This window comes from Cervus canadensis, chromosome 31 (genome assembly GCF_019320065.1).
Source record: "Cervus canadensis isolate Bull #8, Minnesota chromosome 31, ASM1932006v1, whole genome shotgun sequence".
NCBI lineage: Eukaryota > Metazoa > Chordata > Mammalia > Artiodactyla > Cervidae > Cervus > Cervus canadensis.
Window position 1 is genome coordinate 21,554,657 of NC_057416.1, and position 144,179 is coordinate 21,698,835.

At 38.2% G+C, this 144,179-nt stretch overlaps 1 protein-coding gene across 2 annotated transcripts; it reads right to left on the bottom strand.

Moving 5' to 3' along the window:
* Positions 1–40,684: 40,684 nt before the first annotated feature.
* On the bottom strand, positions 40,685–113,127 carry C31H8orf48 (chromosome 31 C8orf48 homolog). Of its 2 annotated transcripts, XM_043454441.1 has the most exons (3): positions 111,490–113,127; positions 44,746–44,841; positions 40,685–42,877 (listed from the first exon to the last, which is right to left on the bottom strand). In XM_043454441.1, the coding sequence occupies exons 1-2, from the start codon at positions 112,271–112,273 to the stop codon at positions 44,774–44,776; spliced, it is 852 nt and encodes a 283-aa protein (XP_043310376.1). In that variant the 5' UTR covers positions 112,274–113,127; the 3' UTR covers positions 40,685–42,877; positions 44,746–44,773. The 2 variants fall into 2 exon arrangements, with proteins under 2 accessions (XP_043310376.1, XP_043310375.1); XM_043454440.1 differs by lacking the exons at positions 40,685–42,877; positions 44,746–44,841 and adding an exon at positions 102,675–104,052.
* Between the last annotated feature and the right edge of the window lie 31,052 nt (positions 113,128–144,179).

Here is a 144,179-nt window from a genome sequence, read left to right on the forward strand (position 1 = left end):
GCAGAGGAACCAGAGATCAAATTGCCAACATCCACTGGATCATCGAAAAAGCAAGAGTGGTCCAGAAAAACATCTATTTATGCTTTGTTGACTATGCCAAAGCCTTTGACTGTGTGGATCACAATAAACTGTGGAAAATTCTGAAGGAGATGGGAACACCAGATCACCTGCCTCTTGAGAAACCTGTATGCAGGTCAGGAAGCAACAGTTAGAAGTGAACATGGAACAACACACTGGTTCCAAATAGGAAAAGGAGTACGTCAAGGCTGTATATTGTCATCCTGCTTATTTAACTTATATGCAGAGTACATCATGAGAAATGCTGGGCTCGAGGAAGCACAAGCTGGAATCAAGATTGCCGGGAGAAATATCAATAACCTCAGATATGCAGATGACACCACCCTTATGGCAGAAAGTGAAGAGGAACTAAAAAGTCTCTTGATGAAAGTGAAAGAGGAAAGTGAAAAAGTGAAAAAGTGAAAAAGCTCAACATTCAGAAAACTAAGATCATGGCATCCGGTCCTATCACTTCATGGGAAATAGATGGGGAGACAGTGGAAACAGTGTCAGACTATTTTTTTGGGCTCCAAGATCACTGCAGATGGTGACTGCAGCCATGAAATTAAAAGACGCTTACTCCTTGGAAGAAAAGGCATGACCAACCTAGACAGCATTAAAAAGCAGAGAAGTAACTTTACCAACGAAGGTCCGTCTGGTCAAGGCTATGGTTTTTCCAGTGGTCATGTATGGATGTAAGAGTTGGACTGTAAAGAAAGCTGAGGGCCAAAAAATTGATGCTTTTAAACTACGGTGTTGGAGAAGACTCCTGAGAGTCCCTTGAACTACAAGGAGATCCAACCAGTCCATCCTAAAGGAGATCAGTCCTGGGTGTTCATTGGAAGGACTGATGCTGAAGCTGAAACTCCAGTACTTTGGCCACCTTATGCGAAGAGCTGACTCATTGGAAAAGACCCTGATGCTGGGAGGGATTGGGGGCAGGAGGAGAAGGAGATGACAGAGGATGAGATGGCTGGATGGCATCACCGACTCGATGGACATGGGTTTGAGTAAACTCCAGGAGTTGGCGATGGACAAGGAGGCCTGGCGTGCTGTGATTCATGGGGTCGCAAAGAGTCGGACACGACTGAGCGACTGGACTGAACTGAACTGAACTGTTTTAGATGTCAAGGCTCTCATACTTAAAAATAAACATATTATTTATACATATTATTTGCATATTTGTTATCTTGTGACTAATTCAAAGCTGAAATTATAAAAATTTTTTAATCAGCTATAAGTTAGATCAATAAATCTCATACACTAATTATTGAATATAAATATGTAGAGAAATCCATTTTTATGAAGTGAGTGACCAATTTTCCAAAGCTAAGGCTTGAAAACAGAAACTGTAATGTTATTATCCCTTTATTATGACAGATTAATATACAGGTATAAGTTTTCAATTTCTAAAGAAGAATACTAACATATTGTAAAGGTATTTATCACTTTTTTAAAAAATCTGTAATACAGATTTATGATTGAATTAAACTTTTTATGACATTATAGTGTATTGAAAAGTGAGTAAAAGAAGACTTTTAGTCTGCTTTTTTATTTCATTTCATAATTATGATTGAAAATAGTAATATGTTTTAGAGAAAATGCTAAGTACATTAGGAATGTTGTTTGTGAGGTCTATAACATGCTTTTAGTAAAATTCTTTTTCTCTTTAAAATAGTTAGAGTGGATTCTGTTATTTGCAATTAAGAACTCCAATCTATAAGAAAGGAGGATGAAAGGGATTGTTTTAAGAGATTTCAAAGGCCCAGAGGCCACACTGCAGAACTGACCTAAAATAAATACACAGAAGAATAACAAGAGTCTTGGGATTATTATGTCACGTCTCTAAGACTCAAATAATATTACAATTTCACTTCATATTTATTTTTAAATGATAGCAAATACTTCAGTGTCTACACCGTCCAATTTCCTTTTATTTGCAGGGCCTCCATTCAACACATATTGATAATAATGCTAAATGTATTGAGTCTCATTTATGTATCATATGTTAAAACAGCTACAGAAATGGAAATAAAGCCTACACTTTTGCCTTCAATGAATTTACTGTCATTTGATCAGGAAGACACATTAAAAAGGAAAGCTGCACAGCTCAAAAGTCAATAACACAAAAGATGATAGGACTGTTCTATGCATATTAAAATACTGAGTTTTAAAAGTATGTATTATTAACTTTCCTACTGTTCAACATTTAGCATGCCATTAGGTACAAAGTGGTATGAATGCTTGTTTTGAGTTATAAGTAATAATAACAAAAAGAAGAGCTGACATTAGTGGTTTCTTTTGTGCTGGACACTTCTGGGTGCTGCATTTGCTTGAAATTATGACCTGAGATTTGGAAACTTGAGCTGGCTTTAAACCTTAAAAAAATCAGAAATCAAAATCATGAAATAAATACAACTCAAACTTATGGGATTGTAATTTATCAGGGGTAAATAAAGTTATATTCTTGTGTTTTTTTTTATTTTTTTAATTGTTTAAAAATATAATGCATTTCACCTTTCTTGTGTTCTTGTTTCCTGTTCTCTTCTATGTACAATCAAAGGCTTCTTCCCTTCCACAGACATGGCATTCTAGATATGCACCACTGCACATGTGACCCTACAGAACCATGCACACGGCACGCTCCCCTGTGTCTCTGGGCTGTCTCCGTCATTAGTGAAAGTACATGCATTATCACACAGTGCAGAGGATATAAACTACCTTAGGTAGGAACGAGCTAAACTGCCATCTGCATCCTAAAAATCATTTTTACCAGGTGAAAGCACTTCTTTAGGTAACTGATGTTACTTAATTGTTCATTTGTTCTCCACTATGGTATATTAAATAAGGCAGCTCATAAAGTTTAAATAAAATGTATAAGTGTATTGACAGTCTTCTCAAATGCTTTTTAAAGGTAAAGCCTTTTGAAACCAGTATTATTAACTAATTTCTGTAAGAGCTTGATGCATTATGAATTCATTTGATGTTAATATAGGTACCATTTTCTTCTGGAGAGCAGTGATAAACAATAAGAAAATGAGCAGGGTATGTCTGAAGAGATAAACAGATTATAGCTTTAATAAAAACTATATGTCTCTTTAGTAGCACACTAAAGTGGAAAGATTGAAGGCAGGAGAAGGGAATGACAGGATGAGATGGTTGGATGGCATCAGCGACTCAATGGACTTGAGTTTGAGCAAGCTCCGGGAGTTGGTGATGGACAGGGAGGCCTGGCGTGCTGCAATTCATGGGGTCACAAAGAGCTGGACACGACTGAGTGACTGAACTGAACTGAAAGTGGAGATACTAAATGCTACCAGACACCAGAGGCTAAAATTTAGAAATAACTAAGAAGTAGAGAATAGCCAGTCTTTGAACACCTCTGCTCATTCTCTCACACCTAAAGCTTAACAGTCCTATGTAGAAGTAAATCATATCACACCTAAATGTGTGTTCAGCAATTCGGACGCCGCCTCCTGTAACATTCTACCACCTCACACTGGTCCTTCTCCACAAGGGGCCTAGTGCCTTTGAAATCCTAGTTCTGCTTGCCCCCAACCCCACCCCAAAGTCTTTCATCACAAAAGCAACAGATTACTGTATTAATTCAAAAGATAAAAATGATAATGATAATGGATTCCACCCTCATATAGAATATGTGCATTTTTTAATGTTAAAAAAATAAATCCATTAAGATTGTTCCAAACCCAAAATTACAGTCTTCAGACGAGAAAAAGTGCAAAAAATTATAAAAACCTATCATTCGAATTTCAGAACACAGCAATTAGAGTCTTACTTCACTGACCATTACCTTTGCTTTACAGATTTAACCAGAATCTGATTCCCATGTTCACGCCCATTCTCAAAACTTTCAACTGCCTTGAAGCTTTTGCATCACCTGTATACAACAGGAACACCAACCACCTTTCCTGGCCAGTTACACCGAGCGTTAGTCCACCCCCACGCTGCTACTTTCAGACTCTTATTACTCACACAGTGCCCTTTACCCTCCTCAGCAATATCATCCTTTTACTGAGAACTCATGGGCTTTCTCTTTACCTAATTTCCAGCATCATCATCAGTGACTTCAATATCCAAATTTACTACTGATACATAAGCCTGACCTTATAGTCCTGTGATTTCATCTCCTCTAACCTTCAACTGTACTCCATCCAGTCACCTACTCACATGGTCACCCTCTCATTATATTTTTCTCCTTATCATAAAATTTGTGTCTCTATTAATTTATAGTCACTGACCTCAACAAAGGAACACTTTACAGCAACTCTTGTTTCCAACTCGAAATCCCTTCAAAGTTCTAATCCTCATCACCTTTCCAACCAGCCTCAAATTTTAAATAACTATTTTTCTCAAATAAAATCTTATATAAACACTAACACAGAAAACAGATGATGTATATTTACATATTTAATGGTATACATTTATTTTTTATAAGCTTATATTTACCATTTTGTCAACCTCAAATTTTATCTGACTTATTTTGATGCAAAATATGCAACGTATCAGAAGATAACTTCTACAGTTCTTGCAATAAGCATGCAAACCTATTTGTATCTATCCCTTCCTGCCTCTCTGCTTATGAGAGAAGGGTTTACCCTCTTCCCATCCAAAACTTTCATCTTGGGCTTATTATCCTATTTTCTCCAACTCCACATAAACCTATTCAATTCCAGAAGTGTCACTTTTCAACCATGCCTTCCCTCTTCTCCCTGCTGGTTTCTCCTCATTAGCATTTACATTGCCTCAATTCTTCCTCCAACCCAACACAAAGTATATCCTCCCCATCTCTCCCCTCCTTTCATGATCAAAGCCTTTCAAGGATTTTTTTTTACATGCAGTGATTGTAATTCCTCACTGCTCATGATTCCCCCATTCTGCCTCTCCTTCCAGGTTTCTCAGGGATATAAAGAAACAAGCAGGCATCCATTCAAGAGAGCCAACTATGTGCACCTTTCCCCAGCTTCACAAGGATGTAACACTGGTAGCTCAAAAGTAACAGCAGGGATGCCTACCCCATGCAAACTGGCAAATGCTACAACTCCATGAATCGGCTTGTTTCCTTATTTGCCAGCACACTGCTGCTTGTCTTCTGCGCCTGCTGCTGCTGAGTCGCTTCAGTCCTGTCTGACTCCCTGCAACCCTATGGACTGTAGCCTGCCAGGCTCCTCGGTCCATGGGATTCTGCAGGCAAGAATACCGGAGTGGGTTGCCATGCCCTCCTCCATATCTTCTCCTACAATTCCCCAGATGGCATGTTTTTAGCACTTCTTAGATGCTGCTATAGAAACACTAACTTCCCATTCTTCTTTTCTTTCTCAGCAATTCAAATATCACCAATGTACTGAGAATTCTCACATTATGCCACCAGCCCAAAACTCACTCCATAAATCTACCCAAATTCTCCATGTTCCTCTTCATTTAAACTGTCTCATGCTCATGTCAACCTTAAAGTTTCTTTCAAAAGCTGAGTGCCTCTGCAATTTTTCAATGAGTGACTCACTTGGTTGCTCAAGCAAGAAAACTGGGTATTATCCTTGACTCTTCAACCTTCCTGTACCAGTGCATTCTATCTCCTAAACATTTCTCAAAATCACAAACTTCTTTTCTTTTGTTGTTCTATAGCCACAAGCCATAATTTAAGTTACTTGAACACCCTTCTAACTCATTTCTTTGCATCCAGAATTGTTCCAGCTCAATCCATTAGCTTCACTACAACAAGAATAGTGTTTTTAAAAAAAACAAATATCAAGGTTATGTTATTCTCCTACTTAAAACCCTAAATGCTTCTGATAAAGTCCAAAATCTTTTCACAGTTCACTAAATACTTTCTAACCTGGCTCCTGTTGCCCTCCCCAGGCTCACCCCTCTCTTTTCTAGTTTTCTGTATGCTACAGCCATTTCAAATGACTTCAGTTTCCAAATTTTGGCATGCTTTCACCTTCTGCACCACTTTCTACCTCCCAAAGTTCTCTACTTCATCTTGGGCTATTAGTTGTTGCCTCTAACTTTTAATTCGGTAATGATTTCTCCTTCTACACCTTTACTTTTGAATTCTGTAGTCGTCCTTCCGTGTCCTTCAAGGACTGGCTCCAGGTTCTCCCTCAGATACCACAATCTCCAGATGTTCAAGACTCTTGTATTAAATGGGATAGTATTTCCACATTTCATAACTGTTTTCAAAGAATTACATTACCACATAGTATGCCTCTCTCTCTTGTAAACAGAGACACTGCCTATCAGCACCGGTGTTTTGTCTTTAATGTAACAAAAATTTAATACATTTAGAGACATGACTATTAAACTACGTGCCATAAAAACTGTATGAAGGTTCACTCAGTGTATAGTTCAGACTACTGTGAAGCAATCTTATCCATTGAACTGGGCTACCATTAAGCAATCACATTGCTGCTTCTTTAACTATCAATGTACAAATCTTTATATCTCTAAGTAAACATGACTCTCTCTTTCACATTATCTTTTCACCTTTGATGTGAGATTAGCAATATGTATAACATCCACATTATAAGACAATACTGATGAAGGTACTAAGACACAAACGATTCACTTTCATCTTTAAACAGATGAAACAAAGTTAGGCTATTAGATAAATACAGTTCATACTATAAATGTATTTTCTCTTTATGATTTTCTTAATAACATTTTCTTTTCCCTAAGCTTTATGTAAAGATATAAAATTGAATGTTGTTGCTGTTGTTTAGTCATGTCTGACTCTTTATGACCCCACAGACTCAAGTCTGCCAGGTTCCTCTGTCCATGGGATTTCCCAGGTAAGAATACTGCAGTGGATTGTCCCTTCCTTCTCCAGGGGATCTTTCTGACCCAGTGATCGAATCTGTGTCTCCCACTCTGGCAGGCAAATTCTTTACCAGTGAGCCACCAGAGAAGGCCATATTATTGAACATATACACAATATATTGATATATTAGTATGTATCAATACACAATATATTAATACATAATAATGTATTAATAATAATACATGTGTGCTAAGTCGCTTCAGTCATGTCTGGCTCTGTGTGACCCCATGGACTGTAGCCCAGCAGGCTCCTCTGCCCATGGGTTTCTCCAGGCAAGAATACTGGCAAGGCTTGCCATGCCTTCCCTCCAGGGGATCTTACCAACCCAGGGATCAAACCCACGTCTCTTAAGTCTCCTGCACTGGCAGGCTGGTTCTTTACCACTGGCACCATCTGGGAAGCCCATACAACACATGAAAGTGAAAGTCGCTGTCGTGTCCAACTCTTTGTGACCCCATGGACTATACAGTCCACGGAACTCTCCAGGCCAGAATACTGGAGTAGCCTTTCCCTTCTCCAGGGGATCTTCCCAACCCAGGACCGAACCCAGGTCTCCTGCATTGCAGGCAGATTCTTTACCAGTTGAGCCATAAGGGAAGCCCATATAATACATATTACATACAAAATATGTGTTAATCAAATGTTTATCAGTAAGGTTTCTGGTCAACAGTAGATTACTGACAGTTACATTTTTGTGAACTAGTTAAAAGCTATATACTGATTTTCCACTGTGCAGGGGGAGCAGTGGTTATTGCCATTAACCCCGACATTGTTTAAAGATCAACTGTAATGTGAAGACTAGGAATATCATAAGAACAAAATTCTCTTTTGCAAAGTACAATAATCTGAGCCAATAGTCCCTGCTGCTGCTAAGTCGCTTCAGTCGTGTCCGACTCTGTGTGACCCCATACACGGCAGCCCACCAGGCTCCCCACCCCTGGGATTCTCCAGGCAAGAGTACTGGAGTGGGGTGCCATTGCCTTCTCCAAAAGACTTCAAACATATCTTATTTTATCTTATTTATGCATAATATAAAAATATCAAAGCACAAAGAAAGGTACATCACAGGTCTCTATCAAAGTCTGCTTACCCTGAATACATGCTAGATATATAAAGTTACAGATTTGTAGAAATCTGTGAGCATCTTCCTAAAGATAAGTGAATGATTCCCCTCTTCATTCAAAAAAAAAAAAAAAACTTTTCAAGTATCTGCACATATGAGGCCGTGTGCATCCCACACTGACCTGAGCAGACATGTGGAAAAATGAGACAACTGTTCAAGAAAGTTCTGCCCCCAGATGCTGTGTCCTGTGGTTTGCTGGCCAAATGCTGGTAATCTTCCACTTACTCATTGAGACTTCAAATGCCACAATTAAAAGTGCTTTTACTTTCAAAATGGAGAGTCACAAGAAACCATCGATTAACCACTGCTGCCCTTATTGGTCTCAGTTAAAACACTAAGCTACCTAGGAAGACATGCAAGACTAAGGACAATGAGAAGTTTCAGAGTGAAAAGTTTGGGAAAGAAATAGAGTGGAGTGAGAGCTGGTCAACGGGGCCAGACGAGGCCACAGAGACTGGAAGGGCAGGGAGCGCTTCCGAAAGGGAAGCAGAGGGAGCTGGTCGATGCCACAGTTCAGTCAAGAGCTGTTCCAGCCAGGGATCACTGTATTTTCTTTCCTCCTTTAACAGAGTCTAAAAAACATAAAGGATCTGGTCTGGCCCAGGCCTCTTTCAGGCAGCAATTTTTTTCCTAACAGAACACAGTGTGTGTGCAGTAGCCACCCCTGTAGAGAGTGTGAAATATCTCCAAAGGGGACAGTACACTCAGGGCTGCTCCATCTCTTCTTCTCCAGATTGGCCAGAGGAAGTGAAGAAAGGTCCTCTGAAAAATCTTTTAAAGTGGATAGTACTAGGGGTTTTTACTCAACTTTATTGAACTATAATTAACACACGCTGTGCTTACTTCCCATTTCAGACTTTTTCTTTTTTAAAGGAAAGAGTCAAGACAAGACATAAACTGAACATTTAAACCTAACAACATCTCTTTCCTTTAAAAAAAAATTAACCAAATAAATTATTTTTTAAAAAACAGATACATTTTAACCTGCTTACTATGGCTTAATGAAGAATCATTTCCCTGTAATTCAAATATTTAAATGGTACATTTTTTTTTTCTAAGCAGTCCCAGAACAACTTAATATGAGTGGATTCAAGTGATTTTCAAATATCAGAATCCAAATGTTCACACACAGCTTTCTGGACCTTTTTTGGTAATGTTTTTAATGTTTATTGTTGTTGCTTAGTTGCTAAATCATATCCAACTCTTTTCGATCCCATGGACTGCAGCCTGCCAGCTCCTGTGTCCATGAGATTTTCCAGGCAAGAACACTGGAGTAAGTTGCCATTTCCTTCTCCAGGGGAAACTCCTAAATTTAATAGCTATATAAAGCCATATTTTATGTAACTAAAAATTTGTATTCAAATGCTATAGTAACTTTCAGTTCAGTTGCTCAGTCGTGTCTGACTCTTGGAGACCCCATGGATTGCAGCACGCCAGGCCTCCCTGTCCATCACCAACTCCTGGAGTTTACTCAAACTCACGTCCACTGAGTCGGTGACGCCATCCAACCATCTTATCCTCTGTCGTCCCCTTCTCCTTCTGCCTTCAATCTTTCCCAGCATCAGCATCTTTTCCATCAGGTGGCCAAAGTATTGGAGCTTCAGCTTCAACATCAGTCCTTCCAATGAATATTCAGGACTGATTTCCCTTAGGACAGACTGGTTTGATCTCCTCGTTGTCCAAGGGACTCTCAACAGTCTTCTCCAACACCACAGCTCAAAAGCATCAATTCTTCTGTGCTCAGCTTTCTTTATAGTCCAACTCTCACATCCATACATGATTACTGCAAAAACCGTAACTTTGACTACAAGCATCTTTGTTGGCAAAGTAACTTTAATGAGTATGAAATTCTCAAAGTGCTTTTATTTATTCTCCTAGAACTTCCATAGTTACTTTAGAATGCCATGAAAATATGGTTTTAAAATTCAGTCTCAAAAACTTTCAAAATACCCTGAAATATTTATGTATATTTATATGTACAGACTATATAAGCACATAAATATGTATGTGTGTGTGAGCTCAATAGCTCAGTCCTGTCTGATTCTTTGTGATCCCATGGACTCTAGCCTGCCAGGCTCTTCTGCCCATGGAATTCTCCAAGCAAGAATACTGGAGCGGGTCACCATTTCCTCATTCAGAGGATCTTCCCTACCCAGAGATCAAACCCACATCTTCAGAATCTCCTGCATTGGCAGGTGGATTCTTCACCGCTGAGCCACATGAGAAGCCTAGTATGTATGTATATATGCATAATATATGCATATACCTATAATATGTGTATATAAAATATATTGTGTGTGTGTATATATATACTTCAAGCTGTTTTGAAATTCTTTTTGAGACTGAGAATTTTAAAAACATATACACATACATATACATATTTATATACACACATACTGTGGAAAACAGTTGTTTGATACTGAAATAAAGGACAGTCACTGAACTATTTACACACGATGTATACTTCTTTTCAAATTACCTAAGGACATGGTATTTCAAACACTGAGTCTAAAGGTAATCTGAGTGAGGAGATTAAGTCATTGTACTTAAGAAAAGCGAACAGATTGTACATCACTGTAAAATATTCAGATTCATTCAAATGACTCTTTCACATTCCCTTATCAATGATAAATGTTGTCTCTAAAGGAATGTTGTCTATATATTTTTTCTGATGACAGAATTGTCCAAATTAGAACAAAAGTTTGAATCTAGTCATAAGAGTCTATCATTTTCAGACTGCAAACAATGATTGGGAGATAGGACAATAGTGTTAGTGTTGATATCCCTTTGGCAAGTCTTTATTTTTTGAGTATTTTTTTTTAGCTTTTTGTATTGAATGGTACAAACTTTAGAATAAATCATCTAAATAACGGCATCACTCTTTCACTTATTGCCTGACGTTTGTTGAAGTAGTCACAAGGCTGAAAATTCTGTAAGACTTATCAGGTCAATATATTACAAGATTCAAGAAGTGGTAAAATAATAATGTAAATCAAAAGTGAGGAAGAAAACATTATGAATTTTTTTTTAGGTATAATGTTAACATTATCAACTCATTAGACAACCTATAAATGGAAATACTAAATTTTGGTATTATTTGCAGAATGCTTCTTATAGAAGTGAGATCTCTTTACAATCTTTAACTTTAGTAAGGGAGAATAACTTGAGGTCTTTTTTCCTTTTTTTTTTTTTTACTGAATCTTCAAGTTTCTACTTTGTGATTTCTCCTCAAGTTATAAAACATTAATGAGCATTACAAGCACTATTTCACAAACTACAAATTAAAGTTCTAAAGCATTTAAAAAGGCTACATTTAAAGGCTTAAGAGCCTACATTTCTGATTACATAGACGTTATCCCATGGGAGGTTTCTAAGTAAGGGTTGGCCAAAAAGGTCACTCGGGTTTTTCCATAAGATCTTCTGGAAAACCTTGAACGAATTTTTTCAGTCAACCCAATAAAATCATAATGAAAACAAGGTAAAAAGTAACTGCATGATTCTAGCGTGGCCTGATGATAGCTGCTACTGTGTCCTGACAGCCATGGAAAACACCTCCAAGGAAAAGCAGACTTTAAGGTCTCCCAGCATTGAATTAGGTCCCCTTGTTTCTAAAATAATCTTTCAGAATCAATGAGCTATTAAAAGTGGGCACATATCCCCCCAGAAATTGGTAAGATTGTTTTTGGCAAAATTATATCAAATAATAAAAACAAAACTTTATTTTGCATTCTGCCTCCTTTCATGGAATTTGCAATCCAATAGGAAACATGCAAACAATATCTGAAATACCAAGTTACAGCAGGATATAACAGAGTTATGAAACTGGGTTGTTCTCTCTCCTCCTATGTTCCTCGTTTCTGACAATACAAATGGTAAACTGAGGATTTCTTAAAGTAAGGTCTACAGCAAGGCAGAAAAACAAAGGTGGCTTTGAAATATCTTCATTTCTAGCTATTTTCTCCAAAATCCTAATAGTTCAGGGAACTCAAAAGAATTCTCATTTTCATCAAAGGCAGTAGATTCAAGGAAAGGGGATTTTCCACTGTATAAAATAATTGCCCTAGCCTTTTGTTGATAAGGGAAGGGATGGTGAGGCAGGAATAAAAAACAAAAGAAAAAAAAGGAAAATCAAAATGACATTACAAATCACAGCAAGAATGTCCAGAGTAAATGGTGAACAGGTTCACATCAAGAAAAGACAACCATGAGAGACAGTTGTTCTTGATCAAGGACAAAGTTGTCCCACAGGACTACAGACAGTAGCGCACATAATCAAGTTTGGCTCAGCGAACAACCATTATCGTCTGATACCATCTACAGGAGATTTCAATTTATTATCAGCTAACACCTTGCCCAACAGCCAAGCAGGAGAGATGCCTGCGTCACAAATTGTATACACAGCACCTGAATCTCTTCCTGATACCATCTCTCCACACAAAGCTTTAGGATTTTTCACCTGAAGCCAATACAACTTTGTAACTCAACTATACTTCAATTAAAAAATCTTTTTAAAGCTGAAGGATTCTTTCAAGCCCAAGAAGAAATAGGTGATACACTGAAAACCAAGTAGGCACCATAAGGCTGGCAAAACTGAAATTTCAAGCCACCTTGAATCTGTGTTTAGACTCTTCCCCAAGAATACAGTCACTATGTATCTTAAGAGGGAATTTACACTTCTGGGGGAGTTTAGCCATGCACTAGGATGTAGAAAGTCACACTTAAAAGTCACTGCTTAAGAAAAAAAAATTACTGCAAATCATGTATGCCCTCCTAGGGCTTAAATATTAATGTCAGGAATTTTAAGGAAAATATTAAGCAATTTAATGGTAATTCAAAACATAATTTTTACACATTAAAACAGAATAGACTCATTATGGAACAGAACATAAAATTAACTAAAGTATTAAGTATTATAGCCTTTACCTTCTAATTTAAAAATATTCCCTTCGACTCTGCCCTAGAGTTTTAGCTCCCTCTCCTCTGGGAATAAGATTCTTCAGTAGTAAATGTAATAAACGCTGTTACACAATATCATATGAAATTCATTGTGAATCTTTAGGGTTATCTATATCTTCGGGGGTAAAAAAAAAAAACTTTAAAAACGAGATTGCATCGACAAAGTATGTTACAAACTACATACTGAAAGAAGCAAATACTTATATAAACATAGGTTATTTAAATAGATATGTAGAAGGATTTCATACTTTGATGTGGTAAGCTGCCCCCTACATCTTCATTTAGGTAAAAAGGATTTTGGTTATTTTTTTCCTGACTCACCAGCTCTACGCAGCCGCATCCCTCACCCCTTGCGGCCTCTCACGGTTTCTTGGTTTTCCTCGCAGAAGAGGAGCTGGAGATGATTCCCATCGCTTCCTCGTGGACGATGGTGCGATGATGGTAGACGATGGTGACCTCGCTGGGATCAGGCCCCAGGCCAGGTTCAGGGTCCACCCGGGGCCGCACCGTCGCTGGGGTGGCGGCCTCGCAGCGCCCGGCCGGGGCCCGCACCCGGGGCTCGTCCTCACGGGCGGCGCCATCCCGCTCGAGCGGGTCCACCTGCACCAGCTCGGGCCGCGCCTCGCTGAGCCTGCGCACCAACCCCTCCTCCGGCCTCAGCTCCACACCCAGCACTGGTTCCAGGCCTTGATATTCTGTCCCACAGACCCTCACAGCTCCATCTGCTAGGGTAGTCATGCCGGTAGTCTCAGGAACAACCTGCTTCTTGGCCCCTTTTTTCTGACGGGACTGCGTCAAGAGGCCCTTGCTGGGCTGACGTGTCACTAGCCGTCAGAGGCTCCCTCGCTCCCGACGGCGCTGCTTCTGCCGGGACTAGATCTGGAGCAGCTTATATAGTGGGTACTCATCCGCTATCGCATGCTTACCGGCAACTTACAGCTCTGCTTCAGTTGTTCCTTCCGCCGTCGCCAGTGCCAAGCATCGAACACTGGTACCCCGAGGTCAGTGCATTGTCCAGACCTCGGCCTAGACGTTGCCCGGCTTGGCTCAGACGCGGTAATACCGCTCCTTCAAGTCCTCCACAGGCGGCTCCGTCAACTGCTGGCGATCATCCCAGGCATGGCGAACGACAAAAGGGAGACCAAAGCAGCGGCTGAGGTCAAAGAGGTGGTCAGTTTCTGCCTCTGTTCGAGTGTCGTGGTGAAGCTAGAGCTGGTACTCCTGCTCTGAATGCAGGGGCACCGACAGTCTCATTGAACGTGGGCGAGGGGGGCAGTCTTGCCCTCCTCAGCTGCCTGTCGCCAGTGGAAGAATGGGCTCCATCCTTGCAGGCTGGGTTGGTAAATGGCATCCGCTTCCAGGGCCACGTCTTCTTGGAGCCCAATTTGGCCCTCATGGTGCGGTGGCCTTGCCCAGTATCACTGGATAGCAGTGGGGCTAAATCCTTCTTGTCAGAGTAGAGCAGCGGATAGACTTCCTGGTGCACGTCTGCAGACTTCTGGAAGGCCAGGCCCTCGCAGGACTTCTTGGACATTTTCTTGTCTGGTTTGATAATGTCCTTTTTGCTGATGGTCCTGGAAGCCCCATGCCTCTCTGATCCCCAAGTTCTAGGATGTCCTACACATTTGCGCCCACAGCCATGGCGCCGGGGAGATGCGTGCCTGGATTTCCAAGCTGCAGCCAGGTGGCTCCTCCATAGCCGCAAAACCATGGACCATTTTTTTGTGGGGAGGAGGAGGAAGGGATACAACAACCTTATTGAAATAAAATCTAATGAGAGCTTAAAAGGGAGCACTTAGACACCTCCTTTCAAGCTCAGGACCGAGTGCTAAGAATGGATTCTTTCAGGATATTGTGGTCACAGAGGGCGAACCCATCTTCCGGCTTTTTCCCAGTGCTTGTATGGTGTCTGTATCAGCCAGTGTCGGCTCGCAGGCAGTAATCAAACCAGTCGTTTGAATTGGAAAATTTGAATATGAAGAATTATCCATTCATTAGAGGGAATTTACTAATAAAAAGGGTAGAGAGAATCTAAAGAATACAGAAAAAGCAGGTGTAAGTGGCAGCCACTCCCGCTAGGACTAAAACAGTATTTAAGGAAGAGCATCTTGGAAGAAGGTCTCCCAGACTGAAGCTCAGAACCAGCTGGAGAAGGTGCAGCTGCCTCCCACTGCAGGGAGAGAATTTCCCTGCGGTGTTGAGCACCAGGCCTGGCCAGCCAGAAACTAGCTGCACTAGGGAATTCCTGCAGCACCACTAAGAAGCCACCAGCTGAAGAGAAAGGGGAGCAGGTCGCTGAAACTTGCTGGAAAGCCCCCTCTCAGGTGAGAACAAATCTCACTGAAAAGCTGCATCTGGAGTTCTGATAAAACTTTCTAAGAAGCCACCCACAGGGGGCGCACTTTTGAGTGTCCCCTCAAGAGAAGGGCAGTTCAGCTGCGTATCCCTGGAGCAAAAGAGGAAAACCATTGGGTTCAGGAAGAAGAGTGTCCTTTCTCCTGTGGGACCCTTCTAGAGCCTTCTACCATAATGCCAAACATTATCCCAAGTGTTAAGTGATGACAAGGTCCAGCTCTGATAGTACAAAGGAGAACAGTTTAGGGGCTGAGGCTATACCTTGAAAACAGACTCATTGTCCTTCCAGACAACTCCAATTATAATCCTTTAGCCATAAAAGAAGACCAGCATCCACTTCAAAACTCTGCATGTCCATCTCTCACCTATACATAAACATTTTGGGGTCTGTGTCAGGAGTTGGATTAATATCAAGAAACATTTGCTTCTGGCCGTTTCATTTCTTAGATAAAGCTGCAAATCAATAAGTAACAGTAGGTAATATATGAGCATTAACAAAAACATTTAAAAGGTAAAAGAATGGCTGCAAGCTCTTTTTCTGACATACTAGGACACTGATGGGGAAATCAGTCCTGAATATTCACTGGAAGGACTGATGCTGAAGCTGAAACTCCAATACTTTGGCCACCTGATGGGAAGAACTGACTCATTGGAAAAGACCCTGATGCTGGGAAATACTGAAGGCAGGAGGAAAAGGGGACAACAGCAGATGAGATGGTTGGATGGCATCGCTGAATCGATGGACATGAATTTAAGTAAGCTCCGGGAGTTAGTGATGGACAGGGAAGCCTGGTGTGCTGCAGTCTGTGGGGTTGCAAAGGATCAGACACAACTGAGCGACTGAACTGAACTGATTATCCTGTGCATGCATGCTAAGTTGCTTTAGTTGTCCAACTCTTTGTGACCCTATGGACTGTAGCCCACCATGCTCCTCTGTCCTTGGGATTCTCCAGACAAGAATACTGGAGTGGGTTGCCATGCCCTTTTCCAGGGGATCTTCCCAACCCAGGGATCAAACCCGTGTCTCTTAGTCACCTGCATTGGCAGGCGGGTTCTTTACCACTAGCACCACCAGGGAAGCCCCTTATTATCCTGTATAGGTCATTGTATTGGTTTGGTACAGTTTGATATCTAACTAAGTACATATATAGATGGATAGATAGAAAGACAGTTAGATATAGATATATAAAGTGATTGATTGGATTGTTTTCTTTATCTACATTTAATTATTTATTGATAGAGTTAGATTATATCTGGCACAGAGTTTTTGTTTTCTAAATTTTTTTATACCTCTGTTCCTCCTTTACATTAAGTATTTTTGCACTAAGCACATTTTTAAATGTAACATTGTAGTTTCTTTAATATATTTTCACTTTTTTAAAAAAGGATTTTCTTAGTTGTTGTTCTGGGGATTTTTTTATATATTTTATTAGAATATACTCTAGATTTATATTGGAATAATTCCATTGAGATATAGAAACATTAATTCTGAAGAGCTTGAGTTTTTGCGGTATTATTGTTATTGACACTGCATCTATACATCATGCCAATCCAACAATAAATTGTTCTAATTTTATTAATTAAATTTTATTAATTAATAAATTTAGTGTTAATTTATATTAATAATTTAATTTTAATTTAATTAAATTAATTATTAATTAAATTAATAATTTAATATATTATTAATTAATGGTTTGATTTATATTGATAAATATATTATTAATTAAATTAATGATATAAATTTATTAATTAATTTTATTTTTTAAAAGGAGCTGAGAAAAGAAATGAGAGCAGGTATAGATTTATAGCACTTATCATATACATATTTATATCTCCTCATGTACCTTTTCTGGTTCTCTACACTTGTCCCTGTAGCTTTGAATGACCACCTGGTATCATTTCCTTAGCCCAATACAGCTTTGTTCCCACCCACCTCCTTTGTGATGTTGGCAAATAACATTTCTATATGTTCTTGACCAAACAGTACAATTATATACAATTATACTGCTTTATACAAGTTATTTTGTAGTCCTTTAAGAGAAGAGAAAATAATCACTTTGCCACTTTTATATTTCTCCAAAATTCAAGGGTGAAATCATTTTTTTGTATAAACCTTTAACTTTGAGTGACTTAGAAGCTGGAAATTCATAACTAGATCTTAATTAAGCAGGACTAACTTGAGCAATGAAGATTCAAAAGAAAATGTGCAAGTGTCTCCTTTGATTGCCCTCAAAGCATTAAGGAAATTACAATTTGAATGTGTTCAGGAGTTCTGCTCAGTTACTATTTTGTAGTCTTTTTTAAAAGTCCTATATGTGGAAAGTATATTAGAGAAGAGCTATTTAAAATTATAAAAGATGATACTGTTAAAGTGCTGCACTCAATATGTCAGCAAATTTGGAAAATTAAGCAGTGGACATAGGACTGGAAAAGGTCAGTTTTCATTTCCCATCTCAAAGAAGGGCAATGCCAAAGAATGTTCAAACTACCATGCAATTGCACTCATTTCACACGCTAAAGGGGCTTCCCAGGTGGTGCTAGTAGTGAAGAACTCTACTGCCAACAGAAGAGACGGTAAGAAATTTGGGTTTGATCCCTGACTTGGGAAGATCCCCCGGAAAAGGGCATAGCAATCCACTTCAGTATTCTTGCCTGGAAAATCTTATGGACAGAAGTGCCTAGCGGGCTACAGTCCATTGTGTCGCAAAAAGTCAGACATGATTGAAGCGGCTTAACACACACACACACACACACACACACACACACACACTAGCAAGGTTATACTCAAAATCCTTCAAGCTAGACTTCAGCAGTATGTGAACTAAGAACTTCCAGATGTACAAGCTGCATTTAGAAAAGGCAGAGGAACAGAGATCAAATTGCCAACAATCACTGGATCATGGAGAAAGCAAGGGAATTCCAGAAAAATATCTACTGCTTCATTGACTATGCTAAAGCCTTTGACTGTGTGGATCACAACAAACTGGAAAATTCTTAAAGAGATAGGAATACCAGACCACCTTCCTGTTTCCTGAGAAAACTGTATGCAGGTCAAGAGGCCGCAGTTAGAACCGGACATGGAACAACAGACTGGTTCAAAATTGGGAAAGGAGTACATCAAAGCTGTATATTGTCACCCTGCTTATTTAACTTCTATGTGGAGAACATCATATGAAATGCCAGGCTGGATGAATCAAGGCTAGAATCAAGATTGCCAAGAGAAATATCATCAACCTCAGATATGCAGATTATACCAATATAATGGCAGAAATCGGAGAGGAATTAAAGAGCCTTTTGATGAAGCTGAAAAAGGAAGTGAAAAAGCTGGCTTAAAAACTCAGCTTTCAAATAACTAAGATCACGGTATCCAGTTTTATCACTTCATGGCAAATAGAATGGGAAACAAGGGAAACAGTGACAGATTTTCTTTTCTTAGGCTCCAAAATCACTGCAGATGGTAGACATGAATGTGAGCACACTTCAAGAGATAGTGAAGGACAAAGGAGCCTGGCTTGCTGCAGTCAATGGGGTCGCAACAAGTCAGACATGACTTAGCAACTGAACAACAATATGTGGGAGGTCCAATGACTGAAACATAATTAAAAGCCTAAATTGATGACTTAACAATGTTTAAAAAGAAGCCTTAGGCCTTGATGCTACAGTGCAGCATAAAAAGATTTTAGACCCATTTATCTGGTTAATTTAACAGCAGATTTCTCTGACAATGAAGGGAGTGAAATAAATGACCTGTTGCTATATCATCCAGCCATGCATTTGTGATTTCAGTAGTTACAAACATTATTACTCCATCTTCTCAGTTTTATTCTATTTTTTTTTTTTTTTTTTTTTTTTACTGATCTGTAAAATTCAGGTATTATGCGTGAATAATACTTTCATGGAAAGTAAAAGAGGTCTTATCTGAAATAAGTACCACTTCTCATTTTACAACCATGATATCAAAAAAGACTTACACTCTGACCTTACATTTAAAAGACTGTTGTATGTAATGTGATAAAAAGTCATGGAAGGATTTAGTAGACTTGTAGGTTCAAGCACCCGAGTCCAAGGGTAAAGATGCAAAAGTAAAAATATTAAAAAAAATAAAACCTGCTAAAGTAGAATGACTCTTTCCCTCTGGCAAAATCACTGCCTCCCAGAAATAAAATGTAACATCCCAATTCTTTCAAGTGAGACCCTCTGATTATCTCTCACCATTGCCCTGGGGCCATATCCAAAGCCATCTTCCTCTTAACTAAATAACAAGGTTACAATGAACCTGCAGGAGAAGCCAATATATAAATGGGAATGCCTCTACGTTAGAAAACACTGGTGAGGAAGAGCACAAAAGAAAACCTAGAAAGACAGAGAAGTAAATGTGGTATAATCTAGAAAGACAAGAAAGAACAACCTAAATTTAGTATATAAGGAAAAATAAAGTGAGTTTCCTTCTCTTTTGACACTTTCTAACCTAAAGCTGGAAGGAATCTGAGGGCTCATCTAATCTGGTTTCCTGGTTTTTCAGATAAACAAATTGTAGCCTAGAAAGGTCCAGCTCCAGATACATTCTTTGAGATTCTTCTGAACATACAGTTTTAGAAAAAACAATAACTTAAAAAAAAAAACTATAAAGGGAGAACACAAAATTTTAAAAGTATACTTAAAATGAAACTAAATTTAAATATGTATTGCTTTGTAGATCTGTCCCAATATACTAAAAGAAAAAACTGAAGTGCCACCTTTTCAATTTTTATGGTGATTTATAGTTCAGAAAAGATATTACTTTGGGGCTTCCCTGATAGCTCAGTTGGTAAAGAACCTGCCTGCAATGCAGGAGACCCAGGTTTCATCCCTGGGTCAGGAAGATCTCCTGGAGAAGGGAATGCTACCCACTCCAGTACTCTTGTCCAGAAAATTCCATGGACACAGGAGCCTGGAGGGCTATAGTCCATGGGGTTGTGAAGTGTTAGACTGAGAGATTAACACTTTCACTTTCACTTCACTTTGGGAAAGGACTAATTGATAAATGTAAAATTATTGCATTTTATATTCGATATGGCATGCATTGTTATTACAAGAAAATATCCACTAAAAAAGCTGGATTCTAAAAAAAAAAAAACATTTTAAAATGTTTTTTAAATGGGCAAATGAAAATATTTATTGCTGACAGCTAATATTGAAGAGGCCAGTGAAGAACTGGAAGATTTAACAATTTAAACATCTTAAAGGTGTACCCACTAACATGGATAAATCTATGATTATTCAACTTAAATAAAGGAAAGTGAAGTGAAGTGAAGTCACTCAGTTGTGTCCGATTCTTTGCAACCCCATGGACTGTAGCCTACCAGGCTCCTCTGTCAACGGGATTTTCCAGGCAAGAATACTGGAGTGGGTTGCCATTTCCTTCTCCAGATCTTCCTGACCAGAGATTGAACCCAGGTCTCCTGAATTGTAGGCAGACACTTTATCATCTGAGCCACCAGGGAAGTCCAAAGTAGTCTTCAATTTTATAAAGCATTTGTAAAAAATTAACAAACAGAAATCTCAATGAAAAAGACCAGAAGGGGGAACTCGCACACGCTGTGACAACAGCAGAGTCCAATAAGAAAAAGAAAGGTTCCTTTCCTTTCCATTCTTGGCAGGATTCAGCCAATGAAAAGCCATGTACTCTGTTCACAGTAGCTCCCCCAACCCCCCAACTTCCTTTTCTTCTCTATAAACGCATTCTCCTCCCTTTGCCTTGTGGGAATTTGCAGGGTTGAGTATCTCAAATTATAATTCTCTGCAAATCCAGAATGAACCCATCTTTGCTGGAGAAATGTCTGGCAGTCTATATGTTTCTGGTTAACAGGTTTCGTGAACCATGAACTTCCAGATGTTCAAGCTGGTTTTAGAAAAGGCAGAGGAACCAAAGATCACATTGCCAACATCTGCTGGATCATCAAAAAGCAAGAGAGTTCCAGAAAAATATCTATTTCTGCTTTATTGACTATACCAAAGCCTTTGACTGTGTAGATCACAATAAACTGCGGAAATTTCTGAAAGAGATGGGAATACCAGACCACCTGACCTGCTTCTTGAGAAATCTATATGCAGGTCAGGAAGCAACAGCTAGAACTGTACATAGGACAACAGACTGGTTCCAAATCAGAAAAGGAGTACATCAAGGCTGTATATTGTCATCCTACTTATTTAACTTATATGCAGAGTACATCATGAGAAATGCTGGGCTGAATGAAGCACAAGCTGGAATCAAGATTGCCAGAAGAAATATCATTAATTTCAGATATGCAGATAACACGATCTTTATGGCAGAAAGTGAAGAAAAACTAAGGAACCTTTTGATGAAAGTGAAAGAGGAGCGTGAGAAAGTTGGCTTAAAACTCAGCATTCAGAAAACTAAGATCTTGGCATCTGGTCCCATCACTTCATGGGAAATAGATAGAGAAACAATGGAAACAGAAACTTTATTTTCTTGGGCTCCAAAATCACTGCAGATGGTGACTGCAGCCATGAAATTTAAAGACACTTGCCTTGGAAGAAAAGTTATGACCAACCTAGACAGCATATTAAAAATCAGAGCCATTACTTGGCCAACAAAGGTCCGTCTAGTCAAAGCTATGGTTTTTCCAGTAATCACGTATGGATGTGAGAGTTGGACCATAAAGAAAGCTGAGTACCAAAAAATTGATGGTTTTGAACTGTGGTGTTGGAGAAGACTCTTGACAGTCCCTTGGACTGCAAGGAGATCCAACCAGTCAATTCCAAAGGAAATCAGTCCTGAATATTCATTGGAAGGACTGATGCTGAAGCTGAAACTCCAATAGTATAGTCACCTGGTACAAAGAACTGACTCATTTGAAAAGACCCTGATGCTGGGCAAGATTGAAGGCAGGAGTAGAGGGGGATGATGGAGGATGAGATGGTGGATGGCATCACCGACTCAGTGGACATGAGTTTGAGTAAGCTCTGGGAGTTGTTGATGGACAGGGAAGCCTAGTGTGCTACAGTCCATGGGGCTCCAAAGAGTGGGACACGACTGAGCAACTGTACTGAACTGGACTAGACCATCCGCCAGGCTCCTCTGTCCATAGGATTTCCCAGATAATAACACTGGAATGAGTTGCCATTTCCTCCTCAAAGGGAGTTCCCGACCCAGGGTTCAAACCCACATCTTCTACATTGCAGATGGATTATTTACTGCTGAGCCAATAATTCAAACATATTGCAAAATGGTGGTAAAGAGAATATTATAAAGTGTGTTGGCTTTTTACAAAGTGTTTTCCAAGGATAGCAATCAGCTGTAACAATGAGAAAATTTAAATTCATATTTAGAGTTTGACTGCCACCTACAGGGTTATTTTTAGCCTTGTTTTCTTCCATTTCCAAATGATCAATGTGACTAAAACTTTAAAAATTTGATAAAATTTTGAGGAAAAAATAAACTTGTGAATAACTTGTCTATTCCACTGACAAACTGCTTCAAAGAAAATTTAAATGATCCCTCTTGAAGCTCTATATATGACTTATTGTACATGAATTTCATTTCTTGTTGCGATTTAGACTAATCATTCTCTTTTTCATGATAAAATACCTAAAAGTGTATTTTCGGGCCACGATATAAAACCACATATAAAGTGATCCTAATTTAGTCCAATATATTCTTCTAAACAGTGGAAATCTTAATTTTAAGGGCATTACTAAATGTTTTAACCAAGTGGATTGAGAGGCAGAGGATGAAACAAATATGCCCCTCCAGGCTCCTCTGTCCATGGAAATTCTACAGGTAAGAATACTAAACTGGGTTGCCTCCGAGGGATCTTCCCAACCCAGGAATCAAACCAAGGTCTCCCGCTTTGCAGGCAGATTCTTTACCATCTGAGCCACCAGGGAAGCCCCATAACTATACAAGATAAACAGCAAATAATTTGAAGGGGAATGAGAAAAAAATATTTACTTGGAAATGTAGCAATATTACTATGACCTGAAGCCTAATATAAACTTCTAATAAATCAAGTCTGTTAAGGGTACTACAATACATTTGGCAAGGTACAAACTGAGATTCTCTTCAAACCACCAAAACATCAACATCCTTCCATCCTGGCTAACATGAATCATTGCCATGTCTTTGCCAGCTATAACTCTACACTCTGGCTTACTGGAGTCATCCTTTCTTCCAGATAAGGTTTATTAAGACACCCAGTTCCCCAACAGCATCCAATTCAGAGCTAAGCTTCCCTTTTATAAACTGTCACCCAAATCACCTAACACAAACCCGAATTCTATTATATATTTTTCTAACATCCTCTATTGGAACAACCCCCCCTAATCCCCATGGTGTGTGTTTCCCTTTCTGCCACTGCATAATAAAGCCAAAGCTGATTCCCGATCATGGAGGCATTTTTTCAATAACTCACACAACCTGATTTTTAAAAATTAAAAAAAAATTTTTTTTAATTCAGATTTCCCTTTTTTTCCAGTACTTTTTACTCATGCCCATTTTTAATGATTACACTATAACTGTCCACTGGATTGGGCTTCCCAGGAGGTGCTAGGGGTAAGGAACCCAAGGGCCATTGCAGGAGACATGAGAGACACAGATTTGATCCCTGGGTTGGGAAGATCCCCTGGAGGAGGGCATGGCAACCTAGATTAATTTTTCACTTAGTGAATTTTTTGCAAAAATAACCAAAATGATTCACCTGTCTGAATACAGACTCCTGTGCAATGTGATTTTTCATGTCCTCGCACCAAGGGTTAGAGTTTATTAAATGTCCACTGGCCTTGTGACTTGCTTCTATCACTAGAATATTTCGGAAGTGCTGCTGCCAGTCACGAACTTAGCCCCCAAGGGACATGCACTTTTGTCTTCTTGCTCTTGAACCCTCCACTGTCACGTGACCAGTGCTGGCCCAGTGATGACTCAAAACCAGGAGGAAGAGAAACAAGCTAGGTAGCCAGCACCCAGTCAGACTGGCAGCTGACTGCAGACATGTGAACAAGCTCGACAGAGATCAGAAGTACCCAGACTCAGTGACCTCAACCCCAAATTCCAACTCTCAGACCTATGAAATAAAGGGTTGTTTTTAACCCGCTAAATTTTTTGGTGATATATTATCTAACAGAGGTGATTTTATATAGTTGGCAGCAGTCAGTTTCTATTTGCCAAATTTATCATTTCACTTTTATGAAATTCACAATTTATCTGCTTAGTCGTGTATTGCTCATTAGTTCAAACAGAGGCAACAACAAATAGTGAAGAAATAGTACAATGCATGTTGCAGGTTTATTAGTCTGTGTGGTATTAAATAGTCAAAGTGGAAAGTTAAAATTGGAATTAACTATGGAAATTATTTGTATAGAAAATAGATATTTCACACAAGTAGCCACTTGCAGTGGTAAAGAATCTGCCTGCAAATGCAGGAGAAATGAGTTTGATCCCTTGTCCAGGAAGATCCCCTGGAGGGCGACATGGCAACCCACTCCAATATTCTTGCCTGGAGAATCCCATGGACAGAGGAGCCTGGTGTGCTACAACCCATGGGATCACGAAGAGACATGATATAGCAAATGAACAACAAGAGCAAGCCACTTGCAGTAGTTTACTCATTTGATTGCTTAGAATAACCTATTACAGATGTTTCCTTTAGATGAATATATTGTGGTTTTCTTTAATGTCTTTTTTTGTTATTTGATTTTGACTTGCAAATGAAAATGGATGGGTTATAAATAGTAATGAGCAAAATGGTGCATTAGTAACATAGTGGTGCTACTTTTAACCTCAAAGTCTTAGTTAACCTGGAATTATCAAGCTTCATTTCAAAAAATGTCTGTACCTATGAAACATAACGTTATGATGCTGAGAACAACTCCTACTGGTTTTTGCAACCCGCTATGAAACCCAGAAACAGTGCAAAGCATGATGCAGAAACATTATCCCCTGCTCTAATGCTGAGTGGGTGGCAATGATGCAAAATGGGATATTACGAAGCCCAATGAATCTAAATGCTTAAATTTACCTAAAAAATACAATTACTGAGTTCAAAGCCAATGATTCATTGAAATCTGTTCTTTCTGTATCAGATGAACAAAAATGATGTGGTTGTTTTAGGAACACAAGTTTGTCTATTTGAGGGAATCAAATATTCCACTCTACCTTGACTTCCTCTCTCTTCCTCAAATATAAAACACCTCATCTGCTATCCTCATTCTCAAATGATGGCCTTACTACCTATTGAGGCTAGAAGACAGCTTCCATTTCCAGGAGGTCTCACTATGACATCTTATCTCCCCCGAGCCACGCCCAGCGCCTTGCCTTCTTTTCTGTTAAATGAATGAATTCCTATTCAAAGCCAACTCCTCTAATTTCCCCTGTATTTCTATGTTCCTTCTGCAAACTTCCTCAACCTCTTCCTCATTATCCAGAGCTAATTCTTCTAACAGTCTTATATAAAAATAGACAATCGGCTCCCACCTTCTCTGTAACAGTTATCCTCTCTCTGCTAGATCGTACCTGTAATCTTGCTTTATTCTCTCCCATTTTTGCATTAAATAGTATCTCCCTTGACTCCATGGACTGCTCCTGCTATCCCCCTGTCATTTTTTCTTGTTTTATAGAAAAAAAAATCTCTTCAAAATTATGACCTGGAACTAATTTTTCTCCTCTCATATTCACAGAATTCACTCCAATAAAACTGCTGTTGATCCCATCCCATTGAAACAACATTGAACAAGATCTCCAGTGACCATTATGTAACCAAAGCAACTGTGTTAATCTCAGTCTTCACTTTATTTGGCTACAGCAAGATCTAACCCAGTTGAATAAACCCAACTGAACTCAAAAAACAAAACAAAACACTTTTCCCCACTTGGTTTACATGGCATTGATCCTGTTTCTTTCCATATCTCAGTATTCACTTTCTCTGTCTCCTTTGCTGGTTCCATATCAACTCATCAACCACTGAATATTTAAATGTCCCAGGCCTTAGTTCTAGGATAATTTTTCAGTGTAAATCACTTCCTATGTGATCCTACTTAGTTTCGTGGCTTTAAATGCTAGCAGTATGCTAACATCTCCCATATTTTTTTTCAATCCATATTTCTCACCTTTGAATGATAATCAAAGATTTGATTAATCTATTATACAATACACATGAACATTCTACTTAGTTTCTAAAAGCATGAAATATGTTGTGACTTAAAATATCATCAGTGAGATCTGATTTGTGACATGATGGAGTAAACGGTCAACAAATCCTTTCCCCAAGAAAGCAAATAAAAAGTTGACTGGAAGTGTCCAAAACAAACATTTCAGCATTCAAGAAACAAACTTGCCCCCAGCAGAAGCACTTGTTCTTAAAGACTATGGAGCTTCCCATAAGAATGACCGGCCTGTGGAGTTCTTACCTATGGTTCCCAAACCCCTCACCCCACAAACGGTCAGGGCAAAGGATTTAATCAGAACAGGGCAGGTTATGGAAACCAACAGCTTTGCTACCTTTGCAGAGAGACCTTCCTTAACTTAGAATGTTATCTGTTAAAGTGCCAATCTCAGAAACAAGAGGACAAGAAGGCCCAATGGCTGGGCTAGCCTAAGGTAGCATTAAATTTGGGTCAAGAAGCTAACTGATGGACAAGCCTGTTAACAGAGATTTCCTTGAGGTGAGACAGCCATGTGGGGTTTTCTCTGAAAACAGCTGGTGGAGCAGAGAGAATTTTAGTCATTCTTCAGTTCTTTTTTCATCCCTATCTCCCCTCTGAAGCAAAAGTTTTGATGTCTGACCAGTTAAATCATAGAAAGTGAAAGTGTTAATCGTTCAGTCAGGTCTGACTCTTTGCAGCCCCATGGGACTGCTCCCCTGTCCATGGAGTTCTCTAGGCAAGAATACTGGAGAGGGTTGCTATTCCTTTCTCCAGAGGATCAAACCTGGGTCTTCTGTATTGCAGGCAGATTCTTTACCATCTGAGTCACCAGGGAAGCCCTCAGTTAAATCACAAATGCTAACTAAGTTCTAATGCAGAAGATATGAGCGATGCATTTTAATACAGGGGAAATAATGTAAAGATGGGCATGTAGTGTCAATGTCTGAGAACACTGAGTGGAAACCCTGGAAGTTCTGTAATCAGTATATCCATATGGGAAGTGAGAAAATGTATACATCAAATCATGTAAAAAATAATTCCAGATGAACTGTAGCTCTCAGTGAAAGTGAAAGGTGCTCAGTCGTGTCCAACTCTTTGTGACCCCATAGACTGTAGCCTGCCAGGCTTCTCTGTCCATGGAATCATGCAAGCAAGAATACTGGAGTGGGTAGCCATTCCCTCTTCCAGGAGATCTTCCCAACCCAGGGATTGAACCCAGGTCTCCTGCATTGCAGGCGGATTCTTTACCATCTGAGCCACCAGGGAAGCCTATAGCTCTCAGTAAGAAAAGCAAAAATGTAAGTTTCCAGAAGATAATATAGGAATGTATCTTTATACCTATAGGGGAAAATTTTTTTAAAACCATATGCAAAAAGCATCAACCTTAAAGGAAAACATCAAGAACACAAATCAGTTTAAAATTCAAATGTCTGTTCATCAAAATATATCATGCAAAGTACCATATGTAACACTTCTAAGTCAAGAAAAGCCTCATATCCAGAATGTTATAACTCATGAATCAATAAGAAAATGTACAGCCAACACAGTGGGAAAATGGGGCAAGAATTACAAAGAAAAAACTAACAATTGAAAATGTGTTCAAACTTCATTAGTCATCAGTAAAATTTCAATTAAAACTTCAATGAGAAACTACTTATGCAGCAGAGGGGCTAAAACTTGAGAGAACGGCACCACCAATTGCTACTAACGTGGGGCAAAAGGAACTCAGTACTATTCGTAGGAGAGTATATAATAGAGGTGCAAATATTTAGGAACAGTTTTTATTCACTACTGATTTGAAGAAACATGTAACAAAAAGACCCCATAGACTACTCTTAGGTATGTCAGCAACAGAAGTTTACATGTCTACATTTACATCTTTATCTCTGCATCTATCTATCCATTTATAGATCATATATTATAGACAGATAGCATATGCATTGTTAAGTCACTCAGTCATGTATGACTCGTTGCATATAGATTAATGTATATAAATAATGATTCTAGTTAATTATATTTCCAAAATAGGGAAAAAACTAAACTACTATATTAGAAACTAAGAGTGGCCACATTTGGGTTTAATATTGGGAGGGGGACAATCAGAGCTGCTTCTGGAGTGCTGTCAACACATTTGATTTTGACCTGGGCAGTGGTTATATGAATGATCATTTTATAAGAATTTATTGAGCTGTACATTTATGTTTCATGTATATATTGATATTCTTCACAATTTGTTTAAAATTTCACAACTGTGTTTTTTTTTTTTTAATAAATATGGATATTTCTATTCCAAAATAAAGAGGAAATTTTGTAACCTGAACAAGCAGATTTCAGGCTCACAAAATATAGACATTTCTTCAGTGCCTGATGCAGATATAGGATCCCACGCCACCTCACAAAACACAGCTCTATCAACTGAATTTCATTGATCTAAAACTAAGAATAAGTGGGGCTCATTAACAAAACAGAGAAAAAGAATCCCATGCTGATTGAAGGTTGTCTAAGCCCTTACCCCTCTATCTTCTCCATAGAAATTTGTTGAATTCTATGAAGCCTGTTAAATAAAAAAATGGATATTAAAAAAGTTAAAACTCACTGTGGCATTGTTTTGGGAAATTTTTATTTGGAAAATTATTTTTCATTTGTATTGTTTGATAGAAATCCTGCTCTTAAAAAAAAAAATCTTAGGCAAAGTGAAACTTCCTTGAGAAAATACAAATTAATGTTATATTTTTCTTTGAGAAAAGTACAAATTAACATTAGGGGCTAAATTATTTTCATGTCAGAGCATGATGCTGATAAGCAGCATACAAGACATGAGAGATTGTATTTTTTTTTCAAAGTTTATATTTTGTATTGGGGTATAGTCAATCAACAACGTAGTAGTTTTAGGTGAGTAGAGAACAGACTCAGCTATATATATACATGTATCCATTCTCCCCCAAACTCGCCTTCCATCCAGACAGCCACATAACATTGATCAGAATTCCATGTACTATATCCATGTCCTTGCTGGTTATCCATTTTAAATATAGCAGTGTGTACATGATCTTCCCAAACTCCCTAACTACCTCTTCCCTCCGGCAACCATAAATTTGTTTTCTAAGTCTATGAGTCTCTGTTTTGTAAGGAAGTTCATTTGTATCATTTCTTTTTCTATTCCACATATAAAAGATGTAGAGATACAGTATTTCTCCTTCTCTGTTGGACTTAATTCACTCAGCTGAGAGATAGCATTTAGCAGATGAAGCAGAGTCCTCCAAATTACCATGCCTCTCAAGCTACTTGTGAGGTGAATTGAGAACTGCCAGGCTTCCAGAAAAGCAATTGGATGCATTGGGACCTATATTCATCTCTGAAGTAAGACCAAAGATGGAGTTCTGTTCTGAGCAAAGAAAATCAATCTCTTTATTTTTCATATCCTGTGAGTAATGGTAAAATGTAGAGTGAAAGAAATGATGAAAACCTTTCTAGGTTATTAAACTGCTTATACTGCCCTTGAAACATGGCACCCAAAGTCAGGTATTGCTGTTGGACTGAAAGGAAAAGTCTGGGCTTTGAATTCAGAACTTAATAGAGCATTAAGAATTAACCAGGTATGTGGAGAGCCTGACCGTCCATGAGTGTGTGCCAAGGTTCTTATTGGAAGAAATTAAGACCCTGTCTGTAGGAAGCAGTCAAACCAAAATGAAACCAAATGGACTACCTGGACTGGCCCAGCATTGCAAAGAAGCAGAATTCATTGTACTTTCCAGTGCAGGCCCCAACTAAAGCAGTAAATCAAAGAGATTCCATGACCTTTCTTTTTTGTCTATAAAATGCAGTTTGCTCGAGTACAAGAGCTGCATAAAACATGAAGAGAAATCTATTTCAATTAAAGAAAACCCCGAGGCAGAGGAAAGGAATCCTTGTTCTGGCTGGTAGTCCCTGATCTGAGTTATTATCATGTTAGCCACTCAGCATGCAAACCCCGTCTCTAATTTAGAAGTAGACTTCTCTACCAGCTGCCTGTCTGGGAAGAAAAGGTGTGTGGTTGGAAATAGAAACCCCTCTTGAGACTCCTCCCAAATAATCAGGAAAAGGAATCCCTTCAGTATCTCAACCCATCACCATCTTGTACCTTCCTGTCTGAAGGCAAAATAGAGTTTCACTTTTGCTGTAGGGATGCTAAGAAGAGGAAACTGCAAAATGTCAAGTACTTCTCTGGATACTGCGAATTGCATTAGATTTTTTCCCCCTGAATTACTCCCAGATAATTGCCTTAAATCTCTGCTACTGGAATACAAGCTTAGCCTCTCTGTGTGTGTTAGTCACTCAGGCATGTCCGATTCTTTGCAACCCCATGGACTGTAGCCTGCCAGGCTGCTCTGTCAGTGGAATTCTCCAGGCAAGATTACTGGAGTGGGTAGCCATTACTTTCTTCAGAGGATCTTCCCAAACCAGGGATCGAATCCAGGTCTCCTACACTGGGGGCAGATTCTTTACCGACTGAGCCACCAGGGAAGGCCAGCCTCTATATATGACCCCCAGACTGGGGGTATGCAGCAGGGTCTGGCAATGCTTTATTTTTTACCGTAACTTTTATACCCTAAGTTAGTAGATTTCTAAGGGGAAGATAGTTTAACATTATATCAGCTTGTCCTTCAGGAAACCAGGGTGTTTTCTGCGTACTTCTTTGTTTGTGAGAGTCTTGTACGGGTTATCTTCTGGCCTGGGGGCCTATTGACATTTTATGACCTAGGTGAATGCAAAGCTGTTTTCTATTCTTTAATGAACACAAAGGTCAGTCCTTTTGCAGAAGTTATCAGTTAAATTTATCTAAAAGGTTTACCACACAAAGACTCTGCAGCTCCGGTGAGGCAGCCCCTGTTTAGCATTCCTGGTTAAAATTAACAATTCTAAACTCTTATTTTTCTAAATCTTTAACTCTAACTACTTTTAGAATAATATTTTTGTGTTCTCTAATAGGGCTTCCTCACCCCCGGAGGGCTCTGTGCCTATTAGGGCCTTTTGTATGATCAGGTTCTTTATGCTGTTTATGATTAAGATGTTGTGAGCGATCTTGTGCAATAGTACGCATTTGTCAAGCAGACTAGAATGCCAGCAAAGGGGTCTAGATTGAAACACTCCTTTCATCCTGGATAATCTTATAGGATACCACCATCCGGGGGACATATTGATTAAAGTTCTAAGTTGATTCTGTTTGGAGAGAGATCGGGGGAGGCCTTCTACCTGTGTCACAGAAATTAGGGAGTAGTCTAATATAGCAAGCATCAGAAAGACAAAGATCATCTTTAAGGTGAGCACCGGGGCAGCTTTTCGAAATCCCTGAGGTCCTGATCTGCCCTGCTTGTCAGGTCTTCTCCTCACGACCTTGTCATGGGTGGGACCTCGTGTGCTGACTCCCAGCAGAAATAAACTCTCTCGGTTTTTATTTTGTCTAAAACTATAATATGTTTATTTCACCCTCATCCTTGAAACATTTTCCCAAGTCTATAATTCTAGGTTGATAGTTATTTTCTCTCACTCTTTTAAATCTATTATTCCAGGGTCTTCTGGCTTCCTTCATTGCAAACGAGAAAAAAGACATCAATTTAACTACTATTCATTTATGTGTAATCCATTTTTCATTCTGACAGATTTTAAAGTCTTTTATTTTTCTTGGATTCTTTTTCTTCAGTATCTGTTATACATAAATTGAATGTATCAATTTATTATTATTTTATATGTATTTTGTTTCCTCTATTATCAAGATTATTCATCTTTAATCCATCCTGGATATTTATTCTTTTTTTTTGCTTTGTATTTTTATATATTGCATATTTTTCATTGTGCTTATCCTCTCATTTACTCATAGAATTCAGATTATACCCATATTAAACTATCCCACTGTGTCTTCCAGTTCTCTTTACACCAATAGACAATAAGAAATAAGCAAAAAACTCAGATTAGAAAAAAACTCATAGAGAAAGAGTTTGTACATAAAATATCTAAAATATGACACAAATGATTATATCTACAAAACAGAAAGAGACTCATACATAGAGAATATACTTGTGGTTGACAAGGGGGTGGTGTGGGGAAGGGAAGGATTGGGAGTCTGGGATTAGCAGATGCAAACTAGTATATATAGGATTTATAAACAACAAGGTCCTACTGTATAGCACAGGAAACTATATCTAATATCCTGTGATAAACCAGAATGGAAAGGAATATGAAAAAAGATATATACATAAATTTTACATACATATACTTACATAATATATATAGCTGAGCCACTTTGCTGGACAGCAGAAATTAACACAACATTGTAAATCAACTCTACTTCAATAAAATGAATAAGTAAATAAAAGTCAAAGAGATGAAGGGGAACCGTGACACATGCAGCGCCCAAATCCAACAGCCGTGACTCTGTTAACATCCCAGGTCCTAAGAAACAAGAAGGTGGAGTGGTTGCCGGAACTCAGACAGACAGACCTGTGAGTGGCAGGCCACCTTGGGATAAGCAATGATGCTCTGTGGAAGGACAAAGCCAGACTAAGGCAACTTGCAGGGGGATCAAGGATTGACCAGCCCCACTCCATCCATCTTCCTCCTTCCAGTCCTCTGCCAGGGCTCCTCACTGAATGGCTCCAACCAAAAGCAGAGGGGGTGGCATGTTGTCCATACAAGTCAGCCTATTGGATAGTCACAATGTTGGACTATCCTGAAATAGACAGGCGGTCAGAGTTGTTCCTTATTAACGCAAACTGCAAGAACACTGCAGCTCTCTCGATTTCATCCAAGGTCTGAGGCTTAGCTTTTTCAACAGCTCTGCCTTCTCTGTGGAGGTGACCTTCCAAGCATGATCAGGTGGGCCATCTCATTCGGAATCACCTGAGATCTTTACAAAAATGCACATTTAGGACCCTGAAATCGTACAAGGATCAACTATGCTTAGGAATGGGTCCAGAAATCATATTTAATCTCTCTATGATCACAAAAATCACTGAGTTATAAAATAAGAATTTTGTGCAAGCCCTTTCATTATCTTTCTTACTGGGTCCCTTAGAAAGGAGTTGAAATATTGCTAGGCAGAAATAATCATGACTTTCTATATGAAGTAGAAAGTTTACAGATTTCTGTGACTATTTTTGTTTAAAATTATCAAATGTAAGAGAAATCTGGGGCTTCCCTGATGGCTCAGACAGTAAAGAATTTGCCTGCAATGCAGGAGACCTGGGTTCATTCCCTGAGTTGGGAAGATCTTCTGGAGAATGCAACCCACTCCAGTATTCTTGCCTGAAGAATTCCATGGACAGAGGAGCCTGGCAGGCTATAGTCCATGAAGTCACAAAGAGTTAGATACGACTGAGCGACTGACACTTTCACTTCACTTCAAGAGAAGTTCCCATAGAATTCTTTTATTTTTTTCTATAAATCATATGGATATCATTCAGCTGTAAAATGAAAAAGATACAAAATCATCACTTATTTTAAATGTTACCTATAAGCACTTTTTGAAAATAATGTAGACTTTTGAAAACATAATGTAGACCTGTGAAGATTTCATGAAGCAAGTAAGATTTAAAGAAAGAATATCAGGGAGTTCCCTGGCAGTCCAGTGGTTAGGACTCCACACCGCCAATGCAGGGGGCACGGTTTCAATCCCTGTTAAGGCGACTAAGATCCCACATGGCTTGCAGCATGGCCAAATGTTAAAAAGCAACAACAATAATATATATATATATATATATACACACACACACACACATATGTGTACATATGTGTGTGTGTGTGTGTGTGTGTGTATGCATATACAGCTGGTGGCTCAGCTGGTAAAGAATTAGCCTGCAGTGCAGTAGACCTGGATTTGATCTCTGGGTTGGGAAGATCCCCTGGAGAAGGGAATGGCTACCCATTCCAGTATTCTGGCCTAGAGAATTCCATGGACTGTGTAGTCCACAGGGTCACAAAGAGTCGGACTTTCACTTTCACTTTTCATAGACAGATTTGGGAAGAAATATTTGTAATATATATAATAAAATTTTTTAAGGAGAGGGATCAGACCTGTGAAGTAGAAGCAAGGATACTAGCATCTGAAGAACCATGAAGGACTCCTGTGAAGGAATAAAGAGTCCCTGTTAGTTTAAACAGAAGATAAGTCAGATCAACCAGGGCTAGACTTGCAGGGCCTTCTGTACGAGCCAGATGACTTTGGAATTTCAGGGCATGGTAGATGCTGTGGATTTGCTGAACCACGCCCAACACCGGTGCCCTATTCCTTGCTTGCTGCCACTCTAGGCTATGCAAAAACACCTGCTTCCCAGCATCAGTCACGTGCGGTCAGGAGAAACAGTTCTCCGCAACAAGAAATCGCTGGTAGGTTTCAAGTACATATTTTGCTTTCCCATGAAAAGGACAAATGGAATTGGTACCGTCCCATTCCCTCTTGTTCTTGCCCTGAATGTGGACGTCTGTATCTATCATAAACCCAGCCTTTGACCCTAAGATTTAAAACATTAATAGGAGAATAGAGCCAACATGCTAATTGGGGCAGGTGGACACTAGCAATCAGCTGAACCAGTGCCCTCAGCTGACCTCGGAGTTGGTGTTTCTTGAGAAAAATATACCTTTATGTTTAAGTCACTTTTGGATGACTTTTCTGCTATTTGTAGCCAGCTGCATTCCTAACTCTGACTTTCTGGATAGAGAGAGTATGACTTAATTTTGCAACACTGTGCTGTACTTAGTTGCACAGTCATGTCTGACTCTGAGACCCCGTGGACTATAGGCCGCCAGGCTCCTCTGTCCATGGGATTCTCCAAGCAATAATACTGGAGTGGGTTGCCATGTCCTCCTCCAGGGGATCCTCCCAACCCAGGGATCGAACCCAGGTCTCCTGCATTCCAGGCAGATTCTTTACCAGCTGAGTCACCTTGGAAGCCCAAGAATACTGGAGTGGGTAGCCTATCCCTTGTCCAGGGCATCTTCCTGACCCAGGGATCTAACTGGGATCTCCTACATTGCAGGAGGATTCTTTACCAGCTGAGCTAGCAATACTAGTGGGAAAGAAATGTCACTTTCTCTTTGTTTTTTCGAATGGAATATAAACTGCTTCAGTTTTCCAGTTGCCTGACTAGTGGAAAACCCTATATCAGTCATGTTTGCAGAATTCCAATTTCCACATTTAGGTGTTTTGAATGGTCACAGGAACTTCCCTGGTGGCCCAGTGGTTAAGAATTTACCTTCCAATGCAGGAGGTATGGTTTGGATTCCTGGGCCAGGAGCTAAGATACCACATGCCTGGTGGCCAAAAAAACAAACATAAACTGGAAGCAATATTGTAACAAATTCAATAAAAGACTTTAAAAATGGTCCTCATAAAAAAATTCTAAAAGAAAAAATGGTCGTAAACTTTCAGTTCAATTCAGTTCAGTTGCTCAGTCCTATCTGACTCTTTGCGACCCCATTGACTGCAGCACTCCAGGCCTCCCTGTTCATCACCAACTCCCGAGCTTACTCAAACTCATGTCCATTGAGTCAGAGGTGCCATCCAACCATCTTATCCTCTGTCATCCCCTTCTCCTCCTGCCCTCAATCTTTCCCAGCATCAGGATTTTTTCCAGTGAGTCACTTCTTCCCATCAGGTAGACAAAGGAATGGAGTTTCAGCTTCAGCATCAGTCCTTCCAATGAGCGCCTAAGACTTATCTCCTTCAGGATGGACTGGTTGGATCTCCTTGCAGTCCAAGGGACTCTCAGTTTTCTCCAACACCACAGTTCAAAAGCATCAATTCTTTGGTGCTCAACTTTCTTTATTTTCCAATTCTCACCTCTATACATGACTACTGGAAAAACCATAGCTTTGACGAGATGGACCTTTGTTAGCAAAGTAATGGCTCTGCTTTTTAATATGCTGTCTAGGTTTGTCTTAGATTTTCCTCCAAGGAGCAAGAATCTTTTAATTTCATGGCTGCAGTCCCCATCTGCAGTGATTTTGGAGCCCAAGAAAATGAAGTCTGTCACTGTTCCCATTGTTTCCCCATCTATTTGCCATGAAGTGATGGGACCAGATGCCATGATCTTAGTTTATGAATGTTGAGTTTTAAACCAGCTTTCCACTCTCCTCTTTCCCTTTCATTAAGAGGTTCTTTAGTTTCTCTTCGCTTTCTGTCATAAGGGTGGTGTCATCTGCATATCTGTGGTTATTGATACTTCTCCTGGCAATCTTGATTCCAGCTTGTGCTTCATCCAGCCCAGCATTTTGCATGATGTACATGCATATAAGTTAAGTAAGCAGGGTGACAATATACAGCCTTGATGTACTCCTTTCCCGATTTGGAACCAGTCTCTGTTCCATGTCCATTTCTAACTGTTGCTTCTTGACCTGCATACAGATATCTCAGGAGGCAGGTCAGGTGGTCTGTTAAACCCAATTCTTTAAGAATTTTCCACAGTTTGTTGTGATCCACACAGTCAAAGGCTTTAGTGTAGTCAATGAAACAGAGGTTGATGTTTTTCTGGAATCCCTTGCTTTTTCTATGTTGGTTTTACAGTTGTTGGCAATTTGATCTATGGTTCCTCTGCCTTTTCTAAATCCAACTTGAACATATGGAAGTTCTTGGTTCACATAATGTTGAAGCCTAGCCATACAGTCTTTCTTCAGTAGTCATCCATAATATGCCTCTTATCTATGCTTCATTGGCAACCTTGGCCCTGAAGACTTCTGTCATAGACCCCAAGGCTACAGGTTTCCTCATCAGTCCTCTGACATGTTTCAACACCAGAAGCATTTTCATGATAGAGTCTGCAGGAAATCAGGTGCATGCGTGCGTGCTAAGTTGCTTCAGTCATGTCTAATTCTTTGTGACCCTATTGTTCTCAGATATTCACAAGACCCATAGCAATCTCATCTGATGTCTTGGCTGAGGAAATGTTTCCAGATAGCTCCAGCTCCAACTATCTCAGATCTCCAACAAAATAATCCTCACCTCCAATCCATTCCCTCTGGAATGACTATCCATAAAATCCCCTCAATATGCAGAAGCTTGAAAAACTGGAATATTGCTAGTATTTAATTTGCCTAGAAACTTCTCCTTGTGGCTCCACAACATAAAAATCTCCTAAAGCAGAGGAAAAAGGAAACTTTGGTTACATTCTTGCCTTAAGAGAATTGTAGCAGGGAGAAAAATCACCCAGAGCAAAGAGGGAAAAATATACTTTACTACCTTATGAAGTTATCAAGTTTCACACAGGTGTAACATGATAACTCAGATATGCAGATGAAATCACCCTTTTGGCAGAAACCTAAGAGGAACTGAAGAGCCTCTCGATGAAAGTGAAAGAGGGGAGTGAAAAAGCTGGCTTAAAACTCAAAAAACAAAGATTCAAAAATTCAAAAAACAAAGATTATTGCATCCAGTCCCATCACTTCATGGCATATAGATGGGGAAACAATGGAAACAGAGACAGACTTTATTATCTTGGGCTCCAAAATCACTGCAGATGGTGACTGCAGCCATGAAATTTAAAGATGCTTACCTTGGAAGAAAAGCTATGAGAAAACTAGACAGCATATTAAAAAGCAGAGCCATTACTTTGCCAACAAAGGTCCATCTAGTCAAAGCTATGGTTTTTCCAGTAGTCATATATGGATGTGAGAGTTGGACCATAAAGAAAGTTGAGCACCAAAGAATTGATGCTTTTGAACTATGGTGTTGGAGAAGACTCTTGAGAGTCCCTTGGACTGCAAGGAGATCCAACCAGTCAATCCTAAAGGAAATCAATCCTGAATATTCATTGGAAGGACTGATGCTGAAGCTAAAGCTTCAATACTTTGGCCACCTGATGCCACGAACTGAGTCACTGGAAAATACCCCGATGCTGGGAAAGATTGAAAGCAGGAGAAGGGGATGACAGAGGATGAGATGGTTGGATGGCATCACCAACTTGATGGACATGAGTTTGAGCAAGCTCCGGGAGTTGGTGATAGACAGGAGGCCTGGCATCCTGTAGTCCACGGGGTCACAAAGAGTCAGACACGACTGAGCGACTGAACTGAGCTGAACACAGGTGGTGGTGAGCCATCACAGCTTTTTAAGCAAGTCAAAGCATTTTATGGATGATTAATCTGGATGATTAAACTTTTGGAGATGACAATATGTTCACCATCTTGAATTTGATTATGATTTCATGGGTGTATATGTAGGTAAAAATATATCACATTGTATACTTTAAAGGTGTGCAACATATTATATATTAACTATCTCAAAAATGCTGTTTAAGGTGTTTTATGTTTATTTTGTAAGTATACTCTAAATATTACTTCCCAGAGCCACTGTATCATAATAATTCCTAAATATATTTTTTATTTATTTATTGGCCATGCTACACAGCACAACACTCTTTCTGCCCCTTTATGTCTGTGTCAGAAGCTTCCTCTATCTCTTTTATACTTTAGTAAAACTTTATTACACAAAAGCTCTAGCGATCAAGCCTCCTCACTGGCCCCAGATTGAAGTCTTCTCCTCTGGAGGCCGCGAATCCCAGTGTCACTTGTGGTTCAGCAGCAACCTTTCATCTTGGGGGCTCGTCCGGAGTTCTTCAGGACAACGTAAGGATGCTTGGAGCTCTAGTTCTCTGTTCCCTAACGAACATGTTTTCTGCTGTACTTTACTAACTCTACAATGTGCTTGTGTGAATGAATGACATGCCCTGCACGAAGCAAGTGAGGAGCCCTGCTCTGTGGTCCCACAGTGACCTCATATGGCTGATGGCAGAAACCCTGTCAGGAGTTTATACCAACCTGCTGACAGATTTCCCTGGTGTCTCAGACAGTAAAGTGTCTGCCTACAGTGCAGGAGACCCAGGTTCAATCCCTGAGTCGGGAAGATCCCCTGGAGAAGGAAATGGCAACCCACTCCAGTATTCTTGCCTGAAAAATTCCATGGACAGAGGAACCTGGTAGGTTACAGTCCATGGGGTCACCAAGAGACCGACGTGACTTCACTTTCTTTCTTTCTTTACACAGCATCTGGAATCTCAATTCCCTGAACCAGGGATCGAACCTGTGCCCCCTGCAGTGGAAGCACAGAATCCTTACGACTAGGCTACCTGGAAATTCCAGTTCCTAAATATATTTCAAGTTACAGCTCACATATATATTTTTAATGTGTTTGATACGAAGATTTTTCCTTTTCCTTTTAGCACTTTGTTTCTCAATTCATAGGCTATAACAGACCCCATTCTTTCTTTATTTTACCATGACCTCTTTTTTGCCCCTTCATTCCAAGTTAATTTGATTTCTCCATGTATCTATAAAAGGGGAAAAGGGAATTTTATAAAACTTACTGAAGTTACAAGTTGTTGTACTTAGGAATTACATATAAATGGAGTGCTTCTATTCTGATCAGTATATTAGATGCTGGAGATGTAAAGATAAATAAGCCAGTCCCCGCCCTAGTAGACAATACCCAGTCACACTGCAACATCAATAAGTGGTGGGAATTTTTGTATTCAGGTACAAAGTTAGTGCATGCAAAGTCTTGCTGTTTACAGGTGGGGAAGGTAATAATATACACATAGTAAAACCTTCCAATAAATCCCATTGGAAGGATTGAATAATTATTTAGCAAAAATCACTAAATAAATAAAACTTTAGGTCAAAAAATGACATACGTAGTAAAATACACAGAGTCAAAAGTTCAGATTTTTCTCTTCCACCCAAAGTAAACACTGTAAAGATTAAAAATGTCAACATGTATAATGCTTTCTATTAAATTTACTCAAATATATATATATTTAAAACACAATCTATATTTGAATTAAAGCAATAATAACACACACGGTTCTGCACTTTTAGATTTTCTAATAAATCTTGAAACTACTCTCATTTTAGAGTTATTGTTTAAATACCACATAGTATTTTGTTACATGCGAAAGAAATACGAAGGAAATGAATCATTATTTCAAAGTTCGAACTGTCTTTAGTGTCAACCTCTTCAATTTCCAGCAGATGGCGCCATAACAACACTCCAGGAAATGTGAACTGCCTAACAGGATGCCAAGCTGTTTAAGGTCAGGAGTGAAGGCTGTTTGCTTACTAAACGAAAAATCAATTTGACAAATGCCATTCTGTCACGATATAAGGATGATTTTGACCAAAATGTCTCGAAGCTTTATTTGTGTCAATGGTTTAAGTCTTCATTTTAAAACTTTTCAAAACAGTTACAGTGGGAAATGGGTCAGATGAAGTGTCTCATCACCTGCAGTGAAAGTAATAGTATTTTTTACAGGCTTGTCATTAGTGACATGTCACTTCCATTTCCAATATCCAAACTGGTCCTTACAATGACCCTGTGAGTTTAAAAGGTCAAAATGTTTCTTCATCATACAGGTAGGAAAGCTGAGCTTCTCGTGTTCTGCAAAAGTTCAGTCTAGACTCTGGTTTCAAAGCTGGTCTTTTGACCCCGAAACACTGAGCTAGTCCCAATCCACCCATTCATTTGCTGGATCTATTCTTGTTTTTGTTGTTGGTTTGACTAACTTCTTTGTGCATGAGAACGATAGGTTATAATATTTTAAAGATGAAATAGTGCATTTGGAAGCAGCGAGTACCAACAATATGTTCACCCAGTTGAGAGAACAAGAAGGAAAAGAAAGAAGGACGGATAAAGGCGAATTAGAGGCGGGTACAGGGAAAAGGCAGTGAAGATGTAGGAGGCGAGAAATACGGAAGGACTGAGGAATGAGGAAAGGAGATGCATATAGCACTAGACAGACTCTCACTTCGTGTGAGACTCAGCCCTAAACACTGATTACACACTCCGCTGCTCACGTGTGAACCTGTTATCCACAGCCCGTGGACGTATTTCAATTGCTTTGATTCTTGAATATATTTATTTGGTGGATGTGTGTGTAAAATGTTTGGCAAGTAAATATTTCACTATTTCATGTTAAAGTCACCTAAAGAGATGCACATAGGACTGGATTCTTCACCATGCTTTGCCACACATTTTCTGGTGAATTTGAGCATTTAATCCTCTTAAGTAGGATTTAATCCTGTTAAATCCTACTTCTCATCTATACAACTGAGCATTTGAAAATAGTTGTTGTGAGTCTTTAATGAAATTGTCACACAGCAGGTGTGCAAATGTTCATTTTGTTTGGCTGATACACAATGCCTGTATGTTTTGGCATTAGGGCGCTAAGCCTGCGTGATCTGACCCATGTTTATTTCTCCAGCCTTATCTTGTTCCAGGTTTCTCTTCAGTCACAGCAAGGACAATGGCCTTCCTTCGGGGTTTTGTTTATTTGTGTGTGTGTGTGTTTTACTTCACTTTGCTCTTTTCCTCTTTAAGCCCCTTTTTATCTTTTTTTTTTTTTTCTTTTTTTGTCTGTTTGTCTTGTGTGTACACTAGACTGTAAATAGCAAGGCAGAGATCATGCTTGGTTCACCTCCATTGTGAGGAACGCAGCTCAGAGCACAGAGCAGATTGTGGCAGAAATTGAATTAAATTATGTGATGCTCATTACTTCAGACAAATTAGGATGGCAGCATCTCTAATTACTAATGAGGAGATCAATTTTTCTTCCAGCCTAGGACCAGCCAGAACTGGGTACCACATCTCTGTGGGAGACAAGGTCTTACTTAGTGTGTTTATTCCACAATGCCTTGGAAATTTCAGGACACCAAGAAAGTGATCAATCAATCTCTGTCAATACAGTATCATTAGGGGTGCTGGTGTTGCCCACAGAGCCTCCAGGACTCTGCCTAGGGCAGGCCTCTTCTCTCTCCAGGACTCCCACGTTTCCAAGGCTCACTTGGTCACGTGAGGAACGGCTGGCACAGACAGCAGCTAACTTTTGTGTCGGGAAATAAGGTAACCGCTTCAAAGAGAAATGTTTTCTGATTCCTTTTGTTACCTTCTTTAACGCTGAAATCCGATGTACAAGGTGTTACCTATTACTCTCACCTTAAGACATCCAATCACACTCATTTTCAGGCACTCAATGGGCAGGCTTTTCCTTAGACACAGAAAACAAGACAGAATAATTAGCAGACAACAAGCTTAGAACAGGATCTTCCTTAGCTATACAGATTTCCCCGTCCCAACATGATTCACATTCCTGGAAATGATCTTCACAGAGCTTGATGGACCTCATTTGAGAACAATAGACAACAGTCACAATCAGATAATCCCATATTCTCCACAATAAAAGAAAAAGCATCACAGATTAAGTGGCCAAGTATTCTTTTCTGCAAGAGGCGATCAGACTGAGCATCTTGTAACTTATTTCAAACTTGAATACCAATTCTTGGTTGAATTTGAGAAAAGTCCCGAAGCTTGCTTTTAGTAAATGAGAATGTCATTTTGTGATTAGATTCTTATTTCTATTCAATATGAAGCTCATGTCATGGTCTTTGATCTGGGAAAGAAAAAGAATCAGCAATGGTGATGAAGCCTCTATCTCGATTATCATTTTCTTTTTCATCCCAAAACTCTCCCTAAAGTTTTCACCTCATTTCCAACAGTAGATAAGACATAGACCTAAAACGTATTTACTTTACTTTTCTGTAAGTTAAATCAGAAAAATAACGAGTACCTACTAAAGTAGAAGACAGGTTTTTGTTGCCCTGAAAGACAAGGGGATCCTAATTATGAGTAGTATTTCAAGCTTGTATATTTCTCTATCTTCATAGAATGTTATTTTATGTTGGGTGTCTGTAAATTTCAAAGATGCACAATGGATAAAATGCAAACGTATCAGCACACTTTCATAAAATTTTTCTGAGAAGGCAGTGGTGCCCCCGGTATAAAAATGAACACAAGGTGGCACTCTTTCTTAATGTTAACCTCTTTAAAAAACTAGATTATGCTGAAAAGTAAGATTTCCAGCCGAGGACTGGAAGATTTACTGTATGTTCCATCTCTCCAATAATTCCATTAGTTTAGTAGTTTGGTAAATTAATTGATTCATTCCTAAGTGATCCAGACGATTTATCTAACCACAAATTTTAATAAATGTATTTTGTGGAAGTGATGCTATTGTGAAGAGGTGTTTCTGAATATGGAGGCTGCTGACTAAGGAAGTGTCTCCGTCGAAAGAGTAGGGGTTCTGGAACCAGAAGATCTGGGTTTGAATTACAGCTCAACTGATTTATTCTCTGAATAAACTGAAAACCTGCTAAACTTAATGAGTCTGAATTTCCTCCTCTAGAAAATGAGCGTCATTGTTTATTCCCCAGGTGGCTACTTTGATTTTTGAATAAGATAATGTACATAAGCACTGAACATAATAGTCTTCCAGAAAGGTGCCCCCTCCTGCACATACACATACACTTAAAAGCCAACCTGTGCTTAACCTGTCTAGATTTCATAATGATTTCCTATCTTATAAATAAAGCTAATATTTATTAACTTATTAAGGAAAAATCTGTATCATATTAAAGATATTAGGGAACTTTATTTCATATTTAGTCTAATATTTATCGAGTGCCCACTATATGCCAGTTGGCTATCTTATATGCATAAGACATAGCGGTGAACAGAGAGCAACATCTTCCCTGAAGGAGTCAGACAGCAGACATGTAATCAGAGAAGATGGGGTAGCAAAGGAACCAGCGAGATAGCATAGAGCTGCCAAGTAGCCTTCTTGAGTAAGTGATATTTGAGTTAAATCGTAATGGTGAGAAAAAGACAGCCTTGGAGCAAAGGAGCAGCAGAGGTCCTGACACTGTAATTCTCTTGGACTGAAGATAGAAAAGAAAGCTAGCGAGACAAATGTGCAGTGACTCAGTGAGACATGTAGGGAGAAAAGCTGGAAATGTAGGTAAGGACTAGGTCATGCAGTGTTAGTCCCTGAAAGCGGCTTAGATGTTTTGCTGAGATGAAATATCCCTGGCGTTTTAAGCTACAGAGTGACTTATTATTATTGCATGCATTTTTCAGATTCACAAAATGATGTAAACAATAAATGATGGCGACATAGTTTAGTTATATTGTTTAATAATTCCCAAACTGATGCTTGTTTACAACCAAGGACACTGTACTTTCTGAATATTTGAGAAGAATAAACACTTGATCCTTGGTTGCAACATCATTTAAGAATTGCTTATGAGAGAATGATTTTCTGACCACCATGAAAACACTGAAGTTATTTCTTAATGGCATTAACCATGTAGTCATATATACTTCCTCCTGCCTCAAAGACTCTAAAAAATGTGTGCTTTCCCTTCCAGAGGGCTTGGCACAACCCACCTTGAAACCAGGTGTAGCCAAGTGACAAGTACTCACCTTAGATTATGAGCAAACGTGATGTTTGTCACTTTCGGGCCAAGGTTGTCAGGAAGCTGGTGAGGTTTCTCCATTCTGCTTTTCCCTTTTCTTCCACTAGAAAACAAAGGTCTACTAGAAGCGAGGCACTGGGGGAGCCATAAATGGAACAAATCAGTTCTCTGAGTTACTGGGTGGAAGAAAGCGGCCCACTAAACTGAAACACCCTATCTTTCCCTCTCTCCTTATCTAGATAGTTTTCTTTCATGAAGCTCTATTCATTCCCTGCAAGATAAGCAACACTCTGAACAAGACCATCCTACTCTGTCAAATCTCAGATTGCTTATGTGTTCTGCACTTCACCCCAAAGAACCTCCTGCCTCTCTTGCCTGCCCTGGAGAATTTGGGGTATTAGGGATCTAAGAGTTTATTGATCATTTTCCCTGAGGGATTTGTTTCCTACTCAGTTCTTATATTCATTAAATGACATTCATGTAGCCTAGGGACTACAAACCTTCCCACCCATGTGTTGTTTTCCTGCTAGCGATAAAGACATATCATACTTGTCATGGAGAAAATCGTTAGATCTGACTATAAGCTGTAGAGAATCAGGGAGCTGATAAAAATTCCATCAATTTTTCTGGTATTTATCCCCTAAAATTGTTAAGGCAGGAGGTCAGGTAGAGAGAGTCACAGAGTTATCAAAACCGAGGTGGCTATTCTCTTACGTCTTGGAAGAGCTATTCATATCAGGAAAGCCAGTCTTGAGTCAGATATTTAACAAGGACACCAGACAAGCAGCTGAGGATTTAGGAATAAAATGACATCGTTTCCTGAAGAATCCAAGCATTTGACCACAAACTGAAGTGATTAAAGGAAATTGTCCAGATCTCATAAAGATGCTGGCAGCATAGACTGGGATACAGCTGCTGTTGAAAAAAGATGCTCCATGTTTCCCACATATCCTCACTAGAAGGTGTCTATCCAAACTTATGGGCCTAGACTGAATCTTCTGATGAAGATCTCTACTCGTGGTCTCACATGTTCAAGGGAGAAGAGACTAAGAGAAAGAACAAGGAAGACATTAGAGGGAAACAGCGGGGGTGGGAGTACTTCACCAGCAATTAGTAATACTAAATGGTAAGGTCTGTGAGCGTAACAATCCCTGATGTCAAGTTTAGCACTCCACTTAAATCATGTCTGGCATGTAATAGAGGCTGAATGCACGGTGCTATGTGAGTAAATGGAAGAATGGATAAACAGAATGAATGAGTGATGGCTGGATGAATCTTAGCTTTCTGGTTATCATATCAACTTGGCATATGGAGATGGAACTGTTCACATTAACCAATGATCCTCACTCAAGGATATGAATATGTGCCCTGTCCTCCTACACGAACCTCCTCCCTGTAAGAATTATTTCAAGAATCACCTAGAGATGTTAGGGAGTAAGCATGAAGCAATGACAAGCTCATGATTCCTAAAGTGAAAGAAAACAACAAAGGCGTGGAGTAGGGTGTCAAGTCCCCTGGAGCAAAGGTTCTAGATAAGCAATAAGGACTAGATACAAAGCAAGAAAAGAAATCCAGTATTAGCCTCAAAGTTTTGAAAGAAAGAAGAATGACATTTTGGGGGTAAAAAAAGATCAAATGCAAGATCTGATGTTAAAATAAAAGCCTATTTCTCATACAGTGCCTACCCCACTCCCTTTTGTAGACTACTGATACATCAAGATTGTATTCTTTTTTCCCCATGGGAAATATTAAATATTTCAACACAACTGTATGGTAAATAAATTGGCTTGTGACTTCCCATTTAGAATAGCTGTCTTTCCAAAAAAAGCATGTGCCTACAACCACTTAATTTCTGGAATACAGCCAATAACTGGGAAATTGAAAAATGGCCTGGAAATGTTTGCCTTTGCTTAACAAATGCAAAACAACACAAGTTGGAGAATGAAGATTTTTAAAAAGAAAGAAAACAAGTTAATAACTTTTAAATGTTATAAAAATATTTAATCCTTTTGTTAACAGTGAATCTAAAGAATGATTAACAGTATCTACAGGCAAGTTTTGGCCACCTCATGCAAAGAGTTGACTCATTGGAAAAGACCGTGATGCTGGGAGGGATTGGGGGCAGGAGGAGAAGGGGACGACAGAGGATGAAATGGCTGGATGGCATCACAAACTTGATGGACATGAGTTTGAGTAAACTCCGGGAGTTGGTGATGGACAGGGAAGCCTGGCGTGCTGCGATTCATGGGTTGTAGAGTCGGACACGACTGAGCGACTGAACTGAACTGAATAATAGGCAAGTTGTCTGCTGTATGTTAAGTACAGAAATGTCCTTAAAGTATATATTTTTTAACTCACTTTATTTAACATCTGACTTTCAAATGTCTACCCCAAGTCAAATCTTGCTATGGCAATGCCAGATCAGCTCTCTAGGTTACCTCTAGATGGCAATGTCTCTTTAAAATCATAATTGAAGACACTGTCGGTTCTATTTACAGTGGACCGTGTCAAGCAAATCCTACTGAATGGAAGTGCCAGGTATACATAACCTCGGGGCTTCCCTGGTGGCTCAGATGGTAAAGAATCTGCCTGCAACGTGGGAGACCCAGCTTTGATCCCTGGGTCGGGAAAAACCCCTGGAGAAGAGAATGGCAACCCACCTCAGTATTCTTGCCTGGAGAATTCCATGGACAGAGAAGCCTGGCAGTCCATGGGGTCACAAAGAGTCAGACACGACTGAGCGAGGAACACTTTCACACTTCATATATAACCTCTGTCTATATAACTTATTACTTAACAGACTAAAAAACAAACAAAAAATGTAGTCACCCTAACCAGTAAGTTCAAAATGGAAGACTCACTCTGAGTCCACATTGACAAGCTGTGGATAGTTTGCATGAAAGGGATTCTCAAAGTCATTGATTTGACCACTTTTGGACTCACCTAGCTTTAAGTTGTTTTGTGTGTGTGTGTGTGTGTGTTCTCTTCAATAAAAGCTGTATGTCCATTCTGAAGGTTATTTTTCAGTTTGGCTCTCCAAGGCAGATTTTAGGTTTTCTGATAGTAGCCATGAAATCAAAAGACGCTTACTCCTTGGAAGGAAAGTTATGACTAACCTAGAAAGCATATTAAAAAGCAGAGACATTACTTTGCCAACAAAGGTCCGTCTAGTCAAGGCTATGGTTTTTCTGGTGGTGCGAGTTGGACTATAAAGAAAACTGAGCACCGAAGAATTGATGCTTTTGAACTGTGGTGTTGGAGAAGACTCTTGAGTCCCTTGGACTGCAAGGAGATCCAACCAGTCCATCCTAAAGGAGATCAGTCCTGGGTGTTCATTGGAAGGACTGATGCTGAAGCTGAAACTCCAACACTTTGGCCACCTCATGCGAAGAGTTGACTCATTGGAAAAGACCCTGATGCTGGGAGGGGTTGGGGGCAGGAGAAGGGGATGACAGAGGATGAGATGGCTGGATGGCATCACCAACTCGATGGGCATGAGTCTGGGTAAACTCCGGGAGTTCGTGATGGACAGGGAGGCCTGGTGTGCTGCAATTCATGGGGTCGCAAAGAGTCAGACACGACTGAGCGACTGAACTGAACTGAACTGAAAGACTATTTATTTATTTATTTATTTTCCTAGCTTGCTCGATCATGTCCAACTCTTTGCAACCCTGTGGACTGTAGCCCGCCAGGCTCCTTTGTCCATGGAATTTTATAGGCAAGAATACTGGAGTGGGTTGCCAATTCCTATTCCAGGGGATTTTCCTGACCCAGGGATCAAGCTCACATCTCCTGCATTGGCAGGTGGATTCTTCACCACTGCACCACCTGGGAAGCCCAAAAATATCGTATGAATGAGCTTGGTGGTCACAGAGCACCAGACAAATGTGTATTTGAATCCTTTTTGACCTTAAGGTAGTTACTTAAACTTTCTGTGTTTGGTTTCCTTATTAGTAAGATGGGGACGATAACATCTAACTTGAAACAGTTGTGGTGAAAATAATGAGTTAATACATGTAAAACAGTATGCACATGGGGTCTGATAAGGTAGAAACTAAACGGTAGCTGTCATGATGTTTCTTTCTCGTTTTCATTGTGAGCCCCACCAAGTTGCCACCCAGGGTCTAATCTACTTGAATAACTTCCTCCATCATTTTACCTGTCATTTTGCAATCTCCACTCATTCTTCAGGAGCCAGGTACCAGTTTTTCTGCTTAATTTCCCAAATTACATAATAAAACTGAGTTGCCCATTTCCCTGGCTCCCAGCAAACTTGGTGTTACAACCTTGCCATGTGATTTTATAACTTACCTCTTTGCACCCATCAGCTTCTTTTAAATAACTATGAACTTCGTGTGGCCACCTCTGTGCTATTCACCTCTGCCTTCCCAGTGCATAATACAGAGCACACCACGTAGTAGGTTCTCAGTAAAATTTGCATCAGTGAATGAATGAATGACTCTTCATAGATCACCTTGACCGCATTTCAAATCTCATAATTCCCACAGTCTTTTCTGAGTGGATTGCAAAATTGGTCTGCTCTACACTTTTCCCAGGATGGTGGGAGGAATTGCTTATCTAGTCCCTTTGATTTGGGGCCAAAAGGAATTATTTTTGGGAAGATTGCCCTGCTGGAAACAGCAAACCTTTCACTCTTTTTTTTCCCTCTCAATTTCCCTTTTCAAGCTCCCTTTGTCGTATCAGGCTATAAAGGATTTAAGCCATGTTTCTATGCCCACGAAAAGCTCCTGCCAAAGATAAGAAAGAAATCGGCAAAATTGGAATAGTCTTGTTCAATATCTGGCATTATGGATAATTGAGTTTTTATGGTAAAAAAAAAAAAACTTTTATAATTAAAACACAGAAAAAGAATTGCTGTGGTTGAGAAAAGTCCCATTGCTCTGTTAAAACATATTTTCTACTCTACCAAAAATAATCAGACCAATAATGTGTTTAAAAAGTTATGGCAGATTCAAGGCATTTTAGAGACTAAAGAACAGATTAGCTGAGTATTTCATTTGGGGTTTTTCTTTCACCCACTTTTTAACTGGAAGTTGTGTGTTTGCCTGACAAAGTTCAGTCATCTGGCTAAGTAAAGAAATGTAATCTATCTTCCTATGTTCAAATAAGATTTTTAGTCACACCTTTTTAACTGACTGAGATGGTAATTACTTCCTGTACCTCATACCTGTTCTAAATGAAATCCAAATCCATTACTTAAGTGGAAAGGGTCATACTATAGTCCATCTTTGCCATAATTTAACAGTGCTGTAGCTTCATGGGAATTTCCTATGTCGAAAAGGCTTGAAAAAATAATTTATTCAAAGAATTTTCAAAAATTGGAATTAACTACCAACTGGAAAAAAAAATTAAGAATAATGTAGTCAGAGACTTCCCTGGCAGTCCAGTGTTTAAGACTCCAAGCTCCCAAAGCTGGAGGAATGGTTTCGATCCCTGGTTCCTTGCTTGGGGTATTAAGATCCCACATGCTGCAAGGTTTGGCCAAAAAAAAATAAAAAAAAGAATAACATAGTAAGCCATAATAAAATCTCCCAAGTTCATAAAGGGTTACCGGTCTACAGGTGTTGGCAACCAGCTTTGTTTCCAAGGGAATGGCACCTGACTGCAGATCTTCATAACCTAGGCAAAGCCAGGGAGCACACCCCCCTGTAAGACCTGGGGAGAAAGAGCAACGCTCTCAGGCGGCCTGCATAAGGATGCCCATGGGGCAGTGATTTGACCTTTTAGAGACTAGATTCTAAATGTTTTTAAAATTGAGTCCAAGTGCTTTAGGGGTACCTCTCCATGAACCCACATACCTACAGCACTTTCCAAGTTACATTCACGCACGTCATGCATGGGAAAAAAATCCTGTGAAGGAACAGCTGATCTTCAAATACAAAGTTAACGTCTAAGAATAACCTTTAAGGATTTCAGGAATTATTGCACTCTCAGATGGCTGTTTTGGGCCATATTTGATCATTTAAGCAGATTATCGTCATTCTCATTTATCTTTCCCCCTCCCCCTCCTCTTCTTCCTTCTTTCTCAATTCTCAGTATTTTTTCCTTCTATGTATCTTATGATTTGGAGATTGCTAGTATGTAGTTCAGAGAAGGCAATGGCACCCCACTCCAGTCCTCTTACCTGGAAAATCCCATGGACGGAGGAGCCTGGTAGGCTGCAGTCCGTGAGGTCGCTAAGAGTCGGACACGATTGAGCGACTTCACTTTCATGCTCTGGAGAAGGAAATGGCAACCCACTCCAGTATGCTTGCCTGGAGAATCCCAGGGATGGGGGAGCCTGGTGGGCTGTCTGTGGGGTCGCACAGAGTCGGACATGACTGAAGTGACTTAGCAGCAGCAGCAGCAGTATGTAGTTATATGGGAAAGGAAACATATGCCACAGTAATTGGCTCTAATAGATATCATTCTAAATTGTGCTTCTCCCCAACACATGTAAATTGGGAATTCAAAACAACTTAAAGAGACACGGACGGCAGTTAATAAAAGTTGGTCTAAGCCAACTCCCTGGAGTACTTCATTCTTTTCTTTTCACCCCAACCATCACCATAAGTTATGTGACATTTGCAAATCTGGGGGGCGGGATCATATACAATTATCTCTTGTGTAATAAAAGTGGGTTGTATTAAACACGGGATAGTAAACCGAAGGGCTTCCCAGGTGGCTCAGTAGGTAAAGAATCCACCTGCCAATGCAGGACATAAGAGACACAACTTCAACCCCTGGGTCAGGAAGATCCACTGGAGAAGGGTGTAGCAACCCCCTCCAGTATTCTTGCCTGGAGAATCCCATGGACAGAGGAACCTGGCAGACCACAGTCCATGGGGTGGCAAAGAGTCAGACAATAAACACGGCACAATAAACCAAATAGGGAACTTAATCAAAATGTACCTTTGAGTAAGTACAAGGTGGTATGTATTTTGTAGTTGGCCATTAAGAAAATTATTCAAGACTTACATAATTGTGGTAGATCAAAAATAGAAATTGTGTGACAAGTCAGAGAAAAAAACAGGGAGTCGAAATAGAAGTCAACCTGAGGATTCTGGATTTCTCAGCACCTACCCAAGGCACAGTGACCATGATAAATTTCAAAGTAAAGCATCCTGATTCCAGGGCGTGTTTTAAATGTCCAGTAACTGGATCAAAGTAAACATTTAATAAAAATATACTTTAAAAAGAAGTAACTAGCTCTGGTCAGAGTGTGCGTGTTCCTTTCTGAGGTCGCTTAGAGATGTGAAAGTTCTTGGATTGCTTTCAAGCTCATGCCTTCACGGTCACATGCCATGAAAGTTATAATTAGCCAAGAAATAAGAACATGCCAATCCAGTCTGTGCAATATTAGTGCTCCAGAATATAAAGACTGCTAACCATATGAACATACTGCTACAAATGACCTCAAATAATAAAGATCATATTCTTCTAACATATATACAAGTTATTTCAATGAAAAATCATTCAGAGGTTAATGGATAATCTGACATCAAGAAATGGCAACACATCAAACATAATTGATTAGTACACTTGATTTATGCTGCTATGTGATTTATCACTAACAACTATTGAGTATCCCTAATATATAGTGAATTGAAACCTCATGCTACTGAATAATTATTTGATGTTAACAAAGAACAGATTATATTCAGATCTTGTGCAACTTATAGTGCATCTGATTTTTATTAGTGCTTGGCTGGTTGCTTCCTTAATTCTTCCAATTTTTTTTAAACTAAAATTGTTCTCAATTGAGTTTAGTGGGCAAGATGAGCTCTCCTTTTATTATCAAAGTTTCCAGCACATAATAATAAAAAGCTGTGATGTAATTGTATAAATATCTCAATTGCCTAGCAATGAAAAAAGGACACACAAATAAGATAAACAATTATCAACTGAGGCATACTCTAGAGAATTATCAGTGTTTTTCTTTTATCAATTATAAATCTATTGCTTTTTTCATCAAAGTTAATAGCACTATTTTCAACTATTTGGATACAAATACACTTTTTAATCACATTCAAAATTTTTAATATTGTCGATTAGTTTATTGATGGACATATTAAGTAGGTATTTTAAGAAAAGCAGTATCATAACAATTAAAAATTTTCCAACATAGCTAAAGTTTCAGAAATTCTATCACTATTTAGCAATAACAGGCCATCTTAACATGCTTATACGAGAAATACATGAAACATACACATAGCTCAAAAACTTAAATATTTCTGGAAAATGTTGGATTAAAAACATATTTCTCCTAATAACTATATTTCATCCTAATAACTTTATTTCTCTGTTTCAATTTCAGAGACAAAAGTCATTTGTTGTTCTCAATTCTTCTAGTGGTTATATCCTCACATATGAATCACGTATTTATATTGACTTTTAAAATTTATTGACTTTAGATATTGTTTATTGAATTTCTGATAAGAGAGAGGAGAATTCAGCTCACTTAAGCTTTATTTTTCCTGCTCTTTCCTTCTAATGATGATGTCATTGCTTGTAGATGCTTTCCTGGTTACTGCGGCAACTTTAAATAATCAAATTAAACTACTTACTATTGATCTATTAGTGATAGTGTCAATTCTTGCTTTGTGAAATGACGAACTTCTCACTCCTCCTTTCCTTCCACTCTCCTATCCCACCCACATACAGTCAACTATGCATTTAACTTTTATATCAGCAGGGTTGATGATAGAGTGAAAAGTTAAAGTGTTAGTCACTTAGTCATGTCCAACTCTTTGTGACTCCATGGACTATAGCCCTCCAGGCTCCTCTGTCCATGGGATTCTCTAGGCAAGAATATTGGAGTGGGTACACATTCCCTTCTTCAGGGGATCTTCCTGACCCAGGGATCGAACCTGGGTCTCCCACATTGCAGATTATTTACTGTCTGAGCCATAGTTATTAATAATTCTGTGGTATCTAGTTAATCTCTGGAATAAGGCAATCAGTGAAGTTTAACAACAATGAAAACTATTTAAAATCTCTACTTAATTATATTCTCAAGCTTTTCTAAAATTTCATATTTTAGACCACTCTTTTCTCCCCCAGAGAGTTGAGTCCCAGGTAATTCCATTAACTCTTCTCATTCTGACTTTCTGGGCCTACAACCTAACTGATCATCTAGGAAGTCCTTTTATTATTACTTTGGGTTAAATCTACTATTTCCTGAATCCCAAAGATCTTAAAAGTCATTCTCAAAAAGAAATGGTATATAGAAAGGAAATTTTATGAGATGATGCATATCTTAAAGTGAGTTTATTTTACTCTTGTATTTGATTAGTAGTTTGGCTGGGTATTGAATTTTTTCTAAAATTTTTCTTTTCAAAATTTTAAGGGCTTTGCTGCATTGTCTATGAATAATTAGTTCTACTGATGGGACTAATATTGCCTGGGTTTTGTTCCTTTCAGAAGTACTTGGATTTTCCTTCATGAAACCATAGGGAATATCATTTCTTATCAGTTATATTCTTCATGTTTCAAAATCTCTTCATAGTTTTAGATCACAGTGATCCTCTGTGTCTTTTTTCTGTCAATATATCTAGTCTCTTTGCCCTATACTCTGGAACTTTCACCTCAATATATTTTCCAAGACTTCATTTTTATTTTAAAAAATTGTATTTTTATTATCCAAGAGACTTCAATATTTCCTGCCCACCAGTCTCCTCTGTCCATGGAATTCTCCAAGCAAAACTACTAGAGTGGGTTGCCACTTCCTTCTCCAGGGGATCTTGCTGACCCAGGGATCATACCTGCATCTTCTGCATTGGCAGGTGAATTCTTTACCCCTGAGCTACCTGGAAGCCTCCTGATGTTCCCTCAAAAATGTAGCTAGATTACATATATGTGTCAAAACTCAGCAAACTTCATAATTGTATATTTTATTTTATGTAGATTATACTTCAGTAAATTTGACTTTATAAGCTGGAAATGATTCCTTTATCTCATTTCCACTGTTAGCCACCATTACTTTCTAATTCTTCTGCAATATTTTTCATAATGATTTCTTTGCTTCTACTCTTCTTCTTTCAATACTGAAAATATCCGTCCCCCCCACCCCACCCCCCCCCCGCCAGCTAATACTAAACAACTTTAAGCATGTGATCCACATCATATAAGAGTTTCCACTGGATGAATTGTATCTAGACACCTGGGCATATCAGAAGGTCTATCTGGCATCTGACCTTCTATCTGATGTCATGTCATGAATTACCTCGGTTTTCACCAAGTTTTTATAATAGAAGCTTTTTGTTTGTTTGTTGTGTTTTTTGTAGCTTATGTTTACCTCATGGTTTTCTGTTACTTCAGCCTGGAACTCTTTCCCTGTGGATGCTTGCAACCTGACTCCTTTCATCACTTAGGCCCCAGATATATCTCACCCCTTCAAAGAGGTCTTACCTGACCACCTCATGGCAAGATCTTTATGGTGCTTCGTGGTTGTTGTGGTTTAGTTGATAAGTCCTGTCCAACTCTTTTGTGACCCCACGGACTGTAGCCCACCAGGCTCTCCACCCATGGGATTCTCCAGGCAAGAATACTGGAGTGGGTTGTCATTTCCTTCTCCAGGGGATCTTTCCAACCCTAGAATTAGACCTGTGTCCCCTGAATTGCAGAAGGATTCTTTACTACTGAGCCAGCTGGGAAGCCCCCTTTATAGTGCTTAACCCTATCTAACATAATCTTGTTTTGTTTTCTGTATCCCCTCAGGAGAAATAAGCTTCCTGATAGGTTTGATTGACAGGTTTTCTATTTACAGGTGACTAATATTTTGTAACATGCTCATTTATCTGCATTTCAACAGTCTCCACCCCAATATTATCTATATTTACCAACGGATTATACAATCTTGATTCTTTTTTTTTTTTACTTTTTTTTTTTAATTTATTTTTTCAGTGGGTTTTGTCATACATTGATATGAATCAGCCATAGATTTACACGTATTCCCCATCCCGATCCCCCCTCCCACCTCCCTCTCCACCCGATTCCTCTGGGTCTTCCCAGTGCACCAGGCCAGAGCACTTGTCTCATGCATCCCACCTGGGCTGGTGATCTGTTTCACCATAGATAGTATACATGCTGTTCTTTTGAAACATCCCACCCTCACCTTCTCCCACAGAGTTCAAAAGTCTGTTCTGTACTTCTGTGTCTCTTTTTCTGTTTTGCATATAGGGTTATCGTTACCATCTTTCTAAATTCCATATATATGTGTTAGTATGCTGTAATGTTCTTTATCTTTCTGGCTTACTTCACTCTGTATAATGGGCTCCAGTTTCATCCATCTCATTAGAACTGATTCAAATGAATTCTTTTTAACGGCTGAGTAATATTCCATGGTGTATATGTACCACAGCTTCCTTATCCATTCATCTACTGATGGGCATCTAGGTTGCTTCCATGTCCTGGCTATTATAAACAGTGCTGCGATGAACATTGGGGTGCACGTGTCTCTTTCAGATCTGGTTTCCTCAGTGTGTATGCCCAGAAGTGGGATTGCTGGGTCATATGGCAGTTCTATTTCCAGTTTTTTAAGAAATCTCCACACTGTTCTCCATAGCGGCTGTACTAGTTTGCATTCCCACCAACAGTGTAAGAGGGTTCCCTTTTCTCCACACCCTCTCCAGCATTTATTGCTTGTAGACTTTTGGATAGCAGCCATCCTGACTGGCGTGTAATGGTACCTCATTGTGGTTTTGATTTGCATTTCTCTGATAATGAGTGATGTTGAGCATCTTTTCATGTGTTTGTTAGCCATCTGTATGTCTTCTTTGGAGAAATGTCTGTTAGTTCTTTGGCCCATTTTTTGATTGGGTCATTTATTTTTCTGGAATTGAGCTTCAAGAGTTGCATACATGCTCATGGATTGGAAGAATCAATATTGTCAAAATGGCTATTCTACCCAAAGCAATCTATAGATTCAATGCAATCCCTATCAAGCTACCAACGGTATTTTTCACAGAACTAGAACAAATAATTTCACAATTTGTATGGAAATACAAAAAACCTCGAATAGCCAAAGTAATCTTGAGAAAGAAGAATGGAACTGGAGGAATCAACCTGCCTGACTTCAGACTCTACTACAAAGCCACAGTCATCAAGACAGTATGGTACTGGCACAAAGACAGAAATATAGATCAATGGAACAGAATAGAAAGCCCAGAGATAAATCCATGAACTTATGGACACCTTATCTTTGACAAAGGAGGCAAGGATATACAATGGAAAAAAGACAACCTCTTTAACAAGTGGTGCTGGGAAAGCTGGTCAACCACTTGTAAAAGAATGAAACTAGAACACTTTCTAACACCATACACAAAAATAAACTCAAAATGGATTAAAGATCTAAATGTAAGACCAGAAACTATAAAACTCCTAGAGGAGAACATAGGCAAAACACTCTCCGACATAAACCACAGCAAGATCCTCTACGACCCACCTCCCAGAATATTGGAAATAAAAGCAAAACTAAACAAATGGGACCTAATGAAACTTAAAAGCTTTTGCACAACAAAGGAAACTATAAGTAAGGTGAAAAGACAGCCCTCAGATTGGAAGAAAATAATAGCAAATGAAGAAACAAAGGATTAATCTCAATCTTGATTCTTTAAAAAAAAAAAAAAAAACTCAACCTAGATAGACCATGCATAGATTGGAGGCAAAAAGGTCTTTAGAGGAATACTGGGTCTCCACTTGTTTTGTGATCTTTGTTAAGTTGGCTCCTGGGCTTCAGCTGTGTAATCAGTAAATTGAAGACAATATTTGCAGTAGAAGCAATTATTGAATAAATTATATGACTGTTTTCAGACAGGAACAAAGTAGGTGCTCAATAAATTTAAGCTATCTTCTCTATTTTCACATATTCAGTCCAAAATATTGATAGAACATCTGCTATCTGACTTTTCAGTTTCAGGTCTGCATGAACATCCCTAGGGCTGGAAACTTACAACCCTCCAAGAAAAGATCCATTTTGAATTGAATCAATGCTAATGTTAGGATGTTATAGTTTATGTTAATGAGGAACTTGCCCTCTATCATTTTCACAAATTCTTCCATGTGGCAGGCTTGCGATAGTGCTTTGCCTCTTCTAAGTTTTCTTTGCTTCAACTAAATAGTTCCATTTGTAATAAGCATTCCCCATATGACACAGCTATTATTTTCTGGGTGAATTCCTATTTGTCATTGTCCATGTAGTGCTTATTGCCTGGAACTTCACAAAATTCCCCATGTGTTTTCATGCTAGGACATACTGGAAGAAGATTGTCATCTCCTGAATTTATCTTCCTCGTCATCACATTAACTTCTATTATTTCAAAAGGCATCCCATGAAGTTCTATGTTGAGGCTTCTAAATCTTTCCACATATGTTTCTGTTAAGTAAAGTCATCTTACTGTTGCACTTACGCAGATGAGTTTTTGTACCTTAATTCAGTATTTACAATTATCTGTAATATATTTCAGGCAAAAAAATTTTACCTATATTCCATCCTATCTCATTTTCCATGATTTCTTATGGACAGAGAATATTATAGCAGAGAACATTCTCAACTTTTCCCACAAAATTTGAATACTATTGAATGCTAACCAGTACATAATGCATGTTTGTGTTCATCCAACACATTAAAAATGAAGTTTTGAAAATATTGACATCTGGGCTTTATGTGTGTGTACTTATACCATCTGGTGGATATTTCTGCCTTGTGAAATAAAAGAATTACATAGTATTTTAGGAAGGCAAATTGGGCACAAATAGCCATAAATCTAGAATGAAATGTGAACAGCAAATTTGTCAGTTAATTCCAAATCTGTATTTATTAACCAGCAAGAAATAAATGTAAACATCTGGAATGTGCAACCACTGGAACAAACTTAAATTTAATTCTTAATACATCCTTATTTTCACTAAAATTGATATTTAAGTGGTATGGGTTCTTGTATCTTATGTCCATGTTACAAATTCAGAGTATTCATTTATCAGGATAGCTTTATATTCCAAAGAGGTTATTTTCATCAGCGTCGTTAAAAAAGAGAATTTTCTCTAAGTGCTTGATAAGCATCCTTTGAGGACAGGAATATTGTTAGAAACTGATATTCAGTTAAAAATATCAGTTTTTAACGGAATCAGATTTTGTGTTGATCCTAAGTATCCTTTAGGGCTTGAGGGCTTCCCAGGTGGTGCTAGTGGTAAAGAATTCACCTTCTAATGCAGGAGACATAAAAGACACAGGTTTGATTCCCGGGTCAGGAAGATTCCCTGGAATAGAAAATGGCAGCCTGCTCCAGTATTCTTGCCTTGAAAGTTCCATGGACAGAGGAACCTGGTGGGCTGCATCCATGGGGCCATAGAGAGTTTGACACACCCGAGCATACTTCTGTGCCTTGGCTTGATCTTTAGGGCTTGAACTCAACTGCATAATATCTTTGTGGTTTTCCTTATTCTCTCCCCCAGAGCAATCATACATGAGGCTTTTAAAAATATATATACACTTAATGTTTATTGAGAAAGCCATGAATAATAAATATATTAAATTATGGATGGTACCTGTTGGTTTTGATCTCCTTTTATGTGTTCCCCCAGTTTCTGATGTAACAGTTTGAGTTTCTTTTAGTTAACTTCATCCACCTCTTTTTTAATCCATATGATTTTGTTGGGACCCAAAGATTATCCCCAAAGATTGGGAATGGGATGCATGCTTAAAAGTTATCCCATCCTTTTACTTATCAGGTATAAGGAATGAGCACTTGATTTAAATTAGAACAATAAGCCTTATCTGTAAAACATTTGCTGAATTAGGAAAAGAGGACCCATGTATTTACTGAATGTTAATCACTCAGTCACATCTGACAACCCCATGGACTATATTGTCCATAGAATTCTCCAGGCAAGAATACGGGAATAGGTATTTACTGAGATTACTAAGCAAGTAGGATAGAAGCCCAGAGATGTTAGAGACTATTTTTGGAATTGCTTGGAAATAACTAACCTAAAAGTGAAAGACCACAGAGAGAACTAAATACAGCTACAAGATAGAGATATATTTTTAAAGGTATTGCTTAATCATTTGGATCTTGCTATATACCTGAAGATGTGTTTCTTGACTCTTTATTTACATGATCCAAAAAACAAACAAGTAAATTGATTGAAGACTATCTTGAGTTTATACACAAGATTACAAAAGCTAGAACTTACCATACACTTTTAAGCAGGAAAAAAAAGAGACTGAAAATAACTTTCTTATAAAGGTATCAAGAAACTTAGATCATTGCAAATTTTGACCCAGGATTCAATTCATCTGCTTTCAATGTTTTTGCCAGTAAAATCTATGGTTTCAAAAAGACATTATGATCATTACTGCGTCATACGTCTATTTTCAGATGTCTCTTCCCAAGGATTCTGATTCAGTGAGATGTAACCTAGGCATCTACATTCCAAAATGCACACTAAAGTGATTCTGACAGGAGATGGAATGGCTCTTTTAAAAAGCACTTCATAAACTTTTGTTTCCAATGGAATGAATTTTCCTATCAGATAACAGCAAAAAGCAAAATATCAGTAGCGTATAACAATGAGTAGGTAATGTTCAAATGGCTAAAATCAGCTGGGTGTCCCTAAGCAGCTCCGTGTCTGAAGGCTGGGCTTCTTACTTGGCTGGGGATGAGCCAGCAGACCTGCTTATCTGGATTGGACCCCACTGACTTGCCCCAGGCACTTCTCAGCCTCCAGCAAACCAGCCCAGATGTGTCCCTAAAGTGATGGCAGACATGTAGAAGAGCAAGGAGATGCACTCTGGGACTCCAGAGCCTTGGGCTCAGCACAGACCTGCTGCCACTTCCACCGGCCTCTAGTGAACAAAGCAAGCCACATAGTCAAACGCATAGTTTCAGGCTGAAAAAATAGTTTCTAACAGTTTAATCATATCCAACTCTTTGCGACCCCGTGGACTATACAGTCCATGGAATTCTTCAGAGCTGTGGTGTTGGAGAAGATTCTTGAGAGTCCCTTGGACAGCAAGGAGATCCAACCAGTCCATCCTAAAGGAAATCAATCCTGAATATTCCTTGGAAGGACTGATGCAGAAGCTGAAACTCCAATCTTTGGCCACCTGATGCAAAGAACTGACTCATTGGAAAAGACCCTGATGCTGGGAAAGATTGAAGGCAGGAAAAGAAGGGGACAACAGAGGAGGAGATGGCTGGATGGTGTCACCGATTCAATGGACATGAGTTTGAGAAAGCTCCAGGAGTTGGTGATGGACGGGGAAGCCTGGCGGGCTGCAGTCCATGGGGTCACAAAAAATCAGACATGACCGAGCGACTGAACTGAATGGTTTAGTGGGAGGAACCACAAAGCAGCCTGACAAAGGGCGTGGAAACAGGGCGTTATTTCAGTCCACACTTGAGTAGTGAAAGGGCAAGTGCTCAGGATGGAAGGTGAGTTGTGAGTCACAGATTTTATTTGGGGGAACACAGATTTGTAGATATGCTGATTCAAGGGAATTTCTAGGATTTGTATAGAATGGGAAAGGAGCTGAGCACCAAAGAATTGATGCTTTTGAATGTGATGCTGCAGTCCATGGGGTCGCAAAGAGTCGGACACAACTGAGCGACTGAACTGAACTGGGAAAGGAACAGAACACTCTCTTCCTATCAAGATACTTATCTAAAGCCGATACTATCTTTTCTTCTGCCACACAGGAATGTATGTATAAAGAGTTGTGAAAGTTCATGTTTCACGTAAATACAATTTGAGATGTGCTAATGTAATATACTGCCAGATATCACAAACATTTCAGTTTGTGAAGCTGTCCAAGGAATTGATGCAAATAAACAAAATGATTTTGTATGAAGTTTTAAGAGTTCCAAACAACAGTTGTAAACATTAAAAAGTGTCATCCAGTTGAAAATCAACAAACTGAGAAAAACTGAAAAAATCTCACATTTTGCAACGCATGATTTTTTGGGATGTGATGTTCTCAAGCTTAAAGTTCCCATAGCTTTGATAAAATGCATTTTTGATCATGAGAGAACATACATTTTCAAAGCAGAACTTGAACTGCTGACAAAACCTTATTTTACAATTTTTTCTTGAATTATTTTAATATTCTGGATGGATATCAACTCTAGTTCATTCCTACCTGTTTATTAAACTACATAATCTCAAGACTTTGATCAGTAACAACTGTATCCCTATAAGGTATATGTGTGTGGAAGTAATAAAACTGGGTTCCTTTAAACATTTTCTAAAACTGAAACATCTCGATTCAGCCTGGTTTTTGTTTCAATTTAATGTGGATTTGTGGGATTTCACATGATAAAAAATATCAATATATCTTTGTGTTAATAGATTACTGGTACTCTGAAAATTGAAGTTTCTGTGTATACAACATGTAAATATTTACCAGAAATCACATTTGACACATACATAAATCAGTGCTGGAAGAGTTACTGTTTTCAAAGTAAAAGCAGAGAGTGAACAGATAAGTTATTAGTCTTGTGCCTCTTCTTGCCATGGGAGAGCGAAGAATCTCACTTTAACAAATAGACAACTGTGTCTTATAAACTCACATGATCTCGCATTTACAAAAATAGAAATTAGTGTTGATAAATACCATTGCTTTGTAACACCAAAGAGACGTCCTGCTTAGAATGATTTTTGCCCAAAATCTTTACTAAATCCTAATATTCAGCTAAATTTCTAAGGACAAACATGAGAAGGAAGGCAAGAGTTAGTGGGACTTGAGTATAAAAAATCAAAATCCTCAGTTTTAAGAACCCCTTCGTTGTTAATTAGAATGAAGAGTCATTAGTTTATTTGTTACCTGGCTGGAGTTTCTGCTAGCCTTTGAAAAATGCCAATGGCACTTTTAATGGCATTCAAATATGGCAGGAGTACAAAAGACTTACCGATTCAATGTCACAGACTCAGTAACATCAAAACAAACTGAACACTGGGAGAAGGTTCCTGCTAATTCTGAGCTATTTGATGACACATTAACTAAGGCAGGTCCTTAAGCCAAAAATATCTACCATACACCGCCTGTCAAAAGATCACCTTACTCAATTTCTTGTCATTTTGAAAGGTTAAAAAAAAAATTTGTCTTCATCTTGAAAAGTTACTTTAAAAATGTAATAGGTCCAGGACTTCCCTGGTGGCCCAATGGCTAACGCCCTTCCAATGCATGGGGAACAAGTTCAATCCCTGCTTTTGGAGAACTAAGGTCCCACATGCCTCATAGTGCAGCCAGAAAGTGTGTGTGTGTGTGTGTGTGTTGGACGCTCTGTTGTGTCTGACTCTTTGTGACTCCATGGACGATAGCCCACCAGGCTCCTCCATCCATGGAATTCTCTAGGCAAAAATACTCGAGTGGGTAGCCATGTCCTTCTCCAGGAGATTTTCCTGAACTGGGAGTCGAACCCTGGTTTCCTACTTTGCAGGCAGATTTTTTACCGTCTGAACCACCAAGATACAAGTAAAATTAAAAAAAAAATTTTTTTTAATGCAACAGCTCCAGAAGGATCTGTCCCTGAAGCTTTTTATGGAATTACAGTTGATGCTTAAGTTAACATCCTTAAGTTCAGGATAGACTCTGGATTCGAAGGAAAAGACTTCCAAAGTGGGATGTGAGAATAACAAAGAAACGCTTTTCCTACATCCAATGCCAATTGGAAACAAGTGGGGACTTTTCAACAGAAGGCACTTCTGCACTATTGTTCAGGCAGTTAAGAGCTGATCTCTATGTGCCAATTGTGTTGGGAATCCTTGAGGTAAAAATTTCTTGAGAAAAACTGAAAAGGTAGCACTAGGCCACCAATTAGTGTATTACTAAGCAGCCAGTCAGTAAGCTCCATGAGCCCAAGGAATTTGGTTGCTTGCTTCTGTATAAGTAAGACCCCAAATCCTCTTGGCAAATAGTCTGCGCATTCAGTTGACTGAACGAACTACAAACTTTAGGTATTTTCTTAAGTTTCCTGTAAGACTGGTGACTCAATTACAAATGCATGTTCTCATGTAGATGTGTGTTACAATTACATAGTTGTTGGTCTGAGACAAGACCTAAAGCATCCATGGTAGGATATTTTGGAGAGTTTTCACAATCCGGACAACAGTGAACATTCATTCCTATTCCATCCACCACCAAGAAAAATGTTCTCCAGTTTTTATGTCGCTGTTGATGAGAAGTAAAACAAATCGAAGCTATCTTCCCTGTTTAATAACAGAGTTGCCTGATATTCTCTACCGAGTCTGTACATGGGTGTAAGTGATGAAGCTCAAGAAGCATAAACATATTCTGTAATCGATTCTTCATTAAAGCAAGAATGAGTATACACTGAGGGTTAAGACTTGCCAGAGAAAATTCTCATAGTCATGTAGATTATGACAGAAGTCAATGCTTCTAGAAATCCCTTCACACTCCTAGACCATATCCCTCAAAAGCAAATAAGAACCTTAAGAGGGCCATTCCCAGGTGAAGCAGCTTCACTGATCACTTCAGAGGAAAAACCCCTTGAAGGTCACCTCAGCCTTTTATTGATTGATCAGTCTGTGGTGCAGACCCCACATCTGTTTATCTGTACTTTTGGAAGGGCTCTATTTTTCTATAATGTCAAGTGAGCCGCCAGCTGATAAAGACCCAGTGGACTTCCCCCAGGTTCCTTCTCCACACTCCTGGTCTTCACCCCTCCTTGCCCCATACAACCTAGGCTTTCCTACCAACTTTTTCTTCACTAGGCAAACAAAACTCAGCAGAGGGAAAACAGTAAAACTCCTTTGAAAGAGTTTACTTCTTCCTCTAAAGCCTGCTTTATTACTAAATGGCCCCAAGCAAAACACCTCCATTGCCAAAGCAACAACAGCCAATTAGTGACTTTAATTAAGATTTTATAACTCAAACTGAACATTTTTAAGGCCACTTTTTTAAAATATAGTTGCCAAATTAAAAGTTGTACATATTTAATGTAGACAACTCGATCAGTTTGGAGATAAGTATGCACCCATGAAACCATCACCACAACCGTGCCATAAACATATCCATCACCTTCAAAGGTTTTCTCCTGCCCTATTAATTTATTATCGTAACTATTTTATTATTAAAGCAGAGACTAGCATGGTCATTTTCAGAGACTGAGAGTAGGGGAATACGGGGAGGGATTAGTCAAAAGGCACAAAGTTTCAGTTATGTAAGATGAGTCCTAGAGATCTACTGAACAGCTTGGAGCCTCTTGGTTAACAATATCATATCATACACTTAAATGTTTGATAAAGGGGCAGATCTTACATTGTGTGCTTACCATGCAAAAAACACAAACAGACAATCCTGTGATTTTTATTCCTTCGTACAGCTCTGTCATGATTTTTAAACGAACAAACTGAAATGAGTAATACTAGAACTGTTTGTCTTAAATAATGCTAAGAAATGCTGGTCCATTATCATTCCTTTTTATTTGGTTGTTTCTTCAAGAGAATTGTGTACTTATTTAGACAGGGAATTTGACTCACAGAGGAAATGCATCAGGACGCTGAGGGAGAAAGGAACCAGGCACTTGGATTAACTTAGCAAAATCTAAAAAATCTGTAGTGTGGGAAAACTAACAAGCAAAGAAAAACACATGCTCCAAATATTTTGCAAGTTTAAGAGCCAATTGTTGACCGTGAAAGACTCAGTCCTGGTAAAACTCCAAGCTTCTCTGCTTTCCATTTTTTCAGAACAACAACAAAATGGGATGGTTTTTAAAACTCTGACATCATGTTATTTTTTCTTTAATTGAGTATCATCATCATAGCCTACACATCGTTAATAATGTACAGTTTTTATGGCACGTTTTACTATGGATTATAGCATGTTCACTTCCTTGAACTTTTCCAGTATTATAAATGGAAATGTGTTTATATTTTTCATTGTCATGGGAATATGTCTAGTCTTACAGATCAAATTCTTCATTCCTGTTGTCTGGAGAGCTGACTGATTCCATTAGTTTTCCTTGAATGGAGAAACTTATCTTTACACGTGAGGGGGAAAAAGAGCACAGGTCCACCTGGGTCATGAAACTGCCCCTCCATTTGTTGGCAGTTCTATTTGTCTGCTCAGATCCACCCTCCATTCTTCTTCTTCGGCCAATATGGACACCATCAAAAGATTTCTTACCCTCTGACTTCTTATGAATGGGGAACACTAGTAAGAGAAGAAAGGGAGGGAGGAGAATGGGAGCACGGCCTCCCTGGAGGAGCACTGTCTCCATGGAGGATCACCTGCTCCCTGGAGGATCATCTTGGATACTGGCAGCATCCCTCAACCATCAAGGTTATAGGTAATGTCAGATCACCCTCTTCACACAATCCTCTCTCTCTCTCTTTCGATGCCATTTTACTTATTGCCCTGGGACCCTTAGATCCTCTCTCTTAGGTTCTCTTGGTTTCCTTACACCTAATGGATACCTTTATTAGACTTTATTTAACAAACCTCTTCTGCAGGTTTATTAAACTTACCTCTATTATTACACTTATCCCTATTATTCAACTTAACCTTTTTTGTGGTTCTCCAACCACTATCCCTCTTCTTGCCTTAACGATCAGTGAGAGCACTTTACTTATTAAAACAGGAACCTACCTCTTCTACCTACAAGTCCTCACTGCCCATCACTCCACTGAACCTGCTGCCACTGAAGCCACTGGTTAGCATCTGTGAGCCAAATCCGGTAGCAATAGATTTATATTATTTGTGCCCTTCAAAGTCCTGGAGAGTATTATTCAAGTGCTTTTTAACTGTATTTTGGCTCAACTTTTGCCATATCACTTTCTTTTCTATCTCCTTTAAAGTTTCTATTTGATAATCCCAAATTAAATTATGTTTTTTTCAAGTTTCTGTATTCATAGTTCTAATTTTACATGATTTCTGCAATAACTATAGTTTCAGTGACCATTCACACGCTGAAGCTTCCTAAATCCATGATTCTGGATCTTTTTGCTAATTCAAGGCCCATATAGTCAACAGCTTCAATACTGGTTCTAAGTTGAGGTGCCTTTCCTGTTGGATACATATAGGACTCTAGACATATCCTAGACAGTGGCCAATGGAGGGGGACCAGCAAGTGAAGCAAGGAATTTTCTGACTGCTTTCTTCTTTGTATTTATACCACCTATTACATGTAAATTTCCAATGTTCTCCTTAAAAGTTATAGGTTGTCCTTCTTAGGCAGAGACCCATTTATCTTTTTAGCACAGATGATGTCATAACTACTGCTGGCATGATCCTTCTATACCATTACTCTTCACTTTCTCTACTGGACTAAGCCTAGGAGGTTTTCTCTACAGACTAGTAAGGGACCTAAGGGCCAACTGATATGTTTCTAGCTATCAGTTCAGTTCAGTTCAGTTCAGTCGCTCAGTTGTGTCCAACTCTTTTCGATTCAATGAATCGCAGCACGCCAGGCCTCCCTGTCCATCACCAACTCCCGGAGTTTACTCAAAGTCATGTCCATCGAGTCGGTGATGCCATCCAGCCATCTCATCCTCTGTCGTCCCCTTCTCCTCCTGCCCCCAATCCCTCCCAGCATCAGGGTCTTTTCCAATAAGTCAACTCTTTGCATGAGGTGGCCAAAGTATTGGAGTTTCAGCTTCAGCATCAGTCCTTCCAGTGAATATTCAGGACTGATTTCCTTTAGGATGGACTGGTTGGATCTCCTTGCAGTCCAAGGGACTCTCAAGAGTCTTCTCCAACACCACAGTTCAAAAGCATCAATTTTTCGGCGCTCAGCTTTCTTCACAGTCCATATAGTGGGGTATAATTGCCAAATAAAATTGTATAAATTTAAAGTGTACAGAGTGATGATTTGATATATACATATATTGTGAAATCAGTACTACATAACAGCTAGTTACATATCCATCACCTCACATCATTACCTTTTTGTGTTTGTGTGCTGAGAACATTTAAGATCTATTCTCTTAGCAAATTTAAAGTATGCAATACTGTATTTTTAACTATAGTCATCATGCTGTACATTCGATCCTCAGAACTGATTTATCTCATAAGTGGAAATTTGTATGCTTTGAGCAACATTTCCCCGCTTCCCCCATGCCTTCTGCCCTGCCAGCCCAGGCAACCACTGTTCCACTTTTTTTCTGAGTTGAACTTTTTTAGATTACACATGAAAGTAAGAGACCATAAGCATTTGTCTTTCTGCATTCTGACTTTTTTCCACTTAGCACGATGCTCTTAAGTTCCATACATGGTGTCACAAATGGAAGAATTGCCTCCTTTTTATGGCATATATATAATATATATATGCTTTATATATATGATACCTCCTTTATCTTTTCATCTGTTAAAGTACAGATGTTTCCATTTCTTAGCTATTTATGAGTCAAGTTGCAGTGAACATTGGGGTGAGAGATATTCCTTCAAAATAGTGATTTTGTTACACACTCAGAGGTGACATTTTCCCAAAGAAGACATGCAAATGACCAACAGATACATAAAAGGGTGCTCAACAAACTAATCATCAGGAAAATGCAAATCAAAACCACAGTGAGATATTACCTCACATCTGCTAAAAGGACTATGATGAAAAATACAAGAAATAGCAACCGTTGCTGAGGATGTGGCAAAAAGGGAACACTTGTGCAATGTTTCTGGGAATGCAAATTGGTGCAACAACTATGGAAAACAGTATGGAGGACCTTCAAAAAAGTAAAATACAAGCATCGAATTGATTATTTGCCTTCCATGTTTGTTCTATTCATTCTAGAGTTCATGCTAGGGTTACTGACTTGGAGGAATTTTAAATTTTTAAAAAATTTAACTAAGCCCTAATTTCTTCTATCTCTATAATTTTGCCTGAGAGCTTCAAAGAACCCCAAATCATGTGTGGTTATTGCCTATCCATATTAACCCCTATTTATCAAAACAAAACAAGGCAGGTAGCTGTCCTGATACAGTTGAACGAAGAAAATCTCTCAGACATCCAGACAAATCTGACTAGCTTTCCTGGATTCGTAAGAAGATTCAAAATTATCTGCAACATCTGAAAACTTAATAAAGTGAAAGGGAACTTGGTGAAATTGCTCGATTCCTAAAAGTTGTATTCTGTCACCAGGTCATTGTTTGATGCATGAAATAACAGAAAAGTGCCAGGACAACTTTAAGTATGAATCCACACAATGGGAGATCCATTCTCTCATCTACCTGCGGGGCTGTGCTGAAATCCACTTCTGCCTTGACAGGTAGATTTTACTTAACATTATATATTTGCCAACCTCTGTGCTTTTAAATTGCATATTTATAGCTAATGCCTTTCTCTGCCATCAACGTAGAAAATCTATATTCAGGCAAGCATACACACACACACACACACACACACACACACACTCACTTTATACATACGTAACAACAACAAAAGTATTTGTTCAGTTTTTCTGAACTGAAGGTGAAATTATTCTTCAATTACATGGGTAGAAATAGTCCCCTTAAGCTTTCCTCCACTAGAGGGAAATAATATATCAGAATCTCCTAGTGGGCATTTTCAGATAATATACATTTTATCTGGAAATCCTGACACATCATGCTTAACCTTTACCTGATTTAAAAATCATGGTCACTTAAGTTACCTTTTTGGCTAAATGTACTTATTGACTATATTAGGGTAGAGAAACTACTGTGCTATTTTCTGATTCTGTAACCCTAAAATAGTCAATTAACTGTCTCTCACAATCAATTCTCCTAATTGCAGAAAGGAGCTAAGCATTTTATTCTCTATTGTTGCTTAGCAATAGGAATTATTAAGGCACTGGAGTTTGAGTCAGATATATGGTTTCTAGTCTTAATTCTGTTATTAACTAACTAGATATCATTGATTAAGTTATTTCCTCACTCTGGACCCTACTTACCACTCAGTCAATTAATGAATCAATCAATGAAATACACAGGAGTTCCTCTCTATCCACATCTTTGGGGGTTGGTTCCAGGGCACCCTCCCTTGGATTCCAAAATGCAGATGACCAAATCCCATATATGAAATGGCATAGTATTTGCATATAAACTATGACATGCAATCTCTATACTTTAAATCATCTCTAGATTACTCATAATACCAAATAGAATATAAATATTATATAAATAGTTTATGAAACAGGGCAAATTCAGGTTTTGCTTGTTAGTACTTTATAGAATATTTTTCCACATATTTTCAATCTGCAGTTGGTTGAATCTTGGGATGAGGAACCCACGAATACAGAGAGCCAACTGTACATCCATAAAAGCATCAAATTAGACTAGATTTAGTTAACAATCTGTATCCTTTGGAGAAAAAAGTTAGGAAATCATTCTGACACACAAAAAAAGGTATAAACAATAATATCAACAAATGTGTACTCAACATCCATGTTACAAATACAATTAAGGCTTTCTTAACTCCAAAAAGACATTCCCCAACCTCCATCATGGGCTTTCCTGGTGGCTGAGAAGGTAAAGAATCTGCCTGCAATGTGGAAGACCTGGGTTCAATCCCTGGGTTGGGAAGATGCCCTGGAAGAGGGCATGGCAACCCACTCCAGTATTTTCACCTGGAGAATCCCCATGAACAGAGGAGCCTGGCGAGCTTTGGTCCATGGGGTTGCAGAGTCGGACACGACTGAGTGACTAAGCACACAGCACAACCTCCAAAATAGAGTTATCCCTATGTTGGATTTGGTTTTTATCCTTATTAAGAATTTCTTTGTATGTTACTACATATGTATGTATCCTAAATCCTATATATAGCACACTATTTAGGGCTACTAAACTTTCTATGACTCACAGCAGACTGGTAAATTCCTTGACAGCTTTCTGTTTCCCCCTCAACGTAATATTTGTGAGAATCATCCGAGAGTGTATATTAACTCACGTTGACTCATTCTTCACTGAAGTTTATGTTACTTTTGGTAGACATACCACAGTTCACCCACTATTCTCTTATTGATAGCATTTCATTTTCCCGGTGTTTGCTACAACACCCAATGCTGCCATGATGTTTATCGTACAAATCTTTTAAATCTGTAGGATATAGGTTGAGAAATGCAACTGCCGAGACAAACTATACACAACCTCGTATCTACAGATAATAGCAAACTACTCTCCAGCATTATTCTTCATCTGTGAAAAGAAATTCTGTCACTCCCTATCTTCACTAGTGTTTGTTATTCTTGGACTATGTACATTTTTCCCAGTCTGAAGACAGAGAAATGGTATCTCTTTGTGACTCTAATTTGCATTTTCCTGATTTCTAGTGAGACTGAGCATTTTTTTCATGTGTTTATTGGCCATTTGTGTTTCCTCTTCTATGAATTGCCTTTTCATATCTTTTTTCTATTTTTCTACTTGGTTGTTTTCCTTTACTTTTTGATTTGTGGCTTCAAAAGTCTGTTTTGAATACTAATCTTGGTTAATTTTTTGCATTCCGAATATCTTCTTCCAGACTGCCACAGTCTTTTCATTTTTATTGTGTCTTTTGCTACCAGACATTTTTAGTTTTAACAGTCAAGTGTATTAATCATTTCCTTTGGCATTTTTGTTCTCACTCCAAAATTTTATAAATATTCTTACTTTCTTTCATTCCAAATGATTTTAAAGCTTCCTTTTTGCTTTTCTCTCTCTCTGGCTTATCTATAATGCCACACTTGTCATCTATAAAATTTCTAAATATACCAGAGTCAATCATGGTTTTCACTAATTTTAAGTTCTTCATATATGCTTACTTTCTTTCACATTTATTGACAAAATTTATAGACTTTTCTCCACATAGTTTCTGACCTTATGATTGATTTATTCCTAGGCATTTTTTATTTTTTGTTGTTATTATGAGTTGAATACTTTGAAATTTGTATTTTCTAATTTTCTTTCTGGAATGTAGTAAATTAAACTGTTTCTGTAGATTGTGTATCTAGCAAATTTGATATATACATTAACATGTGAAAAATGAAAGTGTTAGTCACTCAGTTATGTCTGACTCTTTGGGACTCCATGGACTATAGTCCATCAGGCTTCTCTGTCCATGGAATTCTCCAGGGAAGAACACTGGAGTAGTCATTTCCTTCTCTAGGGACTCTTCCCAACCCAGGGACTGAACTCAGGCCTGCTGCATTGCAGGCAGATTCCTTACCATCTGAGACACTAATTATATTCCATTTTAAAATACCTAATATTATTTATTTGTGAATTCCTTTTTTTTTTTTAAAGGTCTTTCAGATCTGACTAGTTTATTAGTCTCTTCAAAGAATCAGGTTTGAGTTTATTGGTCTTCTCTATAGTAACTTTTTCAATTTTACTAATTTCACACTCTTTTTATTATTATCTCTATCATCTCCAGGTCTATTTTGTTTCTTCTATAATTTCTTGACTTGAATTTTTATGTCATTTATGTCTTTAAGTTTTTCCTCATTCCTAATATCTACATTTATGGAAACATATTTTGTTTCTCCTATAATTTCTTGGCTTGAATTTTTATGTCACATATGTCTTTAAGTTTTTCCTCATTCATAATATCTAGTCTTATGGAAATATATTTTTCTAAGTATTACTACATTGAATATGTAACAATTTATCATTATTTAATCATAAGTATGTTACATAAATATATTTATAGTGATATTTTATTGGCAAGTAGTTTGAGAATATGCCTTTATATTTCTTCTATATAACTGTTATATAAGCTTTTTGTGTTGTTCAAATCATCTTTATGAATTTTTATCTTCAGAGTCAATCAATTATTAAGATATTTACATTAAAATTTTCCCTTACAAAAAGAACTTTTCAATTGTTTCTTATAGTTCTAGCAATTTTTGCTCACAAATATTTGTTATATGATAACAGCATTCTTGTTAAGAATTGTTACATTTCTTAGTGAAACTGGACCTTTTTCATTATGCAATAACCCCTTTAAAACCTGTTTTTCTTTTTTTGAACTAAAGCCAATTTCTTTACACTAGTAGTCACTTCAGTTTTCATTTGTGAGTGTTTGCCTAGTTTATTTTCTTTTCCTGTTAATTTTTTTCATCTTTACTTTTAGATATACCTTGAAGTGGAGCGTATGTATTCACTGTAATAATCTCTCTCTCCTAACTGACAAATTAAATTCATTTATATTTATGAAATTATTGATATTTTTGAATTTATTTCTGTCATTAGAACTAACTTAATTGTTTTCTCTATTCTCTTTTATCTTTTCTTGACATATTTTTGCTGACTGGGTTTTTAAATTTCATTTTCTTTATTATTGGGAAATCTTATGTTCCATCTTGTTCCTAGCCCAGTACTTTTTGAGCCTTACAAGCTTCATCTACTTCATTTATAGCTTCTACAGACCCATCTTACTCTGTGTGTGTGAACTCAGCTAGCATTTGACTTTGTCAATTATTATTTTATCCACCTTAGTTTAGCTTGTCTTTTCTCATTGAGAAGGATTTTCCGTCTTACCAATTCATGACATTAGCTGAAATGAAAATCTCTACCATGAACTCTGTTTCCTGTTAAAGTCCCCTTCTAACAGATCATTTTAATAATGAAGAAGGTAGATTTCACCCAAAGATAATGGAAATTTCTAATGATTATTAATAGACAGAATACGCCTGATCTCACCTGATTTGGGAAGCTAAACAGGGTTGGGCCTGGTTAGTACTTGGATGGGATACCAACTGGGAATACTGGGTGCTGTAGGATTGTTTTGGAGAAGAAAATGGAAACCCACTCCAGTATTCCTGCCTGGCGAATCCCATGGACAGAAGAGCCTGGCAGGCTACAGTCCATGAGGTCGTAACAGTCAGACACGACTTAGCAACTAAACTACCACCACCAATAGACAAAAGGGAGAAACTCACTTTTCTTCCTTTCTGACTGTCCATGCTGATGTCAATAATCAAAATCTATGTGGAGGAGTAGTTCTCGAAAACATGTTCTACTAAATTTTCTTCAATAACTTTGGTCACAATACCCTCTTATAGACATGTCTATAATATAATACATATATTATATATAATAATATATATATTATGTATATAATAATATCATACATGTCTCTATTGTCAATAAAGGCATGTTCTGTATAACTTTAAAAGTCTCCCATCTCTCAGTTAAGGGGGAGAAATGGAATCATTATACGTATATCTTTGAAAAAAATCATCTTTAGGAATGTCATTAGGTGCCAGGGCAGAGATGGTATTTTCTTCAATCCATAGCCACTTACCATATGTCAGACTCCCTACTGTCTTTCTAAGAGTTTGACATCTATAACAGGAGAGTTGAGGATGATGGCAGAGCCAGCTGACCATCAAGGTCTCATGCTCCCCTTCTGTGGTATAGAGTGAGTTCTTGGAAGTGACTGAGCAACAGGGAACTACATTCCTAGGTTCTCTTCCTTATGTGTAGGTCAGATCATATATCTATTTCTTGCCAACTGAATATGAGTGAAAGTGATATATATCTTCTTCTGGACTAAGGTAGTTAAGTATCCAGTGTGTGAGACTCCTCACTGTTTTTCCCTCATAGAAACTTGATGCTGCCAGGAGTATCTTGAAATTATAAGACAGTAGGCTCATAAGAGGAAATTCTGAGTTATTGCCTGCTCTTTCTAGACTCTGATATGAGCAAATAATGACATTTCTATATGAATCCATTGAGATTATGGAGTTATTTGTAATATCTTTTGCCTAACCTAGCTTATTCAGCAACACCCTCTTTCAACAAGCACCTTGCACCTTAAATTTCCCCAATTCATTGTCTTTGCTGGTCTGCTTCATAGTAAATGTCTCCACACTGTAGGTATAATGGGCTTCCCCAGTGGCTCATTGGTAAAGAGTCTGCCTGCAATGCAGGAGACTCGGGAGATTCAGGTTCAGATCCCTAGGTCGGGAAGAGCCCCTGGAGGAGGAAATGGCAGCCCACTCCAGTATTTTTGCCTGGAGAATCCCCATGGATGGAAGAACCTGGCGGACTGTAGTCCATGAGGTCACAAAAAGTCAGACATCACTGAGCATGCATGCATGCATGTAGGTATAATAGTGAGATGTGCTTTCAAGGAAATGTGTTATTTATCTTTTTAAATTTTCATTCTTTTGATGAAATCTCCTTATACTAAAATTTTACTGTGAACATACACTTTTTTTGGAGAAAGCTATGTTTAGAGTTAGAAGTACTTTGTAATGTATCTGGATAGTGAGGGAAGTAAATGTGTTATTTGCATTAAATTTGCTCTGAGTTATCAATAGAGTAAATTAAGTTATTATTCAAAGTGGTGGTAAGGACAGCCAATTTCATTATTTTAAGTGGCACTTAAAATTCTTCTAAGTCTCTACTCATTTATTATCTTAAGGCATTAGATGAAAAATGTGCTAGCTCCACTTTTCTGAAAATGCTTATAAAAGTATGAGAACGCTGTGTAAGAAAAGAGCTTTCAAATATCTAGCCCACTAACCGTAATTTTATTTCTTAAAAGGTAGATAAAACTTAACTTCACCTTTAAATAAACACATGAAAATTTACTCAGTTGTCTAATTACACTCTAATTGTTCTATAATTAGAATTTTACATAAAAGCAAAGAAACCATAAAGACTTTTTTGAAAAGAATAATGATTAGTCCACTAAGCTACTGATGAAAGCCTTCAGCAGCTAAGAATGAATACGTTTTCTGCCGTCCTAGACTAAGTAAGAGCGCATCTTACAACGCATGTCACTCAAAATGAAACTGTTTACCTCTGTACCAAAGTCATGATTAGAAGCTGTATTTTCCTATCAAATTTGAGCTTTTTTTTCCAATATTGGGGTACAATATCCACAGCATTTAATTCCATGACACTTTGTAAGTGAACCTGCGAGAATGGTAAGTGTGCCAGTTGCTTTAGAAATCCTTGTTTTAATAGTAAACAAATATATGGTTCAGTTAGTCTGTTAATAGTCATATTGTTAACCCCATTTAACTGATGATTTGACTGTTTGACTGTATTCCCAAGAGTATTACAATGGAAACATATACATTTTCCAGATGGAATATATATATATATATATATATACACACATCCCTAAAACATGTCAAGATCATAAGTTTTTGTTATGATCAAATTAATATGTTAGGGCATAGCCCCCATAAACTATAATAGTCACTACTATTTATGAAGAAGTGGTATGTGCCAAGAATTGTGATAAGTGTTTTCCATACCTAACCTCATCTGATGTTCACAGCATCCTGCATGTTGAATTCCTATTTTGTATGAATAAACTGAGTCTCTAAAAGGATAGATAAATTGAATACTGCTTCCAAATCTGGTACAGTTTCTACAAGAACATACTGCCTGGTTTCCCAACTATTTGATAAATTTCTATTATAAATTGCACTTTTCTATTTTTTTTTTCACTTTTCTATTTTATTTGCACAGAATTTAAGTACTTTTTGTCAATGTACTGATTCTATCCCAAATCGATGGAAAAGAGAAATGTCATTATTGTTATCATTTCAGAGATTATATATCAAACTACTGCAAGAAAAAAAATACAAATCTGCTTCCTAGCAAGAAGAATCTTGAGCAAGGAATGCCGTCTGCTGTGACAGTCTCTGACACTGGCTAATGCAATCCAATGTCAATTTCCTTCCCTTTCCCAGATCACAGTAGCAATGGTGGAGATCCCTTGGTTTTCGAGACAGAAGGGGTTACTATTCAAATCCCAAGGGATGAAACATGAGTACTGTATGCCAACTACAGTAACTTCTTTCCCCTTAAGAAGTGACTGGTCTGAATGGGGCTTCTAGAAAACCTTTGCTTTCATAATTCAGACATAGTCTCTTGAGATGCTGCAGTCATACTATGTATGCAGAAGGTGGAAAGAACAGCTTAAAACTGCTGGATAATATTGTTTAATCTTTTTCAGATCCAGTGCTAAGATAAATAAATCAAAATGGAAGCACCATTTTATCCTACATGTATGGTGGCACTAGTGTTAAAGAATCCTCCTGCCAATGCGGGAGATGCAAGAATTGTGGGTTCAAGCCCTGGGTTGGGAAGATCTCCTGGAGAGGGCATGACAATTCACTCCAGTATTCGTGCCTGGAGAATCCCAGGAAAAACTGAGCCTGGTCAACTACAGACCATGGAGTCTCAAAGAGTCGGAAACAACTGAGCAACTTAACACATACACAGATATCACACACCCCTGGAGCTAGTTGTTCAGAAGATAAAATTTGAAAATAATGTATAAATAATCATTAAAGAATTTCAAAATGCACACTTGATGTTTCAAACTAACAAAATCAGTAAAATTAAATGAAATTTTCCTGTGCCCATGTTAGAATACTAGGATTAAAAACAAAATTTTGCATTCACTCTTCTAGCTTAGAGTTATCTAAATATGCCCCTGAGGGGCCTCGATAAAGTAGAATTTAGTCTGTTTTCGCACATAATGGTCCTTTCTTCTTGAGTGAATGAGTGAAGTTGCTCAGTCATGTCCAGTGCTTTGCGATCCCATGGCCATAGCCCACCAGGCTCCTTTGTCTGTGGAATTTTCTAGGCAAGAATACTGGAGTGGGTTTCCCTTTCCTTCCCCAGGGGATCTTCCTGACCCAGGGATCGAACCTGGGTCTCCAGCATAGTGGGAAGTTTCCTTACCACCTGAGCCACCAGGGAAGCATGCACCTTTCTGCTTGCTGAGATCCAAGCCCATGTATATGTCATCTGTCCCCTCCCTCTTATAATCCAACCTTGCCCCTGTGCACTTGGGGAAACCAGACTATTATAGGATTGGGGAGGATGACTGGATAACAAGGTGTAAAGAAAAGGAGGTTTCTTAAGACCTAGGCTATAGAAATTAGGGTAATGGAAACATACTTTCAACATGCAGATAACTCCATAAATCCAATTTTTTAAAAAAAATATCATTAATCCTCTGGCTTAGTCCAGAAGAGGCAGAGACAATCACTAAGATAACAGGCTTTAATCCAGCCTTTTGACACAGAGGGCTTCTAACAGCCCCAGCAACATGTGGAGAGTGGTTTATAGCGCTCTTCCTTGTGAAGAAAAGCTAAAGACACAATAGCACGCTTATAATTCTAGAGCTGTGAAATGCAAATTGTCATCTCTCATTTCTCAGCACTCAAACAGAAGGGTTTGATTTTCAATCATCAAACAATGTTTATTTTCAAATGTAAAATGAGCTTCTCCCAGATGTATACGTGACTGCAATCTCCTCTGAGACACTGTCTTGATTACGAAGTACTTCTTCTTTTCCATCACACTACGCACAGCATCAAAAGGTAGACTGGCAGCTGCTAACCATGCAAAAAGGTTTTTCATTTCCAAGGGAAAAAAATTCTTCTACGAATTTAATTTTCTCTAAAGAGAACACAATCTACCCACAAAATGGAGTAAGATAATTTAGTTAACATCTAACTGTACCTTGGTCGCTAATGGATACAGTGTTTCTCAGCCAGTGTTAAATTCAGAAAATGCTGCTGCCAGATTAAACCTCCCTAACGGAGCACTAAGAAAATATTTGTATCTAATCCGTTTATATCAGGAGAAATGACCTGGGGCAGTAATGTTATTTTCTATTAAGGTAATCCGGAAAGTGGATGGAAACCAGTTAGACAGTAATTTAATTGAAGCACAACACAGAACTCAGAAAATGAACAAATTTGTTCCTTTGCTGAAGAACAGTTAAATGGATTGTTAAGCTTGTATTTGATCTAAAAAAAGTGGTTTGCAAAGCCAGGAATTACTGATTTTATGAACATTATTTCAAATGTTGTGGAGAAATATTTTCCAAAACAAACATAAAGGACATAGTTCCTCTTTAGTGATTATAAAAGTTGTTAGAAAACCATCATCCCAACTTCTATAGTTACAGTAAAAATTCTTTTTTACACTGAGAAATCTTTACTAAGAATCAAATGTCTGTCCAGTATCATGGTAACACCATAGATCCCAGGATAGAGTCTCCAAATAGACTATTTAAACATATTTACATTTTGTTATTACATATTTACATTTAATCCTTGCTTATCAGAAAATAAATACCATCCTCATAAATCTGATGTTTAGAAAACAACTTATACTTCCTTTTATAAAATGTTTCTGCGTGTGTGTGTTTAATGTTCAAAGCTACTTCTATATCTATTGTCTATGTAAGAACTGGTGTAAGCTGAAGTGGCATTTCTCTGTGACCCTGTTCTAATTTTCTATTCATCCCTCAGCCTAGGGAAGTACTGGCAGAAACGGCGGAATGAACTGGGCAATCAAATTGATAGGAAAACTGGTCAAGTTTCTTGTTGGAAAAGAATTACCATACTGCTCTATTCAGATTTGACCCCTAGAGTTCCTAATATTTCAATGTTGAGAACTTATTATGTCAGTGAAATGTTCTTCATTCGAACACAAACTGTCTGCATTTGAAGACAACTTATTGTAAAATACCTTTCCAGTAATGTTTTTTTCCAAAGAAAAATGTTAAATATCCACTTTTAAGCAACCAAAATAGTTTTGCATTAGTAACTATATTTCATCTGTCTTAGTAACTGAATGTCTTCTTCAGTATCAGAAAGGAAGTCTGAGTATAAACTGTCTTCCAACCCAGAGAATAAAGCACCAACCTTTTTTGTTTTTCCTAATAAAGATTTTTCTGAATTTCTTGCTTTCTTCAGCAGTTGAGTTTGTGTGTGTGTGTGTGTGTGTGAGAGAGAGAGAGAGAGAGAGAGAGAGAGAGAGATGTCTGATTCTTTGTGATTTCATAGGACATAGCCCGCCAAGCTCCTCTGTCCATAGAATTTTCCAGGCAAGAATACTGGGGTGGATTGTCATTTCCTATGCCAGGGGATCTTCCCAACCGAGGGATCAAACTCACATCTCTTGTGTCTCCTGCATTGGCAGGCAGATTCTTTACCACTAATGCCATCTATACCTGGTGGCAAAGTCACATCTTACTTTTGATAGATTTTGCCCATGATCTTGACTTCTTTAGCATATAAATGATACAAAGCTTTTTCTCAAATTTCCTATGGCTAAATCCATGGTTTCACTTTTCCTTGGTTAATATATCTCTGAAAGTGAAACAACCTCCACGGAAGTCAGTTGTAAAGTTTCACTGGAGAAATATTCAGTATTTGCTTGACAGTTCACATGGATGCATACATTTGCAGCACCAACCTTTTTTGTTTTTCCTAAAACAATGATGGATTCTAAGAGAACATTTGTAAATACCTAAAAAATAAATAAATAAATAAAAATTGGGCTTCCCTGATAGCTCAGTTGGTAAATAATCTGACTGCAATGCAGGAGGCTTGGGTTCATTCCTGGGTCAGGAAGATCCCCTGGAGAAGGGATCAGCTACCCACTCCAGTATTCTTGGGCTTCCCTTGTGGCTTAGCTGGTAAAGTGGCCGTCTGCAATGTGGGAGACCTGGGTTTGATCCCTGGGTTGGGAAGATCCCCTGGAGAAGGGAAAGGCTACCCACTCCAGTATTTTGGCCTGGAGAATTCCATGGAGTATTCATGGGGTCCCAAAGAGTTGGAGAGGACTGAGTGACTTTCACTTTCACTTTTTTCCCGCCTTAAAATTATCAAATTATTCAATTGCATAAGCATACATGTGTTTTCATCATATATAGTTCAAATAATGTGAATATAACTCAGATTCCATTCCCTGGTCTTCACCTAATAGCTAGTTGCACATATATTTTGGGCTTCCCAGGTCTCTCTAGGAGTAAAGAACTTACTGCCACTATAGGAGACACAAGAGATGGCATGGCAACCCACTCCAATATTTTTGCCTCGAGAATCCCATGGACAGAGGAGCCTGGTGGGCTATAATCCATAGGGCTGCAAAAAGTCGGAAAAAACTAAGTGACTGAGCACACACACACATATTTTACCATAATTTATCTGTAGCAGTCTGTCACAACCGTTGCAATGATACTATGCCTGGATAGTAATTTCAGGTCTCCATTATAAATAATCCTGCACTGATAGTTAACAAAATAATTTAGGGAAAAACTTGCATAGACTGCCAAACACTTTTAAAAACTATGTTATGTTTTTCTTTTCCTTATTTTTAATGATGAAACAACAGAAGTTGTTTTGGAGTTTGTGTTACTTTTATCACCCATCCATCACTTCAACTGATTTGTTTGTTTATTTATCATTTGATAGTTTATTCTAGTTTATCACAAGACAGGAAATCCTTAGAAGGCAAGTTTATATTTATATCTGTACTTATCTCCAGTATCTCCCACCATACCTGGTGACACAGATTAGGAAATATAAACTGTGCTCAAGAAAGGGTCATTAAGGATGCATACAGCTCAAGATTTACAAAGACTGGGGAAATACAGCAATGGCTAAAATGACTCTTTTTCCTGAGGAGCTCTTTATATGGTTTAGAGTTCTCACATTTAAATGAAAACCTCCTGTCCTCAACTCTAGAAAAGAGTCTAGTAGTCAAATCTGGCAAGTAGCACAAGAAATAATCACAGGTGAAGTAATAAAGGCTTCAATAGTGGCACAAATTTTAGTGAGGGTAGAAGAAGCAATCTAATTTTTTTCCAATGAGAAACATTATTTTTTCTTCTCAATTCTCAGTACTGACCTTCGTGGTCAATTACCATCTATATATTGGATTTAATACTAATAATAAGAAGAATGCAAATGAAAATAGCAATAAGAAGTTTGCAGAGCTGAGAGGTTTCCCTCTATTATGTGTTGTTCACCAGCAAATATACAAAGTAAAATCTGACAAGGCCAGCAAAAATTTTTGAAGCTTATTTGTAATATCAATTTCCATCCACTAACAGATAATCATAAAGGTGTGATCACTCACACTCACCTAGAGCCGTACATCCTGGAATGTGAAGTCAGGTGGGCCTTAGGAAGCATCACTATGAACAAAGCTAGCGGAGGTGATGGAATTCCAGTTGAGCTATTTCAAATCCTAAAAGATGATGCTGTGAAAGTGTTGCACTCAACATGTCAGCAAATTTGGAAAACTCAGCAGTGGCCACAGGACTGGAAAAGATCAATTTTCATTTCAATTGCAAAGAAATGCCAAAGAATGCTCAAACTCCTGGAAATGGCATTCATCTCACATGCTAGTAAAGTAATGTTCAAAATTCTCCAAGCCAGGCTTCAGCAATACATGAACCGTGAACTTCCAGATGTTCAAGCTGGTTTTAGAAAAGGCAGAGGAACCAGAGATCCAGTTGCCAACATCCGCTGGATCATCAAAAAAGCAAGAGAGTTCCAGAAAAACATCTATTTCTGCTTTATTGACTATGCCAAAGCCTTTGACTGTGTGGATCACAATAAACTGTGGAAAATTCTGAAAGAGATGGGATACCAGACCACCTGATCTGCCTCTTGAGAAACCTGTATGCAGGTTAGGAAGCAACAGTTAGAACTGGACATGGAACAACAGACTGGTTCCAAATAGGAAACGGAGTACATCAAGGCTGTATATTGTCACCCTGCTTATTTAACTTATATGCAGAGTATCATGAGAAATGCTGGGCTGGAAGAAGCACAAGCTGAAATCAAGATTTCTTTAAGAAATATCAGTAACCTCAGATATGCAGATGACACCACCTTTATAGCAGAAAGTGAAGAAGAACTAAAGACCTCTTGTTGAAAGTGAAAGAGGAGAGTGAAAAAGTTGGCTTAAAGCTCAACATTTAGAAAACTAAGATCATAGCATCTGGTCCCATTACTTCATGGCAAATAGATGGGGAAACAGTGGGAACAGTGGCTTACTTTATTTTGGGGGCTCCAAAATCACTGCAGATGGTGATTGCAGCCATGAAATTAAAAGACGCTTACTCCTTGGAAGGAAAGTTATGACCAACCTAGATAGCATATTAAAAAGCAGAGACATTACTTTGACCACAAAGGTCTGTCTAGTCAAGGCTATGGTTTTTCCAGTGGTCATGTATGGATGTGAGAGTTGGACTATAAAGAAAGCTGAGCGCTGAAGAATTGATGCTTTTGAACTGTGGTGTTGGAGAAGACTCTTCAGAGTCCCTGCAAGGAGATCCAACCAGTCCATCCTAAAGGAGATCAGTCTTGGGTGTTCACTGGAAGGACTGATGCTGAAGCTGAAACTCCAATAATTTGGCCACCTGATGAGAAGAGCTGACTCATTTGAAAAGACTCTGATGCTGGGAAAGATTGAGGGCAAGAGGAGAAGGGGACGATGGAGGGTGAGATGGTTGGATGGCATCACCAACACAATGCACGTGGGTTTGGGTGGACTCCAGGAGTTGGTGTTGGACAGGGAGGCCTGGCGTGCTGTGTTTCATGGGGTCGCAAAGAGTCGGACACAATTGAGCAACTGAACTGAACTGAACATTAACAAGAAACCTTGCTCTTAGAATTGATTGTGGTTAGTAATTAACTAGTAACTGTGCACAGATACCACAATTTTTGTTTTATTTTTACTCCATCTTTTAAATTTGTTTTGTGTGTGCATGTATAATTTTAAAAGGCAGAGATTACATAATTTAAGAAACCCCACCACTCGTTAAGTAGCAAAACACTTCCCAACCAATTGGTCATTAGCTAGCTGGTCGTTAGTTGGTCGCTGTATCAAGTGTCCTGAACACCGTTACGGAACCCAGCACCTACTTTGGGGCCCTGTCTCTGTAACCCAACAAATCAGTGATGCTTAGCAAAGTAAGGAGCCGCTGGGACTCCGCTCCAAGGATTATGGCCAGATTTCATTCCATTTCGTTATTGCCTCAGGTAAGGCTGTTGTTAAATGTTCTGAGTATCTTTCTTGTGCGTGGCTAAATAAAGATAGCTAGATAGGTTAAGTAGATAAACAGACAGAGAATAGAGACACAGACAGACAAACTCGGTCCTTGGTAAAATCCTAAAAGAACTATCCAGTAAAAAATATTTGGGGGACTTCCTTCACGGTTCATGGGTTAAGAAACTGCCTTGCAATGCAGGGGGTGTGGGTTTGATCACTGGTCACAGAACTAAGACCCCACACACCCGCAGAACAGCTGAGCCCAAGCCCTGTAACTACTGAGCCCAAGCACCACAACTACTGAGCCCAAGCACCACAACCGGGCGTCTGTGCGGCACAAGGAAAGACCCCACGTGACACGGTGATGACGCCACGTGCCGCAACCAAGGCCTGATGCAGCCAGATAAATAAATAAACAGTTTTAAAATATGTGGAAACATTTTAAAACCATCAGACCAGGACTGCTCTGGCATTGTCCAGTCTCCAATGCTTTACCACATTTATAGCTACCGCAAATGCACTGCTATATATATGTTAACCAAACTAATGAAACTTCTAAACATTTCAACCATTCTGAAACCACCCCAGTCCTATGCATTCTACATCCCCTGAGTTCTAACACATTTGCTCTCTCACATTACCACCCGTATCTTATCGATGACCGGGCAGAAACTTTAAAACTGTTACAAATTGATAGAGGCCTTTCACAAATTGAAATTCACATGTTGGTTGCACCATTTTCCCTCTCATTGTCTGGAAATAACCACTGGGGCAAACAAGAGCTAAAATGTGAAAGTTAATTCTCGCTTTAAAGGAGGGTAAAGCTATCCTTACTTGTATGCTGTTTCACAAAACTGACACCTCATATTTTAATCTCTAGTAAATAGATGTTTTAATACAGATGTACAGATTTTGCTAAAATGAACATGGAAATAAATTTTCACTGTGAAAGAATAAATTAAGACCTATAGTAAATTAGTGCTTCAAAGAAGCTTCACATATTTTAAGGTAGAAAAAAAGTCTATTAAAAGCTTTCAGAATCTTCTTAGATTATTTGTGGAAAGAAACCAGTTTTCATGCAGAAAAGATTTTCTTATAATAAAGGTAGTTAAGCCAATTGAGCAGATATAAAAGAAATCAGGAAAAAAAACTGTCCATAGGCTCAATTTCAGACTAAAATGCAGTCCAGCCTGGTATCAGAAGATGAATCACAATGAATGTTAAGGGGTTTTCAGGTTCTGAGATTTTAAGATACATTAGATAGTTATGCTGTCATAACTATCACCGTAACATAAGCTATCATTAGAATAGACTGATATTTCATTTATTCTATTACATTCTATTGGTTAGAATACTCTATAAAATGGGGAAGAAAAAGCAAAGCTTAATCATTCATTCATTTAAAAGCATTTATTCAATACCTATTCTGCAAAGCCTTATTCAAGATGCTAAGATAAATCAAAGTCCCTTTTCTCTGGGAGTTTATATTCTTTTGGATGAGATAACTGGTAAACAAAAATGCACAAATAACTAAATGCTATGACGGAAAAAAGAAAACAAGGTCAGGAGAGTGTGATGAAGGTGTACTTGCTATTTCCACAGGCAGTTAAGGAGGATCCCTTAGTTAAGCTGACATTTGAACTGAAAAATTAAAAGCAGAGGAAGCCATGTGGAGCAGAGTATCCCAGGAGAGTAATCAGCCCATCCAAGTTCCTGAGGCAGGAATGCCCTTGACAGTTCTGCGGAAGGGCGGGAAGGCGTGGGTGCCTAGAGTGCGTGGAGCAAGAGAGACAGTGCAGGAGAAGGTGTAAGAGTGTGAAGGGAGCTCAGAGGGCTGGGGAGAGGGGCCAGGCTACGGCAGACCATCACTAAGAGTTTTTATTTTATTCTGAATGAGGTTGGAAGATACTACAGAATTTCAAGATCACTTATGCGTAGGACCTTATAGGAGAAGCAGGAGAATGGCATGATCTGACAGGTTTTTACAAGATCAGCCAGGCTGTTGTAAGGAGAATAGACTGTGGGTCTAAGGTGCAGCAAAGGACAAGCTGGTTAGGAAGTGAGTTCCCGGTCAGCTCCGCCAGGGCAGGAGAGGTGAGAGTGGGGGGAGTTCTTGGAATCTAGATACATCCTTAAAAGAACTGACAGAAGTGTCAAAACAAACTAGAAGGGCTACACAATACTTCCAGAAAATGCATCTCTCAGACGGATAGTCAAATAAAGCTACATGTGATGCAGAAATTAAGTGTATGACTGTATGCAATGATGGTGACAATACTATGCATAAATAACCATCAGATACAGAGATGTCTAACATGTTAATACCATCCTGAACTGGGTAAGTGTATTAGTCGCTCAGTCGTGTCTCTTTGAGACCCCACAGACTAGCTCACCAGGCTCCTCTGTCCATGGGATTTCCCAGGCAAGAATACTGAGTGGGTTGCCATTTCCTGCTCCAGAATTGAATAAGGAGGCTCCAAAAATAGGGAGATTCCACTCCCCTCCCATCATCCAAATTTTCATGGGCAGAGACGGTGTGTATCCATCCATGAGCTTTGTTTCAGAGGGCTTCCCAGTATCATCATGTGAGAGATTATACTGCTTGGAGTTAAGCCTTTTTGTGCTGTATGTCCCAACAGGGGGAAATTAGAAGAAATTAACACACAGTGGAAAAACTTCCAAGAAATGACAGATCAGTCTCATTTTCATGTAATCCTTATTTCAAAATATTCTGCATGCTATAAACTTCAGTGAAATATATGTCAGTCCCTCCACTGATGCTTGAATACACCCACAGCAGATCATACTTACAAAACTAGGGTCAACAAATGGAGAATGGTTTCATTGTCTGCGACAGCATTCCCTGATTGGAAGCACTCCCTTGGGAATTCATTGCTGAAGACAAGTCCCACCCCTTCAAACTGCGGCCACACTCACTCAGGATCATCCGACAAGACATTGCCTGGGAATCCATCTGTTCTAGCCAGCTTCAGACAGACCAACACAGGTGATTAACCAGGTAAAATTCTTACTCTTCCTTTTATATTTAATATCATATATAACAATATATGTGCATCATCATGTAAGCAGTTTGCATGTTGAAGTGTTTCTGAAAACACAATCATAATACTTTGCTCATGAAATGAAGTTTTAGAAGTAAAGAAAAATGCTTAAGGTTATATATACTTAAAAAAAAAACATAAGATGCATGCTTGGTGTCAGTTTCTGGCATTGATGGAAATTATATTCATCTAAAAATGTAAAATGTTTTCTTATGGAAGTATGAATTTTTAACAGTAAGTGATAACTGCAATGCTATGTCATGTAATTGTTTGGAAAAATGATTTCCTCTACAAAGTCTAAAGTGAAAACGTTTGCTTTGTTTAAAGCAGATGATACTATTCAGGATTTACACTTTCATCTGTTACTTTATTGAATAACTTCAATACAGATTGAACATTATGCTTTGAAATAATGTTTATTTATGTTTAAACTTATTTTGACTAGAAAAATTAATTTTACAGCGTTCTTTTTATCATAAACTTTTTCATAAAATTGATCAAGATCTGTTAGATAAAACACTTACCTCTTCTGACAATTGACTAATGTACCAAATTGATCAAAGCAATTCTAGAGAAACATAGTGCAAAGGTGTTATTGTTTAAAGACATAGCTTTTTTTTTTTTTAATTCAGAGATGCTTAATCAACAATGTTACTAATGAAATGATTGGTTGCTTTGAGGTTGAGAGTTAATCGAATGAACAGACAGCCTGTTTTTCCCTTACAGCAACCTATAATGCTAATGGATAAGCTAATTTTCTCTTCCCTAAAGTAATTGCGCAGTCTCCTTAATTTAAAATCACTTGCATTTACTCACTTGGTTGTTTTCTAACAGGGCAAAGGTCCTGAACATTTAGATTGGGAAGATTTAAATAGTCAATATGATGTAGAGTATAGGACCTTTCAGCATAAGTAATTAAAACTTACTATGCATCTTTTTTTATCTTATGTTGAATACATTGTCTGTTTTAATTTGCAGGAAGATAATATTACTACAAATTAATCTTATAAATTCCTGATATGATTCTGTTACTTCTCTGTTGATTCAATAATCTTTCTTCTGTTTAAAGAAGAAAACTTCTGATTCTCATCAGTAAAACTCTGTCTAGATCAGTGAACTGTATATATTAATTTCTGTTTTAATATTGCTAGGACTGTTATAAACCAATGAATGATGTTAGAATCATTACATTGAAATAGAGATGGGTGACAGTTAAAGTCAGCATCCTAGTGAGAAAAATCAGGTTCATATTTCCAATAGCATCTTTAATGCACAAGAACAAATCACTGCAAGTATTAGCCTGCATGTTTTTCATATTTCTTTATTACAGAGTTTTCAGAGTAAGACATTTTTTTAAATTTTGTTAAAATTGCTCATACTTTTGATGGTTTAATTTACTCATTATCTTTAATTATCTTAAAATTTAGCATGTTCACTTTACATTATATTAACAGCTGTATTATCTAATGTACTGTCACCTAAAATCCTTAAGAAATCTTAATTTCTGATATCTTAAAATAAGTCCTCAACCTAGCAAACCTCTTAAAGTTCAGTTACATTATTAGTACATGTGGAAGTGATCTGATGGCAGATAAAAAATTATATTAGCTACAGACTAGCTAATCTTGTTTAGCTTTTATCTAAACAAATTTTAAAAATAAGGGGGAAAATACAGTTCTTTCCTAGAAACCTTCACAATTGGAAAGTTTATAGCCAAAATTTTGGAAATACAGGAATTTGAATTTGATTTAGTTTAGCTTGTTCAATAGCCCGGAAATGCCTTTATTTTACCCTAACTTTAAAAAGAAATCTATGAAGAATTTTAGCCATATATAAAAACAGAGCAGGGTAATAATTTCTAGGTCCCTAGGACCAAGCATTAACGATCAACACATATGGCCATTCTCGTTTCATACATAGTCCCTTCCATTTGTCCTAGTTCCCTTATTATGTAGAAGTAATTTTTAGACAACATGTAATTTCACATGCTTACATCAGAAAGCTTGTTTTAAAAATAAGCTATCTTCTTTAAAACATTACTGTACCATGATCACACAAATAAAGGCCCTTGTTGATCTGTTGATGCTTATTAGCTATACATGTGCACAACATGGAAATAAAATTAATGAGAACAAACTTAATTTTAGATGCTATTTATCACAATTTCAATATTTTATGTTAAAATAAGTTTAAATAAAAAAGAAACATTTAAATGACCTATAATTAAGAAAGGCATAAAAATTAAAAATCTCTATTAGGAATAAAAGTAATCATGTCCAAGAATACTGTGGTATATTTTTATATTGCTGCTTTCTCTTCATTTTAACTATGTCTATTCTACTTTCTTATTTGAGTGAAGATGATTGCTTGAGGGTTACGCTAGTAATTGACAGAAAATGCAACATTTCTTTGATGTTGAGTTTTATTTTAAAACTTCCTTGGACACTCCAGTTGTAGTTAATTTTCTGGGGTTGAGATAATAGGATGAACTATGTATATATTTGAGAAGGAATGTTGACTACTAAGCCTCATTGGAATATTTTAATTACTTTAGGTCTTAATTTCCCCAAGGAATTCTTTAATTCATTTCTTCTTACTAGGTTTCAATCATGGAATTTTATACAACCCATGACCTAAGAGAGTTTATAAATTAGATGAAAGATTATCAGAGACACAGGTATGTCTCCTCACAGTGCACTTAATTCAATACAAATCCATTAAAAAATAATTGAGAATTATATAAGGTGGGATCCCAAATAGTCTGAACAGCTGGCACAACTTCTAGAAGAAGAAAAGCATACTTTCTATTGATTTTTCAGATTTCAGGTTCCGGTACAGCTTCTCCAAATAATAACATCAGGTAATGCTTCTGATTTAGGCAAGGCTCGGTGGAGAATGGGCTTCCCTGGTAGCTCAGCTGGTAAAGAATCTGCCTGCAATGTAGGAAACCGCTCCCCCCGCCCCCGCCCCGGCCCCCGGTTCAATTCCTGGGTCAGGAAGATCCACTGGAGAACGGATAGACTACCCACTCCAGGATTCTTGGACTTGCCTGGTGGCTCAGCTAGTAAAGAATCCACCTGCAATGTGGGAGACCTGGGTTCGATTCCTGAGGTGGGAAGATCCCCTGGAGAAGGGAATGGCTACTTAGGCCAGTATTCTGTCCTGGAGAATTCCACGGACTGTGTAGTCCATGGGGTCGCAAAAAGTTGAACACGACTGAGTGACTTTCAGAGGAGAATAGTGAACCAATTGAGGATGTTAAACTTGAATCAGATTGTCTATATGCTCATAGGTCATGCAAACTGATATATACATAGTTAGAGATTCACTTTCCTTTCTCAACTGTACATTTTACTTATTAGATAAGATTTTTCTAATGATTTTTCTTCCTTCAGAATTATCTTGACTATTTAAGAAACTTTGCATCTCCCAATTTAGAATTACTTTGTCAATTTCTACCAAAAGAGAGAGATTTTAATTTGGATTAAATTTATGTATTAAACATGGCTAGAATTGATATTTCAATTTTGAGTCTTCTAATCTATATATTTGGTATACATGTCCATTTATTTAGATGTTTGTTAGTATCTTTTAATAATGTTTAATAATTCCCTGAGAGAATGATTCCACAGGTTTTGTAGTTTATTCCTAGATGTTTATATTCTTGGTTAAACTTTTATTTCTGCCTTCTTCATCAGTATTTGGTAATAAAATCATTATAAAAGTAAGACTTTCCATTCTTCTGTCATGAGAATATTTCAACTAATTAAAAAAACAGAAAAAAAACCACCTGCCCCTAGTTTCTATTTTAATAATAAACAAAAATTTTCCCACCCAAAGATTTTGATTTGTTCAAGTTTTCTTCTTCTATTTAAGTCACTTTGAGTTATTTATTATTGTTCTATAACACTACTCATTTTATTGAATATGCAAAATCAGCAACATGAGGTCAACATAATGATCTTTATAATTTTCTAATGGCTCCCACTAATGTGACTATATCTACTTTATAATTTCTAATGGCATATATATTTTTTTCCTTTTGTCTTAATCACACATGAGAGGGATGTTTTTATCATTGCTCTTGCCATAGAAGCAGATTTTTTCAATCAGTATACTTGTTTTCTTTCTAATTCACAATTTTCAGGTTTCATCTGTTTCATTTAATTTTCTTCTGCTACTTCTGTTAGCCCTATTTTTTTGTATTAAAGTTAAATGTTTAATGTATTTTCAGTTCTTTTTCAGTTACAGAAGCAATGAAGGCTATAATTTTTTAGAGTATAACTACAGACGTAGATCACTTTTACATTTATATTTTATACAGAATCTCATATTTTCCTATTTGAAAAATGAAATAATAGTTTTGCAATGATAACATTCCAAATGGCAAAATATTTCTTAATTGTTTTTCAAACTTTTAGCTCATTCATGGAATGTGGCAATGTTAACATAACAACATGCACTAGGGAACTGACTTCAGGCTGATTCGTTTTTTACTAACGCCATTGTGTGAATTGACTTATCTAATACTGATTATTAAAGCAAGGTAATAAAAGTAATACAATGGTAATAAATTTAGCATTGAGTAATTTAAGGAAAAATCCAGTGCATGTAAATGCAAATATGTTAATATCAGCTTGTAAACTGAAGTAAAATAAAGATAACTAGGGAAGTTTTATCATACTTTTAGGCTTATAATAGAGGAAATATGAAAAATAGCAGATTGGTTCTAAAAGGGATCTTAGGAAGCATTTGGCAGTCACTCTTATATTTTATTTAGTCAAAAAACTTTTCAAAGAAAATATTTCTTGGGTATGTAAATAATGAAACTGACCAAAGCAGATCCACTCTGGGCTCAGCAGTCCCGCATCCCCCAGCCTGCTCAGTGCAGGGCAACCCCTGAAAGGGCTCGAATCAGCATCATGCACTGATCACTGTGTGTTTGTGCTAAGCTGCTTCAATCCTGACTCTTTGCGACCCTATGGACTGTAGCCCACCAGGCTCCTCCGTCCATGAGATTCTCCAGGCCAGAATGCTGGAGTGAGTCACCATGCCCTCCTCCAGGGGATCTTCCTGACCCAGGGATCAAACCGGAGTCTGCTGCTGGCAGGCAGGTTCTTTACTGCTGAGCCACCAAGGAAGCCCAACAGTTCAGCTTTTTAAGTAAAATTAGAATTATTAAAATGTCAAAAAAAAACTTCAGAAAGGTATTACAAAGAAAATAAAATCAGACTAAAATTTCACCTTGGCTTCCCTGGTGATTTAGTGGTAAAGAATCCACCTGCCAACGCAGTAGGCATGGGTTCGATCCTTGGTCCAGGAAGATCCCACATGCCCCGGAAAAACTAAGCCCAAGGGCCACAACTATTAAACCTGTTCCCTGGAGCTCATGGTCCACAACAATAATAGAAGCCATTGCAATAAGAAGTCCATGAACTACAACTAGAGAGTAGCCCTTACTCTCTGCCACTAGAGAAAAGCCTGTGCAGCAACAAAGACCAGCACAGTCAAAAATAAATAAATTTGTTAATTTTAAAACATTTTACAAATCACCTGTTAATTCAGATACTCTAGAAAATAAGCTTCTCAATTAGATGAGAAAATTGACACCTGGAAGGACCTTTTTTTTTAAGACAAAAGCAGAACATTACTAGTGCCAGAGAAAAACTAGTAATCAGACTCTTGATAACACTTTTTTTAAATATAAATTTCCTTAGCTCACAATAATTTATTCAAGTCTACATTCCTCACAAAAGGGGCTAAATTTAGTTGTCTGGTAGCTCTCTTATTCTATATATGATGTAATTTCAAATCTTGGATAGAGTAATTAAAGTTAAAAACAGATGAGAATATGTCTACAAGGCTTTTTTTTTTTTAAACTTAGTCATTCTATGCAGCTATGAAAGGTATTTTCAGTGGTGATCTTCAAGAGAGCACGATGTTGACTTTGAATAAGAATATCTTCTAAAGATACTAAATATATATCTGTATACATACACACACATTTCATGTATCATAATATCATTTGCTATAGCCTGGTCAATGCCGCTTATGTTTGCGTACACTGTAATTCTATTAGTGCTTTTATCCTCCATCATATACATGCGCACGTGCATACACACACACACATACACACTATGACCTTTATCCTAGTGTAGATACATTAAATAAAATTTGCTTATTTTAACTGAAAAGAGCAAAATATCTAAATTTATCAATATGCTGAGAAGGATAACCCGATAAATGCGGATAGTGTTTCAGGCAAATTTTTTTTACTAGTTTTAACATGGTATTAAAACTCATTCAAGTGGATAAAATTAGCAGTCTCAACAAAGATTGGATGATTAATTGGCATGAGAAATGGGAGAAGCAAAGCAGATGGCCCAGTCACTTTTTATGTTATTCCTCTAGTTTGAAAATGGTCCAATGTCAGCTATAATAAAAGCTTGAGATATAAGCTGGAAATGCATCCATCTTTCAGCTGAAATTTTTTTCCAAATTAAATGTGGATAATCTGATTCAAAATGTTAAAATAATATCAATAAATGTGATAAGAACTTTTGGCTCCAGTAGTGCAAAAGTAATACTATTGATATCTGTCCAATAAAAGTTCAAGTGGGCATAGTCAGATGAAAAATCTAAATTTTTCTTGCTCTTGCTGGACTTCTTATGAGGAACAGGATGGCACCACTGTTTTAATCTCTCCTTCAAACAACTGAACACTGAAGAATAGGAGAGTGTGTTTATGTCATTCACGGGTTCAGAGTACTGATCTACACCCCACAACCCCTGCAATGGGTGCGTAGGCATTTACCAGGATAGAACAATTACCATTCTAAAATAATTGCCTCTTTCAGGATTTGCCTACGACAAGTGTTTGATAAGAAAGTGTTCCTGAGGTTTAACTTCTTAGCAAAACTGTGGTTTATGTGAAGTGTTACATGTGATTATTGTCAGTTCTATGAAGCCAGGGTTTTGGAAGGAAAACCTTGAGGTTCCTTGGAAAATTTACAAAGAAAGTAAAAACTTCATTGGAAAGTATGTATCTGTATGTAACCCAGTGAGCTTCCCTGTTCTCTTTCTGCCTCCTTCTTCAGATCACAGGCTCATTCAAAATGCACGTAATCCTGAACACCCAAATTCTGCTCTTCGGTGAGTTTCCTAAGCAGTCCAAGCGCTAGCTTTTCCATAAAGATATCAAGTACATTTAGAGAAAGTCCTCTAGATATCTGGTTATCAGAATGTGTGAAGAGGGTTGGGAAATTCCACAGAGCCTCTGTGGCAGAACCTGAAATAAGAGACACTTGAGGCTGAAGGCTGTTGCTTCCAGGTATTGTGAGCCATAAGAGCTTGGAGGGCTTTGCCAAGAAGGCCACCCTTCGATCCTCCAACTGTCTCCAATCTCACCATCCTGCTACTTCCAGAAGACAACGTAATCATGAAATCAGAGGCCACTCTTGAGAGATCCCTTATGTTTTTTGTGCTGAGGCAGCCACAGGTAAATGACTTTAAGATGAAGAAGTGACACTACTGGAATCCATTTATTCATCCTTTTCACTCTCTCCATGATTAAACAGAATTAAATCATTTTCATCTCAAAAGAACATACCCAAAGTAAATCATTTGGTATAGGTATACTAAAAACGATTTAATTCAGGGAATTGTTAAGCTCACCACATATAGTTCTAAAATAGTGGTCTCCAACCTTTTTGGCACCAGGAACCGGTTTTGTGGAAGAGAAGTTTTTCACAGACCAGGGGGCTAGAAGGATGGTTTTAGGATGATTCAAGAACATTACATTTATTGTGCACTCTATTTATATTATTAATACATCAGCTTCACCTCAGATCATCAGGCATTAATTAGATCCTAGAGGTTGGGGATCCCTGTTTTAGAAGACATATGCATATATAATGGTTGCTCTATAAAAAGAGGACTTCTTACTATCTTATTTTTCTAGATCATTTTCAAGTGACATATTTAGAAACAAAAATTCCAATACCATAGCATGCAGTGATCACAGATTTCCCACAGAATTTATTGAAACCATTTTACTAAGGTTGATTTAACATTTGTGGGTCTACAGGGGAAAAAATGTGCCTTTCTATTTAAAGATCTTTTTAAAGATATTAGTGTAATAAACCAGAGGCAACTTTTGGCACTGTATTAATGATACATATTTTCACAATTGGTAATCTTTCTCTACTTGAGAGTATGTTTATGTTTAAATATGTATCTCTAGTAGTTACCAGCATATCTGTCACCCGGGTTTTTTTTCTTTAACTCAGAGTCATAGCTCCAACAAATTTGGTGCATGCTTACTTCTTTTTCCTAAATTGCTTCTTTGATGAATGTAAAATATCTTTGAAGACTTCAAGATTAAAAATAAATTTTAATATTTACTCAGAACTCATTTCATTTTGATGAATTTCTCTTTGGCAAAATTCCAAAAACTCAGAAGACGTTTGAATACTGAAAGATATGTTGTTTCTGTTTACCCAATTGTTTTTTTATTATTCCAAGATGCTATACTCTTAATGTTGGTTTGATAGTTAGTGTACATTCATGAAAATAAACACACTCATCATAGAATAGTCAGGAGAATTGTCACCTGACATTTAGAACACTACCCTCATTCAAAAGGAACATGCTTGTGATTTTTATTAGCCAAAAAATTTGAAAGTAACTAAATGTGCCTTTGATTTGGGAAGAAGGATAGGAAGCATCGCCACCCTTTCTTTTTCAGTGATCTTAATGCTTGTGACTGTGTAAAACAATCATGACTACAACTTCACAAATGACCTTTAGCCATTCCGGTCAGATTCTCTAGATGTCTGAAGAGAAAAATGGTGTCTGTGATTCAGACTATCCCTTTCTTTTTTTTTCCTCAGCGAATAAAGACAACTGTACAATAATCTATAGAAACTCACAGTAAAATAGAAATCAAAGAGTGAGAGTCAATCAGTTGTCAAATCTTAGAGGAGCTTCCACAGTCTATAAGACTGACTGAGAGGGAAGATGAAATAAATCGGCTTAAACATGCATTGTAAGAAACTTTAAAATAAAAACAACCAAAATGAGGTCATCACTCAACTTGCTTGAAAACTTTCTGCAACAATCCCTACATTGCAAGTATATATCTTGAAGGTGGTCAGCAGATTTTTTTGAGGGCTTCCCTGATAGCTCAGCTGGTAAGAATTTGCATGCAATGCAGGAGACCCTGGTTCAATCCCTGGGTCAAGGAGATCTGCTGGAGAAGGGATAGGCTACCCCCTCCAGTATTCTTGGGCTTCCTGGTGGCTCAGCTGGTAAAGAATATGCCTGCAGTGCAGGAGACCTGAGTTTGATCCCTGGGTTGGGAAGATCCCCTGGAGAAGGGAAAGGCTACCCACTCCAGTATTCTGGCCTGGAGAATTCCATGGACTGGATAGTCCATGGAGTAGCTTGGATATGCTTTTAACTTACTTGAAAAGTTTCTGCAGCAATCCCTACATTGCAAGTATATGTCTTAAAGGTGGTCAGCAGATTGTTTTAAAAAGACAACAACGTGAGAAGTAAAGAAATTGGCTTTAAGAGAAAGGGAATGATATCTGCACAATTAAAACAAGGGCTTAAGATACCAAGGAGAAGAGAAAATTGAAGAACTGATGTAAAAATCATAAATTTGTGAAATATCTCAGAATGCAGGCAAATACTGAAAGTAATTTGGGAGAATTTGGCATAAATGTTAGTATAGATAGTGAAAGAATAAGGAAATAGCTTGTTGCTAAAAAATGAAAATAAACTCTATAGAATCAACAATTATAGAAAACTGCTCTAAACTAAACACAGACCTAAGTAGGTTACATGGGTGGCCTTCCCTGGTGGTTCAGATGGTAAAGAATCTGCCTGGAATGCAGGAGAACCCGGGCTTGATCCCTGGGCCGGAAAGATTACCCTGGAGGAGGAAATGACAAGCCATTCCAGTATTCTTGCCTGGAAAATTCCATGGACAGAGGAGCCTGGCAGGCTACAGTCCATGGGGTTGCAAAGAGTCAGACACAAGTGAGCAATTAACACACACACATACAGCTAGGCCACGCAGAAAGGTCTTACACTGTCCCAGGCAATGTCAATAAGGCACCTATACTTCAGAAGATCAGGAAGTTTTTTGTTTAAATAAGGAGGCCTTATATTTAGGCTTTATGTTTATTTTATTTTAGCGTTTTCATTTTCATATGATGAGAAGATCCTTACATGAACATTTTCTCTCAATTTCTTGGCCTGCGCTTTGCCACAATATGATGGTTTCACCCTGGTGTACAGCCGAGTACCAGTTATGAGCACAGCCACAAGGATGAAGGTCTGCCCACACCAAAGCCTTCCCTCAAGGGTGTGCACAACTGATTTCCTAATCCATTTTTACTGTATCACTTCTGGATGTGACTAATATCAAAGTCTTCTTTCACAGAATGTTGTCCAGTCAGGCCAGTCCCAGTGAAAGTGAAAGTGAAAGTCGCTCAGTCGTGTCCGACTCTTTGCTGCCCCATGGACTATACCGTCCATGGAATTCCCTAGGCCAGAATACTAGAGTGAGTAGCCTTTCTCTTCTCTAGGGGATCTTCCCAACCCAGGGATCGAACCCAGGTCTCCTGCATTGCAGGCGATTCTTTACCAGCTGAGCCACAAGTGAAGTCCAATCCCAGTAACCTACTTTAAACTACCAATTCTATATTTGTCAGGAGGCACTCCGTTAGACTGTAACAATGACCCGGTGAGGTAAGAGATTTGAAACAGTTCGGGTTTGTTTCTCAGTCAAAGCTTGTGGCTGCTTCTCTCTCATGATGGGCCGCGTCCAGCACCCCAGCTGCCAGGGCAGCTACTCTGTAGAACTGACAGGTTGGTGAACAGTGAATTGACCCTTAGGGCTTCCATCAGAGAGACACGCATCACCTCCACTCAACATCTCCCCGAGCAGACCAGCTCAGGTGAGACACTTAGTTTTAGAGGAGCAAAGAATTGCCATCCCACATGGACCCAGAAGACGGCAATATCTGCTGAATAGAGCTCACATGTTCTAATAGAACTGCCACATGTTCCCAGTTGAATTGAGGTAGTTAAATTCTCTGATGTTCCTAAAGTTGGTGTGATGATTAAAAAAAAAAAAGTAACCCCAAGGGATCAAGGCAATGGAATTAGACATGCCAGACTCCCTCTCCAAAACACCTCCTCTTGGCCTGTTGCTAACAAGACTGATGATGGTGCTTATTAAAAATTCCTTGCAACTGGGACACTGATTGGGTGAGGTGCAGTGGGGAATACAGGAGTGCAGAGACAGAAGAAATGTGAACAGCCGTGCTACCTTAGATCGTAATATCTTATTCCTACACCGAAGCTAAGTCCCTTAAAAAGAAATAAAAAGGAAATAGCGCCCAAACTTGGAATATTTGGAGGAAAAAAAGGGAGGAGGACATAAGGGTGTGAACCTGTTTAAAGAGCATGACTCAATAAGATTTCTGGGATTAATTACAAAGCAACAGATTCAAATAGAATAGTTGGGAAGCTAACATGACCAAACGTGTTTAACAGAGATTAATCATTGCTTAGTCACTAAAAAGTAGTCAGGCTTACAGATGTGTACCAAAATGAACTTGTTGGCTCAGGGGGTAGGGTCTTCTTTTGAGCTCTGCTCTTAATGCCCTTCTTAGGGGTAGGACTCAGGATACTGAGGGAAACCCTCTCAGTGGGAAGAACCTTGGCAGCAAGATTGACTACCCAAGGTTCACTCCAAAGTTTCAAGAAATGTCTGCTCAGTTACCAAAATACATTCCACATGAATTAGAGAGTGAGAGTTTTTTTTAAGACTTCATAAAAACTGAAAGAAATATAGTGGTCCATGTTTAGTAACTTTGGGTTGGACGAGAACACTTGAAGAAAAAAAAGCAATGCATTATCTTGTACACTAAAAAATCAATTGATTTGGCTACAAAAAGCAGAGATATCAAAAGATAAATGAAATCAAAGACAAATGGGGTGCATGGAATTTAAGCATTTTGTTATATATAACAAAGAGTCCATGTTTTTGGTGCATGAAAAAAGTTCAACGATAAGTCACAAATATCCTAATAGAAAAAATAGGGGTAATGGGCAGAACAGTTGAATTTAAAACTTCTAAAGTCATTTCAAAAAGTCAATAAATATAAGATCTTTTGCCCCAATGTAGCTACTGTTTTTCATTCTACTTGCTTGATCCTCTTTCTCTGTTTGGTTTCTGGGTGCTGGATTGCCCAGGAACCTCATCCTTCTTGGCGTGTTTCTTTATAAGCAGGTGCTCCCTAGGTGACGTCACCCAATTCTAAGCCTCTAAAGCCCATATACCAATGAAGAAATATCTGATCTGTAAGGGCTTCCCAGGTGGCACAGTAGTAAAGAATCCACCAGCCAGTGCAGGAGATTCAGGAGATGCAGTTTCGATTGCTGGGTCAGGAAGATCCCCTGGAGTAGGAAATGGCAACTCACTCCAGTATTCTTGCCTGGAAAATCCTGTGGACAGAGGAGCCTGGCAGGCTCCAGTCCTTGGCATCGCAAAAGAGTCAGACACGACTGAGCGACTGAGCAGGAGCACTCTACCCACCAACTCCAGGTATTTATTTCCAACTGCTGATTTTAAATTCCCACAATGTGGAAAAGTTTCACTCACTACACTTCCCAAGGTCAAAGAGAATCTTGGCTTTCTCTCCCTGCTTCGTAAATCTAATCTTCCCTTAGTTGTCTTCACGTTAGTGTATTTCACCACCATCCATCTCACTTGTCCAAGTCAAAATTTATTTATCACCAATAATCCACTCTCTCCTTTTATCTGTGAGAAAAAAAAAAATGAACATTTCATATAGAACTGGTAGGAAAGAGACAAAGAATAAGCCATAAGATAAGAAACAGGGAAGTAGCTAATCAACATGAAAAAAGATTCTCAAGGTCACTAAAATAAGATAAATGCAAATTAAAATGCTTCTCCGTGATCCAATAGCTGAGCTTCTGAACAGCAGAAAATCAACTCGACAGAGGGTCACAAGCACCTGAATGTGACTGCACATGTCATCTACCCAAAAGAGGAAGGTCTGCTAAAATTTCCCCAGAAGAAATGGAGAGCCATTGCCCTTGACTATTGCAACAGCAAATGTTGTTCCTTTAGACCTTCCCAAACATTCTTACAAAGATTTGATTTTGCTTTTTTGTTTTTCCATTAGCTTTTTCTGTAATTATATGAACTGCAAAAATCTCCATTTGTTGTAAATTTAAAGAAGCTTGTCCGGGCTAAGAATGGTTAAGTTTCGTAAACTAACAACAGCCTGTTGTTTAGACAGATGAAGGATAGTGTAATGAGGAATATGGATCATGTGGTTAAAATACAAAGAAAAACTTGGCAAGGACTGGCTTTGGTATTTGACTTCTCACTGTGCACTAGCAACTCATAATTGTTATCAGATTCTGTTTTATGTTAAGTGGATATGGTCCAGAACTGTGAAAAATATCTTCTCTTATAGGAATGTGAGGGCAATCTGACTCCATCTGTCACCTGGTCAACTGCCCTGGGGTGATCTAGCTCATTAGCCAGGTGACCCTCTGCTTTCTCTCTTATCTCAGAGCTGTATGCTTGGTCACGGAATAAAGGAATTTCCCTAAATGCGGAGCAAAAGGGTAGCCATGACCTCTCCCAGCCCCCATACTTCTCCTAGTCTAATAAATATCACTTAACCATGAATTCCAAGTCTGTATCTTTAGTCTTTGTGAAAACAGCTGCCGAGATAGTAAAGTAGCTATAATTTCTGAATCATCTTATATTGAGCCAAAAGTTCAAGGTAAATGGTACCAAGATTTTTATTTGAACTTTTGTTTAATACTCTTTCTGTCATTTTTATGGAATACACTTTTATTGCATTATTATCCAGTAAAATTGGGGATTTTAAATATGCAATACACTTAAGCTATATTTTTTCTGTAGTGGAGTGGATTTATATTTAATGGTCTTATGTTGGATGAACATGGTGATTATAATTTTCTGCTGCCTCCAAAATTTTTATCTTTGCCTCTCTTTCTCTGGCCCTTAACTGCTGTGGAGTAAATATATTCACCTACTTGTCATATACCAAATTCAAAATAATGATTTCCTCCTCATTCTGCCAAACCTCTTTCCTGGACTCTCTCTTAGGTAATACATACTATAGCTTAAGGAAAACATCAGGCTTGATACCCTTTTCTCTTTTTCAATCAATTTGTCACCAAGGCTGATCCATTTTATTATCTCCAATCTTTTTTTTTTTTTTTCAATTTTCCATCTGTTGGCTCTGCCATTATTTCACACCCTCAAAATGCATCAGTTGGGTTAGGACAATGGACTCTTTGCAAAATGTGCTTGCAGTTGGAAGAACTAGAATTTGAACCAAAGACTTTTTAGAACCTAGGCCTCAATACCTGCTGAAAAGTGAAGTAGCACCTACAAAATAAAAGCCAACGATTTGTGATTTTAGTCTATACACAGTGGAAGTGATGTTACCAAAAGTGTTTTTAAGAGATTAATTTTGAGTTATTATTTAGGGTGTATTAGTATAAAAGCATACTGCCTTCAATGAAACAGAGAAAATTATTATAGTAATTGGAGCATGACATGACAAGGGTCTAGCAATAGTAATTTTGGAGGGGAGATTAAAGGGAAAAGATAAAGTACTGACAGAAACTTGAAAGACTGGTTAGCACACTGTTTCAGTCTTCCAAATATCAACATATGAAAAAAGACTTCATTTTTACTTCCCAGATAAATACACCTACTGGTTAGAGACCCAACATTCAAGTTGACAACATCACCCAATTTCAAATGTAAATTAATGTCATATTACCCACTGAAAACTGTATTTGTGATGTTTAAAGTTTTAGTTTTATGTTTGAAAAGCACACCAGTACTTTTCATTCTATAAAGCTCTTCAAAGAAAAAGGGAATCATACATGTCTCTTCCACATTTATCATTTTGTTCAGCAGAGTTTTGTTTGGAAAATGTCTGTGATATACAAAAACAAAGTTCCAGCAGATGGAGGAGGTGAAAATAGACACATGTTCCAGCTGTTTTTAATCTTTTTTTCTGGGGCGGGGGGTGGGGGCTGCAGTTAAAATGAAAGTACACCCTTTAAAAGACAGAATTGTCACTCTCTTCGAATATGAGTTCATCTAAGTGGTCACTCACAAAATTGTGTGTCTTCTAATAGAAGTTGCACCTGTGTGTAAACATGCTTGTGGGGTACATGTGCATGCATGTCTGGATGTGCATGCACAACTAAGTGTGTGTTTAAAGAATTACCCCAAGTAGATCTTATGCTATAGGTGAAGTGGTTGCCTATGTGTACTCCCAAGTCACTGCTAGATATTCATTATGTAAATCCAAAGTTTAAAAAAATTTCTTATTCTATATTATTGCTTTGAGGTACTGAAGTAGGTTGATCTTAGTTTTGGCAGATTTCTGGTACTTTTAGAGTGATCAGTACCAGATAAGAGCACTTCTTATAGCATACCACCGTAACAAATCTCATTTAATCACTATCTATAGGCACCTCAAGCTCATTATATCCCAGTTTGATGGAACTGTTCTATATCTCGATTGTATCAGTGTCAACATCTTGCTGTGATGTTGGACTATAGCTTTGCAAGATGTTACCCTAGAAAGAAACTGTGTGAATGATATATGGGATTTTTTTGGTATTATTTCTTAGAACTGCATGTCAATCTACAGTGATCTCAAAAAGAGCAAGTTAATTGCTAAAAAAAAAATACCTCAATTATCATGCTTTCTCCAAAGAAAACAAACTTTAATTTTTAACATCTTCTGACAATACCAACATACACCTGATGGAAACTTACTTGTCATCTCTTGTTCTTCCTTACTGCACCCGTCCCCTCCAGTTCAGTTCAGTTCAATTCAGTCACTCAGTCGTGTCCGACTCTTTGAGACCCCATGGACTACAGCACACTGGTTGTCCATCACCAACTTCTGAAGCTCGCTCAAACTCATGTCCATTGAGTCGGTGATGCCATCCAACCATCTCATCCTCGGTCACCCCCTTCTCCTGCCCTCAATCTTTCTCAGCATCAGGGTCTTTTCTAATTAGTCAGCTCTTGGCATCAAGTGGCCAAAGTATTGGAGTTTCAGCTTCTGCATCAGTCCTTCCAACGACTATTCAGGACTGATTCCCTTTAGGATGGACTGGTTTGATCCCTCCAATTCAATGAGTCATCAAGTCCTGCTGATTTACTTCCTGTTTCTACAAAACATCTATTTCTTCCTCTTTTCCAGTGCTGACACCATGTTTCAGAGTCTTGTTATCTTTCCTTGATTAACAAAACAGCCTTCAAATTGGTCTTCCTGCTTCGAGCTTTAGCATCCCAAAACAGTTGCTCTAAACGCAGCTGTATATTATACTCTTAGGAAATTTTTTGAAAATACTGCCAGATCTCCACTCAGCAACATTTAAATCAGAATATACAGAAGGAGGGCCCAGGCATGGGTATATTTTGAAGGCTTCTCAGATAATTCTAATGTGCAGCCATGGTTGAAAATTGTTAACTTGAGCCTCTCTCTTTAATTAAGATTCTAGAACAAGTTCACTGAGATGAAATTCTGGGTGTTTCCTTCTTCTGCTTTAGAGCTCTCTCTGTTACAGCTAGAGTATGTTTCTCTCCAAATATACATGTTGAAGTTCTAACTCATATTCCCTCAGAAAGTGACTTTATTTGGAGAATCTTTAAAGAGGTGGTCAGGTGAGGTCATTGGAGTGAGCTCAAATCCTAATGACCGGTGTCCTTCTCAGAAGGAGCTGTTGGACACGGATATGTGTACACGGTGAATGCAGTGTGAGCATGAAGGCAAAGACTGGGGTGATGTTTCTATAGGCCAAAGAGCATCAGAAATTGTCAGCAAACCACCAGAAACTAAGCGAGGGGCATAGCACAGATTCTTCCTCACAGCCTTACTTCCTTTTGCCCTGAAGAATCAATATATGGCTAAATATTTAATTACTTTATCGGTGTGGCCAATACTGTGAAATGAAAATATCATATTTATGATGTTGTCTTGAAAAGTGGTTGCAGAATTTTTTTTTTCCCTCAACACTTACTTCATTGTGAGAGAAAATCTCTCTGGGGTGTGTACTGACACATCCTGACTTTTGGAAAATCTGTTGACCCAGAGCTCTGTGTGATTACTTCCATGGGTTATAGAAATAGTCTCTTGTATGAGAGATGAAGTTATTCTCCAGAGAGAGTGGATGGGGTGTTATTTTCCGAAACTTTCTCTCCCAGGGACCCTATGAGACTAGAATTTTTTTCCATCTGCTCTACCTCCTTCATACACAGACACACACACACACACGTTTTTATTTTATTTTTTAATGCATTAAAAATTTTTCCTCGGTGACTTTGATGTGGATACTTTAAGTTGAATGAAATACAATAAAACTCTTTCTAGGTATGAAGATAAAACTGAAAAAAAAGAGAGAAGATGAGGGAGAATAAAGTAAGAGTGTTAATCGCTCAGTCATGTCCAACTCTTTGCAACCCCATGGACTGTAACCCGCCAGGCTCCTCTGTCCTTGGAATTCTCCAGGCAAGGATACTGGAGTGGGTTGCCATTCCCTTCTACAAGGGATCTTCCTAACCCAGGCAGATTCTTTACCATCTGAGCCACAAGGGAGAGGAGGGGAGCTCAAACAAGGGGGTGGTTGGGGTGAGAGGGTACTTCCTTTATTTAGTACAAAGCCCTACAACCCTGGTGAAATTTCTGAAAGTATTTGGTAACCCGAGGACCCTGGGATCTCTAACACTGTCAAGAAGAAGCAGTTGACCTTCTCTGCACTCACGACATTAAACAAGCCTAGTATCTTTTAGGCCTTTGGGGAATCTGGAGGCAACATATTCTTCATTTACAAGTTTTATTAAGCTTTTTTATGCTGTTATTCACAATTTGTCCCATCTTGAATTGGGGCTCCCCTCCAACAAAGGACTCTGGAATGTCTGAGAGTCCCCCTTTAGTGTTCCCATTCCCTGCCCCCAGAGAGCCAATCACTGCAGAAACTGGAGCAAAGGCCTCCCACAGCTCCTGAAACCTCTGCACCACCCGTGATGACTGTAAGCTGCTCGTGGATTTCTGGTATGAGAAACTGCCTCCTGAGCCTCATACCGTATATACTAGAGTGGTTACTGGAGACTGCCTATTGGTCCCCTGGAAACACGTATCCACTCCTACGGTCCCTGAGCCTCTGCAGCTCCATACCTTTCTGTGGGGCAGGGAGGCAGCCTTCTATGAGCTCAGCTCAGCCCAGCCATCAAGACCCCCTTGCGAAGCAGAAGTGTTAGCTGCAGGCTGGACCTAAGTTGGGGTCCTCTGGAGTATCCCACCTGTAGGAAAGGGTGGCCGCCTCTAACCTCAGACCCTTGCCAGTTGAGAGTTAACTTCTCTCTTGTGCCCTTGGCATTTGACTCCTTGGAGTCCAATGAGTGCAAAGGAGTAGGAGTTTGTACACTTTTTGGACAAAACTGCATGTTATAGAGCTTTCTGGAGAGCTACTACTTTGAATTCCCTCATCCAGACATCCTTGACAAAGGATGGGCTTCAAGGATCAGCAAAATTAGCTGGATTTCATGCAGTCAACAGCTTTACTCTGCCCAACAACTACCTGCATTAGTGTTTGTTTACAGACTCTCAGGCCATTGCAGTGTTCCAGCCACCTAGTTCCACCGATGGTAACCACAGCAATTATTTATCCAAGTTTTCCATCCTTGGGGAAAATAACTATGGGAGTCTCTTGCCTCACGAATACCCAAAATATAAATCAAGGTGACATATTAAAGCTATAATACAGGCCTCACTTTATCCACGTTGAGATGTCAGATGTTAAGGCTGACCATTTCAGTTCTAAAAATATACAATGTTGAGCTCTTGAACAAGGTGTTTAATGGAACTTTCCCCACCCCTGTCTGTCTCAGGCTACAAGCCTCATAGAGTTCTCTTACTCAAGCATACTCAAGAAAGATAAATTTTAATTAAATGAAATATGACATTTTTTATCAGCAGTCAAACTTAAGGATGACCGGTAATAAAGAGTCTGATTCCAATTTTGATGTTTGACGGTCAAAAACGTGCACGCCCACCTTTCACTCCCACTCCACCTTTGCAACAGCTGATAAAAGCCCAGGGCTCCCTTTGGTACTGGCAGGAAGTTCAGACCATGTAAGCCTAGCCCACAGGTGTGCATCCTCACCTCAGCCCCACTCCCTGATCACAGTAAAAGCCAAACCGGTATCTTTCCTCTCTCTCCAGCCATTTTTAGATCAGCTTGGGAGCTTGCCCTGTGTCCCTCAGAAGCAACTCTCAATATGTGAGCAATAGACCTTTTCAGACCTTCTCAGACTTCATGCGGGGTCATCAGTCTTGACATTCAAAGCAAATTTGGGGTGGAATGACCATAACATACTTTCTCCTAAACCCCAATTAATACCTCAACAGTGGGCTCGTCAAAGCTAGGCTCTGGGATTATTGGAGCTACCCTGATAGAATCTTGTAATATCCATTGTAATTTGAGTTTACAGAAAATTGGAGAATTTGAAATTCTCTATTGCAGAGGGCATTGTCAACTGAGAATTCAGCTGTCTTTTTTCTGTCTCAAATTAACTATTTGTGTATGTACTTTTCCTCTGTCAATTCCAGAAAAAAATTGAAGGAGAGCCCACACCCATGTAGAACCACAATTCTCATTTTCTTCGCAGCCTGTTTAACTATGTTGCTGCAGAAACAGCTATGTTACTATATTAGGCTTCATCATGAAATAAACTAACATGTTTAAAACTGGAGGTATTCTGAGCTGGGTGTCCCAAACATTCCTAAACAGTTCTGAGACTGGAATTTGAATGACTCAGAGGTTCAGGACTGAACTTTCTTTTCTCTCAATCTGGCACATCACTTACTTCTGTTCCAAGGATTTTGTTTTTCTAATACTCATTAAATGCATAGATTTGTTTCTCAGTGCAGAATTTTTTTTCATTAAAAATCTAGATAAAAATCATAAACTACATGGATGCATATTTATATAGTCTATATTACAGTTATATAAGCTGCATTTATTTAATCCTGCATCAAGTTGCCAGATACATTTTTAGTGCATTGGGGAAATATGTGGTTTCTTAGCATCTGATCTGATAGATTTTCCTTTCCAGCCTTACTGGAATCTCTTGGGTGCCACTATAAAGGGTTTGGAGAAAAGATATTCATTCCTTTTGAATTTGTTCAGAAGAATTAAAAACTATTTTCGAGTTTGAGCATCAAGAACTTCCACCTCATTTCAAAACTGCAAAAAGTCATGAATTATCTTTGAAGTTAACAAGTCACATAAATGTTTTTCTATCTCAAAACATGAATTCCAGAGAGATATTTTTATATTATTTTAAATGAATACTGTATTAATTGGCTGCATATGGAAAGATATCAAAAAGCGCTGCACTAATTTGCCACTGAGAAAAAGTATGAATGTATATGATAAAAAGGAATCCAAGCCATGGAGAGAAAGAGAACAATTATAAAAAACAGCTACACAAAGACAAAACACTAGCAGATTATTTTCTTGTTCTGATGCAAAAGACATATTAAATCTCATTATTTGGATGTACTTATATTTCCATCATTTAAACTTTTCTTGAACACCATCCTGTGTCAGGCATTGTGCTAAGTGCCGTGGATACTGTATAAGATGGAACCTCTAAGTGTATAAGATGGAACAACCTCCAGTTGTTCAAATCAAGTAAGAAAGAAAAGATTATTAAGACACAAGTGTTATAAATTTATATTAGTGCTTTAGCATACAGACTACAACATTTAATTCTGATTAGTCAGTGTTTCAAGGTTATGGGCTGAGTGCAAAGAAGGTGAGGCATGAGAATGGGTTAAAGAGTACATCAAACTACATGATCATCTCAACTGATGAAATACCCCTTTATGATACAAAAACATTCAATAAACTAAGAATAGAAAGGAACTTACTCCAAATGAAAAAGGCCATTTATGAAAAACCCACAAACATACTCAGTGGTTAAAAACTGAAAGCTCTTCCCCTAAGATCAGAAATAAGATGTTCACTTCACTACTGGAAATTAGAGCCAGGGCAATTAGGCAAGAAAAAAAAATGTCTAAATCAAAAGCAAGAAGTAAAATTATCTCTGTTTACAAATGACAAAATCTTCTAGCTCTAAAACCCTAAAGAATCCATTTTCTTAAAAACTGTTAATGCAAATCAATAAATTCAGCAGTTTCAAGATACAAAATCAACAGGCAAAAATCAGTTGTATTTCTACACACTAGCAATGAACATCCAAAAAGAAAATGAATTGGAAAAAATTCCATTTACTATAGCAAACAATGGAGTAAAATACTTAGGAATAAAGGAAGCACACAACTTGTATGCACAAAACTATGAAACACTTCTTTCAAAATTAAAGACCTAAACAAAATTTAAAATCTCTTATGCATGGATTGGAAGACTTAATTGACTGAAGGGATGAATTATGACCCTCAATGGGAAAATAATTCAGAATTTTTTATACTAATATGGCAAAGATAAAGCATGACATAGTGTGGATTTCAAATAAAATGTTACTATGAAAATGGTAATGATTTCATTTCCCATTTTATCTAGGAATGACTAAGAGAAATACAATAAATTTTATAGAAAAAAAGGAACATGTTTATACATAAATGAAGGTCTAAAGGCAAAGACTAGTACTGAAGTATTGAAATAAGATACAAAGGCTATTTTTTGCTGATTTTTACAAATTTTTGATTATTATAGGTTAAGTGTAAAGACATGTAGAAAAATTATCTCCGCTCTCCTTCCACAGCTAAACTTCAAGAAGTCTACATACCACTTCCTTTGAAAATAAGACTAGTATCAATTTTTAAGTCATCTAGAAAACTGGTGACATTTACTCAGAATGTAAGAAATTACTCAGAATTTAAGAAATAAGCAGCATTCATAACATAATTGGGCTGTTGTTAATCATGATTTGGACAAAATACAAGGGGGCACTAGATCAGTCCTTTATGCTACCTGATATTTTAACTGTACTAAAAATAAAGGAGCTTTTCAAGTTGTTTTTTTTTTTTTTTTAAAAGGTCTGTACCCATATTCCTCATGTCCTTAGCTTACATTTATTCCTCAATCTGCTTTGTCAGTCTGCCCAGATTCTAAGAGTGAAGGGACTGCTGTTAAGGCCAAGAGGCCAATATGTGACTAAACTATCTCCCGTGAACTCTGTTGGGTTGGCATGCTTCGACAGCCCATCCTTGAAATCTCTTTCTTTGCTCTCTGACACGACACTTTGCTGTTTTCCTTTATTCTTCTAGGATGACTCCTCCTCAATCTCCTTTGCTGGCTTATTCTCCTCTGTTGTTGCTGTTGCTCAGTTGCTAAGTTGTGTCCAACTCTTTTGCAACCCCATGGACTGTACCCTGCCAGGCTCCTGTGTCCATGGGATTTCCCAGGCAAAAATACTGGAGTGGACTGGCATTTCCTACTCCAGGGGATCTTCTCGACCTAAGAATCAAACCCACATCTCCTGCATTGGCAGACGGGTTCTTTACCACTGAGCCATCAGGGAAACCTTATTCTCCTCTACCCAGCCACTAATTGGTAAATTTCTCAAGAGTTGGTCATAGCCTTTCTTCTCTTCTCATTCTATTTTCTTCGAGAAGAGCTCACCACATCTATGACTTCAATTTCTAACTACAGTATCTTCCAGTGATCCCCTCCCCCTCAACCCTTTACTTCAATCTCTAGGTTAGACCTTGTCTTCAGATCACAAGCACAAATAACCAAATGTTCGTCAACCTCTCAATGTGAATGTCCTAAATATTTCTCAAACTAACCACGTCCAAATAATTGCCTTCTTAATCAAACATCATCCTCTTCCACTGTTCCTATCTCAATGAAATTATCATATCATACAAATGTACAAGTCAGAAACTTAGTCACATTCTTAACATTTACCTTTTACTAAACACCTATACAGCCCTGGGTGTTCATTGGAAGGACTGATGCTGAAGCTGAAACTCCAGTCCTTTGGCCACCTCATGCAAAGAGTTGACTCATTGGAAAAGACCCTGATGCTGGGAGGGATTGGGGGCAAGACGAGAAGGGGACAACAGAGGATGAGATGGCTGGATGGCATCACCAACTCAATGGGCATGAGTTTGAGTGAACTCCGGGAGTCGGTGATGGACAGGGTGGCCTGGCGTGCTGCGATTCATGGGGTCGCAAAGAGTCGGACACGACGGAGCGACTGAACTGAACTGAAACCCCTATATTCATTTCTTCACCAAAGAATGCCCGTTATTACCTTCTAAATCTTTGTTAGATCTCTGTTTTTCTTTCTACCTGTATAGTCAAAATCCTAATCCAAAATGCTAGTATCTCTCTCCTGGATTGTTATAAAAACTTCGTAACTCTTTCAACTAAAATGTTGCCTTCTATAATATGAAAAAACACTGGGTGGAAAGCTTTAGTCCTTAAATCTGTGAGGGAAGAATAGTAAACTCTTGTTTCCAAAGTGACTGTAGAAATGTTATAGAATGCAGGTCCATGTGCCCACACACAGTGAGGCCAAAGGATATTAAAACATTAAGATTTTGGCGCATAGAACGGTTTATTGTAGGGCCATGCCTTAAGAACCCCATAATGCCCCCAAACCTTTCAACAAATCCCTTTAATAGGAAAGGTGAGGGAGGGTGTGTTAGTTGTTACAAACTTGTTAGTGGCAGATCCTTTGTTCCTGAGGTCTGGTCCATGGCTCAAGGTGTTCCCCATAAACCTTCACCAAAATAAATGTTATTCTCAGTTCAGACAAGAAAAGGCAAGATTCCAAAGCTCAACTTTCACCCACTGAGGTCCAGGCTTGGCTAAAAGGAGGGTGATCCTTGCAGATGCCAATAATTGCCTTACGCACTTGTCCTGCACCCAGTCTGGGTCCTCCCGCAGGGCCCAGGCCCAGTTAAGGAGGCAGATCTTAGCTGACAGGCACCCTCTTGGCTAAGTCCCTGGTCCCTGCCCAGCTGGGAACCCAGGGCCCAACTGGTTCTCAGGCCTCTCATTTAAATTGGAGAGAATCATTTGTTTAGAATCGACAGGAATATGTGCTGTAGCAATTACCAATCATGTGAATTCCTAGCTCACAATTGCCCTTCTTTGAAACGAGACCCAACCACAGCAGTGGACCTGAAGGAGATGTTCCATGTCTGTGCAAATTATCCCTGACCTCTGGCCACTTCCTCAGAATAGACAACTGATCTAAGCTAGACCAGTTTCTGAAACTTGAACAGAGAGACTGAAGCTGGTTGAAGCTGTTACCTGAGTGGCAGAATTCCCCATTTACTCCAGTTGCTGAGGCCTCCTTGAACTGCCAGGCATGGAGACCATAGTTTCAGAGGTGGGGATGGAGAAGAGGTTCACTGCTCCTTTAAGGCCTGGGCCTGGCCAGTTAGGAGGCCATGCGAGGCTTCTGGGGCTCTACAGGGCAGCCCTCAGCCTGTCCCCAGGCACACCCCATGACTGCTTCGCACCCCACACTCTGCCACGATGGGCACTGGGGTGTGACCACAGGCAGAGAGGGACCTTATAACTGCTCTTCTCAGGGTCTCCCAATAATGGTGGCGATGCTAAGGATTGGGTGCTTATAGGCTGCATGCCCGCTCCACCCCTATTATAGAGATGATAATTATTCAAATACACAACAGAAACATTTACCCACATGACACATTATCATTAATAAACACCACCCCCTATCTGGTTAAGAATAAGAGGTTTGCCAATAAGCAGACAAAAAGGTGAATAACAAGCACTAGTTCCATCCTGCTACATTTTCTGCTTTATATCTGACCTTTCAAAAAACCAGAGTATCCAATTTTACGTTTCTCATTCAGCCTTTCCCAGATTCTTCTGGGGTCATCTGAAAGCCTGGGAAGGCTCTGGTGTGCTTCTCTGATGAGGGTAAGGAAGTCTTTCGTATGAAGATGTTCATCTATTTTCTCTTGGAGTAGAAGTGACTCCAGCAAAGTCTTCTTCTGTCTCAGGAAGGCAGCTTGGGCCAGTTCTGCCCTTTTTCTGATACAGTCGGGACACCGAGAAGAAATGTGTTGCTTAGCTGTTCCCACCTGTTTGGATGTTGTCCTCATGTTTTTAAAATAGATTCTATTCAAAAGCTCGTCAGGGACAGTACACTTTAAGGCATCTACCTCTGGAGCCTCGGCCTCGGGTCCAAGCTGCAGCTTTTTGTGTCTGCTGCTCTTTTTCCCTTTAGAGTTCGCTCTGTGGTGGATCAGGTTTACCTTAATGGTGCAAAAAGACTGCAGGGCATTCAATTCTTCAAGGGATACCTGAGTGATGTCTGTTTGACGTTTAGTGTCTGGTCGGTACTGTTCAGAGTTCGTTTCCTTGCCCTTGAGGTTATGGATCCATTTTCTGCTCAATTTCTTTACATTAGCTTTGAAGTCTGAAAGCTCAGATTGGTTGTCTCCATATTCGGAGCGTGAAGGCAGCGATCCACTCTCAGACTTGCTCCCAGAGGCGTAAGACCAGGGCTGCAGTCCTCCAGAGGAACTGAATGAACCGGAACTCTTTACCTCATCAGTCAAGGACTCCAAGGTCTCAGAAAAGTCTGCCATAGTCCCGGTGTCCGCTGGGGCCAATTCCCCCTGTTTATCTGAATCCTTCGGCTTCTAGGCGGATGGCCATCACATTGCATCAGGCTCTGCGCCTCATCTGCTTTGCCGTGGTCAAGACTGCCTTAGGAACCGGTCAGTCCCGAGCCCCTCGGGGATGAGTTTTAGGCGCCGGCAGTTCCTTAAGGGAAGCTCTTCCGGGCGACTCCGTCCCGCTGCCTAGGCAACCAGAGGCGGTCATGCGCAGAGGGTCGCTGGGGCGCCGCGCTCCTTCGTTCCCCCGCGCTCCTCGGAGCCGACTCCGCCCGCACAGTTCGTGTAGGTTTTCGGAGCCTCCCTCTCTGCTGGCTCTCCCGAGTCTCCGCCTCCTCGGTGCTATTTTAGTACAAAATCCAATAACGATCGAGAAAAGGTTGCAAACTCTCCTTCCCCAGGAGTCAAAAAAGTATACACGCCTCTTTCCCAACAGGAATAGACGGCCTCTGACTAATCCGATAATGCACACGCCGGCTAAATGCATCCAAACAAACACAAAAAAAAGCCCCCAAAAAACAAAAACACACCTCCTCCTGCTGGCCAGAAAAACACAAGCAGAAACGTATCTGCCAATCAGATAGCTAAGAGCTCATCTAGTCGCAGAGCACATCTTTGGATGAAAATCTAAAGACTGAAACCAGCCTGTGAGACTCCTGCGTGGCCGGGCTCCGACTCGACCGTTTGCTCCGGCCTCGTCTTGCACAGCTTTTTGTGCTCCGGCATTTTTGGACGACTTTGCAGTTTTCCCAGATCTCAGTTTCTCAGGCCTTTGTTCCGGCAGAGCTCCTCTGAATGGCATTTCAACTGCTACTCTTCCCTCTTGGTTAATTACTGCTCCTCTTTCAAGTCCACCCCCACCCCTCCTTTTTTTTTTTTTTTTTCTTTTTTCTGGAAGAGCTTCGTATCCACCACTGCCCCCAACTGTTTACCGCACAGCCTTTCTTTCTGGGTTTGAACTCTGTATTCAATACACATTTGATAATACCTCCCACACCGCCGCCTCCAGATTAAAAACCCCATGGAAGCAGAAATCCTGTCAGTCTTGTCCTGCAGTCAGCAGGGACCTGATACATAGAAAGTGCTCAATAAATCGTTACAGAGTAAATGTGGTGAATGACTATGCAAACAGAAATAAATATTGCCTCACACAGGTACGCTCCTGGATATTGAGGCATAAGTACTACAAGGTCGAGGAACTACAGTCTTTTTTTTTTCCTTTCCTGAGCCCTTCAAATTAGGCCGCTACTCACAATACAGTCTTTTACAACAGAGTTTTTAAAAATAAGATAGGGCTTTATTAACAGCTATTCTCAGAAATTATAAAATGTTAATTCTGAAGATTGAATATTTCTAGATCTTAATATCCGAGTCTGGGTCTTAGTAAATACCTGAGATAATTTCAAATGGGTTCCCTCTCTCAGTTCTCTCGGCATGTGGGTGGGTAGGGGATGGGGGCGGTTATTCAAGTCTGGCCAGATATATTTAAGGTTATTACAAAAGTGCTCACTTTGGCAGTGAGTCAAAAATCTGCAGTGTTCGACAAGCATCTCTCAAATATGAGCCAGCTTCATATTGATGATGAAGAGATCTCAGCTTCATTCATTCCACCCAAATCATATTTTATCATATAATATTAATCTTTAAAAAGAGGTAATATATAATTTGTGGTTAAATCCAAGTAATCTCCAGTTCAAGGACTCAAGATTTTCATTTTTCATTTTTGTTTCAAAAGTCTCCCTCATTCCCTGAAATTCACATTCATGTGAAAAATGGGAAAGTGTTAGTCGCTCAGTCTGTCTGACTCTTTGCCACCCCATGGACTGTAGCCCACCAGGCTCCTCTGTCCATGGGTTTCTCCAGGCAAGAATACTGGAGTGGGTTGCCATGCCGACCTCCAGGGGATCTTCCCGACCCAGGGACTGAACCTAGGACTCTCTCTTTCTTTGCATATGAGCATGGTCAGTGATACACATGTGAAAACAAAATCTCAGCAGTCCATGAGCAGTACTGGCAAGAAATATATATATATTCTGAATTCTTAACAGAATTGTGAACAAGTGTGTTGTCTTAAACTAATCTTTTTCCTTAGATGTTTCAAGTGAGAGCAAAAAATAAAAAGTTAAAAAAAAAATTTTAAGAACAGGAATATATAAAGAAGAAAAGGGAGTGAGAGTTGCAACTTTCCATCTTATCTAAAATCATTTTACTGTCCCAATGGATTCAAGTCACTCCTACTCACTCTACTGAAAGCAGATTTTATCAAGCTTTTCAGGGGGGGAAAAAAAACAAAGTATGTCATTAAAAAAATTTTTTTTTGTTTTTATCAGGAAAAGAAACATCGAGGAATTAACAGGAAACATTTGTAGCTGTCCCAGAAAATTCATAGAAACAGTTCAGCGTTTCAGTAACTGTTATATAATTACTTATTTATTTATCAAATATCTGTGAAGTTCAGAATAATTTTTGCAAAAACTGAAATTAAAACTAAAAAAAAAAAAATTGGTTATCAGTATTCAAATATGCCAAGAGCATGCTGTATTTTAACTTTCTGTTTTAATGTCATCTTTACAAGTTCTCACTCATTTTGATAGCTATGAAAAACTATTAACCTGATAATTAGAGATGTCCCGATAGTCTCATATCAGTCAGTCTCATTTTGGCAAATCTTCAGTCAATGTTAATACCACTTCTAACAGAGCCGTTTCTTCTTTCACACTCCTTCCTTCCTTCACTTTCTGCCTTCCCACAGTGGTGCTTTGCAGAGGGAAAATCCTTATTATCTTTGGGACATTTGGTGTAGGGGGCCCTAACTTTCTGCCAGTCTCTTTGTTGGTCTCCACCGCAAATTACAGGTGATACTTAGATGTGTGTTGTTTCCCACCAACGCACAGTTATTCTGGTCCCTTCCAGTATCCTGACAAAATCCTAGGCTACTGGACCTTGTCAAACCCTCTCCCTGCTATCTTGCCTGCGTCTTGACACCCACAGGTACTGCGTTTCTTTCAAAAACTTCTGAGAAGTGGTGGAGAAAAGGGAGAATGTTTTCTGGGAGACACAGCATAGCCTAAAGCCGTTGCAACCCCCTCATCACTCAGACAACTTCCTGTGGCAAGTCCTCCTCCAGAAATCTCCAGCATCCTAACATCTCTTAGGGGCTACTTGTAACACTGGGTCCTTTAGAAACCACATCGTGACTGAAAGTTGCCTGAGGTGGAGGTGGAAAGTCCTAAGAGGGAAGGAGACAAATCAGGTGCTCAGGGCCGACTTATGCCCCGGCACTATTTTTATTATCTCCTTGTCACGTCTCTTCCCTCATAGTCCTTAAGGAGAGCAAAAGCTCTCCTTCCAGCTTTTCCTGAACAGTCAAATATGCTTTGCCGCTACGGGACTTAACCCCAGAGACAGGAGGTCAAAACATATTCGTCTTCCTGTCAGATTCTTTCTCTCTCTCATTTCTCTTTCCTCGGAGGCAGAAGGGCAAGCCTTCAGCGTCTTCCTGTCAGGCAAGCACTTCTCCTCCAAGGAATCTCAGCGGCCTCCTCGCCAAGGTGGCATTCTGTACCCTTTCCGGGAGCCACTGGGGTGAACCCGGGGTACTAAGGGGGAATCTAGTTTATGAATAAGAGAAATTAAGTGGACAGATCCTTTACAAACAGTCTACCCTCTGCATAAACTTCACAAAACTGTGCTTGGTTCTGAGATCAAGCAAAATGAAGAATTACTTCCTCTCCTAAGGGGTTAGGTTGAATGTATCAGAAATCTCATTGTGAGAAACCATTTTTGTGGAGAAAGGAATCTTACATCATTCGTGATAAAAAATGACTTCAATTTACAGTGCGGTGGCTGTTCTTCATATTTGAAAAATGTTTTACCAGACAAATATCTCAATCTTTACATTATTTTTTTCTGTCTTCAGTGTTATTATTTTTCTGAAATTGATGGATTGCTTGATGAAGAACTCTCTTTTAATAGCTATTATATTTTGCAAAGATAACATATGTTGATTGTCAGTAGTTTAAAAGATAAAAATAAACTACTAACATCCCCATTGGCTCAGTGGTAAAGAATTTGCCTGCCTGTGAAGGAGACACAGGAGATGAGGGTTCGATCCCTGGGTCGGGAAGATCCCTGGGAGGAGGAAATGGCAACCCACTCCAGTATTCCTGCCTGGGAAATCCCATGGACAGAGGAGCCTGGCAGACTACAGTCCTTAGGGTTGCAAAGAGTTGGACACAACTTTGTCACTAAACAACGAATTTAAATAAATGTTGCCTGGATTCTGATCTCCCTGAAATAGTCACTAAAAACACTTGCAGAATATCTTAATATTTTCCCTTGAAGAATTTTTTTCTTAATAAAATCTAAATTATATTGGATTACGGTTTTATGAATTCTTCCTTAGCAATAATATGAACACTTTTCCATTCAATTTATAAAAATTATTTTTCAACATAATTTTAAAGGTGGTATTGCATTATTTGATTTATTTAACTAATACAGTTATTTAAACACAAGGCATTTCCATGTTTTTGCCCCTAAAAACTTCTGGAATAAGTATTTCTCTAGCTAAATCTTTATACACATTCATAACTATATATTTAGGATAAATTCTAGAAATTGTAATTGAAAGGTCAAAATGTATGTATAATGTTTGAGATCTCTAACTCCCTCCGTCCTGCAGTATTTAAAAATCCAAGTTATAATATTATTTTGTCTGTAATACCTGAGTTTGTATCTCTAGTACGTAAGGCCTTTTTAAAAAATAACCACATTATTCTGATTATCACATTGAAAACATAACATTATAATAATTCCTTCATATCACCTAATAATTATGCTGTATTTATATTTTTCTGGTTGTTTCAAAAATCTATTTTGGCAATTGCAGTTTTTGAATCAAAATCCAAACAAGGTCCATTCACTGCATTTGGCTGACCTGGTTCTCATATCTCGTACTCCACATCACTTACAATGTAAAACAATTTAAAAAACTGAAAAGAGAAAAATGGAGCAGGCGGAACTTTCTTCTGTTTACTGTAATGTTTCCTATATCGTTATTTTAACATTTTTGATGTATCCTTCCAAGTTTATTTTTTAAAATCAATGTATATTTGAATCCCCTTTCTTGTGAAAAAAATATATTCAGCATATTCTACACAGTGGTCCACATCTTTTTTGTTCTTTTTTCCCTTAAAAATATATTCTGGATATTGCTTTACATCATCCTATAGGTATCTTCCTCATTTCTCTCTATGGCTGCATGGTATTCCATTGTGGAAATGTTTTTCACACAGTTACTTCTACAAGTTGATGGATTTTCTGTGATTGTAAAAAAATTTAATTTTTCTGTGCATTTTTGGAGGTGTAACTCAAGCAAGACTTCTAGTAGTCAGATTACTGGATCCAAGAATCAATGTATATGTAGTTTCTTTGAGTATTTCCAAATTTCCCATTATAAGGAGTGTACATTTTGCATTCTTGCCAGCAAACTGCAAGAAAGTGGCTATTCTCGAGAGCCTGGCCAACAGGAGTTGCACTTAAATTTAAATTTTTGTGATTCTAAGGGAAGAGAAATGATATTGCAGTGTAATTTTACATTGAATTCCTCTTATTTTAAGTGAAATTAAACACCTTCCATGTGTATAAGGGACATCTACATTTATTCTTATGTGTACTGTCTATTCATTTATTTTACCCATTTTCCATAAGATTCTTGTTTTATCCTTCTCAATTCTTGAAAACCACTTAAGAATCAAAATATTATTACTCATTTTTCTGTGACATAAGCTCTAAATGATTTCCCCAGTTTTTCTTTTTACTTGCTTATGCTGTTTTCCATGCAAAATTTTTTATTTCATAGAGCAAATTTATCAATAATTTTCCTTATTGTTCTTGGATTATTAGTCACACTTAGAAAAATCTCCTATGCCCATATTATAAAGAAATTTACTCATGTTTCCTTATAGTACTTGTGATTCTTTTTATTCCCTTGCTTTATAACTCTGATTTTTTTTATGGTTACTTCTCTAGTACAGTATGAAGAATGAGTTTAATTTTATATTCTTCCATATGGCTAGTCAGTGAGCCTAACAATATTTTATATCCTTTAGGTGCTGCCTTTTGTCATAAATTCCCATATGCACTTAGTCTTTTTTTTTCCTTGACTTTCAAGTCTAGTATATTGGTCTGTTTTTCTATTCACATATGAATATCATAGAGTTTTAAAGGGCTTTATAATGTTTTAGGGCTTCCCAGGTGGCTCAGTGGTAAAGGATCCACCTGCCAATGCAGGAACCACAGGAGGTGTGGGTTCGATCCCTGGGTCAGGGAGATTCCCTGGAGAAGAAAATGACCATCCACTCCAGTATTCTTTCCTGGAGAATTCCATGGACAGAGGATCCTGGTGGGCTATAGTCCATGGGGTCACAGAAGAGTTGGACATGACTGAGCATACATGCATAATGTTTTAATTCTTATTGGGCCAGACTCCTCTCATCCATTTCAACAACTTTTTGGATGTTCTTGTTTATTATTCCAGATGAACTTTGTAACCAACTTGTCTTGATCTAGGATAAAAGTAAGAAACATATGGTATTTTATTGAAATGCACCGAACTTATAAACACTGAGGATTTTTTAAAAATTGGATCTTCCTAACCAGAAATACAGGATTCCCAAGTGGTTCAGTGGATAAAGAATCCACTTGCAATGCAGGAGATGCAAGAGACATGGGTTTGATCCATGGTGGGAAAGATCCCCTGGAGTAGGAAGTGGCAACTCACTCTAGTATTCTTGCCTGGAGTATCTCATGAACAGAGGAGCCTGACGGACTACAGTTCATAGGGTTGCAAAGAGTCAGACACAGCTGAGCAACTGAGCACACATCCCACCCTAATGACCTCATTTTAACTTATCTCTGTAAAGACCCTATCTCCAAATAAAGACACTCTGAGTCACTGTCGGTTAGGACTTCAACATAAGAATTGGAGGGTGGGGAGATAATTCAACCTATATAATATGTGATTTATATGAAAACCAGATTAAGGACTGACTGTGATTTGCTAAGTGAGAAAAATAAAATAGAATTAAGTACAAGAACTTAAGACAAACTGCTTTATAGGTGAGCCTAAGGCTACATTACAGTGTGCTTAGTCATTAAGTTGTGTCCAACTCTTCCGTGACCCCATGGCCCGCCAGGCTCCTCTGTCCATAGAATTCTCCAGGCAAGCATACTGAAGTGGGTTGCCATTTTCTTCTTCAGGAAATCTTCTCCACCCAGGTACCAAACCCGAGTCTCCTGCATTGGCAGGCAGATTCTTTACCACTGGGCCTCCTGGGAAGCCCAAGAAAAATTCATACAGGGAGACAAGAGAGGGGGAAAGACTTTTGGGTTCCCCAGTAGCTGGAACATTAACAGAATAGGATGAGATTTTAACAGAAAATTCCCCTCCCCTCCCTCTTTGTGTTATTCTTTATGCAGGTCATCATGGCAGTGTTCTCTGTTAATTCCAATATGCTGCTTCTTAATTGCAAGCGGCACAGCCCTAAGTCCTATAATTCTTGTCATTGTATTGGGACAAACCCTGTAACAGTCAGCAGGGTTAAAAAAAAAAAAAAAGAGATTACAGAAAGGAAAACCTCCTACCAAATTTATTGGGTGAAAGGGACTACAGAAGGGAGAAACTCCCACCCACTTTACTGGGAGAAGTGGGAAAAATATCAATTGCAGTGAGTATCACTTATTTCTCTGTGAATTAAGAAGCATAATTGTTTTAGATGGCAACCCATGGGCGCCTTTGTGAATGCAAGTCATACTTTCTGACACTCTCTCGAACTTGAGTGGCTAGACTGTAGATTGCTTATATCTAGTATTTTAGGTTAGAAATTATTGTTCTTATTGAAAAACAAGCAATTTTAAATTTTAATGTTATGCAGTTTTTAAAGATATTTTGATTGGTGTGTTTCAGTATTTTTAATGTTTGCAGCCATTGAACAATGACTTCCCACAGCTTCACCATACTATCTAGTCAAATTTCAAAGAAGTATAGATCATAAATTACTCAATTATTTTAGAAACAAATATCTTCAATATTTTAAGGGCAGTGATGATGATATTCTTCACAAGGAAGAGAGTTAAGTGTGAACTTGAATTGTATGGTATATTTCATGATTTTATTTTGAAAATTCTGTAATAACAACATAATATATAGGTTTTCTACCCTTATTTATTTTTCCTTCATTGTAGTTTAATTTTGGAGCTGTTCTCAGCATCTTTATGCAATTTCATGCGGTTAGGTCCCTGAGCCTTCCGGCAACACGATTTAAGATTGACCTTGGCATTGAGCAAATTATTATAAATTTGAACCCAAATATAATGTGTTTCTCTTCAAAGATACATGAAATGAATTCAATGATGTTGCCGTTGATTTGAATTTGAGTTAAATAGTTTTGTTTTCCTTGAGGGAGAGAGGTCTGTTGCTCTAAATGACTGGGTAAAAGATCAAGATTCACAGTGGTTTTCCTGAAAAACTACTGCATAGAATTATTTTCCTTCTACTCAATATCACTGTAATTTTCCTACTTACAAAGTCAGCTTTCACTGTACAATGAATATTCATATGATTGCATAGGGTTGAATGACGTAGAAATTGCAAATAATTTCATCTGAGACCAATCGTTCTGTAGAAGTATTCTATTGAAGTCGTCACAGTCATCATAAAAATATCACTGTGCTCTGGAAAGACATCTAATGCAATAAATTGAGCTCACAGTCTTAACTTGTTTTATCTCTTTATTTTAGATAGGCATTTTCCAAAAACAAACTCTATCACTGAAGAATGTAGGACTGTTTCTTTAGAGCCTTCCATGCTTAACTTGAAAGCTGTCAACCCAGGAGGCTGAAACAGAGCAAGATTATGAAACCTGAGTGAATAGCTCATTCTTTGCGCCCTTGCCCTTGCTGCCTGCTGCCGCATGGTACAGGCCTGGGAGGTATGCACTATGATAGCTAATGAAGCACTTCCTTTATGTCCCGCTGACCAGAACTCTTATTTGAAGCCCACATATTATGCCACTGAAATCGCACAATGTCAGCCTTTGTTCCGGCTAGTAGAAGCTGTTTCTTGTCCTTTCTGTGGCTAAATTTTATGCATCAAACTTGTGAGACCCTTTCCTCTCTGTCATTAAGCTGCTCTGCTGTTTGTGAAGTCGGTTTTGTTTGTTTTGTTTTCTTCTCCCCTCTTTTATTAGAGCATCTCCTCAAAGTCACAAATTTATGATGTGGCAATCACTTGGAGATAAAGGCTTAGGAGTGAAAACGCTCTATGTTACATATAGTGATAACAACTAACACTATAAAAATGAGAACAAGAATATAGTTCATCCAGAATGAAGAGAAAGGCATCAAAGAGATCAGAATTACTTGGACTGCCTAATCCTAAATGTAGTTGGAAAGATTTGAAAGTGGTCTGCTTGTTATATTTTAACAGGCTATTCTCATACTGTGTGATTGGATTAGGCATCTTCCTTCCTCAGCTGTTATTATATAGATATGTCCCAATGCAAGCTTTGGTAAAGTGACCTATAAAACAATAGTGATTGCCATGAAAGTGAAAGTGTCAGCCAATCAATTGTGTCTGACTCTTCTGCGACCCTGTGGTCTGTAGCCCACCAGGCTTCTTTGTCCAGGGAATTCTCCAGGCAAGAATACTGAAGTTTGGGTTTCCATTCCCTTCTCCGGGCAATCTTCCCCACCCAGGGATCAAACCTGGGTCTCCCACATTGCAGGCAGATTTTTTACCATCTGAATCACCAGGGAAGCCCCAGTCATTGCCATAGGGCTCTATAAAATATGGACTTCAGTTAACTAGATATACACAATAAACATTGAAAGGTTTGTCAGAGCACATGAATTTTAAAAAGAACAAAGTTATGAAAGAGTTGCATCAATTCCTTCATCTTTGTCTCTTATAATATGACAGGGACAGCAGCCATCTTTTGGGGGTGGTATTAAGTATAAAGTGAGATAATATGGAGAAGTTGTTACTCAATACATGACACTGTGGTCACCACCATCATTACAGTTCTGGAGTAGATTTCATAATGAACCTGAAGACCGAGATCTTTCTAATACTGGCTCTTCATGGTGAATTATCTAATTTTTAAGAAGTGATTTACTTTTCTGATTATTTCCCATTTTTATCTTAGCTACCCAATAAAATGGTCCAAAGCACTCTTCTGATCTTAAAAGCAACTTTGAACAGCAAATAACTACAAGTTGCTTGCTGGAATTTAAAAAAAAAAAAAAAAAGCAATTAAATCACGTGAGTTCCTTGGGTTCTTCTAGTTCAACATTGCTACCACCTTCATATTTTTTATGATTTTCTAATCTCCCAACTTTAGTGAGATGATCAAAGTGTTCAGGTAAATAGAATACAAATGTCAGAAAAATAAACTTCACAAAGCCAGCCTCTGTTCTAACTAGCAGAGGTTAAGTTCTGTCCTCTTCCTTGCTAAAATGCATGCACCGAACTTGTTAAATTCTTTGCATATAGATTCATATCCCTGCACAGAATTTGTTTTTGTGCTTTCACTTCATATTTTTATATTAAAAAATGTTTTCTATCAAATATCCTGGTTTTTTATTAATGAACATGCTATAAGTAACCCAAAGCTATAATCTTAATTAGCTTTAGATTTGTGTTTAATGTTAGAACATATGTAATAACATTAGAATATATTCATGTATTGTAATACTAGTAATAGCATTAATGCATTCGTGTCTGACTTTTACTTTTCCCAATAATTGCTGAATCACCTCTCTATATCACGTATTAAGGTATTTTTTAAAGTATACTTTAAAAAGCTATTGGATTCTCATAATTTTTCAAAAAATGATTATTTTTTAAAATAATTCTCCGTTCTTCACCTAATACTTGTATTGCTTAGAAGTATGTTAGAGATTAAAATCAACTTTGAAGTGGGAATCATTTGGAGTAGGAGTTTAAAACTACAAATACAGTTTCTGCCAACCTTTAAAATATTTATATGCAGATTTTTTTTTCTAAGTATTTCACTTTATCTTTGTGGCTCAACTGGTAAAGAATCCACCTGTACAAAAAGAAAAAAAAAAAGAATCCACCTGTAATGCGGGAGACCTGGGTTTGATTCCTGGGTTGGAAAGATCCTTTGGAGAAGGGAAAGACTACCCACTCCAGTATTCTGGCCTGGAGAATTCCATGGACTGTATAGACGTTCACGGGGTTGCAGAGTCAGACACAACTGAGTGACTTTCATTTTCACTTTCAGAAAAAGATTTCTCAGTTAAGTATCGATTTTGTATTTGATGAGTGTATCTGAAGTGAAGTGTGAAGTGAAAGTTGCTCAGTCATGTCTGACTCCTTGCAATCCCATGGACTATAGTGTATCAGAACAACATGATTAACCAAAGTAGACAAATTCCATGTGACATTATCATGCTATTTTGTCAATATTCTTGGCAATTTCTGTTTAAGTTCCAAATTATCATCTTGATTGGATGTTATCAGGGTAGGTAATATTTTTTTCCATCTCTTTGGCATGCCCACCCTCCACCCCTCAGCATAAAACTGTCTCACCATCAAATCTCCCTTAGCCCAGTAACTCCAAAATATCGTATTTTAAGAATCTCAGGACAAAAGGAATTCAAACGAAATGCTCAGCAACATGCTTCCACTTAGATAGTATTCCATTCCTCACAAAAGAAGTGGCAATTTTTAAAAATTTTCTATGTAATTTGGTTTCCTACTGTTTTTCATACTAAGTACTTGAAGATACTTATGTCATTGCAAATCTAGAATTATTAGATATTAAAAGTAATCAGATAATAAAAGAGACTGGATACTTTGAATATAGTTAAGAGATTATGGTTATGAGGTTAAAAACACACGTAACGCAGAGCAGAAACCCACAAATGAGCACAGGCGTCTAAACTCTAAGAGTCATCTGTAGGTCCGTCCTCTCCTCTGTCACACCTCCAATCAGTCACACAGCCCTGCAGTAACACCTCTACAAACTGGCTGCTTCCCTTTAGTAACTTCTTAAATGTCCTAGTCAAGGACACCACCATTTTTCACTGGACTCAATGCACCTGTCTTCAAGTTGCCTTCACAAGCTCTAGACTCCTCACGTTCTTCACTTCATCTCTTCCTCCCTTCCACTGCAACTCCTTTTTTAAATAATTATCTCCACTCAGCTCAAACTCTGTCCCTCCTTTCCATGTTGCTTATAGCTTCTCCTCATTTTGTCTTGTCTGAAACCACTGGTTTCAAATTACTTCCTTGGATATGGACTGGCTTTTCCAAATTGCAAAAGAAACGGAAAACAAAGTGAAGCATTCAGGATAATGCCGTTACTAAAGATTTTCTGTAAAAACACATTGGGGAAAAAGATAAATAAAATTGTTTAAGCATCTGAAAACTATCCTGAGAAATAGACTGACACTTTGTATTCAACAGCACTTCCCCTCTGCTTCCGACCCAGTTCTCGTGATGACCACTCACCCTTCAGACCTCAGTTTATCTGTCATTTCTTCAGACAAGGTTTGCCCTCCACTCCCTACTACTCATGATTTCAGTACCCAGAATGTGCATAGAACAATTACCACATTATCAATAATTCACAATTGGATAACAATTTTCTGTCCCTCATAACTAAAAGCTTGAAAGCCCTACCAAGCCTGGGAAAACTCTGTCTTCTCCACCATTAAATTATATGCCTTACACATATCAATACATTTGGAAAATAATAAATGAATGAAGTAATTAATTGATTGATTTGATGGCCTGGCAACAGCTCTGACAAGTTAGCAGTATCTCTGATAGCTTTCTTCTCCGAAGTTGGCCTGTGTTTTCCCTACTGTTGCATTGCTCATAAAGGTGATTCAGGCTCCTCAAACAGTTGACCAGCCAGGCCTCCTTCAGAAGAAGCACGCCTGTCAGGTAAGCAGCATAGGTCTGCATTTGTGTCCTAATCCCTGGCCCATCAGTTGGTACAGTTCAGTGACCTCTGCCACAAAAGCCCCAGCAGACGGCAGGAAGTTGACATCTCGAAGGAGTCCTCACAAGAGGCAACGAGTCAGGAAGGCACCTGGCCTTGATCCCTTAGAGTAGTTCTTAGGGTCTGCTGTGGTTTACAGTCACTTCTGGGGTGGGGGCCAGACCACATCCAAGAGCAGTTAAATCAGAGTCTTCGGGGTTGGACCCCGTATTTTCTTCCACTCTCTCAGGGATTCTACCCGCGATCTAGGACCAGTGCTGGGCATCACCTGGGAGAGTCCCACAGGGGCAGAACTACAGCCCCTCCCAGACCAACTGACTTGGAATTTGCTTATTAAAACAAAATCCCTCTGTGATTCCCATGCAGGTTGAGGTTGAGGAGCACTGCACTATAATGCTTGTTCAAAATATCCTTTCATAAAATGACCACACTTAGTACCACCGTTACTACCTTATATCTTGCCACTGTGTTTCTTTTCTTTGCCTTTTTTTCTCTCCTGCTATCTGTCCCTCTCCCCCACCCACACTCCAGCCATTCACATGTGCTCCATTTCTGATGTGCTCACTCCTTTCACAGCAAACTGTTCTTTTAAAACATTATAAGATGTTTTAAACATTCAGAAATTTCAAAGGAAAAATACAACTAAAACCCTTGCATGCACTATTGATATGTTACCAGAATGATCTCTTACCATAATTGGGTCCTTTATTATTAAGAAAAATAACATGTTACAAATAATAAAACTAAATAATAAAAATAAAACTTTATCTGCATCAAGTTTTATTCCATACCATCCCTCCCTAAATATACTCACTATTCCAAAGTTGGTATGCTGTACATATTTTATCTTTTCAAACACTCTTTTTTTTCCATTTGAAATACCATGGTGAATAAAGCACATAAGAAAGCTTGTCTTCTCAGAGTTCATATTCTACTGTGTGGAGACACATAATAAGTAGAACAATAGGTAAGTTCCATTAGAAGGTGCTAGATGATATGAAGAAAAATAAAGCACCAAAGAGTGTGAGGAAGTTCTGAAGACTGTTGTTATTTTAAACACAGTGGTCAGAGAAGATCTGGCTGAAGAGATGAAATCTGAACAGACAAGAAAGAGATGAGAAAATGAGCCATGAGGTTGCTGAGGAAAAGTGTTACAGATGGAGGGAACAGCAAGAATAAATATCCTCCTCTGAGAGGGCTGGGCACGTACAAAGAATACCACAGTTACTTGGCTTGAGCAGATTAAAGGAACTGGAGGTTAATAATGGAGAGTAAGAACCCAATCAGGTAGGGTCTTGTAGGCTATTGTGAACTCTTCGGGATTTTCTTTAAGAAAAATAGCCATGGGATATTCAAGCAGATATTTTAACAGGACATTTCTGGCTGCTGTGACAGACTTTGGATAAGGGTGGGAAAGCAAGATGGGGGTTGGTCCACAAAGATAAAAATCTGAGCAAGACATGATAGTTTCTGGAACCAGAAGGACAGCAGTGGAGGTGATAAGAAATGGTCTTATTTGGAGACATTTTGAATTTTGAGCTTAAAAGATTTCTCAATGGCATTGGGCATATGAGATATGAGGAAAGAGATGCGTCAAGGACAAGAAACTGGAAAGACTGAGCTATCATTAGTGGAAACAGATTAAATGCAAGAAAAACAATTGGAAAGGAAGAATGGAAATGGGGTGTTCAGAAATTCTGAGATGTCTTTTAGCCACCTAAGTACAGATATCAAGTAGGTATCACAGTATACAAATCTGGAGACCAAGAAAAAAAACACAGAGATGGCAGTGTAGAAGGCTGAAAGTCATAAGCATGGAGATTGTGTTTAAAGCCGAGAGGCTAAAGGAAGTCATGTGAGAAGTGACTATAGATAAGAAGAGAAACAAGTAAGCCCTATGTCCAAAGGCTGGGACTGTCAAGGGCCCAGAAAAGGACCCCGAGGAGTGGCAAGGGGCATACAAAAAAAAAAAAAAAAATACAGGAAAATGTGGTGTCCTGGAAGCTCAGGGAAGAAAGTATTTCAAAGAGAAGGAAGTGATCAACCATATCCAATGCCCTGAAGTAAGACAAGGGTTGAGAATTAACCATTAGATTTATTAATGGGGGAGACTGGGATGACCTTGACAAGAGTGGCTTTGAAGTGATAGGGATCAAAGACACAAGGCAATTAGTTTTGTAGAGGATTGGAAGAGAGAAAACAGAGACAATGAATATAGATAACTCTGGGAATTTATTACTATAAAGGGCAATAGAAAAAGGGGAAAGAGCTGGAGGAACCAGCAGAATCAAAAGAGCATTGTGTTTTTTTTTTCATTTTTAATTTTTTAAATTATAAAAGTTGGAGGTGATTGTTTTTAATATGAAAGAGAATAGTACAGTACAGAGATTCAAGAGACAGAGAGAGAAAGGCTTAAGTGATACCTATAGCAGGCGAGAGAGGAGGGACTTTAGTACACGGATGGAAGGACTAGTCTCAGACACGCACACAGATTCATCTAAAATAATAGGAATAAAGGTAGTAGATACATACACGAAATCCAATGGGTATTGAGTTTGCAGTATAATGACTTATACAGGTTGCTTCATTGATCATTAATAATCCATGGCACATTAGTGGCGAATGCCATCAAAATGTAAAGATGTTTATGTTCTGTGGGTGTTAATAACTATTACATTGATGAGATTGATATTATGTAAGCTGAAGTAACAAGCTTTTTCATTTAATAGTACTCTTTATAATTCTGTGGATAGCCAAAGACAGCCAGGTAAATTTCTTAAAAGCATATGGCTTTTCTATAAACATAAATCATTTTTCCCAGTGTATCATATGCAAAGAAAAGGTATCTTGGAAGATGTTATAGGAAAGATGAAAGCAATCTGCCCCGATGATCAACTCAACTCACAGGCTTGTTCTTAAGACAAATCAATTTTAAGAAACAGATATGGCACTAGATACCCTTAAAACATACATCAGGAAAATCCCTAAGTTCTCTGAGAGTTATGTGTATGCAAATTGAAGACCACAGTTTAAAAGAATGAGTGCTAATTGAAAATCTAAAAGCAAGATTCTTAATCTCGGCTCACTATAAATGATTTTTGACTGTGTAAATCTTTTCACCCACTGAATCTTAATTCTGTCTCTGCAGAATAAGGGAGCTGGGCAAAAGCAATATCTCCCAAAGAGTTTTCCAGTGCATATTCCCATGAAGTGTTCATATTCTTGCATGTTCCCATTAAGTGTGTGCATAGTCAGAGTACTTTGGTAAATACTATAAGCTGTGCTGTCTCTCTCTTTTTTTTTTTTTTGCATCCAGAATGTATTTTGAAAACTTCTATACTGATACCAAAGTCAGGCAAAGATACCACAAGAATATCACAAATATTCTGTACAAATATTGACATAAAAATCCCGAACAAAATACGAGCAAACAAAAGCAGTACATTAAAAGGGTTATACACCATGACCAAGTGGAATCCACTCCTGGAATTTCAGAATGGGTCAACAGACAAAAGTCAATCAATGTGATATGTCACCTTAATAGAATGAAGGAAAAAAGACCCAAATCATCTCAATTGATGCAAAAGAACTTGACAAAATTCCACACCTTTTCACAACAAAAACACTTAACGAACCAGAAATAGAAGGAAATCTACCATGACAAAGGCGATATATGAAAAACCCATGGCCAGGAACACACCCAGTGGTGAAAAACTAAAATCCTTTCCCCCAGAACAAGGAACACTGCCCACTTTTGCCACTTCCAGTTAACATTATGTTAGACTTTCTACGTGCTGTCTATGTGGGGAAAAAACAAAACACATTGGGAGAGTAGATTCACTGAAATTTCCTTAAGAAGAAAACCCAGTTTCACTTCATTTAGCCCATTAACTTCTAAACATTTGACCATAAAAACTTTTATTTTGTATTATAAAACACACTTCAAGAATCTTAGAACTATAGTCTGTGATTCTTTCTAGCTTATGATTCTATGATTAAACACAAATCATGCAGCTAGATTCAAGTGATAACTGCTGTCACCAATCTAATTACATTATTTATCTGTTCAATAAGATTTAAGCCTATTTTAAGAGAGTCGAAGTTGCTTTACAAATAACTAAAAAATGTACAAAATGACATTTTGCTTTAGGATTCTGGTTATATCATTTCTTTTCTATTTCTACAAAGTGCTTCTGCAGAACACCATATGCCTTCCTGTATATTTCATCATCATTAGATGGGAATGAGGACTATCCTTAGCTTTAATTTTAAAATTCAAATTTCCCTTAAATATCTCAAGCAGATCATGTAAAATCTGTCCGGATTAGTGTTTGTCTATTGTGTTGTCAAAATAGTTTCCTGGCTTCCAGACCAGACATCTTAGAATGAAGATACATCACTCTAATATTAGTCATAGCCCAGCACGTAGTAGGCACAGTGACTGTAAAATGTTCCTGCCTGTCCCTGTGTATCTCTAAAACAAGCCAGAGCTCCATCTTTAAAAACAATGGGAAGGATAAAAGGATAACTCATTGCTAGACTGACCCTTTAAGCTCCAACATTTTCATATGATCCTTGAAAATCCAAATGTATTACATCCTTGAACTGCCTTTGTCTATGTTGGCAGTAATACTCTCAGAGTTCTTTTGGAGATTAGTTTAATGTGATCTTCCATTTCTGAAACCATGCAGGCCTATTTCAATCAACCTGTTCTTTTCCAGATGTTTTCTTTTCCACCACATCCTTTAACATGGCTTAAAAATTAATTCCTCTGCTGTTTAATGTATCAACCTTTTTTAGACCAGTTGTGTCACATACATGAGTTATGCTGTGAGTATTAGCTACAAAGCAATGTTTCTGTGTAATTTCACCGGGATGTCTTAGGGAAATGTGGAAGCACAGACAGTGGAGATGTAATTGTAGGGTTGAAACCGTTAAATTTGCTTACCTCATCTAGTGCTCCATAGAGAGTTTTTGAAGCAGTTTTCAACTCAGATAGAAGCATTTTCTAATACAGTTTATAATTTTCTTCAGGATAATGAGTTGCTAAAGAAAAGGCTTTTTAAAAAGCTATTGAGTCTCGTAATCATTTTTACCTGTTCTTCAGTGTTTTGTCCTATGACTCCCACACCTGTCGCCTCATGTAGATGTAACTGTCTTTAGAAGACTTAACTTAAAGTAATCTCTACTTAACATGCTTATTTTTCTCCTGTAATTTTACTGCTAATTTTTGCCAGCCCTAGAGTGAGAAAATGTCTTTTTAATGGGTGGATACTCATTTCTTGATTTTTAACATAATTGGTCGATTATAACTATTAAGTTTAAAGGAAGGGGAGAAGTCCAGAAATTGGATAAACTTCTTCTATTTTATGAATTGAGTGGATAAAGTATAAAAAGAGAGAAGAAAGATTTCACTGAAATTCAGTCATTATAATTGTCTTCTCACATGACATATTTCAACATTTTTATGGAGGCCCTAAAAAGTATTTTCTAAAAAGAGAAATTCTGTTGTCAAAAACAATATGAGAGGCTTCCTATGACTCAGCTAAAAATATAATCAGTAATAATATCAATCCATGGAAACTAGATTGTATTGATGACTGGCGATCTTGTTTATTTACCTATGCGTGCTCAGTTGCGTTCGACTCTCTTTGACCCGAGGACTGTAGTCCACCAGGTTCCTCTCTCCATGGTAATTTCCAAGCAAGAATACTGGAGAAAGTTGCCATTTCCTACTCCAGGGGATCTTCTCAACAAGGATTGAACCTGTGTCTCCTGAGTCTCCTGTATTGGCAGGCAGATTTTTTACCACTGAGTCACCTGGGAAGCCTTGTTTATCTGTATGTTGTCATAGAAATAGTTCATATTTCTATGCTATCAAGAGGTGATGTGCTGTTAAGATATGAGGTAAACCGAAGCTACTGCTTTACTAATTCCATATGAGAGCTGACCAGGGTTAAGAATAGTATCCTGAACCTCCGTGAAAATTTTTATATCAAACTTCTTTTTCCAGAAGTGATCATATGTATGCATATTTTTACAGTTATATTATTGTTCAGAAGGGCAATACTCTACACTATTTGTTAAATACCTATTATATGCCAGATATAGACAATAAAAAGAATTATTTCAGGCTTAAATGGGAGTTTTTTGTTTTTTTTTTCTTGAAGAAGATATAAACAAGGCACATTGACTTTGAAGAAGATGTTTTGGCAGTTGATATAAGGCAGCTGAGTATCTCTAATGGAACCAGAGTAAAAGGATAAGGGAGTAAACTCTTCATTTAACAATTCCCTACCATTTCCAGATAAATAACCCCTTGGAGTATCAAAGAAAATGCCTCAAATGTCCCTTCTTTTATTTTTGTAAATATTTATTGTACATTCCTCATAGCTTTTAAATTTTATTTTAAAATCCTGTAATGTTATCCATTGTATCCAGTTCTACTTCTGTATTTCAGACCCTCACTGCTGCTGCTGCTGCTGCTAAGTCGCTTCAGTCCTGTCCGACTCTGTGTGACCCCATAGATGGCAGCCCACCAGGCTCCCCCATCCCTGGGATTCTCCAGGCAAGAACACTGGAGTGGGTTGCCATTTCCTTCTCCAACCAGACCCTCACATATCTCTGCAAATACCATCTTCTATTTTCCCTCTGGAAACTTAATTTGTTAATTCAGCTTAATACTGGATTCTTGGTTTAAAAGAATGAATGAGACATACACAGAAAGACAAATACTAGTTGAGTATATGAGTGTTAAAAATCCAACATGGCAGTACAGAATGCTTTGGAAACATAGTGTTAACTAATCTAGTTAACTAACCTAGTATGGTGGGGGGAGGGTGAGATGAGGGTAAGAAGAGAATAATTCAACTTAACAAGAAGAACTAATTCTAAAAAGAAACATTGAGTTCTTGCTCTGTGCCAGGCCCCATGCCTATGTATGCGTATGTCTCCAATACAAGAGACTCAAGAGATGCAGGTTCGATCCCTGGGTTGGGAAGATCCCCTAGAAGAGGGCATGGCACCCCACTCCAGTATTCTTGCCTGGAGAATCCTATGGACAGAGGAGACTGGAGGGCTATGGTTCATGGGATGACAAAGAGTTGGACATGACTGACGCAACTAAGCACTGAGCACATATACATGCCCATATGTATTTGCCTAATATATTAAAATATATAAGCACTTAGTATTTTAGGACTTAGCACTTAAAGTTAGCAGTTCATATTTTAACTATTATTTTAGATCAATCCATGTTGAAGTGGGGTTTCTTGAGAAAATTTCAAAGAAGTGTTAACTCAAATAGATTCTTGAAGATGAAAATTTTTCACCCACAAGACAAGAAAGAGTGATTCCAAGGAAGGAACAACCAGTGAAAACTGAATGAGAGACAAAGGTGTTGTAGATAAAGCATTTAGAGAGAGGCAGGCTCTGAGAGAAGAAATTGGCAAGAGAGGAGGAGTCAGATATATGAAGGTGGGAGCTGAGGCAGACAAAGTACAAACAGAGGCTAAACATTTAACTTATAATTCAAGCTACCAAACACCTACATAAAGTCTGTGGTATTTTCCAGCCTTGACAAATATGCCTTCTAAATGCATGAGCTGTGTCTGTCTCTGCTGCCAGCAGAGGCAAAACCCATAAACCTTGACAACATTCATAGCAATACGATGTACCCACCTTTCTTTTTCATACAAAGAACAAGAGATGGAGAGAAATATTTCCCTGCAGCCTGAACAGGATTAAGTCAAGGGAATGATATCTACGGTTCCACTTCTGCTTTGTCACAGACAGATGTACCCATTTTCTTCTTCAATAAATTTAATAAATGTGACTTACTAGGGAACGATCGGAGCTTTATGCAGTGGCTCAGCAGTAAAGAATCTGTCTGCAATGCAGGAGATGCAGGAGATGCGGGTTTGATCCCCAGGTTGGGAAGATCCCCTGGAGGAGGGCATGGCAACCCATTCCAGTATTCTGGCCTGGAGAAACCCATGGACAGAGGAGCCCGGTGGGGTCCATGGGGTCGCAAAGAGTCAGACATGACAGAGCAACTGTGCACACACTCACCAGGAAAGATCAATAATTAATCAATAATGACTATTAAGAATTACCCAAAGCTTATACAAATAGCTCTCTTACTTATAAGTTCTGAATTGAAATATTATTAATTTCCCAAATAAACTGCTTTGATATAAGGTGATGCTGTATTTTCATTATGTCATCAACCTTCTGTCAGATAATGTGAAATTTTCCTCATTATTTTCCTGAAACAGTTCACATGCAATGAAAGTAGTTGATTCAAAAGATTTTAAGGAATTATTGGTCATAGATATTTAGCATATGATTATTACTAAGAGTATTTTTTTATATACAACTTAATTCAAGAAGAAAGAACTTCTCCAAAGATTTCTTTACCCTTGGACACATAGAATGTCTATTTCAGGAAATGTATGATTGTTTTAACAATATACAGCATTCTAGAGACTCTTGCCAAGTTATGACAGAAAACCATGATTGATGAATACAATACGGACTATGGAAAGAAGCCTAAACCTGGGATATAATATTCCAGAGTAATTAGGGCCAATTACTAAGATTCTGACCCCGTTGGAAGCATGGCCTATCTTCTAATGCTGGCTTTCATTATCAAGAGGCAGTACAGACTGAGTGGATCCTATAATAAAAGACCCAAGAGAACAGAGGACTCTGGTATTTCCTTAGTTTGCAGGAAACTTCAATGCGGAAGAAGAATGACATGTTGGTGATTCATGGATGAACTAGTCATAATCTATTAATGAGACATCTGGAAGGTGATTTCAAGTTGCACCTTAAACATAATCTTGCAAAACTTTGCAGCTAAATATGACTTTTTAAAAAGTTCCTCTGTCGATTCCACTATAAAGGATGTAATTCAATCCTGTCAAGGCTTTTTAAAGTGTTCCAAAGTATTTCATCATATTAAAATAGTTTTTCAAGATTGAGATTCATAAACATTTTACATTGCAACTGATTAAAAGAAAACAAATTCTCAAATTCTTGGTCTATTTTTAATTCTTGGGCATTAAATTGCAGAATAATATCCGACCAGGAAACTCCATGGGTATTTAGAATTTATGGTGGTCTGTGATTATTGCTGAAATAAAGATTAATGACCAATATGAGAAAACCATTACATCTGACAAACTGACCATCAGCCCTACAAATAGCATATCCTTTATAGGATTTTTCAAAACTGTTTTTGACTTTATAACAGATAAGAGTTCCAAGATGCCATAAAAATGTTTTCTTAATCTGCTCTCTTATTCTCGTCAACATACCTTTGAAGCCAATGCACATATCTAATGACTATGTATGAATTCTTGTGCTTGGCTGGTATCCCAATGTGCCTTTAAAGAAATCAATAAACTTAAAAATTGCAAAAATGGTTAATTTTTAATATGTCTCTAGAGTGGGTGGCATTTTATTCATCATGAAGTATGAAAACACTTGACTCTAAATTGCTTAATTGCTATCCATAACAGTATAATAATGCTGAAGTTTTACTAACCTTGTAGATAAACAAAAGATAGAAGGCAAATACAAAGTTTTTTCCAAATACAATATCATTTATGTTAGCATTGATGGTTTAGCCAGATGTAGAATTTTAATCCCCAGATTTCAAATGCAACGTGTTGTCATCATTAGTATCATCATCTGGCTAAATGCTCTGTATATAGGGTAGGAAACTAGAACTGACAAAGTAAATTAAACACAGTTCAACATCGCCACAGAATCGGTTTACAATAGACTGAGATTTTAGGAGCAGAGAATGAGAAGGGTAAATCTTGTCCATATGATGCTCCATGATCCAATCCTGGGAATGCAGAGAGCCACGCTGGGCTCCACTTTTGGCCAGTAAAGACAGGGCCAATCCTAGAAGGCAAAAGTGAACTTAGAGAAAACCATAAGCTTTCCTCCAAGACATTCATGAAGTTGAAGTTTTCCCAGTTCTTTCCTTCTCTTTATAGACACTTCCCTATTACCTTTATTTTTTTTAAAAAAATTGTTTATTTTTGGCTGTGCTGGGTCTTCGTTACTGCATGGATTTATTTCTCTGTTGCAGCAAGCAGGGGCTTCTCTCTAGTTGCAGTGCACTGGTCTGTCATTGCAGAGGCTTCTCTTGTTATGGAGCATGGGCTCCAGGGATTGTGGGCTTCAGTAGTTGTGGCTTCTGGGCTCTGGAGCACAGACTCAATAGTTGTGGTGCACAGGCTTACTTGCTCCATGACATGTGGACTCTTTCCCAATCAGGGATTAGACCCATGTCTCCTGCATTGGCAGGTGGACTCTTTACCACTGAGCCCTCAGGGAAGCCCCTTATTACTTTTCAATCACATGTTCTGCTCTCACTTACATAGGATGTCCTGAATGTTTTGGTCATTTAATAAATGAGTATTTAATCAAGTATTTGTTCTTCTGATAACTACTTCTTCAAACATTCTGTTTCTAAATGTTATGGTTTAAATTTAGTTACCTTTGTATCTATCCATAATTAATTCTTTTAAGTGCTATTAAATATCTACTGTGAGCCATGCACTGTGTCCTGGCACTGAGGATACTGGAAGGAAACAAAACAGAAATATTCAATTCTGGCCCCTATAAACAGGGCTGCAATACTGCACAGTTCTGGAGGGGGGAGTACTAACTGGAAGTTTATGTGAAGAGCATCCTCAGGTTGGCAGTGTATGGACTGTGTGACCCTTACCCTGAGTGGTGGTGACTGCTCCAGAATATATCAAACTCCTCATTTAAGCAGCATAACTGAACAAAGAGATGTTGAAGTCTATTTCCAAGTGAATTTCCCAAGAGAAAGAAAGCTTACTCCAAAAAGTGCCAAAATATTTTTAACTATTTTAACGGACAGCTTTTTAAAATGGATTATACACTGCTATGCCTTGTTGAGCAGAATATACTGATCAGACTTAACTTATTCTTAATGGCTCCATTTCATCATCTTGAACATAGGCTATTAGACTGTGCTAAAATTCTGTGATTATACTCAGGAGCATGAATCATGCACAATAGTATGCAATCATTGAGCAGCCCCAGCTGCTACACTTTTCAGTTCTTTTGTCTGCTTTTTGTAATCTTTTGCTTCATCCTGTCTCACTCAGATCCTCCCATCTCTGCACCTATGGCTGAGTTTCACTTCCTCATGCTAAATTATGTTGTTTAACCCACGATGCAAAGATTAGACACATAGCAAAACTTGCTCCAAACAATTATATCACATTCTCTCCTCTATATGTAAAGGTTATATATGTTATATTAGAGCATGAGGAAAAACATAAAAAGGAAAATCACTGACAAAATTTAATTCAGTTTGGTGGCTCTGAGATCTTTGCTTGGCCTCTAGTTTGCAAGTTGTTGGGTTCGTCATTTAAGTGACCAATATATTAGAGCTTCCCTGGTCGCGCAGACTGTCAAGAATCCCCCTGGAGTGCAGGAGTCTAGGTTTGATCCCTGGGTCAGGAAGATCCCCTGCAGAAGGAAATGACAAACCTCTCCAGTATTCTTGTCTGGGAAATCCCATTGACAGAGAAGCTGACCAATAGATTAAGGTAGTTTTTATTTGCCTATATGTGTGTGCTTGTGAGTATGTGTTAGTGAACATGTTGAGGCAGGCAATGTGCTTGTGTATGTGACAGAAAGAGAGAATGACAGAGAGGAGAGATCAGTTGACTTATTTGTGTGCATATATACAATTCATGTACATATCTGTTATACATGGAATGAAAATGATAAAAAATAATGAATAGTAAAATTGTCATCTTTGTCTTTCCATATTTGTTTGATGGGTGCATAGGCTATTTGGTCTAAATTATCTATTTCTGAATTTAAGGAAATTTACAACACAAAAAAACCTGCATGATTCTGCAAAAAGGCACTACTTCAGGAAAGCCTGAAAAGTTATACTTTCTCTAAGTCTAACACTTCAAAAATTTCTCTCCTAGTTTGCATTCCTTCTTTTAATTGACTATATTTAAAAGTAAATATTTACTAAGTGAAAATCACATACAAGGCACAGAATCATTAAAACAAGCAATAGCTTCTTCCTCTTCAATTTAACACATCATTGCCAAGTAGAGTTTTTTCACATGCAAAGCTAGTTTATGATTATAAAATCAATGTAATTTATGATATGAAAAAGAAAAAAATCCTATCATAATTAAAGTATAATAATGACAAGTATATGTTTGTTAAATAAACATTTGACAAATTTCTTTTGACATTAATTACAGTGTATAATAAGAACATGTTTGTTAAGTAGACATTGACAAGTTTATAATTGACTTTTTACAAATATGTATTAAATAAAACTGCATTTATTAGTAGACAACATAATTATCTAAGTAGATAACTTTAAGAAATCCATAGAAAAGCTATTAGATCTAATAAGTTATGTAATCATATCACAAATCACAGTTCAATATACAAAAATTATGTTATTATTCTTTCAGTTTAGTTCAGTCGATCAGTCGTGTACGACTCTTTGCAACCCCATGGACTGCAGCTCGCCAGGCTTCCCTGTCCATCAACAACTCCTGGAATTTGCTCAAACTCATGTCCATCGAGTCACTGATGCCATCCAACCATCTCATCCTCTGTCATCCCCTTCTCCTCCTGCCTTCAATCTTTCCCAGCTTCAGGGTCTTTTCCAATGAGTCAGTTCCTCGCATCAGGTGGCCAAAGTATTGGAGTTCAGTAACCAACAATTAAAACTATTAAGAATAACATCAAAAATAGAAAATATTTCTGAGTAAATTTAACCAAAAAATGCAAAACTTGAAAACTATTAACTGAAAACTGAAAACTATAAAACCTTGTTGAATGTTTAAAAGACCTAAATAAATCTAGAGATATCTCCTGTTTACTGATCTGGAAATCAGTAGTGTTAAAAGGTGTATTTTCCTCAAATTGATCTACAGATTCAACTCAATCTCAATCAAGATTTCAGAAGACTTTCTTTTGGAGAAATTAATAAACTGTTTCTTAAAATTATATGAAAATTCAAAGCACCTAAAATAACCAAACTAAGTAAAAAAAAATAAAAACTTCATATAAGTTTACAGTAGTCAAGAGAGTATCACATTATCAAAAGATAGACTTATGACCACTAGAACAGAAGAAAGACTTCAGAAAGACATCCACACATACATAGGTAATTTAATAGGTACTTTAATATCAACTAAAGTACAAAGTCAATTCAGTAGTTAAAATATTGTCTTTTCAACAAAGGTTACAAAAAAACATGTATATCCATATGCAATATACTTGGGGCTTCTCAGGTGGCACTAGAGGTAAAGAATCCACCTGCCAATGCAAAAAACACAAGAGACATGGGTTCAACCGCTAGGTCAGGAAGATCCCCTGGAGGAGGGCATGGCAACCTACTTAAATATTCTTGCCTGGAAAATCCCATGGACAAAGGAACCTGGCGAGCTGAAGTCCATTGGGTCAAGAAGAGTCGGACACAGCTGAAGTGACTTAGCACACACACACACAAGAGATATATGTATACATGTATACATGTATACACACATGTATACATGTATACATACATGTATACACACATGCATATACATATATATGTATAAACATGTACATATACATATATATATGCACACTATATATATATATGTATATATATCTTGGTTCTCACTTCATACCATATACAATTATCTCTACATAGATCACTTACCCAAATATAAAAGCTATAAAAAAATAAATATAAAAACTGAAAAAAAATATAAAAGCTAAAACTATAAGCCATCTTAGACAAAACATAGGGGAAAATGTTTGTGATATTAAGCTATGTAAATGTTTATTAAATAAGACAGAAAAATCTCAAACCACAGAGCAATGAAAAAACGAACTTCATCATGATTAAAAACATTTTCCCACCAAAAGACACTCTTAATAAAATGAAAGTCACAGACTGGGAGAAAATATTAGTAAAATGTGTAGTGACAAAGGACTTATATTCAGAATTTATTAGAGATCTTACAACTCACTAATTAGAAAACAAAACCCAAGTGAAAAATTAGCCAAAGATTTAGATGACACCTCACCAAAGGCAATGCATAAATGTCAAATAAGTACATGAAAAATATTCAATATTATTATGAAAATTAAAATAATATCATGATTAGATACCACTACACACCCACTAGAATGGCTAAAATTTAAAAATTTGACCATACCAAGTATATTCAAGCTGTAAAGCAACTGGACCTCCCAGAAGTTCCTGGATATCAAAAAAGTTCATCTAGGGAAACATGCTCAATATTTTGTAATAACTTATAAAGGAAAGGAATCTGAAAAATATATATGTATAAAAGAATATGCATATAAAATGGAATCATTTTGCTATATGCTTTAAGTTAACACAACATTGTAGATCCATTTTTTTAGAAGTTCAGCTACACTAGAGAACAGTTTAGCAGCTTTTTCTATAACTAGATATACATTTAGCACATGACCCAAGAATTACATTCTTAGGTACTTACCGAAGAGAAAGCAAAACATGTCTCAACCCAAAGCATTGCCCTTGACTATTTGTATCAACTTTATCTGCTATAACCCCAAACAGGAAATAATCCACGTGTCCATAAACTTGTGAATAAGCACATAATGGTACATCCATGTGGCTTTCCTGGTGGCTCAGTCAGTAAAGAGTCCACCTGCAATATGGGAGACCTGGGTTTGGTCCCTGGGTCGGGAAGATCCCCTGGTACATCCATACAGTGGAATCCCACTCAGAAAAAAAGGGTTGAATTACTGCCACACACAATGGTCTGGATGAATATCAAAACCATTATCCCGAATGAAAAAAGTCAGATCCAAAAGAAAATATAATGTATGATTTCACTTGTATGAAATTCTGGAAAAAGAAAAAACTATAGTGTTAGAAAGATCAATGGTTGCCAACGCCAAGGGTTAAGAGAAAGGAATTGTTGCAAAGGATACAGGGAAATTTCTGGTGTGAATGTGATGCTCCATAGTGTAGTTTTGGTGGTGATTACAAGACTCTGTATATTTATCAAAACTCATCAAAGTGTAAACTTGAAATTGGTGACTTTACTGTGTGTAAATTATAATTCAATGAAGACAGTAATAATAATAAAGAATTACTCTATTAAATTGTTTATTTGATAGCATAGTAATTTGAAGTATGTTCCATGTCTCTCAAAGAGAATTCTAAACAGTTAAGATCCTGCATTTATTGTATAAAAACAAATAACATAGATTTGCTAACTCCTGAGAGGATAGTCTCAACCCTTTCTGGCCCTGCTTTTCTTCTATAGTCAGGGTCTGTTCTGACGTTTAGAACCATGTTTATAGATGGCTATTTGAAAAAATCCCCAGATGAGTGATGTCCTGAGGCTTCATTAACAAACTGAGGTTTCTTATCTTGTTTTAACAACCTCATTACCAACTTCAGGAATAATTAATTTTAAGCCTAGCAAACATTTTTGTGATAACAGAAGTTAATTGAGTCAAATGCATACTTTTTGAACAATACTTAAGGAGAAAACGCGTGACATAGCCAAAGCCAGAATTTGTCCAGACACGATTTTGTAGGGGAAAGTACTTATTTGGTGTACCCAGTTCAAGAATTGGAATATTGAGTGGGATTTTCTGTCAAGTACCAGCCTTCAATCACCTCACTTTAATCATATCTGGAAAGACTCATTAAACCTGGGATTTCATAAAGACCACAAAAATCATTCACTAAGTAAGGACACTTTACTGTGGAGTGGAGTATATGAATGATTGATTTAAGTTTAGACCTATTTTTAATCATAGAAATACTTTAAGGGAGTAGAGAAATGCTTATCTGGAGTGACAGAACTGACCATAGTGAATTTTGACTGGGTCTTCTCCAGCTCTTGCTGTTTCTGAACTGCCTATTTGTTCACTTATTTTTGATGTCTGTGTTTCTCAATATCCCATATCTACCGTTATATTTCCATTATACCTTCCTTTTATCAGGACTGATATACTGAGGTCAGCATGCCCTCAGAATCTATGTGATTATCAAAAATTCAAAGTCCCCTGTGACTAAATTTATAAAGCTCTATTCATACTTCTCTGTGAACCAGGTTTTCTCTCAAGCTTTTCAAAAAAAATATACCTGTGGCTAGTGTTAATCTTCCCTCTCTTCATTGCTGCATTGGAGAAGATTTTCAAGTTTATCCCAGGTTTGGTCAAGAAAACTAAAGCAGTCATTTAAATCACCACTACTCAAAATATTTTTTTTCTTTCTCATCACTCCATCCTACCCCACTACTTAGAAATCATTCACTCTACAGATTCTTTCAATGTTTAGTATAGAACACCTCCCCCTCTCCCCCCCTTCCCCCCTCCTTACAACTCTCCAATGCCTCATCTCCAAGAACAGAAGCAAAGAATAAAAGCTATTAACTTGCTGACCTGTAGAGAATTTGATATTTAACCTGAAAGACATTTCCTGGGCACCCACTCTGCTAAGGGCAAGGCATCCAGCCACAAGGGGTAAATTGGAGGGAGGTCAGTAAACATGCAGGAAGTAGCTCTCAGCTTCCTAATCTCATCTGAGCTTTCACCAAGATACAATTAGTAGATCTAGCAAACAAAAGCATAATTAAATGTCACCAATACTTTATATAAATTATGACTATGATCTAATGTGACAGTAGGATGTGAAATTATTCAAAAGAATAATATTTTAAAAGATTTAAGAGTAAAGACTTATCTATGAAAAACAGAAGAATATAAATGACTAAATAGAAAAGAAATGACAGGTGTTTAAATGGCCATGTATTTTCAGAGTGAGAGAAAAATGTGAAAATAGGAAAACTTCATGAAATGAAATTATTGCTTGTGGGCAAAGGAAAAAAAATGTCGGTAATGTTGCTATCCACTTAGCTGGGGGGCAGGGAAGGGACTATTTTTTCAACCAGTACTTTATGAAAACAGAATGAGGGGATAATAAGTGAGGAGTTGATGTTGAAACCTGCCTCCACCACTTATCACTTGAATGACTGTGGACAAGATACAGAGTGACACTAAGCTTCTGATTCTCCATCTGTAAAATGGGGACATTCATCTCACCCTGGTTCAATGTGCCAGAGAAGAACCAATAGAAGCAATGACAACATGTCACACCCATGGAAACACCACGCATGGAAGCATTAGAGTCAGTTCCTCATTTGAACAGCCAAGTGAAAGTCGCTCAGTCGTGTCTGACTCTTTGCTACCCCATGGTCTATATAGTATATGGAATTCTCCAGGCTAGAATATGGGAGTGGGTAGCCTTTCCCTTCTCCAGGGGATCTTCCCAACCCAGGGATTGAACCCAGGTCTCCCTCATTGCAGGCGGATTCTTTACCAGCTGAGCCACAAGAGAAGCCCAAGTACACACTCAAAACATCTCTGAAGCAAAAGGGCCACACAGCATGAGAATAAATGTAACCCGGCATTGTGTCCTGTTGAATTTTTCATCCTTACCAAGGCATACAGCTGCCCTTGACACCATCTGCCACCTGCAGAGTAGGGTGTCACCAGATCAGGAAACTCTAATTCTGGATATTCTGCTATACTTTCATACTTAGTACCTACATCATCATTCCGGAAGGGCCTGTCCAACATTAATATATTCCCATTTTCAAGAATGTTTACAAACTGGTTTCTCTGGGTTCTGGATTCACATTCAACCTCACAAGTCCCCTTCCTCAGTTGGAGGGAAAAGGTGGTATCCACGCTCAGGAGACCCTAGTAATGATCTCTGCTCCCACTTGCCAGCATTTGAGACTGTATTTAATAATACTGTATTGCATATTTGAAAATTGTTGACTAAGTAAATCTTGAAAGTTCTTATCACACAAAAAAATTGTTTTAATTATGTGTGGTGACAGATATTAACTAAACTTGTGGTGATCATTTCGCAATTTATACAAATATGAAATCATTCTGTTGTGCAACAGAAACTAATATAAGGTTATATGTCAATTATGTCAAACTGATTTTTTTTTAAAAAAAGCCTATTTCCCTGCAGAACTTTGGAGGGTTTTGTGAAATTAAATGATATAATCCTACAAAGTCTTAGGCACATAGTGAGTGCTCAATTATTTAATAATTATTTAAATTATTTCAAAAATAATATTAATTATTTTTCTTATACTTCATGGATATACTCACATATACTTTAAATGTGGTCACTGATGTCAAATGCCTAGTTTAGAGCCTAGGACATACTAAGCTTTCAAGAGTTGGCCATTACTGCTATTACGGTTAGTAGCAGTGATAGTTGCTCAGTCGTGTCTGACTCTTTGCGACCCCATGGACTGCAGCCTGCCAGGCTCCTCTGTCCACGGACTTCTCCAGGCAAGAATACTAGGGTGGGTTGCCACTGCCTTCTCCAGGGGATCTTCCTGAGCCCAGGTCTCCTGCATTGCAGTCAGATTCTTTACCATCTGAGATACAGGGAAGCCCTGTACTGTTAGAAGCAATTAATTCTTCTTGCTGTTGTTGTCATTATTGTCATTATTATCCATAGTTGCTCTCACTCTACACTAGTGTTGTGCCTAAACAGGTCAAAATCTCATAGCTTGTGTCTACTTTTTTAACTGAAACCTTGGCTCATGACGTTTCATAGCTTGAACAGCTTGCATTATTTCTGATAAAGAAATAGCGTGGGATCTTGCACTTTGCAGACATTATCCATGGTGTGTTATGCTCCAAATGACAAAAGAGCAATCAGTGAGATTCACCGTTGCCATTCACACTGTTGGACAACAATATGTGTTAGAATG

Excerpts from the sequence above, each read along its gene's own strand:
- C31H8orf48 (XM_043454440.1), bottom strand. The coding sequence starts at position 112,273 with ATGGCAGACTTTTCTGAGACCTTGGAGTCCTTGACTGATGAGGTAAAG. Across the intron at positions 104,053-111,489 it reads ATACTCTGGTTTTTTGAAAG|TTTTATCTTCATACCTAGAA; the intron begins GTCAGATATAAA and ends CTTTTTTTTCAG.